The sequence below is a fragment of the Callorhinchus milii genome, unplaced genomic scaffold (genome assembly GCF_018977255.1).
Source record: "Callorhinchus milii isolate IMCB2004 unplaced genomic scaffold, IMCB_Cmil_1.0 Scaffold13, whole genome shotgun sequence".
Taxonomy (NCBI): domain Eukaryota; kingdom Metazoa; phylum Chordata; class Chondrichthyes; order Chimaeriformes; family Callorhinchidae; genus Callorhinchus; species Callorhinchus milii.
Window position 1 is genome coordinate 14,883,979 of NW_024704754.1, and position 141,404 is coordinate 15,025,382.

At 45.3% G+C, this 141,404-nt stretch overlaps 4 protein-coding genes across 12 annotated transcripts; 2 read left to right on the forward strand and 2 right to left on the reverse strand.

Moving 5' to 3' along the window:
• The first annotated feature begins 22,126 nt into the window (after nt 1-22,126).
• LOC103177322 (lymphocyte cytosolic protein 2) lies at nt 22,127-82,642 on the forward strand. The gene is made up of 21 exons (XM_007891438.2): nt 22,127-22,305; nt 32,565-32,627; nt 34,922-34,968; nt 58,073-58,135; nt 61,118-61,149; nt 62,835-62,875; nt 62,996-63,185; nt 65,281-65,378; nt 66,054-66,141; nt 68,653-68,736; nt 69,736-69,761; nt 71,653-71,675; nt 72,363-72,470; nt 72,711-72,738; nt 72,911-72,923; nt 73,708-73,843; nt 75,475-75,515; nt 77,778-77,878; nt 78,756-78,830; nt 81,177-81,332; nt 81,977-82,642. Exons 1-21 carry the CDS (start codon nt 22,228-22,230, stop codon nt 82,100-82,102), a joined length of 1,617 nt encoding a protein of 538 aa, XP_007889629.2. The 5' UTR covers nt 22,127-22,227; the 3' UTR covers nt 82,103-82,642.
• Nucleotides 82,643-86,597: 3,955 nt separating this feature from the next.
• LOC103177323 (BRCA1-A complex subunit RAP80) lies at nt 86,598-99,577 on the reverse strand. 7 transcript variants are annotated; one of them, XM_042340122.1, is made up of 10 exons: nt 99,418-99,577; nt 97,999-98,086; nt 94,987-95,111; nt 93,860-94,852; nt 92,617-92,672; nt 91,564-91,658; nt 91,198-91,268; nt 90,762-90,927; nt 89,647-89,728; nt 86,598-86,889 (listed from the first exon to the last, which is right to left on the reverse strand). In XM_042340122.1, the coding sequence occupies exons 1-10, from the start codon at nt 99,505-99,507 to the stop codon at nt 86,886-86,888; spliced, it is 1,770 nt and encodes a 589-aa protein (XP_042196056.1). In that variant the 5' UTR covers nt 99,508-99,577; the 3' UTR covers nt 86,598-86,885. The 7 variants fall into 7 exon arrangements, with proteins under 7 accessions (XP_042196056.1, XP_042196055.1, XP_042196054.1 ...); XM_042340121.1 differs by having other exon boundaries at nt 93,860-94,846; nt 99,379-99,577; XM_042340120.1 differs by having other exon boundaries at nt 99,379-99,577.
• Nucleotides 99,578-102,738: 3,161 nt separating this feature from the next.
• Nucleotides 102,739-121,662, forward strand: paip2 (poly(A) binding protein interacting protein 2). The gene is made up of 4 exons (NM_001292493.1): nt 102,739-102,831; nt 110,438-110,584; nt 115,743-115,922; nt 121,191-121,662. Exons 2-4 carry the CDS (start codon nt 110,447-110,449, stop codon nt 121,245-121,247), a joined length of 375 nt encoding a protein of 124 aa, NP_001279422.1. The 5' UTR covers nt 102,739-102,831; nt 110,438-110,446; the 3' UTR covers nt 121,248-121,662.
• A 7,463-nt stretch (nt 121,663-129,125) lies between these two features.
• Nucleotides 129,126-133,270, reverse strand: LOC103177324 (early growth response protein 1-like). Of its 3 annotated transcripts, XM_042339980.1 has the most exons (4): nt 133,185-133,270; nt 132,789-132,920; nt 129,790-131,125; nt 129,126-129,717 (listed from the first exon to the last, which is right to left on the reverse strand). In XM_042339980.1, the coding sequence occupies exons 1-4, from the start codon at nt 133,243-133,245 to the stop codon at nt 129,624-129,626; spliced, it is 1,623 nt and encodes a 540-aa protein (XP_042195914.1). In that variant the 5' UTR covers nt 133,246-133,270; the 3' UTR covers nt 129,126-129,623. The 3 variants fall into 3 exon arrangements, with proteins under 3 accessions (XP_042195914.1, XP_042195912.1, XP_042195913.1); XM_042339978.1 differs by having other exon boundaries at nt 129,126-131,125; XM_042339979.1 differs by lacking the exon at nt 133,185-133,270 and having other exon boundaries at nt 129,126-131,125; nt 132,789-133,082.
• Between the last annotated feature and the right edge of the window lie 8,134 nt (nt 133,271-141,404).

Below are 141,404 nucleotides of genomic sequence, written 5' to 3' on the forward strand. Positions count from 1 at the left end.
GTCTCTCACTTGCAAAGCGAGCGCTCTAACCACTGAGCTACAGGACACCTATCACCCTGGAGGTGGAGGAGGCTTCACAGAGGGGACGTTCTGTAAAGGTCCACCTACCACACTGAAGGCAGATGTACGCCAGATAGCTGATGAGGAAACTCTGAAGCTTGGAGCGATAGCTGCTGGAAGGCATTACCTGGAGTCTGAGTTTGTGAACATACATTTGTATGTCCAGCACCTGGAAGCCACCCTGATTGGCTGCAGAGAGGTAAGCAACTGCTGCTCAAACTCCACACCTCCAACTGGTGGAACCATCTCAATGGGAAGAGACGTGTGCCCGAGCTGCGGACAGGAAGTTGGTGGCAATGCTCTCAAGCATTTCTTGCTGAGCTTTCTTGCCCACCGGGAAGTTCATAGGAAGTTCCTGGTACCTACCATCCTCCTCATGAGGGCTCAAAACGCTCATCAAAAGTTGACCAACTAATGACTATTAGTGACTCCAAGGCACTACTAATGACAACACAGCCAGCCTGGCTCATTGGCAGAATTTGGAAGGGCAGACCAGTCACTGGGGTTATCCCACGCAGATCTCGTTAACTCCCGCAGGCCACTCTCGCTCAGATATACCCAATCTCAGGACTTGTATTTTATTGCAGAGCTTTACGTTTTCACATGTTTCTAGGATTAATTTCCATCATGAGTTTGACAGCTTTATATTGAGTAAGAGAACTAGTTTTCATAGCACTGCTGCCATGTGAAGTGACCTCGGCCTTTTACCCTGAGGCTTCCCCTGAGCTACACTGCCCCAGGACAGGGAATTCTGGTCAATTCTTTCCTTTGCATCTTTTCTACAACTGGTGAGTATGCCTGGTGTATTACATTATCACAGTGATTCTTCCACTATTACAGATGCTTCTAAATCCTCCTATTTGGCCAAGATTGCAGAGGAGTAGATTATCCCACATGCACAATTCCTTATTCCAATTCTTAGAATGAACCTGCTTTACTCAACCATTTGTAAAGGCAACACAACGATGGATTAACTTCCCCTCGATACAGTGACAGTAAAAAAAATAAGAAGTTGCCAAGGGGTGCATTCAAATACAGTACATAGATCTTATCTAACATCTGCCAGGCTTCAACGAGAATCACATCACCTACTGGCATTAATGTAACACCTCCGGCAAAACACACACCGAGCCCCAGAAACGCTACACCAACAACAAATGTTCTGCATAGTTCACGATCGAGCAGCGCAACGTGTGTGGGTGCGCGCGTCAGGCTCTCGCAAATCCGCACTTCGAGCTGAAAGTGCGGAGGGCATCGTTAACGCGCGGCACTGCAGCACCGCTGACTCCAGCGATGGTCCCACATCCACATCCACATCAGCATCGTCATCGTCATCACGAGCCGTTCGTTTACGCGGCAAAAGACCACAGCACTCTTGACCACTGCAAGATGTCAATCCCGAAGTCCGCAGGTGACACAGTTCCCAAGGATTGGATCCCCAGCCCCTGAACTTTGATGTCTCAATCGCTTTTGGGTGACAGTTGCAGACTCCAAGCCTCTGCCAGGACTGACCCCAAAACCATCGTCAAACAGCACAGCCTCCATCCAGTTCACACACGTTTTACAAACTCACAGCAAAACCCCCCCCCCACCCATCGGGGGGTCCAGAGACCACAACCCAATACATTCACTGTGTGGAGCGCTGACACTGGTTACATCCCAGTGAGAGAGAGAGAGAGAGAGAAGCCACTCTCTGACCACAGAGAGCACAGGGAGTGAAAGCAGCTCCTTACCTTTCTGCAGAGAGCCGGTGATGAGCCGAGTGAGAGACTGAGCGAATTTGATGATCTGCTGTTTGCAGCGCTTGGAGCAGCTTCCCATCCTGGCACACACTGGGGGACACGGGCAGAGGGTCTCAGCAAAACAACTTCTCCCCTTTCTGCAGACACACAAACACACACACACACACACACAGAGAGAGAGAGACCACCGCACCAGTCAGTGCCTTTCACTCTAACCCCAGAGCCTCGGGATGCATTGGGGTCTGGGCTGTCCTGGGCTGGTCTGGGTCTGGGCTGTCCTGGGCTGGTCTGGTCTGGGTCTGGGCTGTCCTGGGCTGGTCTGGGCTGTCCTGGGTCTGGGCTGTCCTGGGCTGGTCTGGGTCTGGGCTGTCCTGGGTCTGGGTTGTCCTGGGCTGGTCTGGGCTGTCCTGGGTCTGGGCTGGGCTGGGTCTGGGCTGTCCTGGGCTGGTCTGGGCTGTCCTGGGTCTGGGCTGGGCTGGGTCTGGGTTGTCCTGGGCTGGTCTGGGCTGTCCTGGGTCTCAGAGCCGTGTACTGGGTTGAAGCTGTGCAGGACGCAGGTTAGACAGAGCATTGCACACAGACCCGTCTGTCCTATCAGACTGGGAACTGAAGGCGGAGTCTAACTTTGCCCTTAGATGGAACAGCGCTGATTGCAGAAGTTATAGAAGTGGTAATAGGGTCAATAAGTGTGTGTGTGTGTGGTGATGGGGGGGTTGGTGGTGGGGGGAGCACAGCACTGCCTGGGCAAGGCATCAGGCTTCAACAGGAGACCAGGAAGGAAAGGAGAGATGAAAGGAAACACTAGATATCCAAATTAAGCAGAAAACCCAGAGCAACGTGTCAGAGATCCTTTAACCCGAAAACAGGGGCACAGGGTAGATGCGGGTAGACCTGCTCTACAGTCTGGGCCATTCAGCACTTCACCCGCTGAGATCAAAGACTTCAATAATAATAATAATAATAATAATAATAATAATCCTTGCATTTGATATAGCGCTTTTCACGTCGGAAGGACGTCCCAAAGCGCTTCACAGAACACACTGTAAAGTGAATTGACTGTATATTTGTGGGCGAACGCGGCAGCCAATTGCGCACAGCAATGTCCCACAAACAGTCGTAGATTGAAAATGACCAATTTATTATTGGTTTTGGGTTTTTTGGAGGGATTATTATTAGGCTCTGTGTGGAGTAAGGAAACTTGCCCAAGGTTTCGCCCTGCCTGGAATTGAACTCAGGTCTCTCACTTGCAAAGCGAGTGCTCTAACCACTGAGCTACAGGACTTCAATGACTCCCAAGTCTCACTGATGAGCGAGATTGGTTGGTCGCCTATGACCAGGGCGCCTAATACTTCCCGGAATTAGGTAAGCAGGTTGCTTCCCTCCAGGGAGAGAGTGCACGTTACATTCCAACAAACTATCTCTGGGATTTCCACGTGTGAGTGGGTGCATGGAATTCTCTGTTTGGTTTGGATACTCTTAAGCAACGGTGATGGGTTTCCACTTGTGTCAGACGCCCGGCTGACCAAAAGAGAGACGACAAAGACTACAAAGTGTGCTATCGTGGGGAGTCCTATACCTGGTTGTTTTTTCTACCGGCTTGTGTGCCCGGGATGGAATAGGCGATGGGCGTGGGGTGAAAATACAGCACACAACATGAGGCTGGGAACGAATGCGGCAACTCGCATGTGAGGCTTGGTGGCAGGAAGGTTTTCAGAGAAGCCAATGTTAATGAACAATGTTTTCAGAGGAATCTACGTTGAAAATTCCTTCCCCAAAGTCCTCCTATTTAGGAGTACTTTCTTCTTTTAATGTACAAGGATTTATGTTAGTACCTGCATCCCACTTCCAATCATGCCATTGTGAGTTCACAGCGTTTGAAATTGTTTTCAATGAAACTACTGTAGTTGCACGTGTCGTGACTAAATGTTTCAATCAAGCGAGATGCTTAATTTTGTAGCATAGTGCTCAAGGAAAATAAGTCGGAAAATCCTGAGAGAAGTGTTACATGGCGGCAGGGCCCAATGTATTGTGTCCCAATGGCCGTGATGAGGAGGCAAAGAGGTACTTATCAAGTTGGTGGACTTTCTTTGTATCTCAGAGATTGCAACGCTACAACAGGAGGCCAATAAAGTCACTTGTTTTCTATCAATACCACTTTCCAGTGCTTTGCTCATATTCCTTTGTGGTTTTACTGCTAGTTACCTTTTTAATTACTGTAGTCTATCGATCTAATCTCACTTGCAGTAATAAATGTTATACCCTAATATGCCCCCTTTTGAAAAATCGTGAGAATGCTGATTTAATATTTTTATAAATTCTTAAATTCAGGAAGTTAATCCAAATCCCTGACTGTCCAGCGCTTTAGGAAGTCCCCCCCCCCCCCACCCCCCACCCCCCCCCAGATGTGAAAGGCACTATACAAATATAATTTTGTATTGCATTGTATTCTAAGAGATTAGATTGTGGAAATGTCTTGCCATTATTCAAAAAAGCAACTTAGATAAACTTGGGAATTGCAGGCCAGTCAGACTTATATCTAAAGTGGAAAATGCTGAAGTTGCTTTCCATGAGAAGGACTATTATATAATTCTACATAATAATTGTTTGCCTACAACTGCAGTGAAGAAGAGATTATAAGCAACTGCAGGGAGATCAAGCCAAGATTGGGCAGAAAGATGGTGGAAGAAATTTAATAAAGAAACATGTGAGTTTATACATTTGGGAAGAAATAAGAGCAAATATAAAATTTCTTGCATTTTATATAATGCCTTATCACACTATCGAGACATCTCAAAACACTTCATAGGATAAACCGTAAGGGGACTGTGTATTTTGCAAGAGAACACAGCAGCCAATTTGTGCACAGCAAAATCCAACAGCCGTAAAATGAATGATTAATTTATCTACAGAGTTGTTGGCCAGGGCATAAGGATAGACTCCCTTCTCTTTTCAATAGTGCCATGGGATCTTTATCGCAGTCTTATAGCATAATGGTTGGAACAATCGCCTCACAAGCAAGAGGGCCTGAGTTTAATACCAGGCAGGGCAAAACGTTAGGCAAGTTTTCTCATTTTGCAGCCACGTTTCGCCCACAAAATATTGTCAATTCACTTTACAGTATATTCTGTGAAGCGCTTTGAGACTTCTCATTGAATGCAAGGATTATTATTATTGTTGTCTCCCTGAACAATTTGAGGTCCCAGAACCTTGATTTAACACCTCATTTAAAACAGCAGCACTTCCACAATGCAATACCCACCCAGAACTGCATAGGAGAGTCAACATGGACTATATTTCTTCTATGTCACGATGTGGGGCTTGAACCCAAACCTTCTGATTCTGAGGCAAGAGTGCTATCGATTGAGCCAAATTGACACTGAAACTATATGCAAAATGGTAAAAAAATTAAAAGGAAAAGAAGAAGAGATGGTCTTGGGATTAACATATATAAATCTTTAAAAGTTGGATGGCAGGTGTACAAAGCTCTGAAGAATGTTGTTGACATAAATTGAAGCATGGAATCAAAACGAAGAGCTGATGCTTCAACTCTATAAATCATTAGTTATATCCAGTTTTGATCACTCCACTTTATATACAGAAAGGACATTTGGGCCATAACAAGGATCATTCTCATTGGAGCAGAGACCTAATAGATAACGATAATAATAACAATGACGATATTAATAACGATAATAACAATGATAATAGATAATAATAATGAGGAGACCTAATAGAGGTCTTCAAAATCATGAGGGGACTTGATAGGTTAGAAAGGGAAAAACTGTTTCCACTGGTGGGTGTGTCGGTGACTCGAGGTCACAGATTCAAAATTGTATCTAAAAGAAGCAGAGGGGAGGTGAGAAGACATTTTTTCACGCAGCGAGTTGTTCGAATCTGGAACGCATTGCCTGAAAGGGCGGTCGAGGCCGATTCGATAACTACTTTTAAAAACCGGTGGATGGGTATTTGAGGAGGACGGGTTTGCCGGGTTATGGGGAAAGGGCGGGGGAGTAGGATTGACATTAATTGCTCTATTCAAACAGCCGCCACCAACTCGATGGGCCGAATGGCCTCTTTTTGTGCTGTACGATTCTATGATTCTATGAATTTTCAACATGGGGCTTGAATCTACAAACAGCCGAGAGTGCAACTAACTGAGCCATTCTGTCACTCTTACACCTGAGAAATATATTGATCAGGAACAGTCAGCACAAATTCCTGAAAGGCAGATCAAATTGAATTTCTTTGAGAAAATATCTCATTGCATAGATGAGTGAAATGCAGCAGATATTGTATATGGACTTTCAGAAGCACTTTGATAAGGTCATAAGACATAACATAAGACATTAATATTAAAAGTTAAGGTTCACAGTATTAAAGGTGAATTAGTACATTGGCTAGAAAAGTGTCTGAAGGATAGAATATAGAGAGGTAATTAATCAGAGTGATAGAATGCAACTTGGGAGAATGGTAAGGTGTCTGAACTTAGATTGTTGCTTTATATAATGTATATTAATAACGCCGTTGTAGATATAAAAGAGTCTAAATTCAAATTTGCTGATGGCACAAAATTGGGTGGATGCGGAAATTATGAGAAAATTGAATTCTTTCATTCGATATATTAGGTTATTGAACATTTCTCATATCACTTCACAGGTCTTGCTGCCTAATAATGATAACTGCACATTTATAGTCAAATGCAGCAGTAGCAGCCAATTTGCAAACAGCAATGTTCCACAAACAACTATGAAGATGATAAATTTTATCTGAGATGAACACCTTCTGACCCTCTATTTTCATTATAATGTCATGGGATCTTTAACATTCAAAGGAACAGACAGATGTTTTAATGTTTCATCTGAAGGATATCATCTCTGACAATGCTTCACTCACAAGATCACGACTGTTTTAGGTGAGGAAGTCCCTTCGGTCCATTTAATCTCGTCCTTCCAGAACATTGACCCTACCATCCCCAACAACTGAATCAAGCTATTTTTTAAATGAGTCTAGTGTTCTGGCCTCCATCATTCCTGGCAACCTGTTCCAGTTGTTGAGTAAAGAAAATCATCTTGGCATCGGTCCTGAAATTGTCCTTTACAACTCTAAACCTACATCCCTCTTGATCCTCTGTCTTGATGCATCCCAAAGTGCTGATCTGCATTTACTTTTTCAATCCTATTTTAAATGTTATGAGGTCCCCTCTGAGACATCTTCTCTCGAGACTGAAGAGCCCACGCTTCTCTCATCGTTGCTCATAATTCATTCCTCTGACACTGGGGATCATCCTTGTTGCTCTCAACTGAACCACCTCTAGAGGCTGAGCAGCAGCCCAATTGTTCACAATGACCAGGACTGTATGCAAGATTCAAGATGCAGTCTGACCCGAGCACTGTACAGCCTGAAAATGATGTCTGGGGATCTAAGCTCAACCTATTTAGCAATATAGCCCAGCAAAGGTTTGCCTTGTGTATGACTACCTCACAGTGCTCTGACATAGTGAGCGACGAGTCAACTAACATTTCTCGATCTCTTTCAGCTTCCCCCAGGCAAGTTCAATCCCACACATGGAAGACTTGTGTTTCCTATTTGAATCCTATATGTAGTATCTTGCATTTATCAGTATTAGATTTGATTTGGCAGTTATAAGCCCATGTTTATATGCTATTAAGTTCTATTTGTAGGACCTTTGCTACCATCTCTGATTCTACAGTTTCCCCAACTTTGTGCCATCAGTAAATTAAACAATCTTACAATGGTGCTGCAAATCCAGGTCATTACTATACAAGAGGAACAGGAGGGATGCAGACTTAATACGCTTCCCAGTTTGACCTACCTCCCCTAACAAAGACCCTCTGCTTCCTTCCTTTCAGCCAATTCTAAGTCCATGTCCATTCCTTGCCTTTGATACTGAGTGACACAGTTTGTGAAGCAGTCTTTCCTGAGGTACACTGTTTAACGTCTTTTGTACATCTAGATAAAATAGATCATTGGCTTCTCATGGTCAATTTGGGCTCTCACCTCCTCNAAAAACTATGAGATCTGTCAGACAAAACCTATCTTTTCTGAACCCATGTTGGCTGTCATTTGTTAGATTATTTTTGTACAGGTAATTTATTTTTCTTTTTTCTGATGATTGACTCAATTTTGTTTATTAATGAGGTTAGGCTAATGGATCTATAATTGCCAGGTTCAGTTTTATTGCTCTTCTTGAATATGGGAACACCATTTGCTTGCTTCTCAGTGTATTGGAACCTCTCCAGTCCTGATTACCTCACTCATGATGTTTGTCGATGCTGCATAAATCTCCTGCCTTGTCTCCATGTTGTACAGTTCAGCCATCCAAGGGGATTTGTTGATTTTAGTCCCTCTATTTTACCCAGAACCTCAGAGTTTAAACAATGTTTGCCGGCTGGTGGGGGCATATTTTTAGTGTTCCCCCTGGTAAAAACCTCAAGGAAATAGTTATTTAATATTTGTGTGTCCTGTTCATTCTATTTTTATCACTCCTACAGTTCATTCTTTGGATCCACTGCTCAATTGGCTTAGCTGTGTGCTGTTATTTGAGGACTTTAGCGTTTAATAACTAGCGACGATATCAATCGTAGATAATTGGTTTGTATGAAGAGGCCCTCAGGCCCATCCAATCTCATCCTTCAACCTTGAAAGATGAAAACTTAGGATCTCATGGAAGTGTTTAAAATGTTAAATGGGATTGAAAAAGTAAACCCAGAACCATACTGAAGGATGCACCAAAACAGTAGAACAAAAGGACATACACTTAGAGTTGTAGAGGGCAGTTTCAAGTATGTATAATGTCATTTCAACCATTGCCTGACAATTTTGTTCTCTGAACTATGAGAAGAGTTTGCAGAGATTTGGAAAGTAGAGGATATGATTGAGATGCTATCCTATTGAAGTTTTCCAGATCCTAAAGAGTTAAGAAAGGTTAGACTCCAATACCTTATTCAATATGGTCCTGAGTTACATAACAAGGGTTCACAGTTTCAAACGTATAAGCAAAGGATGAAGAGACAGTTAAGATGTAACTTTATGCAGAGGATAGTAAATGTGTAGAAACATGGAGTTTGTTTTGGGAGTGTGGTGGTGGATATTGTGAGCAGTGTGGGATTTCTGTTGGTGAAAGTGAGATAGAGTGGGATGGAGAGATGAGTTTGAGAAAATGATATTGAGTAGGAGTGTCATGCACTTTACTGGTTCTGTACACTACTGTGTTCCTTATTCTCTAACACATTGAGCCCTATCATACACTATTCATGAAAATCTGAACTAAGCAATAAATTCTACTGAAGTCTAGATTTAATAATAGGTTTCCAGGTTTATGTTATAACACTCTGTATAATCCGTGCCATCCATAATATATCACCCATTGATACTGTGCAATGCTACAACACTTACTGACATCTATTTGTATTGTACCCCCAACACTATTCCACTCCTCACTGTGCTATCTGCTAACTCTCTCCCCAAATCTCCTTCTAATCCGTAAAAAAGTACAGATATAGGAGCTTCCTGCTCCTATAGTGAACAATTGATGCACTGAATACAAACTTAAAACTTTATATAAAAGCTCTGGGATGATTAGAATGCACTCTGCTTTGCGATTTCAACACCAAATTGCATTTTTATAGCACCTTTAAATCCAGAGGACGTCCCAAGGGGGACATGAAACAGGCCAGTCCCTGCTGAGCAGAGGGAGCGGGTGGGTTGGTAGGGTTTAAGAAGGTCGGAGACGTAAGGTGGGCAAGACCATGGAGGAACTAGAATTTTGGCTGTATGCCCAATAAATACAATACCATTATTTGGGGTGAGCTTTCAGCCATTCTGCCTCCACTATCTGTAACACCATCCCAGAGTTCTTCCGAATCATTCCCCTTCTCCCCATGTTCAAAGCCCACATCAAAACTTTCCTAGTTGACAGTGCTTTCGGTCATCTTTCCCCACCCTCTTCAGCAAACACCCACTGGGTTGGGTGCCCAGCCAGCAACGTGAAATTCTTTGAGACATCCTCCTGACATATAAAAGGCGCAACATAAGTTATATTGTATTATACTAGGTGTTGCATGGAGCAAATGAGAGCAAAGTGTTGGTTTGTGGCAGGTAGATGGGGAAGAGACTTGTGAGTCAATATGAATGTAACAATATTAAAGCTTTCCACAGAATGCAAGCTCTTAATGCAGAGCATTTAATGCAGATGTTCTGCTAATCTGAAAAGTAAAAAGGCAGTTAAAACATTGCCTCTCAAAGTTCACTCTCTGCCTCCAGTAACTTTGAAGAAAAGCATCGTAACACGATTAGCTTAACATTATTAAGCAATCTCTTTTCAAATTAGAAGTAAATAAGAGTATCTTGAATCTAAAAAGCATTTTGTTAATGGACAATGTGATGACCAGGAAATAAGGATAATAAAAACTGGATGAAAGCAGCCTTAGGGAAGCCATCAAGAGCCAGGACTCACATTGAGTCAAAGCAACTTGAGTCTGTTCCCAAGGATTTAACTGCACTTGCAGTTACTTTTGGCAATCCACAACAAATGATCCAGATGAAAGGACTTAAAGCAGGATTTACACTTTTACTAATGACACCAAATTATGTGAGCTATTAAATTGTGTAGTGAAGGAATTAACACTTGGAGTCCCTAACAGAATGAACAGAACCCGGTTGTTAGTGGATTGGCAGATCGATTTTCCGGGGGTAATAATCCCTTAAAAAAATAATAAATTGTTGACTCAATCCTCTATTGTTTGTAGGACACTGCTGTGTGCAATTGGCTGCCGCATTTCGCCCACAAAATATACAGTCAATTCACTATACAGCATATTATATGAAGCACTTTGAGATGTTTTGAAGCCATGATAAAGTGCTATATCAAATGCAAGGACGATTATTAATGTACGCTGTATGGTGAGACAGTATAAATGTGTCCATATCAAACCTTAAAAAATGTTTTACACATAAAAAACTGCAAATGATTTATTTACATATGATGCTGTAGATCTCTCACCTCTGAGTCAGAAGATTGTGGGTTCAAGTCCCACATCAAGACTTTGAACTCACAGTCGAGGCTTGCACTCTAAATACTTTGCTGGAGGATTACTGCCTTGTTGGAGGTGCCAGTCTGGATCAACGACAGGACTTGGAAGGGCTGTGACTCTCCCCGCTCAATTCCCGTTAACGCTGTAAGCCAAAGCCCTAACGGGTAGTAGGGCAGTCTTCACTGGACAACAACAACAACAAACTACATTTGTATAGCGTCTTTCAGGTCAGGAGGACGTCCCAAGGCTCTGGACAGTCAGGGAACAGCACCCGAGCTGCTGGTGGGATCAGAAGGGATGGAGGGTGGGGAGGGTAGTGGTAGGAGAGTGACCGAAGGCACGGTCGAAGAGGAGGGTCTTGAGACAGGTCTGGAAGAAGGCAACGGAGGGGGCAAGGCGGAGAGACTGTGGGATGGAGTTTCAGAGGATGGTGGGACAAGCAGTGGGAAAGCTTGTCAAGCAGTGCACTCAATTGCAAGCTATATGGTTTTAGCTGGTCAGACTCCAACCACACTCTAGGGTCCCTAAAGCCTTACTTTTTATCAACCAGCGCCTAACACTTTCCCAGAATTAAGTAAGCAGGATGCTTCTCCGGGGAGAGAGTAACCATTCTATTCCAACAAATATCTCAGGAATTTCTACTGATACTATCCAGGTGGGATGCATGGAACTTTCAGATTGGTTTGGATACTCTTAAGCATATCGATGGGTTCCTGCAGAGTTTGAGATTCACTTCACGGATATTTGTGGGACAAATTAGCTGCTGCTTTCACCTACAAAATATACAGTGGTTCCACTTCATGTTATATCCTGTGAAGATCTTTAAGGTGTCGTCTTGACAAGAAAGGTGCTATATCAAATGCAAGGTTTATCATTATTCACAGATGATATTGTAAATCTTATTGAATTGCTGATACAGCTACTCCAAGACTGATGTTTTTCAACACTTTTCTACGGCTCTCAGCTTCTAGTCCTTGTAAACCACACTCTCAGAAATTCTATTCTCCCACCAGAGCAGTATCTCACTTGTACCTACAGACTGTGTGAATACACAATTGCTTCCCCCCCCACCCACCTCCAGTGGCCACATAATCACTTCAAAAGATGACCTTAATTCTAAGACTGACTTATAAAGTGGCTGCACCTAGATGGGGTGATTAAACTGCTGTTTCCTGTTTTTCTACAAACTTCAAAACTGGAAGTATAACCAAGAACATCTAAAACAATTAAACAGGATCATGTAGCTCCTCTACCCAGTCTGACAGCATTACAGACTTTTTCATGTTGCATTGATAGATGGAGTTGAGTTTTCTGCATAGTTGGTAGCACTTCACTTCCAAGTCAGAAGGTTGTGAGTTCACATCCCAAGTTGGGACTTTGAGCTCATAATTTAGCCTGACTGGTAAGACTAATGCAATAGTAACAACAAAATTACATTTGTAAAGTGCCTTTCACATTGGGAGTACCTCCCAAGGTGCTGGACAAACTTCAAAACCGGAAGAGTTACCAAGAACATCTAAATCAATTAAGCAGGATCATGCATCTCCTCTGCCCAGTCTAACATTATTATGTAATACAGACAGCATTACATAATGCAGTCTGCATAATCAGAGGTGTCATCCTTTGGATCAAATGTTAAACCGAGGACCCATCAAGCCCCATCTGGTGAATGTTAAAAAATCCCATGGTACTATTCAAATTGAGAAGGAAGGGTCTCCTGATGTACTTGCCAACAATCCACTAGATGAAATTGGTCATTCATTGGCATTCATTGGCTGATTGTGAGCTATTTGGTGTGTAAGTTGGCTACTACTTTTGCCTACAAAATACACAGCAACAATACTTCACAGTAAAATCCTTTGAAACACTTTGAGAGGTTCTCCCAATAATAATAATCCTTGCATTTAATATAGCGCCTTATCACGTCTTCGGCACATCTCAAAACACTTCACAGAAAACACTATAAAGTGAATTGACTGTATATTTTGTGGGTGAAATGTGGCAGCCAATTGCGCACGCATTATCTCACAAACACTCGTGGATTGAGTGACCAATTTGTTTATTTTTAAGCAATTATTACCCCCAGAAAGCAATCTGCCAATTGACTAACAATCGGGTTCCTACTTACTGCTTGGTAAACAGAGTTGTGTGGAGTAAGGAGACTTGCCCAGTGTTTCACCCTGCCGGGAATCGAACCCAGGTCTCTCGCTTGCGAGGTGAGTGCTCTCACCACTGAGCTACAGGAATCCCAACAACATGAAAGGCACTATGTCAACAAAACCAACTTGCATTTATAGATTTCAAGCCTAGGATAGCTTCTCAGAGTGTGGCACAGTATAAATGAAGCATTACTAAGCAATATTATAATAAAATAACAAAGTACGATTTTGTGCACAAAGAGCAATTCTCTCCTTGACTTAATTCTAGTCAAAACCCATAGATTATTCAGGGAGTAGAATTAATTGATTCAGGAAGTGATTGTGACCGTATCTTAATAGCACTCCTCTGACTTGGAAAACAGTACAAGCATACCACCAACTCTATTATCCAACTTTAGATAGGCAGACATCCGTGCATTGAGGCCTAAGATTGGAAGGCAAGGACAAATCAGTGAAGGATAAATGGACAGTGTTCAAAAAACATAATGCAGGATAAAATATATACCCAGATACGTATTTAAAATCGATTAACCTGCAGTGGGTGAGGGTTTCCTACGAACTGCTAGGTAAACAGAGGCGTGTGGAGTAAAGAAAGTTGCCTAAGGTTTCGTCCTGCCTGGGAATCAAACCTGGGTCCTCTCGGTTGAGAAGCAAGTGCTCTAACCAATACGCTAAGGACTCCACGTCTCAAATTTGAAGTCAATTTTCTGTAAGTTTCTTCAAAGAGATGTACATAAAAAACGTCCAAATCATTTGAGATTTTCTTTTGCTAAATTCTGGATGCTCTGAAATGCTAAGAAAACAGAGTAAACCTAGATCCAGGTGGAATTTCCACCCTATTGACTGTGCGAAACAAAACAAAACAAATACTAACGTAGAAAAAGATAGAAAATTGGATTAATAATAAAACAATTGGAAATAGGAAGGAGTTGGCCAGACATGGTGAACCAATTTGGTCCCCTCTGGCTAGAAAATGTCTAGTTTCTATTAAATGGAAGTTCATTTCATAGTGGTTGACCATAGCAAATGGCCTACAGATAAGTCCCCCATACATGACAGCAATCACTTTAATGAAGCACAGGGCTTGAAGTGATACAGAACTATAAAATAGAATTACAGAAGCTAACAGTATTCCTTAGCAAGACTCCCAGCAGTTTTGGCTCCTGAACCCTTGTATTTATCATGCCCTCGCTGATTGCTTCCTCTGAGAAATTGGGAGACATCCAATAAAAAAAGAATTAAAAGAAATGAAAACAATTTTAAATTGGACTGACTCTCTGATTACATTAATCACTGCAATTCCCAGTTCCCGTTCTCTCTCCAGATAAGAAGGTTCCAGGAGTCTAACATATTAATATTAATTTGCATTCTTGATTCTCCAGCACATCACATGGTGAGCCAATATTCCACAGTTATAAAATAGAAAGATATTTTCTGCATTAATTTCCCATCTGGAAGGTGTTAATGAACGCAGAAAAAATGAAGGTGGCAGGTTGATGCTTGGACTTGGACTCAAGATAGTTCTGAAGCACAACTAAGCAAATTAAATCACAGCAATTAGATCTCTAACATCTATTAAACTCATCTGGAGATCAATTATATTGAAGGCAGTTTACCATTCACAGCTAGGAACATCATCAGAGGGTTTATTGCACATTGGTTTTATCAGACCCTTTAATGACAGCCTGAAAAACTGTTTTACCTTCAAGCTTATTCAATGTGAAAGACCAATGTTTTGGAGAAAAGAATAGAGAATTGTGTCCTAATTGGCTTCCCGTACTATAATCCCATACTAAAGTTTACCCGGAATCTCCTTCTATTAAACCGGATTTCCAATCCAAGAGGAAATAATAGAATAATCCTTGCATTTGATATTGCGCCTTATCACGTTGTTGACACGTCTCAGAGCGCTTCACAGAATTCACTGCAAAGTGGATTGACTGTATTTTGTGGGCAAAATTAATTCAAGATCACAGAACACTTATGATTCTTCAGAACTATCTTTAATTACTTGGAACAGTTATAGTATTAACTCTCCAATAACCAAGGAGAGGATGACTTCAACCACACAGGCAACATCTTTAATCAACAGAAAGCTGGGCTCCAGTTTGTAAATTAGCACACTGTGTAGATACTCAAATAATACATTGATGCTGCAGATCTTACCTGTACTAGGTTCATTGAGCCTCCATCTTTGCCCACCTCCACTGGCTCTCCATCCACCAGGGGATCAAGTTCAAGGTACTTGTCCTAACCCTTAAATCTCTCCATGGTCTTGCCCCATCTTACATCTGTGACCTCCTCACCTGCTCACTCCCTATGCTAGGCGGGTATCAGCTTTGTGTACCCCGTCTTCCCCACCCCATCATCAGCAATCGGGCTTTCAGCCTATACTCTCAAGAACTCCATCACGGAGTCCCTAGGACTCATCCCTTCTCTTGCCTCCTTCAAAATCTGCCTCAAGACCTTCCTCTTTGACCTAGCCTTCGGTCATTTCCCCCCAACCACCCCATCCTCCTCTTGGTTTCACTTCTACCTATCCTAGTGTCTTCATTTTGTCTCTTTTTATGTTTTCTCCTTTCGCCCACGCAGTGAAATGTGACTGTGTGGGTGGGAGGAAAAACATCGGAAGAGAAAATGAAGATATTGGGATAGAAAGAAGTGTTTCTCAGGGCTCTCTCTTTGGGACTTTCCTATTCACCATTTATGTGCTCCTCTTGGTGACATAATCTGCAGGCGTAGGTTCTATAGAGCCATAAACACTTACAGCATAAAGAAGACCATTCAGCCTATCATGTCTCTGTTGGCTCTTTCAGGAGTGATCCTTTTAGTCCCATTTACCTGTCCTTTCCCCATACCAACAACAAGTTGCATTTATATAGTGAGCTTCAGATGGGGTAGCATCTCGGAGTGCTTAATAGTGGTGAAGCTTGAAACTGAGCTGGGAAGAGGGGAGAGGTGACTGTAGGCATGGTGAAAGAGGAAGATCTTCTGGTGCGATCTGAAGATAGGCAAGGAAGGGGCAAGGTAGAGGGACTGAGGCAGTTTCATTCTTTTGGGGCATGGAGGCCAAAAGCATTGCTGCCAATGATGGAGTGGAGGGGATGAGACAAGTGCAGGAGGCCAGAACCAGATGAGTGAAGGAGAGGTGGGTAGAGGAGAGGTACGTAAGCAAGTTGGGGAGATAAGAAAGTGATTTGTATGTGAGTTTCAGGACTTTAAAATGTATCTGTTCTGCAGTAGGGAGCCAGTGGAGCAAAGCAAGGACTGGAATGATTGGGGTGTGGAATTTGGTGCAGGTGATGATATGAGTGGTGGAATGTTTAATTAAATGTGGAAGTTAAGGAGGTCAGAGCTGCAAGTGAGAAGGCATTGATGAGAGCCAAGGAGGATATTTGCTCCTTTTTAGGTTTCTTCTCATTCTCGGCGGCAGCCGCAGCAGAAGAAGCACAATTTGGTATTTGGTATTAGTGCCTTTCACATAAGTAGGACGTCCCGAGGATCCCCAGGTGAGAGCAGAGGGAGTCCATGGGAATCAGTCGGGCAAAGAGGTGGGAAGTACAGCAGGATAGGAAAAATAAGTGGCAGTCGTGAGGGATGGGAATGGCACAGGACAGGTGTGGTGACTGGGTAGGATGATCTGGAGGCTGGGCCGGCGATGGGGTCTAGAAAAGGTGTTGGAAGGAACAAGGAATGGGTAGCTTGGGTCAAGGTAGGACCCAGATCCACACATGCATGCAAAGATGAAGAGCAAAGGATTTGCAGGATATTTTCAGGCCCAAGAAAGAGGGGAAATGGGGTGTTGAAGTGTTGAAGAAATGACATGAAATGAAGCAATGGTTAATGAAATGATAGATGAAGGGGAAATGAGCAATGGAATCTCAGGAGAGGATAGAGGGATTAGGGGATATGGAGATAGGGTAAATAGAATTAGGTTAGAAGATCAGCCATGATCTTATTAAATGGCAGGCCAGGCTCAAGGGACCGAATGGACAACTCCTGCTCCTACATCTTATGGTCTTATGGGGGGAGTAGTCAAGGGAACAACAGGAGATGGAAGGAAGAGGTGATAGGTATTTTAGTTAGAGGTGAGGGAGACTCATACGAGGATATGAAAGGCAACAGAGTTAAGGTGAAGGAATGATACCCTGTTGTGCTCACTAACACACAATTTCAGTGGTGCACAATTACCAATCACAGTATGTTCTGTGAAGCGCTTTGAGACATCTTGAAGATGTGATAAGGTGCTATATCAAATGCAAGGATTATTATTATCTTCTATCTATCTTCTTTATCATATATTAATACTAATAAAACGACAATGTCTGTCTATGCTTCAAGGAACTCAATAACCGATTCATGTAGAGACATGATTTATACTCATCAGAAAGGTCTTGTAACTAGGAGTGACACGGGCATATTTGTTTTCTGGTATCTCCTATCGTTCATGAGATATTTTCAGTTTTGCATTTTTTGCTGCAGTTACACCTGGTGGCTGCCGAGTCAAATTGGCGCTGTGACATCATGCGTCACAGAGCACCTACATATGTATACACACACTGCCATTATACCTGGTGGCCATGCCGGCTGACCGTGGCGCTGTGGCATCCTGCGTCACAGAGCATGCACATAGCCAAGCGGCAGGAACAAAATAAAGAAGACAGACGAAGCTAAGTCGCGGCAACAATAACAAAGTAACATTTTTAAAGCGCCGAGTCCTCACACTGAATCCTCCCAAAAGGAGTCCTCCCAGATTTGTATAGATGAAGATGTAATGTCTATCTGTGTGTCTGTCTGTCTGCTAATCTACATTCCATATTGGATCCTTTGGTTGGAAGCATAGCTGCAACAGGCACAGCTAGTTATTATGTAAGACTCTACTGTTGCTTTTGTTCTCTGAGTTAAAAGGATTTTACAATATTTCAAAAGATAACAACCAAAGCTTAAATGTTAACCCCCTTGAGGGCTTAGCATGGTACGTTTCAGGAATATTACCAAGCCCACAAGCAGCAGAAACGATACTCAGCATTTACTGTGGATCGCAACTAAGGGAAATAGATATATCTCTTTTACAACATTTGCTACGAATTAACTTTAATTGAAAAGAGATTGCAATTAAAATATCTTCCTAGGATACTGTATCAGTATTTGTCATTTTATCCCTTTGGGATTATTTTCTCCCAAATGGTTTCAGAAGAATTAATTTTTATAGCACCAAACCACGGTACATCAAAAGGCTTCACAAGAATTATCCTCAGTGACTATGTATTTGTAGGCAAATTGAGCAGCCTTTCACACAAGGGAAGGCCTGACAAAGAGACCTAAGGTGAATCATCGGTTGATCTAGAGGCATTAGGAGGGATAGTTTGTAGAACATGCAGACATGAACTGTTTAACATCTTATGCTTACAGTGAATACCAACAATACCAATATTGCATTGCATTAGCATGAACTATGACCTCCCATCTTGGTGTTTGAACCCACAGCCTTCCGAACCATAGTCAGGAGTGACACTCTGTACCTTCCCGAGGCACTCACTTGGAAAAGGGAGTTTTGCTTTTTTTTACCAGGACTCTCTCTGCACTCTTGTTTCCCTTGATCTCTCCACTGCCTTTGATACTGCTGACTACCCCACCTCTATGATGCTCAGCAACAAGTCACTGTAGGTCAGAGACCTCTCTCTCTGGATCCACTTTCCCTGTTTATCACAAATCCACCTCGCTGCTTGATCGCAGAATCACAAATGGGCCCGAGGAAGGCTTTCTGCTGCATTCCCAGGAGCTTGATACCATAGAGGGCACAGGTGTTGTGCACCACGTTTAACCTGTATTGGGACCTTGCTATCCTTGAAGAGAGATAAGAAAATGCAGAGTGCCCTTCTCCCATCTCAGCACAGTCTCACAAGACAGGATTCAAGCAAAAGTTGGTGTCCATCTCACCCTTCAGATACCGACGAGAATTGAATTGGGACTGGTGCCCTTGTATCTTCCAAACAAATACCCTCAATGTCTTCTCTTGAGCCACACAGAACCATGATTCCACACTTGGGGGCATCCACCATCATATCCAGTGAGTAGCCAAGTATTAAAGAGGGTGAATGCAACACAGCAGATCCCCATGAGTCCATCGGCAACAGAATATTAGCCACAAACAGAATCGCCACAATTCTGTCAAGTGCCTGGAACAGATACATCAAGTTAATGGCTTCCAATATGTCGTTGATAACATGGAATAAGGTGGGTGACCAAGGAAGAGTGACCCAATAATAAGTCGAGTGGGATCTGGGAGATAAGAGCCACCCTTCCACCATGGCAGTTAGGTTATGAGGTATCATGGAAGGTGTATCCAGTTGGTGTGGCCTCTGTCAGGGGAAAGGTGTCGCCTGGAATGATCCAAGTTTCAGTGAGGACAAGAATGTCGATGTTTTCGTCGACAATGAGGTCTTGGATGCTGAGTGTTTTATTGGAGAGGGAGCAGACATTTTGTAGGCCAAAGCAGAGGGGACAGTTGGTGGGAGAATGTGGGGGGTGAGGGAGGTGAGGGGGAGGACTGACAGGGAGGGTGGGAATGTGGATAAGGGAGGAGAGGTTGAACCCTGTGGTCAGGGACCGATGGGCCTTGCGGTGAGAATAAGGAATAGGGCAGTCAGAGTGACTGCTGTTGGACAACCAGTTGCGTCTGCCACAGTGGGCCCGACGAAGGATTCACAGGCTGGAGAAGAGGGAGGCCATGGGATGGTCAAGCAGGGATAGGGGTCGGGAAGGGCGGTGCGAGAGGAGGACCGAGCGGGAGTAATGGAGGGTAGAAGGCAGGGGTGGGAGCATTTTGGGGAAGCAGCTTGGGTCAGTGGTGGCAGCTAAAATGCGCACACCTAGACTAAGAGTGAATGGGGGGGGTGGGGGGCAGCGAGGCATGGTTAGCCCACTGGAGTGGATCATCATGGGGAGAGCAGGACAATTAAGTGAGATGGTTTCAGGGTACAGACCTGGTATCATCCTTGTAAACCTATGTGCCATACTCGTTCCAGCGTTGTTATATCTTTCTTATAGTGTAGAGACCAGAACTGGACACAAATTTTTGTACAAATTAAACATTACCTTCTATCCTCTCCTTCTTCAGGTGACTATGATTAAGTGTTGTTGGTCCTTATAAAGGGGTTTCTCTGCAGTGTTTAAAGGGATCATTGCACCTCAAACCTGACTCATTAGCAGAGAGTAGCAGTGATGCAAATGCTGTCAAGTCTTATTGAGGTTGACTTGCGTTCGGCCAACAGATTTGTGTATCACTGCTCCCTCCTCTGGCCATGTCCCAGTATGGCAGCATTCCTCGGGCAGAAATTTATGGCACAGNAAAAAGCCATTTGGCCCATCATGTATATTGATCTATACGTCTGTACTCCATACCATTCTGGTCACTGTGACATAAGGGGCTCCTCAGACCCTAGCGGCATTGTAGAGGAGTAACAAGGATGATCACAAGTCTCAGAGAAATCAGCTGTGAGCAATTGGACAAGTTGGAGCTCTTCAGTCTTGAGAGAAGACAACTCAGGCAAGAGAGACAAGAATGGCCAAGAGTACCTTTTACCCCTTCTCAGTTTAGTGTTCAGTTCACTGTTCAAGCAAAAGTTGGTGTCAACCACAACTCCTGGATATCACTAAGAATCAACAATTGGGATTGAAGCCACTTGTATTTATCATTTTTTTCACCCAGAGAGTTGTTACAGTCTGGAATGCACTGCCTGAAAGGGTGGTGAAAGCAGATTCGATAGTAACTTTCAAAAGGGAATTGGATAGGTACTTACAAATGAAAAAAAATGCAAGCTATGGGGTAAGAAAGGGAGAATGGGACTAGGTGGATAGCTTTTTCAAAGAGCCAGTACAGGCACGATGGACCGAATGGTCTGGCCTCCTTGCACGCTGTAAGATTCTATGATTCTATGAAATCAATTGCTGGAAAACAGGGAGACAGTGCAGAGTTTGACATGAGTGAGGATGTGGTCAATAGAGTTTTGCATAAGTTGGAGTTTGTAGATCGGAATGAGGCAGACTAACTAGGAATGCACTTGAAAAGTTTAGCATAGTTTGACTGCACACTCTGGGTCCCCAAGTTAATCTGTGTTATGGAATGGAATGCATCCTCTTCCTATAGAGGGACACACCCATCTTACCTAATTCCAGAGTATATTAGGTGCAGATGAGAGTCAAGGCTTTGGAAACCCAAAGGTGCCTTGGGGCAACGTGAATTTAACCAGCTAAAACTAAATAGCTTGCCATTACCTGGTAAGCTTCCCGATGCTTAACCAAGTTAGATCATTCTATGTGTTGGGGTTTGGATTTCAGTGTGAACAAAAGACATGTGGGAAGAATCCCCTTTTCCCCAATGAATCTCTGTCCCAAGTCACACCGAAGAGCCAGGTTGGCTGGTCTGTCATCCAAGGTACAGTCTCTGGGAGTCTGGGACAGCCTGGCCTGTGTCTTAAACTGTTCACCTCCAACTGGTGGAACCATCGCTCAATGGTAAGTGAGGTGTGTCCGAGCTGCAGAAAGGAAGCTGTTAGCCAGTGCTAGGAGGATGGAGGTTCCTGGCTTGGATATGTAAGATCCTCACCATTGTCCATCTCCTTCCTCAAAGCAGATTTTATGCAGTGATTATGCATTATGGAAAAGATGTTGGAGCTATGACTATGAATTAAAATCAGGCTAAGAAAAGCTAAGGCGGCTGTGACATAGTTAAATAGAATTAGACAAGTAGTTGAGAGGGAAGTTGAGACATAATGCTGAATTGTTGATCTTTGTTGTGCAAGGGTCCTGCTCTCACAATCTTAAAACACTTGTTCCTCTTTCTTTCTTGGACACTTTTTGCTAAGTTTCCTCTCGATTTCTCTGTAATATGGAACGGAAGTAACAAATGAGCAGGCTGTTTTCATGTAGAGTTCTCAGAATAATATTCAGAAGAGGTTCATAGTTTAGCAAATAAAATGTATAGCTGATACATATTCCCAGCTTACAATTAATCATTTTCAAAGAGTAAACTAGATAATTTTTTTAGCATTAAAGCAGTCGTGGTTGTGTTTTGGCATATCAGTATCCTACGCACTTCCTTTCTACATACTGTGGAGGCTGTGGTGTGCAGCAGGAAGAGAAAAAACATTTTTTTTCAACTGCACATTACAATGTTAAATGGAGTGAAAACTTAATAGAAATCTATTTAAGATGGCTTTCAGAAACCTTCCAAATCATAATGATGTTCTTAACTGGACACCTAATCATCTAGCTGATTACTTCAGAATGGTAAGTGCAATAAAACCATATTTTTTCTTGTCCCTTTAAGAGTGATTGACATTTTTTTGATTACATGACATAGCTACCTAACCACAGTTAAAATAAAAATCCTGCAAGCCTGCGACAATTTTATTGTAATAGAGGTTGAGGGGAGCTATACTTTGTAGTTTTTTTCTCCAGCCAATGAAAGGTTGGTATGATGAAAAGTTACAGCAATTAATAATCAAATAAAATGTATAGTTTTATAGGAGGCTGTTAAAATAAATAAATAATAATCCTTGTATTTGATATAGCGCCTTATCACGTCTCAAAACGCTTCACAGGATATATTGGAAAGGGGATTGACTGTGTATTTTGTGGCCGAAACATTGAAAATATCTTGTTTTATATTAATAAACATCAACTTTAAACACTGTAAATTTATAAATGTGTGGATTAAAAAGAAAAGATACCGCTTAGAGAACGTTATCTCACCCAACATTTGTTTTCAACATTTGAACTGTAATAAGGATGAAGAAACATTTAATTCTGTATCAACATGATATGTCGACTATAATGCTAAAAGTATCTTGACAATGAGTGTGTAGAACAGTAAGGCAGAGCAAGTGCATAACTACATTTTCTCAACTGGAACAATATTTCCTGGAAGAAAAACTTTACAAATACCTTTTTAAAAAAAAAGTTTAACAGTTGATCTTTTTTCCTGTGCAAGACCTTAAGTGTTTAAATATTGCAACCTTGCAACCGGGACTTTCTGAAAAATATGTTGTATTTCTAGCACTAAATACCAGTACTGCTTTTATATTGTGTTGAAAGTCAGATAGTTCTGCCAACTGTACGCAATTGTCCCCCTAGAGTTGTAGGAGGTTGCAGAGGTAAGGCGGGACGAGGCTGTGGAGGAATTTAAACACAAGGACAAGGATCATAAATTGAGGAGGGATGGGGAGGTAGTTGGAGCCAAGCAAACATGGGGTGATAGGCTCACAGAGCCTGGTGTGGAAGGTGACACGAACTGTAGAGTTCAGGTGGATGATGTGCAGCTTGTGTAGGAAGAAGCTGGGAAGTCCAGTAAGCAGGGCATTCAAATAGTTTAGCCTGGACATGAAGTGAGTGGGGTTGCAGAGATGAGGGAAAGTCAAGGGAGTGAGAGCTCAGATGTAGATCATAATGGACAGTTGGGGGTCAATAGGACACCGAGATTTTGCATTTGCTCCTTGGGTGTACAGCCATGCGGATCAGTGCATCAGTGCTTGAGGCAAGAAGGCGCTGATAGGTGAAACAAAGGAGTGTCGATCTCACTGATGTTTAGCTGAGGAAAGTTAAAAAATTATCCTAGACTTGATGTCTATCTAACAGGCAATTAGTCAGAACAGTAGTGGTCCTGGAATCAGGTTAGAGGCAGAGAGATAGAGATGAATGAATTCATTAATCCTTGCGTTTAATGTAGCACTTATCACGTCATTGAGACGTCTCAAAGTGCTTCACAGAATATACTGCAAAGTGTACATTTTGTGGGAAAAATCTGCCACCAATTGTGCACAGCTGCACCCAACAAACAGTCGTGGATTGAATGACCAAATTTTTGGGGAATGGGATTTTTACCCCCAAAAAGCGATCTGTCAATCCATCTACCAACCAGGTTCCTACTTACTGCTAGGGAAACAGAGGGATGTGGAGTAAGGAAACTTGCCTAAGATTCCGCCCTGCCCGGGAATCGAACCCACGTCTTGCTTACGAGCTAAGTGCTTTAACCATTTTGCTACAGGACTTCACTCGGTCCTACACTTAGGACATTTATGCCTCATTCTGCCCCACGATTTCCCACTAGGTGTGCTGTCAGAGAAAGACAATAATATAATAATGCTTAGTTTTGATGTAGCTCTTTTCGCATGAAGACGCCATCTCAAAGCTCTTCAACATGTAGTGACTGTGTATTTTGTAGGCAATCGCTACAACAAATCTACACACAGCAGTTTCCCCTCAAAATACCATTAACTGTGTGACTAACGTTTTTACTTGTGGGATTGTAGGCCGGAACACTTGAAGAAACTCCCTTCTCTCCCCTCACCCTGACCACTTCCCCCCTGTTCGGGTCCCGACCCAACTGTCCAGCGCCTTGGGATGTCCTCCCGACGTTGTTGTTGAATAGAGCCATGGGATATTTAACGTCCACCTGAACAGCCAGACGGGACCTCAGTTGAACATTTGATCCAAAGTATGGCACCTTCGATAATGTAACAAGCCCCCAGCACTGTATTGGAGCGTCAGCTTAGACTAAGTAATTTGAAGTCCCAACGTGGGCTTTGAATCCATAATCTTCTGACTCAGAGGCAAGAGTGCTGCCACTGAGCCAGGCTGACACACAACATAAGCTGACACATAAATGGATCAAACCCTCTGTTATTTCAAAAAAAGTGGAGTTTTTCTTTCAGTTATCTTGGCTATTCCACCCTCATAACTAGCCCCAAAATTTCTAGTCAAGTTGGATACTTATTGTTGTTTGCAGTATATGTTGGCACAAATCAGCTGCTAGGCTTAGCTTCATAACAGCGTTCACTTCATTTCTAATTTTATCTCATTCAATAAAGTGTTTCAAGACTTTTTTGAAAGGCTGATACGTGGCTCAAGAGGGAGTCGGAAGATTGTAGGCTTGAGCCCTATTCGGGTTATTTAAATCCTTAGACGAGGCTGATACTCCAGTGTAATGTGGGGGTATCCAGCATTGTTGGGGGTGCGACAATGAGACATTAAACGTAAGGTTGTGTCTGTCTGTTCAGGTGGATGTTAAAGATCCCATGGCACTAATTGAGAAGAGGGGAAAAGGGATTCTCTTTTGCTGTTGTGTCCAACAATCAGCCCCAAAAACTGGTGATTCACTTCATGGTTGTGTGCGGAAGATTGTCGTATGCAAATTGTTTGCCACGTTTGCCTACAAAATACACAATCATTGTATTTACAGTGTTTCTCGTGAAGTGCTTTGAACTATTCGATCTAAAATAAAATAATAGTCCTTGCATTTGATGTATCGTATTATCACGTCATTGAGACAACAAAAACAAAATTACATTTATAGAGCGCCCTTCACATCGGGAGGATGTCCCAGAGTGCTTCACAGGATATACTGTAAAGACTATGTGTTTTGTGGACGAAATGCGCAGCCAATTGTGGGCAACTGTGTTCCACACACAGTCGTGGATTGAGTGACCACATTATTATTATTTTGGAGGAATTATTACCCCCAGAGAGCAATCCGCTAATCGACTACCATGTGGGTTCCTACTTACTGTTAGGTAAACAGAGGCATGTGTGTGGAGTAAGGAAACTTGCCTAAGATTTCTCCTGAATTGAAAGGAGCTATAATCAAATGTAAGAATTATTATATTTTATTTCTGTAAAGCAAGAACAACTTGCATTTATATAGCACTCTTCACTCGAGGTACTGTTTTGGAGCACTTTACAGTGTGGGAGCCTGACACCAAGCTGGGGCAGAGAGGAGGCCGAGGTCAATAAGAAAGGTCTTCATGTGTGATCTGAAAAAGGAGAAGGGGAGAAGGCGGAGAGATTGAGGGAAAGAGTTTCCAAAGTTTTGGGGCGTTGTGGCGACAATACAGGCACTGATGGAGGAGCGGAGGGGACAACAACAGCAAGATTACATTTGTATAGTGCCTTTCACGCCGGGAGGACGTCCCAAGGCACTGGACAGAGTACAGCATTTCAGACCTGAGCTGGGGTTGGGAGGGGAAGGAAGGGGAGGGGAAGGGGGGTGGCCGATGGCATGGTCGAAGAGGAGGGTCTTGAGGCGGGACCTGAAGGAGGCTAAGGAGGGGGCGAGGCAGAGTGACGGGGGATTGGAATTCAAGAGGTTGGGGGCACAGTGGCTGACGGCTCTCCTGCTGATGATGGGGCGGGTGGGTCGGGGGACGTGGAGCAGGCCGGAGCTGGCTGAGCGGAGGGAGTGGCCGGGTTGGTAGGGGGTTTGGAGGTCCCAGAGGTAGGGTGGGGTGAGGCCATGGAGGGCTTTGTATGTGAGGACCAGGATCTTGAACTGGATCCTCTGAAGGATAGGGAGCCAGTGGAGTTGAGCGAGAATGGGGGAGATGGGGTCACGGAGTTTGGGCTGCAGCGATCTGGGTTATCTGCAGCCTGTGGATGGAGGAGTTGGGAAGGCCGACAAGCAGAGCGTTTGCATAATCGAGTCTGGAGGTGTTGAAGGCATAAACAAGTGTTTCACAGCTTGAGGGGTGAGGTGGTGGTGGAGTCGGGCGATGTTACGGAGGTGAGTGAAGGCAGAGCGGGTCTTGGCTTGAATGTAGGGGAGAAAAGACAGTGAGGGTCAAACAAGACACCTCGGTTCCTGACTGGCTGGTGAGTTGAAATGTGCAACTATGGAGGTTGATGGTGCCAGAGCCTGAGGTGCTGAGGCGCTGGCGCAAACCAATCAGGAGGGCCTCAGTCTTGTTCCCATTCAACTGTAGGAAATTTGCCCTCATCCAGGACTTGATGTCTGACAGGCAGTCTGTCAGGACAGCAGTGGTCCTGGAGTTGAGGGTGGAGGCAGAAAGATAGAGTTGGGTGTCATCCGCATACATGTGGAAGTTGACCCCATGTCTGCGGATGATGTCACCAAGGGGAAGCATATCGAGGGATAAGTAGGAGGCCAGGACCACCCAAACAGAGTCGGTGAGTGGTGAAGTGAGGAGTAACCAGGTAGGAGAGATAGGGAGGTGCCAGGGCTTGAAGGGATTTGTAGATGAGTGTGAAGATCTTGAAGTCAACTCCACTGGCTGCTTATCACAGAATAGATTCTGTGGTAGGGTGCCAGTGGAGCCTGGCAAGGACTAGTATGATAGGAGTACAGAGTTTAGAGCAGGTGAGTATAGGGACAGCAGAGTTTTTAATAAGTTGGATTTTGTGGATAGTGGAGTTGGAGAGTCCAGGGAGGAGGGTTTAGAATAATGAAGACAGGGGGACGAAAGCATGAGCTTGAGTTTCGCTGCCTTGGGTGTGAGTTACAGTAGGAGTCGGGCAATCTGATGGAGGTGGCGGAAATCAATCTTGGTCGGGGACTGGATGTGAGGTAGGAAGAATAGCTGGAGATTGAACCTGAAGTTACGTATAAATTCAGCAAGTTTTAGGGATAGACCGGAGAGGTTGAGGAGGAGGTCAAACAAGATGCTGATGGGAGCCAAGGAGTTTGGCTTCCATCTTGTCACCGTTCAACTGCAGGAAGTTTGCGCTCATCCAGGCCTTGATGTCTGACAAACAAGTGACAGAACATCAGTAGACCTGGAGTCACAGCTGGAGGAGGAGAAGGAGATTTGGGTGTCATAGCACACATGTAGAAGTTGATCCGTGTCTGTAGATGACATTGCAGAGAGGGAACGGGTAAATAAGGAAAAGAAGAGGGCCAAGGATGGAGCCTTAGGGTACAGCACAAGTGACCAGGCTGGGGAGGAACATTAGGGGAGTGAAAGCGATAGGCATTAATAGGAATTTGGTTAAGTAGGACTTGAACCGGCGAGTGTGGTCCCTCTGATGGAGGAGAGTCGGTGGAGGAGGATGGCATGATCGACTGTGTTGAATGCAGCAGACAGGTCCAGGAACAAGGAGGCAAGGATATCCCTGGTCACAGAAAGAGCGGATGTTATTTGTGATTTTGATGAGCTGTGGGCAGTCCAAAATCCAGACTGGCGGGGCTCGAGTGCGTAGGCATTAGAGGGAGAGGTATGAGCCAAGTTGATTTGCAACAACAATTTCACTTTACGTGAAAGACACTATTTAAAAGTATAATTTTTTGTACTGATACCATGACCCCATCACACCCACCCTCGCCTGGCTCCCCATCCCTCAGAGGATCGAGTTCAAAATTCTCGTCCTCACCTTCAAGGGTCTTCGTGGCCTTGCCCCCTCCTACCTCCCCAACCTGCTAACCCCTTATCAACCTGTCTGCCCCCTCCGCTCAGCAGGCTCCAGCCTGCTTCATGTTCCCCTCCCATCCTGCCCCGCCATCGGCGGTCGGGCCTTCAGCCTCTCTGCTCCCACCCTCTTGAACTCCATCCACATTCCCTTCGCCTCGCTCCCTCCCTTGCCTCCTTCAAGGCATGTCCCAACACCCTCCCCTTCAACCGTGCCTTCGACCACCCTCCTAACCCCACCCTCCCTGATCCCAGCCCAGATCGGGTCCTAATCCCTGACTCTTCAGCACCTTGGGACGTCCTCCCGATGCGAAAGGCACTTTACACACGTAATGTTGTATTGTGTTGTATAATTTGAATTTGAATTTAAGTGTATTAAAGATCTTGCAATTAGTATCTCAATGCACAGAGCGGTTAGGCTCTAAGTCAGAGTACAGAAAGAATCTGAGCTGCTAAAATAGAGAAATTCAGAGCGGGGAAACTGGAGGCAGCTTCTGCTCTGGACAGGAGAGTGTCCTGTTTGCTGTTACTGGTAGCTCTGATGGTAGGCGACATGGGCATCGACCAGGGTCTGAGAGCAGCTGAATACTCACTAGCTTTGCAGAGATAACAACGACAACAACTTGCATTTATATAGCACCCTTCACGCCGGACTGCATCTTGGAGCGCTTAACAGTGGCGGAGCCGGATGCCGAGCCAGGCGAAGGGGAAAGGTGACCGTAGGCACCGAGATCTTGTCAAAGTTAGGAGAGCCAAAGGTGCAGCAGAGTTTACTAACAAAAATTGCATTAAAATATTGCACAGAACTACGATAAACGTTTTTCTTCTAATTTTATTCACTTGTCAAATTTATTTTTGTTTCATAAATGAGCATTTCCTTGCTTTAATATTATATTAAGGTACTTTTTTTACATGCGCCAGCCAATGGGAAACCTGTCTTCACACATGTGCGTTTTCTAACAGAGGTGAATAACAGTAATCAGGATGGAAAATCTGGCTGATTTTCCACTCCATAACCTCTGGGGGCTGATCATAATTACAGTATGCTTACAACTTTTAGCAAGGCAGATCAGTTAATTGATCAAACGTGGGACCCTCTGGGTTTGAAACATCTCTGTTTGATTCAAAGCTTTTCTACTGAGACTTCGGAAGCATGGGAGAATGATTGTTAATGAAATCATTCAAGATCTTTAGAGGGTTACTGAACTTGAGGTTTTGAGAGTGTAATACTAATGCAAAAAAATGTAATTAATCCCTGAATTCATAACAATCCTTGCATTTGATACATTGACTTGACACATCATCCAGACATCTCAAACCACTTAACACGATATAACAGTATAACGGGTAAAGTGGTGCGACCGTGTTTTTTTGTGGGTGAACCTAACAGCCAATTCGTGCGCAGCAATGTCTCACAAACAGCTATGGAGTAATGACCAATTTAATCTGGTGGATTGTTGGCCAGGACACAAGAAAAAACTCTCTTCTGCTTTTGAATGGTGCCATGGGATATTGAACCCCGCCCGACAGGCAAACACGACCTCAGTTTAACTTCTCATCTGAAAGCTGGCACTTCCCACAATGTAGCACAACCCCAGCACCGCATTAGAGTGCCTAGACTATATGAGTTCAATGTCCCGACGTGGCAAGAATGCTACCAATTGAGCCAGGCAGACACACAGTAATCCATCTTCCGTGGTTGTTGGATTCAGTAACGCTTCCTCTCCAGTGGCCTATGTTATTGATTAATAATAATAATCCTTGCATTTGATAAAGCACCTTATCACTTCTTTGAGACGTCTCAAAGCACTTCATAGAATATACTGTATCTATATCTTTACTTATGTTATTCACGTTCAAGCAGACGCAAATGCATATCACAATTTTGTCGTAGGCATATTATCGTCAAATGAGACAAGAATATTGCTTTAGTAAAAGGCTTTTACACAGATACCAGCATTGTAACACAACAACTCTGAACGAATATAATTTTCAAATTATTTTAAATTTGTACTTTGGTTAATTTGTTGAATAATCAGGATTAGTATTAGGATTGGTAACTGAAGGATTTTTTAATGAATTTCCCTCAAAATAAAGGTCAAATCTCGGTCTGTACCGAGAGGGTTTGAACACATATACAGGCAACGAAACATAGAAGAGTACTTTGTGTTTAAAGGCTTCCTGTGCTTACTGGAACGTATGAGTCAGTGTTTACTATAAGCTTTGATAGTGCTCCGTTTTTGAAAAGGTTACATCTTATTTCCTAAAACTTGTCTTAAACAAATTACATTTTTGCAGCGTGGGCTTATTTATGTTGATAATTCAAAGTGCTAATTATTCTTGAATCCATTTAGAGCATCTCTCACCGGGTATTAGCAAAAATCTCCATTAGTTTTCAAGATTGGAATTATTTTACTTATTATTTTAATAGTTTGGTCACTTAATCCATGACTGTTTGTGGGACACTGTTGTGCGCAATTGGCTGCCGTGTTTTGTCCACAAAATATACAGTCAATTAACTTTACAGGATATTCTGTAAAGCGGTTTGAGACATCTCAACAATGTGATAAGGCGCTTTATCGAATACAAGGATTATTTATTATTTATTTATATATACTGATTACCAACTGTTTCTAAATTAAGAAAAATGTTTTATAACTGAAAGAAACCATTGTTACCCTAAAACTTGTAGTGGTGAACTCAGTGGTTCACATTAAGCTCTGTAACTGATGATGTTTTGTTCCTTTTCAAGTATATTTCGTTGTTTTTCACATTGCCTTAAGTATATTGTCACAAGTGTGTGGCCTAATACAACTGGTATTTCTGTACACTGGGTAGCCAGCTGTTGAGTTAAAGACAGAATCTCACCTCCACAAAATAAGATCTTTGTATTGCCTTACTCCTCTTTTAGTCAATATTTGAAACATTTTGGTTTGAATTAGTCCTAAAAGCAGAATCTTGAAACTGTCTTGTCAGGAGCAAACATGAGCCAATTGTTGTAAAGCATGTGAAATACCATTCACATTTGATTTTAAGTCCCCTCCACCATTGGCGGTCATTCTCTCAGCCACTATGCTTCGAAACTAGGGAAATCCCTGCATCAGTCCCTGTGTTATGCCTCCTCTCCGCCTATCTTTAAATTACACCCATAGAACTTCCTCTTCCCTTTCAAACACAGATTAGATAGTTTTCTTTTAGAAAATAACATTATGGGATGTAGCACATAGATAGTTTGGGAATTATGTGCATGCGACCGGCAGGAAGGTGGAAGACGAACTAGATGGACCTTGGTCTTTTTTTTCGTCCAGCATTTCTTATGTTCTTTCCGGAATTCGGTAATCAGGATAGGTCCCTCCAGGGAGAGACTGTGTATTCTATTCCAATAATCTATCTCTGGGATTTCCATGTGTAGATGGGATGCATGGAAATCTCAGCTTGGTTTGGATGATCTTACGCACGGCGATGGGTTTCTGCCTGACAGACCAAAAAGACAAAAATTGATGAGTGACAATAAAAGACAAGAAGCGGAGGGAGTTCAGCATGCCTTCTGAACCTTATTTCAAATAGAAATATTTGAAACATTGACCAAAATTGAACGTAACAATCACAGTGTTATCAATCATGATGTTATCATCATCGGAGTGTTCAGAATTTGGGGAAAATTCTACGGATGAGGCTCTGTCTTTGATTGAATGTAAGAAAGAGTGAGTGCACATCCATATGACAATACACACTCAAACTATTCAAAATATACATAAAATCAGATCTTTCGGCCCAGAATGCAGCCATTAGTGCTTTTGCTGGAAATGGGGAAAATCATCAGCTTCAGAGCTCGGTTTACTGAAAATGCGTTGTACCTTTTAAGTTAAATATGTCTGTAACTTACTTCAAAAACCTTCAAGCAGTGCTATTTTTTAAAAAAAAACTGGACGGCTCCTGAGGGTATTCTTTTAACAAATATTCCCATTTAAAAAATATATCAAATCAGTGTACCTTCAACCCAACAGGACTGCTTTAATGCATCTGTTCATCTCTGGTTCAGAACAGATACACAGTTTAACTTTTAATCCTGAATCCAAGGATCTCTTTCAATCTGCAGGGGATCGGGAGTTGGAAGTCAATTTTCAAGGGGTTGAGACTGGTTGAAACTCAAGTGTACTTACTATGGTTTCATTCAACTGGATGGATACTTTTTAAAACAAAATCTTTGCTATAAATGTTGAATCATGTTGTTCAGCTTCAAATTCCCAAATAATGCGGTTATTTGTCATATTGTAGCAAACGCTTCCTTGTGTTCAGAAAAAAATCAAAGGGTGATAATTTATATTTGTTATCTCCGATTGTCTTGAACAGTTGGACTGGAAAGACTGCGAAAAAGTTGTGAGAAAGAATGGTATTGGCGGCCAAAAATTCCTGGTAAGTATTCATTCCAGTTGAGAAATACCCAAATTGTGCCTTTATTTTCTCTGATCAATGCTGCTTTAAGAGCAGGAACCGACTTTTTAATCCATCTACATTATGAGAATCTCATGTATTGGTTAAAATTAATTTCTACATTGTTTCCCAAAAGCTATAATCAGGTGACTGACGCTAGAATCAGATCCACCATCACTGTTATGCTTTCAGCCACTTCACTCCCAAACTGCGGAACTCTTTGCCTCTCCCTCCATCTTGCCTTCTCCCTTGGCCATCTTCAGATCACACCTGAAGTCTTCCTACGTTCCAATGGTTACCTCAGTGTGAATATCATTGATGAATACTAACAAGGATCCAGATCGTGCCATAATCTCCACAAATGGATTCAAATACAAATAAAGCCATCATCTGAACTTTACAGGATAGATGTTAGAAGAACTTACAGCGTTCAATACCAATAAGGTNAAAAAAACACATCATTTTAATTTCTGTCAAGAAGAGTGATTGTTTTTGTAAGCAGAAGCAACATTGACGTGAATGATCAGTTTATCTGAACAATTCTTGAGCAAGATAACAGGTGAAACACACTTCTGTTTTTCAGCGAGTATCACAAGATCCTTAGCGTCCATCGGAACAAGCAAGGTGCCTCGATTTAATATTTCGCCTGAAAGACACACCTCACATAATAATCAGCACTGAGTTTGCCCTCAAATCCCAATTTGAGCTTGCACCCTCAACATTCTGATTCAGAGGCAAGAGTGGTACCAAATAAGACAGGCTAACATATATAACAGAGACTACAGTTATTTCAAGTCGACGATCTCTCAGGATTCAGGTAGTGGGTTTAAATTGACAATACATTTCCTCCCCAGCTGCAAAAGTTGTTCCAGTTAGCATCAGAAGTGTTTGGCTTGGCCCAATAATTGGGTAAAGAATTNAAAAAAAACTCAGAGGGAGAAACAAAAGGGGGTCGTCCTCTGGTATCATTCATATAAATCTTCTCTGAATCCTCTCCAAGGCCCTGACATCCTTACTAAAGGGGGTGCCCAGAATTGGACACAATGAGGCCTAACCAGGATTTGTAAAGGATCAGCATAACTTCCTTGCTCTTATACGTTATGCCTCTATTTATAAAGCCAAGGATCCCATATGCTTTTTTTTAACAGTTTTACATTCAAAGATTTGTGTTTGTGAACCCCCAGATCTCTCTGTTCCTGCATTCCCTTTAAAATTGTACCATTTATTTGCATTTTTTGATGAAATCGGTAAAATAAAAATTGTCTTTCTAAAATTCTATAAAATCCAATTTGAACTGGTGTCTAACTTGTAGATTGGATCTTTTGAAGGCCGAAGAAGGCAAATCTGTAATATGTTTGTACAGTGAACAGTTAGAGATAGAAAATTAGTTACTCAAAGAGACACAGAATATGAGGGAGAGGGGCAGAGAAAGATGAGGGTAAGCAAGGTGTGTTACTACAGTATATTCACTTTTTAGCATGGCACCTAATTCTTGATGTAGTAATGTTTAGTTTTGTATTTTGGAAGATTTCTAATTATCTGCACTGTTTTCTTATCACCAATGGAGCCAGTTCCAATTAGTGTGGATCATACAACAATAATAATCTTTTCATTTGATACAGTGCCTTATCACGTTTTCAAGATGCCCCAAAGCATTTCACAAAATATACTGCAAAGTAAATTTACTGTATATTTTGTGGGTAACATGCGGCAGCCAATTTCACACAGCAGTGTCCCACAAACAGTCATAAATTGAATGACCACATTTTTTTATTAACCCCGGAAAAGCGATCTGCCAATCAACTGACAACCAGGTTCCAACTTACTGCAAAGCAAGCAGAGGCATATGGAGTAAGGAAACATGCCTAAGGTTTCGCCCTGCCTGGGAATTAAACTCAGGTCCTTTTGCATGCGAGGCGAGTGCTCTAATCAATTCGCTACAGGACTCTAAATTATTGTCTTGCTATCATTGTATTATTATTAGCGTCTCTACCGTAATAATACTTGTGTTCATCAAATAACAAATGCTTTAATTGTATCTGGCTTTTTTTTGTTCGAAATTGCGTCAATTTATTCCCGATTTTGTGACACCAAAAATAGATTCCGCCCCCTCTTATTCCCTCCCCCCCCCCCGCCCCCGAAAAATATCCAAGTTTTTATCTTGTGGATAAAAATCTACTTTAATGTTCCTAGATTATTGTAACTATGTGCTGTCTATTATTTGCAATTCATTAAAAGCTTACTCATTTTAAACTTAGATGTTCTTTATTTTGCAGAGCATGTCAGAAAATGACATCCAGAAGTTCCCCACGTTAAGAGTCCCGTAAGTAATTCTGTAGCTGAACTGTCTAGTGTGTAGCAATACCATACTACATATAATATAAGGACCTGCTATTTACCCGTATAACTCCCAGTATGATTGCAGTTTAGATGACCGATATTGTTAGTTTGGCAGTTAAGCTGCAATGTTTTTTACAATATTGTGAGTAATATTAAAATGGAAGCAATCTAAGATGAATACAACAACAACAACAACAACAAAATGTAATTTGTACAGCACCTTTCACGTCGGGAGAACGGCCCAAGTGGCTGGACAATTAATGTTTTTTCGGACCTGAGCTGGGGCTCGGGTTCAGGGAGGGTGGAGGGCAGGGGGTTAAGGAGAGTAATTGAAGACACAGTTGAAGAGGAGGGTCTTGAAACAGGTCTTGAAGGAGGCAAGGAAAGCGGAGAGGCCAAATGTCCTTGTGTTTTGCTGAAGTTATATTACTGATTTCTATAGACTTCATATTTTACACAATTAGTTTTGAAATATAATATTTTGTGTAACATGATAACATTACTACTTATAAATTAGTCTATAGCTGTAATGCAATACAATTCTGTTTCAGAGAATCTGGTAGTTCAATCGTGTTGATGCTTCTGTTGATGGATCATGGATCTGTAATGCCAGGCTTGTCTGTCTGTGCACGGAGTGTGTAACAGAAATGTTTATAGTGCTTACATTTGATATGACACCTTTCATGTTGAGAAGACATCTCAAAGGACTTCACAGGATTTACTGTACAGACTAAACAATGATTGCACATGACAATATCTGTTTACACACACAAAACACACACAGGCTTGACAGCTTTTTGCGATATATAAAAAAATAATTCCACTGTGTCAATGGTACCACTTCCCATTTCTAAAGTCACTTTTTTATTCATCTCACTTTCCAGCTCTTTGCCATAGAAAGCCTTGGTGTATTGTGTGGCTCGATGCGTCAGGGAACCCACATGTGGCAATTTCTTTCTTAACTTGGTTCCGGTCAATGATACCGACACTATTCAGGGAAGTGGAAATAGATCCACTAAGTTACAGTGACAATAGCTAAACAACAGCTCAGTTTCATAAGATTCTCAAAAAGGGAGAGTGCTCAGAAATACCACAAGACTGCAATGTCTTTAACCGTTCTTCTACCCACACAGCTTTCCCCCATCTCCAAAGGAATGCCTGCCTCCGTCATTACCTTTCCCCTCAGACTGTTGAGACCCTAATCCATGGCTTTATCATTTCCAGGCTTGACTACGTCAATGTTGTATTTACTGCTCTCTCTCCCGCTCTTCCCCATACAAACTGCAGACTATCCAGAATTCTGCAGCGATCTCCGTACCCTCTCCCTCACCTCCCCAGGCTCAACAAGCTTATCACCTCAATCCTTGCTCAGCTTCATTGGATCGAGTTCAGGGTTCTTGTTCTCACCCTTAAAATGTTTCCACCCTCTGATCCTAACCAATGCCTGCAACTTCCTTCAACCCTAAAGCTAACCCTTCGCTTAGTGAGCACCGGCCTGCTTCATGTTCCATTGCCTTATTCCATCTTTTGTTGGATGGGTTTTCAGTCAGTCTCCTGTCCTCTCTCTGGAATTCCATCCTGGAATCCCTTTGATTTGCTCCCTTCTTTCAAGGAACGTCTCAAAATGTACCTCTGTCCCCTACCCACGCCTCAGCTCCCGCCTCCAGCTCAGTGCCATTCAGACTATGAATGTGCTTTGGGAAGTACTCTCGACACAAAAGGTACAATACAAATGTTTAACAGCGAGCAAACAGTTGAGTGAGACTGAATTTTGAATTTATCTAAAAGGTAATAGAACTATAGAAATGTATGCACAGAAAAAGGCCATTCAGACCATTTGTGGCTGTGCAGGCTTTTTTTAAAGAGCAATCCTTTTAATCCCGTTGATATTACATTTTCCCATATTACTGTAATTTACTCCTTTGTAGATAGAATTTACTCTAGTTCCCCTTTGAAAGTGAGCATAGATTCTGCTAAACCAATGTTCCTGCCAAGACATTTTATAACCTAACTACTCTTGTGTGTGAAAACAATTCTTCTCACTTCTGCATTTGCCTATTTATTAGCTATTTTAATTTAATGCCCTCTGAGCACTGTCTCCCCAACCAGTGGAAATAATTTCTCCCTATTGACTCTCAAAATCCCTCATAAAGACCATCTCTCAGGCCACCCTTCAACCTTTTCTGTTCCAACAGAAAAAATATCAGTTCCTCCAGTCTCTACTCATAGGCCAAATAATAATAATAATCCTTGCATTTGATATTGCGCTTTATCATGTCTTCAAGACAGAATATATTGTAGAGTGAATTGACTGTATATTTTCTGGGCAAACCACTCATCCCCGGTTTCTTCCTAGTAAATCTCCTTTACAGCCCTCTAAGGGCCTTTCTTCCACGACTATTCTGGTATTAAATGACGTATTATTTTTTTTTGTTCCTTGTTTCCTATTGACCACATACGTTGGTTGCATCAATGATATCCTGTATTTGTGTGAACAACCCTGATCCGACATATAGTTTGCTTGCCACCTGTTGAATCCCTAAGATTCTCTGAATTTCTCTTCACATCCTTTGCCTATTTTTTCTATATGGTTATCATCCTCCTTTAGAGATTATTCCTGTTTGTGTATACAAGTGCTTTGATATTCCAGTATGCTCTAATGCCCACTGGTGCTTGCCATCTTATTGTTGGCCATCTTCGCCTGATTACCTCCATCAGTGATTTCTTTCAGTTTGCTGTCTCTGCTTGTTTCACTTCAGATTTCTTCTTTGTTGCTGATGCTTGCTAAATTCCTTTCTTGTTGTTTTATTTTCTTTTCCAGTGCTTTATCTTCCGGTTTCGCTATTCCCTTTCCTACTGTTTTTCTGCAAGTGTAATGTCATTATCTGTTTTCTTAAGGTGTATTCATCAATGTTTTTTTTAAAAGTTGATTCTCGGTGTTTATGATTATTGTGTGTTAGCCTGGCTCAGTGTTAGCCTGGCTCAGTGTTAGCCTGGCTCAGTGTTAGCCTGGCTCAGTGTTAGCCTGGCTCAGTGTTAGCCTGGCTCAGTGTTAGCCTGGCTCAGTGTTAGCCTGGCTCAGTGTCAGCCTGGCTCAGTGTTAGCCTGGCTCAGTGTCAGCCTGGCTCAGTGTCAGCCTGGCTCAGTGTTAGCCTGGCTCAGTGTCAGCCTGGCTCAGTGTCAGCCAGGCTCAGTGTCAGCCTGGCTCAGTGTTAGCCTGGCTCAGTGTCAGCTGGTTCAGTGTTAACCTGGCTCAGTGTCAGCCTGGCTCAGTGTCAGCCTGGCTCAGTATCTGCCTGGCTCAGTGTCAGCCTGGTTCAGTGTTAACCTGGCTCAGTGTCAGCCTGGCTCAGTGTCTGCCTGGCTCAGTGTTAGCCTGGCTCAGTGTTAGCCTGGCTCAGTGTCAGCCTGGCTCAGTGTCAGCCTGGCTCAGTGTCTGCCTGGCTCAGTGTTAGCCTGGCTCAGTGTTAGCCTGGTTCAGTGTCAGCCTGGTTCAGTGTCAGCCTGGTTCAGTGTCAGCCTGGTTCAGTGTCAGCCTGGTTCAGTGTCAGCCTGGCTTAGTGTCAGCCTGGCTCAGTGTCTGCCTGGCTCAGTGTCAGCCTGGCTCAGTGTCTGCCTGGCTCAGCGTTAGCCTGGCTCAGTGTTAGCCTGGCTCAGTGTCAGCCTGGTTCAGTGTTAGCCTGGCTCAGTGTCAGCCTGGCTCAGCGTTAGCCTGGCTCAGCGTTAGCGTGGCTCAGTGTCAGCCTGGTTCAGTGTTAGCCTGGCTCAGTGTCAGCCTGGCTCAGCGTTAGCCTGGCTCAGTGTCAGCCTGGCTCAGTGTCAGCCTGGCTCAGTGTTAGCCTGGCTCAGTGTCAGCCTGGCTCAGCGTTAGCCTGGCTCAGTGTCAGCCTGGTTCAGTGTTAGCCTGGCTCAGTGTCAGCCTGGCTCAGTGTCAGCCTGGCTCAGTGTCAGCCTGGCTCAGTGTCAGCCTGGCTCAGTGTCTGCCTGACTCAGTGGTAGCACAATGTCCTCTGAGTCAGGAGGTTGTGGATTCAAACCCCACTAAGTGTCAGCTAAGATTCAGAGTCAGGCTCTGCCACTGTTAAGCACTCTGAGACGCTACCCTGCGTGGAGGGCGCTATATAAGTGCAAGTTGTTGTTGTTGTTATGATTCCAAATGCAGACTTGGAATTATATAGTCTAAAGCGACACTCCAATGCAGTGCCGGGGGGCGGAATTGCATTGTCGATGGTGATGTCCTTGAGATGAGAAGTTAAACTGAGATCCTGTCTGCCTGTTCACATGAATGTTAAAGATCTGAATGCATTATTTGAAAAGAAAAGGGAGATTCTCCCAATGCCTTGGCCAACAATCCCCAAATAAAATTGGTCTCTCACTCCATGGCTGTTTGTGAGACATTGCTGTGCACAAACTGGCTGCCATGTTTGCCTACAAAATACACAGTGAATCCACTTCACAGCATCTCAATGATGTGATAAGGAGCTATACCAAATACAAGAATTATTACAGGTACTTGATTATGACTACTCCTCTACCTTTTCCCCGAACAAGTATTGATAAAGCTCTTCACATCTGAATACAATTGCTCGTATTTCCGCGACGAGGGCTATATAAATGCAAGTTGTTGTTCCCAATCTAATCTCTCACACTACCGTCCCATCTCCCAACCTACCCTTCCTTGCCAAAGTCCTGGAATGCACTGTTGCAGGTCAACTTTGATCACGCCTCTCCCTCCACTCCCTCCTCGAGCCCCTGTAGTCTGGTTTTCGTCCTGACTGCCCACAGCACAGAGCCAGCGCTTGTCAAAGTCACAAACGACCTTCTCTCTATGTGTGACCAGGGCTCCCTCTGCCTCCTCGTCCTCCTGGATCACTCTGCTGCGTTCGACACAGTCAACCACACCATCCTCCTCCACCACCTCTCCTCCCTCGTCCACCTTAGTGGGACCGCACTCACATGGTTAACCAACCGCCTCCATTTCATCTCAGCGAATAGATTCTCCTCCCGCTCCCGCCCGGTCACATGCAGGGTACCACTGTTAAGCGCTCTGAGATGCTACCCTGCATGGAGGGCACGATGTAAGTGCAAGTTGTTATTGTCGTTTTATCCATATACAATAGCATCTATGGATAACGTGACTGGCTCTTTCACATCTTAAAAGCTTAATATTGGTGCTGAAGTTAAAGCTACCTTTAATGTTGTTCCACACCTCTTCCTCTTCTTTTCCCCACTCAAATATGTTTCTTTTTAGAAATCCCTTCAGTGGTTCTGCTTTTGTGTCTAACTCCTGCTCCCGCCTCCAATGCCTGTTCTCCCCTTCCCACACCCCTTCCTCCCTCTAAGCACCTTTGCCCCAACATCCCCTCCCTCCCTCCTCCACCCCTGCTGTTCGACAACAACAACAAAATTGCATTTGTAAAGCGCCCTTCACGTCGGGAGGACACCAAAGCCTTCTCAAAATTCACACATAACCCATCCACATCATCACCTTTATCTGACTATTCTCTTGGTTATTTCTCGAAGAAATATATCAGTTACATTTAGAAACGTTTAACTTACAAGCGTTACCTGCAATGTTTCCTGCTGAGAAACAGAAAAAGATCAATATCTCAAACGGTCATTTGCAGCAAATACAAAACAGTTAAGAGCCTTAAACCAGGGCCCACGTGGAAAGTTGGAGTGTTGGCATCTGATCTGAATGCCAAGAATCTACAGACAATGTAAAGTTCACAGATACTGAAAGTTGATGTTGTAAATTGGAACTTCATCTGTTTTAACAGTCGAGGCACGACAGACAAGTATGTCAGAAAGACGTGAAAAAAATCCCATCGTTAAACTTCAAAGAACTCTTCTTTTGAGGTTACAGTGCTTGATACACAGTTATGTTTGTACTCTATGTGTCAAGTGTTTTTATTCTGGGTTGAATGACAAAGTCATGTGTGTGTCCTAGTTTTAGTAGATCTGATTGTAATGGACAGAAGGTCTCAAAAGCTAACGAATAATACAGCACAACCTCACATAAGTTGTATCGGTTGGGACCATACATTTTATACAACTTATACAAAGTTTTTTTTTCAGTCTGATCTGACACATGCGGAAACCCATCACTATGCTTAAGAGTATCCAAACCAATCTGGGAATTTCATGCATCCCACCTACTCATGGAAATACCTTGTCACTAATGTGCATTTTGTTGGGCTAGCTGCATTGCCTGATGTCATGATCGCTGATCAAACCTCGGCTTCTGTACTTGTTCACTGTGCTGTACTGCGCACACAAGCCTTTGGACATAGCAGTGTCCCACAAACTGCCATAAAGTGAATAACCAATTTTATTTGGGGGGATTATTGGCTAAGACACCGGGAGAAACTTCCTTTTCTTTTCAAATAGTGCCGTGGGAGCTTTAATATCCACCTTAACAAGCCTGCCCAGCATCCAACAAACGTTGTTTCAGCTCGAGGACTTCCACGTAAGTGAAGCTGAAGTTCCAGATGTAACATCACCCACCTTTGCCGCTATCTTCCTCCTCCCAGCACCCCCACCCACCATGCCACAGAGATCCTCATGCTTGCCGTCATTATATCCAGGCTCCATTATTCCAACACCCCCGATTGCTGAACTACCCACCTCCTTCCTAAGCTTTATTGTAATATTAGGAGTGTGTGCGGAGAATTGAAGACTAAATCCAGCATAGCATCACTGAATTGAATTATTGGATCGTATCTGGTTTATGTCTAACTGAAAGTTCTGTCAGAGCAATTCTTTGGTTGGAGTCTGTGGTAAGTTACTGAAATACTAAATGAAACGCTGAATGATTTTTTTTCATAAATTGGTAGTAATGATTGCTTACCTCTGCTTAGTATTTTAAGTAAGGTCCTGGGTTATTTAATAAATATGTACATTTATGTACATATTCGTAGCATTTTACATAGATTGAAAGCTATTATGACTGAGGAGGGTAGGTTTCCTCACTTCTGTTTCACGTTGTGCTGCTTGCATGCAATTTCAAGAGACTTTGGTGATTATCTGGGGCATGGAACTTGCATGAGTTATTTTCATCACACCAGACAGGAAGACACACCTCACTGTAAAATATTGTGCAACGAAGATAGGAAGGTCAATCTTTTTCAGATGCTGCAATACATTAACATGATTTAGCTCTAAAGTTCAAGAGTATCTGGCTGTCATTCCATTATACACGTGTGAATGTGTGTGTCTGCCTGCTATTAATAAATAAATAATAATTATTTGGTCACTCAAACCACAATTGTTGTGGGACATTTCTGTGCGCAATTAGCCTCCGTGTTTCACCCACAAAATATACAGTCAATTCACTTTACAGCATATTCTGTGAAGCGCTTTAAGACGTCTTGAAGACGTGATGAGGCTCTTTATCAAATGCAAGGATTATTTGTTATTATTCCCTTATAAATTAGTTAGCCTTATATATTTACATGTACTGTATCGGTTTTGCTTGTACTTTGTCTCACTGTAATGAGAATTTTATCCATGTTTGCTTTTCTTTATGTGAAAGGCAGACATGGATTACCTGAATCTCTGTCTTAAATCCTGTCTTAAGTCCTGGATGAGGGCAAATTTCCTACATTTGAATGTGAACAAGACTGAGGTCGTCCTGATTGGTTCGCCTCAGCACCTCAGCCTCTGGCAGCATCACCCTCCATGGTTGCACACTACAACTCACCAGCCAGTCAGGAACCGAGGTGTCTTGTTCGACCCTCAACTGTGTTTTCTCCCCCACATTAAAGCCATGACCCACTCTGCCTTCCCTCACCTCCGTAACTTCGCCCGACTCCCCCACTACCTCACCCCTCAGGCCACTGAAACTCTCGTTCATGCCTTCATCACCTCCAGGCTCGACTATGCAAATGCGCTGCTTGTCGGCCTTCCCACCTCCTCCCTCCGCAGACTGCAGATAATCCAGAACTCTGCAGCCCGTGTCCTCTCCCGCACCAAACTCCGTGACCCTATCTCCTCCACTCTCGCCCGACTCCATTGACTCCCTATCCTTCAGAAGATCCAGTTCAAGTTCCTGGTCCACCCTACCTCTGCGACCTCCTAATCCCCGCCCCTTCTTTCCGCTCAGTCACCTCTGCCCTGCTCCACATCCCTCGACTCACCTGCCCCATCATTGGTGGGAGAGCCTTCAGCCACTCTGCCCCCAACCTCTGGAATTCCAATCCCCACTCTGCCTCACCCCCTCCTTAGCCTCCTTCACATCCCGCCTCAAGCCCTCCTCTTCAACCATCCATCGGCCACCCCCCTTCCCCTCCCCTCCCTTACTCCCTCCAACCCCAGCTCGGGTCTGAAATACTGTACTCTGTCCAGCGCCTTGGGATGTCCTCCCGACGTGAAAGGCGCTATACAAATGTAATCTTGTTGTTGTTATTGTTGTTAAATATAATGCAAGGTCCTCCATAACAAGTTTGAAGAATTAGCATACAGCTTAACAAGGAAGCCCTCTAGCTAGTAGAACACCCATGTGCTTTTTAATCAGTTTTGTACTCATAGGAACTTGTATAATTTGGGTTGTGTTGCTGGAGGATACTCGAAAAACCTAAACAAACATATCAGAGCAGTCATTGTGAATAACAAGAACAACTTGCATTGATATAACCCATTGTGCACGATAGTGTCTCGGATTGTTTAATCCTTCTTCTGTGAAGGTCACGTAACATTAATTACATCCAGTTCGAGTAAGTTCCTGTGAGTACTTACTATCATGTTTGTCACCTTCACTCCCTTGACAGATCTGAACAATATCAAATGCTTTCATTATTTAGGAGCTTTGAATGTGGAGAGAAATTGGATGAAAGTGCGCAATAGGTGTCATCGACAGGCCCAGGAAACAAATGTGACTTATCTTCCTTACGAGGCACCTATATCACCCTATTTGACTAAGAGGGTTACAGTACCCAGAAAGGGACTCTACAGACTACACAGCCTTAGGTTTTACCTTCAAAGATATGACAGTGGAAAAATGCATCAGCTGATTATGGTTGTCAAAGGAGTGTGTAAGGGAACTGCTCAACTTGGTCAGGCCTGTATCGATGCCACTTAGTGGGGACCTCAAAGAAACAGTCGCTCTCGGCTTTTAGCTGATCTGACTGAAGGTCCTGTAAGAAGGCCCCCCAAGAAGGGCTTGCACACCTAAATGTTCAAGTGGTAAGGAATTTCAATGGATAGATTTTTCAAGTCAATAGCGAACTCCCAGGGACTATAAACAATGCCTATATTTTGAGGTCCACTGAGGATCCTTATGGACAGGGAAAAGGACCTGAACCCAGGGCTCCTCTTGCCATGTCAAATTCTGAGTGAGGACTGGTACACTGTTGCACAATGTATGTCAGCCTGGCTCAGTTAGTAGCACTCTTGCCTCTGATTCAGAAGATTTTGTGTTCAAGCCCCACATCGGGACTTAGCACTAATATATTCTAAGATAATACCTCAATACAGTGCTCGGGTGTGTTGCATTGTCTGAATGCCGACCTTCAGATGAGATATTAAACCGGGCCCTGTCTTACCTGTTCAGGTGGATGTTAAAGGTCCCCTGGCTATTCGAAAAGAGAAGGGCGTTCCTTTCGGTATACTGGCCAATAATCCCCCAAAATAAAATTGTTTTTTCACTTCATGGTCATTTGTAGGACTTTGCTGGATGCTAATCGGTTACTGCGTTCGCCCACATACACTTTATAGTATATCCTATGAAGCGCTGAGGTCGTCAAGTAAGAGATATAATGGATCACCGATGTAGATTTCAGTGACTTGGCGTAATATGATGTAATAAAAATAATCCTTACACTTGATATAGCACCTTATCATGTCTTCGAGACGTCTCAAAGAGCTTCACAGAATACACTATAAAGCGAATTGACTGTATATTTTTGTGGGCGAAATGCAGCAGCCAATTGCACACAGTAGTGTCCCACAAACAGTCGAAGAATGAAGTGAACAATTTATTATTATTATTTTTTTGAAGGAATTATAACCCCCGGGAAAACTGATCCACTAATCGACTAACAACCGGGTTCCTACTTACTGCTAGGTAAACAGAGGCATGTGAAGTAAGGAAACTTGCCCAACATTTTGCCCTGCCGCGAATCAAACTCAGGTCTCTCACTTGCTGGTGGATAATCTGTTAACAGGTCCTCAAGCATTTCATTGGGCTGCTTGTAAAGTTTTTTTAACTATTAGAATAAGCAGCTCTTCATCAATTCTATAAAAATAACTGTCCACTGATTGTTTCAATGATACCACTTTCAGACTTGGACAGTTTGAAAGTACTGTATAACTGCAAGCATCGTTAATGTAACTATGTTTTCCTGCAGTCCTCTCACCACATCCTTTCAATTTATTTGCTTTCAGATGTTTTCGTTTTTTTGGCGAACAAGGTTAGAACCCACTCACTCCCTTTCAGCCAAATTATTCCGAAATGCGTTCATCAAGGGAACAAGGTTATTTCTGACCTTAATTATAAATTGAAGTCCTGCAGTCTAGTGGTTAGAGCACTCGCCTCACAAGCGAGAGGACCTGGGTTTGATTCCCGGCAGGGCAAAACGTTGGGCCAGTTTCTTTACTCCTCACGCCTCTGTTTACCTAGCAGTAAGTAGGAACCCGGTTGTTAGTCGATTGGCGGATCGCTTTTCCGCGGGTATTAATACCTTCAAAAGAAATTTTAAAAAATTGTTCACTCAATCCACGACTGTTTGTGGGACGCTGCTGTGCGCAATTGGCTGTCGTGTTTCGCCCACAAAATATAGTCAATTCGCTTTACAGTATATTCTGTGAAGCGCTTTAAGATGTCTCGAAGATCTAATAAGGCACAATATGAAATGCAAGGATTATTATATTATTATTATAAAATAACATTTGTTAGGTGAATGGTATTTCAGTTTGTGAATAAACTGGCTTTTTGTCTGTGGCTTATTGCAGCCTCAGTATCTGCATGATTCCATGCATTGCTCATAACCCGGTGCAAAGCTGACAGCTGCACCCATTTTAGCTAAAAAAAATGTGTTTTATTTTATAAGAAGTGTTTGAAACAATACAAAGTGGTGTGTTTTCCCTTTTGTTGTGCCCTTGAAATTTTCCTGTATTTAAGGCAAATAGCCATGCAGAATCAGAGCATTCGATTTGCCATGGTATGGGTGAGTTGTTACAAAGTTATGGGGTTGAGTTTTGTCTGTTTGGGGCTTTCTGCAAAGTGAACAATTTACGATTCCGTGGGAACACTACAGTTTCCTCTGAGCAGCAGATTGTGAAGAAAGCAACCCTATCAAAGTGGAGATATGATTACCACAACAAATAAGGAATGTTGATTGGAAACCTCAGAACCATGGCTCTGAAACCATCTGGCACTGAGGCAATAATCATTCTGAAATAGTATTTGCCACTTAGAAGCGATATTTAGGTCATTGACTATGACTACACATTTTGGCTGACTTATACTGTGTAGAAAGAGATGACTGGTAGGCATCTCTAGGAAGGTCCAACCTTTTGGTTGCCACAGGCCGGGTGCCCTATTTGAGAAATGTCCGATGGCCGCAGAGGCAATATTTTTGGTTTCCCTTCCAGAAACATAATAACATTTACACAGCACCTTTTCTTACGTCAGAAGGACTCTAAAAGCGCTCAACACTGCCAGCTGGGCACCCGAACTGGGGGTAGGAGCCGAGGGAGGTGGGATTGGGAAGAGAAAAGATGACCGAAAGTGCAGTCAAAGAGTTGGGGGAAAGAAAGTCAAAGAAAAAAATTAGGGAGGACAGGAGATGATGAAATCAGAGGTGTTGATGATCTCATCATCTACTGTCCTCCATCCAATTATTATGCATCTTTCTACAACTTTTGCAGCCTCTGCTGATTCTACAGTCGTCCGTTCCCCCACCACCACCCCCACCCAAAATTGGTATCATCTGTAAACCTAACTATCTTACAGTGGGTCTGCGAATCCAGTTCATTAATATCAAGCGCTCCGAGACGCTATCCGGGATGAAGGGCGCTACGTAAAGTTGTTTTTGTTGCATGTTGTGACCAATATTGTTCCTAACTCTTATTGAACTTATAAAGATTTTTATTCAAAAGCTTGAAATAATAATAGTGATGCTTTTTGGGTAGAACATTTTAATGTGGTTTTGTTTGTCATTTTCAAGGTGCAGCTTTTGCACAAAGTATTTGGCCTACTTTTGCACAGAATGAGTCACTCTCATGTCATTTATGTAACATCCAGACGCACTTAAATAACAATGGACCCATTGGTGCAGAAACCCCACCGTCCTCCTTCAAAGTAACCTTTAGAAACTATATTCAAGTGTGTCTCACTAGCTATGTTGATGGATTATTTGCATCTAGCAATGTTTCACATCAATTTGTATGAATATTAAACACTTTAATTTCTCATGACAACCTTTTCACTCAGCTATGAACCTCCTGAGTAGAGCAGTTAAAATTGTCATTCCTGACTGCTTATTTGCAACAAGTTACATAAAATCTTGACTGGATCAGCTTCTCAGATGTGTTGTGGTTTGCTGGTACATTAGTTTTAATATATTCCTCATCCTCGGAAATTTGTTTGCAAGTAGAATTGCAAATGATTACATAAATTATCTGGATTCCGGTACAAGGGACACAGTTTCTGCGTTTACAAATGACACAAAAATAGGGAGCATAACTAACAATGAAGAAGCAACCTCAAGAGGACATGGACAGATTAAATAACTGAGCAGAGAGATGACAGAAGACATTTAATGCAGACAAATGTGAGGTTATACATTATTGTATAAGGTGGTCGGGCCTTCAGCCTCTCAGCCCCCAGGCTCTGGAACTCCATCCCCCAGTGCTTTCGCCTTGCTTCCTCCTTCAAGGCCGGTCTCAAAACCTTTCTCTTTGACCGAGCCTTCAGCTCCCCTCTCGACTGTCTTCCCCCTCCTCGCTCCCTCTCTTCCCTCCCCTCACCCTGACCATTTCCCCCCTCCTCGCTCCCTCCCTTCCCTTCCCTCCCCTCACCCTGACCATTTCCCCACTGCTCGGGTCCTGACCCAACTGTGCAGCGCCTTGGGACGTCCTCCTGACGTGAAAGGCGCTTTATAAATGGAATCTTGTTGTTGTTGTTCTTGTTGTATTGGAGGAAGAATAAGGAGAGCGAGTATATGTTAGGTGGTAACATTTTAAAAGGAGTGGAAGAGCAGAGGTAGTTAGGGATTAGAGTACATAAGAACATGGACAACTTGCATGCGTATAACGCTCTTTATGTCTGGTAGTGTCTTGGAGCACTTACATAAATCCTTAAAGTTGGGAAAGCAGATGGGCAAAGCTGTCAAGAAAGCAAATAGAAGTCTAGATAGAACCAAAGATGTAATACCAAATTTATATGCGGTGGAACCCGCTTTAACCGGACGTCAGTTAATCTCAGACATCCAGCCCCGATTCATTTGTATTCTTACCCGTTTTAAATATGGCGGTGAATTTGTACAATAACCCGGGTAATCCAGATAAAATACCGCACTGGTCGCTGCTGAATGTACTCACTCGCGTCTTCTGTATCTCAAGCGGCTCCATTCAACCACAAGGGGCTCCAGGCTGGAGATAGGAGGAGTTAAATTGTGATTGACATCGGACTCCAGACATTCACAAGCAGCTGGAGTTGAGCTGTCAATCAATGAGGAACGGGGAAGAAACAAGGGAAGAAATGGTAGGAGTCAAATTGCGATTCATTGACAGCTGGAGCCTCTTGTGAATGGGTGGAGTGTCCCAAGGCTGTCAATCACCTCGGAGCCACCGCTACCTGGTCACCTTCCTGGTTTCCACTGTATATCATTTGTTAGACCTCAGTTAGAATATTGAGTCCATTTTTGGTCACCACATTTCAGGAAGGATGTCAAGGCTACAGAAGGGTTGCAGAGATGATTTACTAGGAAGGGATGAGTGGTTTGGCTTATGAGCAGAGACTGAAGGAAGTGAATCAATGAAGGTTGAGGGGATGACCTGAAATAAGTCTTTAAAATTATGAGGGATTTTGTTGAGTCAATAGAGAGAAATTATTTCCATTGGTCGGTGAGTCAGTGACTTGAGGGCATCAATGTAAGACAACTAGCAAATGGGCAGATAAGGAGAACTTTTTCCACGCATAGAGTTGGAATGTCCAGCCAGGAGGGGGGAGCGAGTGAGAATTCATATTAGCTTTCAAAAGGAAACAAAATAAATATCTAAAAACGAGTAAACTACAAGGATATGGGGGAAAGGTAAATGGAACTGAAAGGGTTGTTCTTTAAAAGAGCCAGCGCAGACACGATGGGCCGAAAGGCCTTCTTGTGCGCTGTAAATTTCTATGGCGCTATTGGCATTTGGAATGTTCAAGTTGGAGTCCGGGTAAACTCGCAAAGGAATGCTCTGCTTTTGATAAATGAATTTGAACCATAGTAGCCAAATACTAAAGTAACCTTTAAATATTCAATCTAAGATCAATCAAAGAAATCTATGTAAATGTGCCGGCTGATTCTCAGGCTATCGAGATCTTATCTGTTTGACTGTAAGTTCCACCACATTGTGGACTTTCCCAGTAACTGGTCTAGTTACTAATGTACAATTTAATGAAGAATGAAAGCCTGGGGTCAACAACAACAACTTGCATTTATATAGCGCTCCTCACACAGGGTAGCAGCTCAGAGCGCTCCAGTACATTCAGTACAAAAGACAAATACCACACGGGCTATATTTCAAATAAAACACACGTATTACATTTTAAATACACTGCAACGCATAAGAATTTATCCAAGGTGACTTCAATTACTTAGACCTGGAACCGTTTAGTCTGCTGACATTCGCTGCTGTGCTGGGCTGTGCTGTATTGTTGCTGCTAGTGGAGATGTCATCCTTTGGATAAAACAATAAACCAAGTTCCCACCCGCCTGTCCCCCAAATAAATTGGTGACTCATTCCACGGCTATTTGAGGGACATTGCTATCCGTAAATTGGATGCTGTGTTTGCTGTGAATCACTTTGAGACGCCTCGATGATATGATAAGGTGCTATATCAAATGCAAGGATGATTATTGTTAAAAATAATTAGTGAGTCACTTTCCATTCTGTGTCTCTGCTTGCACCCATTACTGTCCAATGATACGGTATCTGAAATTAAAGTACAAGTGTGTTAGCCTGGCTCAGTTGAATGCGCTCATGCCTCCGTATCAGAAGGTTGTGGGTTCAAATCCCATGTCAAGACTTTGAACTCACATAGTCGAAGGCTGACACTTCAGTGCTTGAGGCAGGTTGCATTATCGGAGGTGTGTCCTCCTGCTGGAAAGGACTGAGCTCCTTCTGAACTGAATAAAATAAGGTCCCATCAACAACAACAACAACAACAACAAGATTCTATTTATAGAGCGCCTTTCACGTCGGGAGGACGTCCCAAGGCGCTGTACAGTTGGGTCAGGACCCGAGCAGGGGGGAAATGGTCAGGGTGAGGGGAGGGAAGGGAGGGAGCGAGGAGGGGGTAGAGAGTTGAGAAGGGAGCTGAAGGCACGGTCAAAGAGAAAGGTCTTGAGACCGAGGAAAGGGAGGAGGCGGCGAAGGCACTGGGGGATAGAGTTCCAGAGCCTCGGGGCTGAGAGGCTGAAGGCCCGGCCACCGATGGTAGGGCGGTTGGCGCGGGGGATGTGGAGCAGACCGGAGCCAGAGGAACGGAGGGTACGGGCTGGTAGGTAGGGGGATAGTAGGTCGGAGAGAGCAAGGCCGTGAGGATGAGGATCTTGAATTCGAATGAACAACTACAACAACAAAATTACATTTATAGAGCGCCTTTCACATCGGGAGGACGACCCAGAACTCCCTTCCTCTATCACTCTGTCTTCAAGTTTTGCCTCAAATCCTATCTCTTTTTTATGTGCCTAAGGCCACTTACCTCTCCTCTTCCCTTCCCCTCCTCCTTGCTCAGTGCCCAATCCCATCCGTGAAGTGCTCTGAGACATTACCCTATGTGAAGGGTGCTAGATAAATGCTAGTTGCTATTTTTGTGTTAACTACTGTGAACGAGAGGTGAGATTGCTACCAAGCTGACAGCTAGTCCTCCAGATGCACAGTTACTCTGACCCTAATGATTGATTCCAGTAAATTTTCTACAACTGATGTTAAAACCCACAGGCCTATAATTGTAATTCATTTTTATTTTCAAATCTGCTGACATAATTCCTATCCAGTGAGCTTTGGAACATGATAATGAATGTATAGCCCCACAGCTCTTGAGTTCAGTGTCTCCAACACCTGTACATTAAAGCTGCCTTGTGTAGCTGTGTCAGGGCGGAAAGGCAGCGTAAATACATCACAGAGCAAACTTGAAAAGCCCATCTGCTGTAGCACCAACAGCATTTATTCCGTTCTGTTACTTCAAGCTGTAACACTTCTCTCAGACACTGCTTCGATATAGCTTGAGCTCTTCACTGCTGGGAAATCAATAGCAGGCTTTTACAACACTGCCACATTCTGTGAGTGGTTGCTTGCTAAGTGAAATAACATTGTTGAATGTTTCCTCTGCTGCACTGTACCGCAAGGTTTCCATTTTAAGCCCTCTATCAGATCACGGAATCTGTTCCAGTGATGATTCTTCCTTTTCCTTCCTATAATTCACTCATAAATTAGCATACAATAAAGTAAATGAAATTCTCCACCATTAACAAATGCCACTTATACGCCAAGCCAAACTGTTTTAAATCTGAATCTAATTGGTTGAAAATATTGTTTACACAAATAATCTGGGGGTGAGTTGCTTTATTACAATATAATGTGGCTGCACCATTTCTCCAGTACCCTGTTCACTTTGGTTAGAAATGGTTTCTTCGGACAGTTAGAAATAAGTTCTGTGTAGCCAAGATAATAATAATAATAATCCTTGCATTTGATATAGCGCTTTTCACGTCGGGAGGACGTCCCAAAGCGCTTCACAGAACACACTGTAAGGTGAATTGACTATATTTGTGGGCGAACGCGGCAGCCAATTGCGCACAGAAATGTCCCACAAACAGTCGTAGATTGAAAATGACCAATTTATTATTGGTTTTGGTTTTTGGAGGGATTATTATTAAGATATCTAGGCTCAAAAATTCATAATCTTAAAGATTGCGTGAAATTTTATCAAAGTCTTAATTTGGAAGCCTTCAACAAAAAGGCTTTAAAAAAATCAATCATTCAATCCACGACTGTTTGTGGGACACTGCTGTGAGCAACTGGCTGCCAATCGTACAAAAAATATACAGTCAATTCACTTTACAGTATATTTTGTGAAGCACTTTGAGACGTCTCAAAGTCGTGATAAGGCGCTATATCAAATGCAAGGATTATTATTGTTATAATAATTTGGAAGCTGGGTTTACACTTTTCTTTCATAAACAATCTAAAATGTTATGACCCATGTTAATGCTAAAACCATAATAAATGTCAGGCCTCTGGTTCACATGATTCAGGTCACAGTGCCTTACCACTAATGTGCAATTACTTGAATCTTGGACCCGAGTTGCACATTAATGGTAAGGCTTTTTACATTTAAATAGGACCTTTCACGGCAGGAGGAAGTTTTGTTTCCCAAGGCATGACAAGTAAGTCAGTCGGTCAGTCAGAATCTAGACACCATCAATTTAAGATAGGAAATGCACAACTGGATGCCGGTTACGTTCAGGAAAACAAAACTTGCACAACAGTTTTAACTAAAAAAGAAAGGTTAATTTGACAAATAATTTTTTTTTAAACTGGAGGCAAAGCGATTAGCGGGGAATAGTCAGCCCACTGGCAAGGAGTCAGCGGGGGCTAAAGGAGATGGCGTAGAGAGGGGAGAGAGTGCTCATTGTGTTATTGTCCAACCCGGATAATAACTCAGAGTGGGTTACAGGGAGAAGAGAGAAGTGAGAGAGGACACAAAGAGAAGGGGATAACTTTAGTAAAACCTGTACCAGGATTCGACAAAACTGGCCCGGAAATTACATCACACGGGGAGATTTGGCCATTGGTTCAGGTGGGACAAATGGCGTCTCTGTGCTTGGACCCAATGATGGCTGCAACTCCCGCATCATTCCCACTCACCCACGGGGGCTCGCAACTAGTCTCAATCCCCTAGACATCAGAACTGCCGCTGCCCGCTAGGCTCCTTCTCTTCCTGCTGACCTCGCTACTGTCACAATAAACTCCCGGAGGCTTCACTCCCGCACTAACCTCGGTTGTTGACTATAGATGTTTTACTGGGCTAGGGCTATCTCGTGATGCTTGCAGGATTAACAGGAGATGAGTGGGATGATTCCCTGCCCCCAATAATTGGTCTGCCTTTCCAAGTCCTGCTGATGAGCCAGGCTGGCTGGGCTGTCATCAGCAGTGCCCTGGAATACTACGGACCCACCTGGTTCAGGAACTGGACTACAGAGACCACTACAGACTCGATTCTGAGATTCCGTTGCCAAAAATGTCACCTTGGAGCCAGTTCAGCTCCAAGGAGACCCTACAAACCTCCCCCAAAGAGGATAGTCCTTATATCATATCAGACACCTGGTTGTCCCCCAAAAAATTGCAATGTTCTCTCAATGTGAAAAACCTATATCAAATGAGAAGATCATTATTCTTTTACTTTGAACGATTATTAATTTTTATTACATTCTAAAAACATCTTTGAGGTTCAAAGAAGCCAACCACAGATTTTTCACATTGAAATTTGGTTGACTCCAGTATAACTATGTTGGCAAATTTACTTGATACCGCATTACTTTCAAATATAGGTTTTATTAAAGTTTGAACAGATAAATCAGCTACACTGTGTCGCTTATACAGATACAACAACAACAACAACTTGGATTTATATAGCGCCCTCCACGCCAGACGGGGTCTCAGAGCGCTTTACAGTAACGGATCCCAGGACCGAGCCAGGGGGAGGGGGAGGGGCGGGGAAGGTGACCAAAGGCGCGGTCGAAAAGAAAGGTCATTAGCAGAGACCTGAAAATGAGAAGGGAGGGAACGAGATGAATGGAGTGAGGAAGGCAGTTCCAGAACCTCGGGGCATAGTGGCTGAAGGCACGGCCGCCGAGGGTGGAGCGGAGGACTCGGGGGATGAGGAGGAGGTCAGACCCGGAGGAACGAAGGCAACGTTACTGTTTTGAGGAGAGAGGAGGTCAGAGAGGTCGGGGGGTGCAGAGGAGTGCAGGGACTTGAATACAAGGGTGAGGATCTTGAAATCAATCCTCTCTGGGATAGGCAGCCAGTGCAGTCTGGCCAGGACTGGGGGGATCGGGGAGCAGAGTTTTGTGCGGGTGAGAATGAGGGCGGCAGTGTTTTGAATGATTTACTAAGCAACAGACAGAATCAAAATCATATTACCCACTTCAACTCTGGGCAACAGCAACAGGTCAGAGAGGTAGGAGGGGTCAAGGGCATGGATGGCCTTCAAGGTGAGGATGAGGATCTTGAACTCGATTCTCTGGGGGATGGGGAGCCAGTGGAGTCGGGCGAAGGTGGGAGTGATGGGGAAGTGGAGCCTGGTGCGCGAGAGTACACGAGCTGCAGAGTTTTGGATGATCTGCAGCTTGTGAAGGGAAGAGTTGGGAAGGCCGATGAGGAGGAAGTTTCCATAATCGAGGCTTGATGTGACGAATGCGTGGGTAAGGGTTTCGGCAGTAGCTCCTTGAACTCCCACAAATCCACCTCCACTTCCACTGCCCGGAAGCCCGCACGTTAATTTTATTTATATCATTAAGTTTTGCATCAGCCAAGCCACATTTTCATACAGTACTGTACTACTAACCTGATCTTTATTTAACAGCAACTTGTCATTGGCAAAGTATCAACTGCTCGAACTCAAGGTCCCAAAATGCTCACACTCAAGTTGCACAGCCATCCTATTTTTGTACAGATATTACCACAGTTCGCTTTTCCCAGCTCCAGGATGACCTTCACTCATTGTCTCTTGGCTACTTCTTCTACTGCGGTTGCACACCGTTTCTGCTTATTTTTGTACATATTTTTAACTATTTAACTCTCAATCCTTGTGGAACATTCAGTTGCTAATAGAAATATACCAAAGTACCCTGAGGTGAGTCTGTATATTTCAACGACTAGGGGAAGCTCCCTTGATGGATGGGTAAATGCAACACATCACTGCCTCTTCAGATAGATTAGGATACAGGTATGATTGCTGATATGGACTAAGACGTTATCACAAATTTAACCTCTGGTCTGGGATGAGTTGCTTTCGGTGCCTAATCCATGTTCTGAGATAAATTGCTGGGACAGGGAGTGGGAGCTCTTTTGTATAGATTGGACAAATTCATTTTCTTAATTTCTTAATTCTTCCTCTTTCAACATTTTCAGCATAGCTAAGAGCATTCTCTTTGATGAAGTTTCAATCACGGAAAATTTTCTAAAGGGTTCCTGCTTTTCTAAAAGGTTTCCGGTTACGTGACATTGAAAACCAACAAAGCTGCAGTACAACAAAAACAAGAGGGATACTCTTCGGTCTTCATTTTTCCCTCATTCAAAAAAAGACGCTACTCTAAAACTCTTTCCAGAAACACAATTTTTTTTTTTTTAAATTTATTAATCTCTGTATTCCATTGCCAATACCAGTTGATACTGAAGGACCACATTACAACATGCCTAGACCATATGCTTTTGGTCTCAAACTGCAATGTGCGGATATCATGCTTTTCATAAAAGGACAGTGTTAAGGCATATAGATCCATTTGCAGTGGATTCTCCACAAGGAGATATAGCATCCATTGCACAGTGCTAAACCTGGAGAAATGCAACTAGCCCAATACTAAGAGCATGACCTCCTTGAATATAACACATTCTGGGTGAATTACAGCCATAAGACTAAGTACTGTACCCAACTCCTCCAATGAAGGGGTGAGTTTGTCATGTACATTATCCAAAGCACTGGCCAAAAAAAACATTATCCATACCATCTATGGTGCTCATGCTACTTGCCTACCCATTGGAAATAAATGCCCAGATGTAACAAATGTTGACTGTGCCACTAATTTCTAGCTTTGCAGGTTCTATCACTGTGAGATATGCTAGAAATATTCTATGAAACAGAACCATCTGTCCCTAAGCATTCCCTTGAAGAACATACATTCCACAGAGGAACTCATTAGAAACCACTTTGAAACCCACTCTATGGTCTCCCTCCAGTATATTTATATTAGGAGCACGCCATACCCACCGGCTGGGTCCCTAGCTTTAACCCCCAGCCTGGCCTAATCCAAGGGTTTGGCACAACATGAAGGGTGCACATGCCTCCAACCCCTGCCCAAGGCCCACAAACCCAGATTATTCCCACCCGGAACTCAAACAACAGGCATTTTGTAAATTGATTTACATCGATTTTGAAGAAAATAAGCATGTCAGATTCTGTGTGGCATCCCAATAGGTCTAATAGATATAAACCCCAATAGATTGAAGCACTATGAGGTGTTACCTACATGAAGGGCAATATATAAATGCAATATCTTGTTGTCCACATACAAATTCCTGTCCAAGGCCCAACCTAGGTCTTACCTTGGTCTCGAGATTGTAATTCCAATTGGATCACAATCCTGGCAAGTCAGTGTAGAAGGGTCTTTCTTTTGTCTGAACTCAACATTCCACCCAGTGGACCTCCAAGAGGCAAGCTGATACTACACTGATGACTTGCATGCATATAGCACCCTTCATGTGTGGTAGCACACGGAGCAACGGCATTGTTTGACGCCTAGCGGGGGAGAAAGGGGATGTGATTGTAGGCATATTTGAAGAGAAAAGTTTGCAGGTGGGATCTGAAGACAACAAAGAGACAACAAGGTGAAGAGATTGAGGCAGAGAGTTCCGGAGGGCTGGGTATTATTTCAGATGAGACATTAAACCAAGTGAACAGTTAAATATCTGCTGATGCTTCATATAAACAATTGGTCACTCAATTCGTGGCTGTTTGTGGAACATTGCTGTGCACAAATTGAAGATTGGTGCTGATACATAAATCACATGCAATAGGGGGAAATTGGTGTTTGGATAGATGGATGGTTGGATGATTGAAATAGTAGAAAGCAAAGAATAGTGCTAAAAGGTTATTTTCCAGTTGGAGGAAGGTAGTTTATCACAGGAATCTTTTTTACATTTATATCAATGATCTTGACTAGGATATAGTGGTTATGGAATCAAAGTTTGCAGATGATACCAAGCTAAGAAGTATTATGAATAGTGATGAGGATGATAACGGCTTGCAGGACATTTAAACAGATTTGTGCAATGGGCTGATCAGTGGCAGATGAGGTTCAATGAAGGGAATTGTGAGGTGATTAATTTTGATTAAAAAAATTCATATTGAATGGGCAGTGCCTTGCAAGGAACAAGGGATTTGGGAGTCAAGGTTCACAGGTCAGTGAAAGCGGTATCACAAGTGCTAAAGGCTGTAAAGAAAGCTGATAGTATAAGGATAGGGCAGGACTATAGGACTGCAGCAAAATCTTTGCTCTGTGAGCCGGTGCAGGCTTGAAGGGCCAAATGGCCTCATTGTGCACTGTGCATCTAAATAGGCACCCACATTTACCTACAAATAGTCATTACAGTTACAAAACTCTTAAGCCCTTTGAGACACTTCAACGTGATAAGTCAGGAGCAAGTATTATATCTTATCTTTACCTTTCTGGCCCCTCTCTCACCATGTCTCTTCTATGTATGTATATATTATTCAATCCCCTTCCCCTTTAAATTTTTGATTTGCAAGCATCTCTTTTCCATGTTGTTTTCTCTCATGAAATGAACAACAGCCCCGTTTGTTATATAGGGTAACTGCAGATGTCACGTAACCACAAAGTCTTTAAGCTTCTTAAAGAGGAAGGGGTCCTTAGAATTTTTTCCATGACAGAAGCTTCATCAACAGAGAAAAGCTGTAAATAAAGGGAGGATGCATAACATTTGAAGAATGAGGAAGACTCTACATGGTAGGTAACCTCGCGATATCAGTTGTCTTGTGAATTTTGCTTCTAATCTAACTCTGTTACTGACTATTTCAAATATGTAAAATATATAACATATAAATGTATAACAATTGATTTTCTAATTGGCAGGCAGATTATTCAGCTTTGTCAGGAGATCAGCAAGAGAGAAAAGCGAAGCTTCTTTCAGAAAAGGTAAATTAATTAACCAACTAAAATGTTTTTTGGTAAGTGGTTTATGTGAAATAACTAGTGTGATGGGAATGCCGACACACTATGTAAGACACAGCACCCAAGCCATACCCCATGATGGACCTCACCTGCTCTGTCTCCTCGGTGAAACTATTTGTACTATGTTTTTAATCCCACTGTGGAATTTTACTGCTCTCCCAGTTTTAGGAGATGAGGAAACACGGTTGGTGCATTTTCAACATCTGTTCATATAACAATAGTACAATTGCACTTGTATAACACCTCTCATGTAGGGTGACATCTTTGGGTGCTTTAGAGAGAATGTGCTGGACAGTGAACAGGGATGATGTGGGAAATGACCACAGCCATGGTTGACAAGGTAGGTTTTAAGGCAGCTTTTGTAGACTGATTAGGAAAGGGGAGTGAGGTAGAAGTGTTGAGAGACAGAGGTTGAGAGGGTGAAGGCGCAGTGGCTGAATGCCGGGCTACCGATGGTGTAGCTGTAGATGATAAAACTGGAAGCCGGTGAAGAGAGCATTTGAAAAGTTGCATTTTGAAGTGATAACCCTATAAATAAGGTTTTTGGCTGCAATAGCATCAGATAGGAATGCAGGTGGGCAATACAATACAGTACAAATTACTTTTTTATAACACCTTTCACTTCAGGAAGACGTCTCAAAGCGCTTGATCTTATTGTCTGGGTGCATGGGCCAGGGGTGAGAGTCAAAGAAGATAGGGAGGGTAAAGGTGATTGAAAGCATGGTCATAGAGACACACCCTGAGACAGACCTTGAGCGAGATGTGGGAGGAAGTCGGAAAGACTCTGTAATGGAGTTCCAGAGGGAGAGGGAGTAGAATGATTGAAAGCCCATCCACCTATAATGGGGCAAATAGGGAAGCGACATGAAGCAGTTCAATGTTCATTGAGCAAAGGGAGTGGCCGAATTGGTAGTATTTAAAGAAATTGCAGTGTTGGGTGGGGCAGTACCGTGCAGGGATATTAAGATGAAACTAGAAGCTTGAACTCAATGCCTGATAATTACAGAGGGATCTCACTGATTTCCAAGCTCTTAAAATGGTGCTTCGGGAAGTCACTGCTTATGTATTGCACACATGGGAGGCTCGCACTTTGATCAGGAAGGAGCAGGCTGGATTCCATTCTCATGTGGGAATGTGTGGGACAGGTTGTGACTTTGTATGAGATGGCAGAATGTCGTAACTTACATTACATTACATTAAGTTCATCAACGTTCGCAAGGCTTTTGACCTAGTGCCTCATGAGGCCCTAATGATGAAACTGGAAGCCATGGGAATACTTGGATTCAGGAGGTAAGGCAATGCTGTCCATTGTCACCCACCCTATTCCATTTGTTCATCAATGAAGTATTGGATGGCATCGACGGGGAAGGACTTGGTGTGTCTGTTCCAGTCCTCTCTGATTGGATTGCTGCGCTTCTGTTTGCAAATGATATTATGCTGCTGGAAGACTAACCTGGGGACCTTCTGCGCTGCACCCGTCAGCTTGAACACTAGGCCAACCAGTGGGACTTGGTGGTGGGTGCCCCAAGTATGGAATCATGGTTCTGCATGGCCCAAAGGAAAGACATTGAAGGAATTGATTAGAAGATACAAGGGGCATCAGCCTCAATTGTTGACACTTATCAATAGCTTGGGTCATGGTAGACACCAACACTGGACACTGTCCTGAAGGAACACGTTGAGAAGGGGTGAAGGGTTTTCTGGTCATGCTCATCCATCTTCAAGGACAGCAAGGTCCCAATATAGGTCAAGCTTCTGGCATATAAGACCTGTGTGCAAACAGTCCTCATTTATGGATCTGAACTCCTGGGGATACAGTGAGGCTTCCTCTGACCCATCTGGAAAGTCCAGCAGTGAGGTGGATTTATGACAAACAAAGGAAGCAGCTGCAGGAAGGGAGGGCTGTGGCCTACGCTGACCTGTTACTAAGCACCCTGGAGACAAAGTCGGCTTCACAGCGGGCACATCTATTTGCCAAGGCTCCTCACATGAGGACCTGGATTAAGCAGCTGGTGCTGAGTAAATCTATTACGCGGCATTGGATTTGGACCTCAAGAACATTAAGGTCACAACCTGTCCTGTAAAACTTCCCACCACTAAACAATAGACTATTCCAGAACTCTGCAGCCCATATCCTTCCCCAGACCAGGCTCCGCGCTCTCACCATCCTCCCTGACTTCAGCCTCCAGATCAAATTAAATATCTTTTTGGTCCTCCCACCATGCCAGTGTCTGTCTCACGTGGCAACCCGGCACCATGCTTAAAACTATCCAATCCAAACTGAGATGTTACAGATCCTCTGACACTATTCGAAAAGAGAGGGGAGTTTCTCCCAGTGTTCTGGCCAACAATCCCCAAAATTAAATTGGTCATTCGCACAATAGCTGTTTGTGTGACATTGCTGTGCAAAAACTGGCTGCTGCATTCACCCACTACACTTTACAGTATATCCTGTAAAGTGCTTTGAGGCATCTTCCTTGATGTGTAAAGTGCTATGCCAAGTGTAAGGATTATAATCATTATTAATATATACCTATCACTGAATTTTGAAGAATGGCCACGTCAGCCCATAATCCTGGGATTTATGATTGATATTAAAGAGCAGTGAACGAAAACTCAACAGAATCTTAATTCAAAATGTTACAAAAGTTCCATTATTTGTCAGTCTCCCATTATTCCAGTGTTCTTGTGCTTTTGGATTGCTCGTCAGAAGCAGTCTTAATCACACTGCATACTCAGTAAGACAGAAATAAATGTCTGGTTTCAAACTTTAATATCAGATTTGCAGCATGATGGATTTTACAAATTTTTCTATTATAAAAAATGATGATGTTACATAAAATATGCTTGTATAATTATTATTTTTGACGGAATTCGAGATTCTTGTGTCATTTTTATAATAGATGAAGATTTAATAGGTGACTTCTTATTTTTTTTTGTGCTTAGGCCTGCGAACCAAATAATTCAGGAAACAACAGGTACGTTTTATATAGAGAAGAAACCACAACTGCCGTACATATTAATCTTGCCTTCTGAGCAGTGGAGTCCTGTAGCTCAGTGGTTAGAGCACTCGCTTTGCAAGCGAGAGACCTGAGTTCAATTCCAGGCAGGACGAAACCTTGGGAAGTTTCCTTACTCCACACAGAGCCCTAATAATAATCCCTCCAAAAGAGAAAGCTGGAGAGAGGAACATCAAAAAGTGACATTAACTGCTGACAAGAAAAAAATCCTAGTTTTGTTTGGGGATGTTTCCTTCGGCTCCATCCAAGCCTCCTAGAAACAGGTATCATTACCCACCTTAAATAAAAGCATCTGATGTGCTCCCAGATTCAATGATTGGATTAAAAGCAGCATTGTCAGAAGATGCTTAAGTACTACGAATAGCTCACCAATATTCCAGCTTTCCCTTCGGCTCTGTGTTAGTGTGCTGGTAACTCACTACAGCAGCAATGTGGGTGTAGGAATTAGCATTAGAGATGAGAAAGTGAATATAGCACAGGAGTCAGTATTCAGGAGATTGGCTGAATACCAAGCTGAGCAGGGTCAGATGATCAACAAGTTGTTCAAGATTATTCAAGTCAATCAACATTTGGGAATTCAGAAATAATGCTGCCTTATCAGTACAAAATAAATATTGATGGTAATTACAGTATTGCAGTTACTGAGAATGATCACTTCGGCAGAGGAAATGAACTGATAGATTTTATTATGCAAAAGTTAGGACATTCCAGAATTCTTCCATTATCAACGAGCATATATAGATAACAAGAACAAATTATTGACTTTGTGTAACCAGCCACAGTGGTGTTTTCCAATATCACTCACTCTTAAAAGAGTCAAAGAGCCAGCACAGACATGATGGGCCAAATTGCCTTCTTCTGTGCTGTAAATTTCTATGGATCTATTTGTGGTACATCAGCAAGATAGCACTTGAGTGCAATCACACTCTGTCATTGCAGGATACACTTTCGATCCAATCCCCAATCCCAACCATATTGCTGTGAGGGAGCTCTGGAAATAAGATGGTAGGAGGTGGAGATGGTGGAATGACAATGACTTCAGCTTTGTCTCTCCCTCCTCTGATTCCGTAGTTGGAGGGAGTATTTGAGGAAGACCTATCCACATATATTCTCTTCAATTATTTACGAACCATGGACTTATAGAAATCTACAATACAGTAGATCCATCACATTAATGTTGGTTTTGCTCCACCAGTGAAGCAATCTATTCTTTTCCCAATTTCCTGCTCTTGCCTTGTACCCTCTAATACAACAGTTTCCCAACTGTCCAATGCCTTGGGATGTCCTCCCGACGTGAAAGGCGTTCTATAAATGGAATCTTGTTGTTGTTGTTGTAATACCTTTCCTCCTCGTGTTCTTATCTACGTTACTATTAATTGCTCCCAATTGATAATAATATTTAATAGCTGCTTCCAATAACCAACCATGGCAAACTATTCCATATTCTGATAATCCCCTGGGAGAAAAAATCCTTCCTATCTTCTCCTGTTGCACTCCTAATTATAATCATAATTCATGGCCACTTGACTTTGAATTGCATACCACCCATTGCCAGAGACCTGGGACAAGATTCCCACCACTGTACTGATGGAGAAATAGAGGAAAATGCGGGAATAACAATTTAATTTTACCCGTTGTTGCAGATTTTGGACCCGAAGATGGAGGATGGGATTCCGATGAATTTGTAAGTAGTAGTTTTTAAATATCTCTCGTTAAACTATTGTTCGAGTCAGATTTATCCCACAACGTTTCCTGGAAACATTTCCATACGTTTGGCATTACGAAATATAATAATCTGCTTCAGTCAGATGATGATTATGAAGATCCAGACCAGGAACAGGAATCGGAGGATGATGGGGGAGATTATGAATCACCTACTGAACAAGGCAACGACAGTGATAATGACTATGAGCCACCACCTTCCAATGATGAAGAAGCACACCAAAGCAAGATTTTTGCTGCAAAACCAATCTCCAATGACTCAGATTATGCAGGTACTAATGCAGATTTCGCACTGATATGTCAGCATTCTGTGTGAGGGCGGAAATTGTCTGCCTAAGCAATAACAGACAGTTTTAACAACAACATCTGGCTTGTGGTCTGGGTGTCCCAGTGTATCTTGTATGATTACACTGGATGGATGGGGCTACCCCAACCCTAATATCACACTGCCTTCCTTTCTTGGAATTGTTATTATATCATACAGTAACACTTGCATAAGTGTCATCTTTATCAATTGTATAATCTCCTGTCATATATGCATCTAGGTCCCATTCAGTTTTCTATCAAAACCACTTGGATTTATTTGCATAAGTTGTATTAATCATACTCTAACTCGTAACATCCATTTCCCACACTTACAGGCTGCATTGAATTGCTTCCTCCGGCCCATTTGCGAAGTCCAGTATCAAGCAGTAAGGTAGATGTGTAGAAAACAAGGGAAGCGGCTCTGTAGCTGGAGGGAGGGCTCCAGCTTTCGCTGATCTGTCACTAAGCACCCCAGAGGGAGATAGCTTCACAGTAGGCATGTCTGTTTGCCAAGGACCCTCGCATGAGGTCCTGGATTAAGCAGCTGGTACTGAGTAAGCCTGATACAAGGCATTGGACTTGGATCTCAAGACTATCAAGATGGCAGGCCAATCGCAAGCTGTCCTGTAAAGAGCATCCCACCACACTGAAGGCAGATGTCTTCCAGATAGCTGATGAGGAAACTCTGAGGCTTGGGGCAACAGCTGCTGGAAAGTGTTATCTGAAGCCAGCCTGCGCTTAATACTCTCCAGCGTTAGATAAGCAGGATGTATCCCTCTAGGAAGAGAGTGAGCATTCCATTCCAACAAATACTCTGGAATTTCCATGTGTAGGTAGGATGCATTGAACTCTCAGTTTGGTTTGGATACTCTTAAGCATGGTGATGGGCTTCTGCATGTATCAAATGGCACTTTTGGCTGAGCACCCCCAAACATTACTGCTCAATCATTAAAGAGAATCTCCAGAAAACTCCACTGTTCTTTCATTATAATGACTAGGAGATAGCTATTTGCAAAACAGACTCTTTTTTTTGCCTTAATATTGCCTTAATTTTGCCTTAGGTTTGCCTTAACTTACAGATGTTCTCTCTTTTAAGAGAGAACTGGATAGGTATCTGGGGAAGACGGGTTTGCAGGTTTATGGGGAGAAAGCTGGTGATTGGGGTTAGTGAAAGTGACTTGCTCTGTCAAAGAGCCGGCACAGACTCGATGGGCCGAATGGCCTCCTTCTGTGCCGTAACATTCTATGAATCTATGAAAATCTATGAATGTGCTGCAGTTTTAAAATAAAATTATCATATTTTTACTTAAATGGCTACCTCCTAAGCTCTTTCAGACTCATGCCTCATTACAGTGCAGTAGAGAGCTGGCTAAATTACAAGCCATATAACCTCACACACGATGCAAATAGATATTTTTTGCTGGTGTTAAAATCCCAGGTTCACTTCTGCATCAGAGCCATTTGTGAAAAAGTGCTCAAGTGGTTAGCCAGTGTGCATATGCATAGCATTCTACTATACATAGAAGTGAGATACAACTGTGGCTCCCCATCTCCCAACAGAGATAGCTCAAGGTCCTTACCCTCAATTATAAATCCTTCACAATCCAGCACCTCACTATTTCTGATCTACCCCACTCTCCTGCTCACCCCCTACACTCGGCAAACTCAGGCCTGCTGAAGATTTCTTGCCATCTTCATCTCAATATGGTGGCTGAGGTTTCAGCAACTTTGCCCCCAACCTGTGGAATTCCCTCCTCTACCCCACCATCTCTTTCTCTGCCTTTGAATCCTATCGCAAATCCGACCTCTTCCTCTCCCTCTGCACTTCTTCCCTTGTTCAGTGTTTGACACTGTCTCTGTGAATCACTCAACATTATCCTAAATGAAAGCCACTATATTATAATAATACTTATATTTGATGTCATGTCATCTCGACATCTCAAAGCACTTCACAGGGAAGACTGTAAAGTGGATTGACTGTGTATTTTGTGGGCGAAATGTAAAATGCATGTTGTGAAACTATTTAAATGCAGAAATCCATTTTTTCTTATTTCCTTTCAGATAAACGGCCAACATTAAAACCAGGACCTCATCCTCCTGTACCACCTCAGCGTCCTGGGTCTGTGCCTCTTCTCCCATCTGTAAACAAGCCCAATATTGTAAGTACCTATTACAGGAAGACTGTGTAGAGCAACGGACTTTTGAGTTGATTCTGATTCTGTGCAATTCTGGTGCTGGACAGCGTTACTGTGTTACTGCAAGTCCTAAGCATGCCAGCTGGCATTTGAAATGTCATGCCTCAGATTAGCCATCAGTTGTGATGATTCATTCTATGTGTTATAACACATGAGGATCATAAGGCAATTTCTTCTGTATCCATCTGCACAAAGAGTAAAGAACAAGTAGCCATTGACATCCTTTTGCGAATATCAGGGAGGGTATGACATGCATTATCTTGTAGGCTTTTGGTTACAAAGATAAACTATTTTGTACTGAGTTGTTTTGCACAAACAGACTAAATGTGCTCAGGTACCTTTCATGAGATTTTCAACCTCGTAGGTCATTTACACAAGAACCAAAGAGAGGTTCAGATGAACAACAACAAATTACATTTGTTAGAGAGAGCTGTACTGTGGATCTCTAATCTAGTAACGTGTAATGTGGATAATGGGTGAAAGGGGAGATTCTATTCTACTGCAATAACATTCCTGACCTTGATGTCCATAACATTGATTTCACACAAAAACAATACAGATCGGTATCAATTTGTGAACAAAAGAGAATACTGGGGATTGCATTGTATTATTTGGTAAAGTACTAATGAAGTTGTTTAGTTTCAGGCAAACATGTTGCCCAATCTATCAGTGAATGAGGACTCTGGGCACAACAAAGAGAGGAGCTTCCCATCCAATGTTTCCAGAGGTACATTATGTTAATGATGATCAGAACTATTGATCATGATCTCAAGTTATTTGTGTGCTTATCTGTTTTTAAGATTAATTTTTGTTTTAAAGTAATATAGTGTGAATGTGACAATGTTTGAATCGCTGGAAAATTCTTTTGTGGGGGTTGGGGGTAATTTTGTCTGTTTCTTCCACCTTTACAAATGAAGCCTGGAGTAAACAAATGCCAGCCATAATGCTTCGGGAAATATTCCTCAGGATATGTTTACCCATCTTGGTAATCCGCCATTGGTTCTTAATTGGTGTCAGGGGTTTATAAATGGTAAATAGCTACACATATTTACATCTGTTTGCTGCCAAGAGAGGGAATCATTTACAAAAAAAAATCACCAGAATAGTAGAATGTAGTCCACAGACATTACACTATAGCTTGGTGAGGTACTGCTCTGAATGATTTTGTATGCAAAACTTGCCTACAAAAAATTGAAGAAAGAATAGATAAATAAATAAACTGGAAAGAAGGGGAGTTATGGGTCCATGAATATTTAATGTTATGTGGAAATCCAGACTATTATTTGTTGGAAGATAAAATGGAACGGGGAGTAAAAAAGAATGCTATCTCAAACCTGTGACATTGCTTCCAGAGTGATTTGGAACAAAATCTACATTTATATAAGCTCCAAATCATTCTTCCCAGGCAAAGAGGTGAAGTTTATACACAACTATATGCAAATCATAATTCCTTCAGATCCATCAATGGCTATATACTGGAATAATTGTATATTTTGTGGGTGAACGTTGAGCCAATTTGCACAAAGCAATGTCCTACAAACAACCATAAAGTGAATGATCAATTTTAATTGGGGGATTATTGACTAGGACGCCAGGAGAAACTCCCTTCTCCTTTCGAATAACGCTGTGGGATCTTTAGCACCACCTGAACAGGAATATGGGGCCTGGTTTAACATTTCATCTGAAGGACAACACCTCCAGCATTGGTATCCCACAGTATCCCCAGCACTGCATTGGGATGTCAGCATAGACTAGGAGTTCACAGTTACAATGTAGGTGTTAAACATACAACCTTCTGACTCAGAAACAGGAGTGTCACCACCGAACCAGACTGATACACAATTTTTCAGTCCCAGATTTGATTTCCAATCTGTATTCAATTAGTTGATCTCAGCCATGTTGCAGAACGGTACAAGAATTCGCCCACAAGTAAACAGTATATTCTGTGAAGCGCTTTGAGACGTCTAGAAGACATGAAAAGCGCTATATTAAAAGTAAAGATTATTATTATTAATTTGGGAGGAATTAAATAAGCAATTGGCACTTGTATGCACCTGGAGCCAATTTGCTTGCCACTATATTCAACATTGAATAAGGAGAGATTTGCGTGATGAGTGTCTAAAGTAATGCATTTTATCCCATTCCAGCTTCACAACTCTTTCTGAAATGAGTCCAGTGCCTTGGTCTGGACAACCCTTACTAGTATCTATTTCTAGCTGTTGATTATTTACTGTGTAAAGATATATTTTATGTTTGTCCTAAAATTATCCTTCACAAGCCTGAACTTGAACGTGGAGTCCTGTAGCTCAGTGGTTAGAGCACTCGCTTTGCAAGCGAGAGACCTGAGTTCAATTCCAGGCAGAGGGCGAAACCTTGGGCAGGTTTCCTTACTCCACACAGAGCCTAATAATAATCCCTCCAAAACAAAACAATAATAAATTGGTCATTTTCAATCTACGACTGTTTGTGGGACATTGCTGTGCGCAATTGGCTGCCACATTTGCCCGCAAATATACAGTCAATTCACTTTACAGTGTGTTCTGTGAAGCGCTTTGGGACGTCCTCCCGACGTGAAAAGCGCTATATCAAATGCAAGGATTATTAATATTATTATTTATTATTGTGAAACAAAACTCCAGCGGAAGGCAAAAAGGAATCAAACGTATTCAGTAAAGGAAAAGGTGAGAAGAAGAATATTCCTTACATTTGGTATAGTGTCTTTCCTGTCAGGAAGTATCAAAGAACTTTACAGGATATACTGCAACGTGCACTGACTGTTTTGTGACCAAATGTGGCAGCCAATTTGCACACACCAATGTGACCCACAAAAAAGCTAATTTTATCAGGGGAATTGTTGGTGAGGACACTGGGAGAAACTCCCTTCTCTTTTCAAATAGTCCCATGTGGGATCTTTAACATCTACCTGAACAGGCAGACGAGGCCTTGGTTTAACATCTCATCTGAAGGATGACAATTTCAACAATGCAGCAGAACCCCAGCACTGCATTGGAGCATCAGCTTAGACTATATGAGTTCCAAGTCTTGATGTGGTGCTTAAAATAACAGAAACTAAAAAGTGGGAAGGTAAAAAGTAGATAAAAAGTAACTCCCACTTGGGGAGAATAAAATCCGCAGTCTCCTGAAGAATAAAATACAGAGTATGCCAATAAACAGCACTTTGCTGGCACATTCATATTTGAGTTGGAGATCTGACAGTTTTTCCACTATTTCTTTGCAGCCCCTGTTATTGACCGAAGTAGAAAACCTACCACGTTTGAGCATTCAGGCCCACCGATTATTGACAGAGATTCCCCAAATATGAGTAAGTGAAATTGCTCTATTCATTCATTTCAAATCTTTATTTATTCCATAGCACTTGATTTATTTCCATGTTCAGTGACACACTGTCAGCACCGTCTTACTCACTGCTCAGTGTAGTGATAACAGTTAATAAAATTCTATTCCAAACACGTATCCGTGCCTTTGTCATCTCAAAATTAGACTAGCTCCAATAATTTTCTTGTCACCCGCCCTGGGTCCATCGCTTCCAACGCATCCAAAACACTGCAGCCCATAATCTCTGCTACATCACCACCAACAACAATGATATAGCGGTTGTCACGTGGAGTAGAGCTTTGAATGCTTAGTGACGGAGGTGACCATCGACACGGTTGAAGAGGAAGGTCTTCAGGTGGGATTTGAAGATGAGCAAGGTGGGGGCAAGGCAGAGGGATTGAGGCAGAGAGTACGATTAGTTTCGGGGCGTAGAGACTGAAGGCACACCTGCTGATGATGGAACTGGGCACCTTTCCTCTCTCCCCCAAACCAGTTCTTGACACTTTCTGTTGTAAAATTAAGTGAACGGAGGGAATGAGAGACCTACAAAAGCAGTGTACAAACCTAAGCCTGCTGAGGACTGGGGTAAGGGGGTGCGGAGTTTGGTATGGGTGAGGATACAGTTGGCAAAGATTTTAATCGGTTGGATTTTATGAGTGGTGGAGCTGGGGGCAAGACAGTATAAATTTATGCATAGACAACCTGAATCACTCAGACTTTAACAATCAAGCAGAACCTCACAGAAGGCAAGGTGTAAAATCTCTACTCCCAGAGATCTTGTCACAGCAGTCAAAATGTCTAGCACTCTGAGGGCTGGGGGTGAGGGCGACCTTTACCCACTGTACCGGGCATTCATTGCGAGAGTTCACCACATTCACATTTTGCATCGACACCAGGACGATATGTGTGATATAACCCCTGCTCTTGTTTTTCAGGATTTCATTATATTTCTATATTTTATTTAATACTGCTTTTCACATTTCAGTAAAGAAACTTCCTTTTCAAGAAAAGGTAAGGCAGTTACTCTCTCCTTTCTCAGTGATGCTTATTTTCTGTGTCTCTATCTCCAAATGAATCAACAACAATAAAATTACATGTGTAAAGCGCCTTTCACAATGGGAGGATGTCCCAAGGCGCTGGACAGACAGAGTTACAAACCCGAGCTGAGGGTTGGGGTGGGGGAGGGGGGAGAGCAGGGGGTAAGCAGGGAGATCGAAAGCATGGTTGAAGAGGAGGATCTTGAGGTGGCGAGGGAGGGGGCGAGACGGATGGATTGCGAGTATGGAGTTCCAGAGGGTGGGTGCAGAGTTGCGGAAGGCCCGCCCGCTGATAGTGGGGCGATCGAGACGCGGGACATGAAGCAGGCCGCAGGCCGCTGAGCGGAGGGAACAAACAGGGTGGTAGAGGGTTAGGAGAGATAGGGAGAAGAAAGACCGTGGAGGGCTTTGAAGGTGAGGACCAGGATCTTGAACATGTATCCTCTGTGTGATGGGAATCCAGTGGAATTGGGCAAGGATGCAGGTGATAGGGTCGCGGAGCCTATTGCGGAAGAGGACATGAGCTGCAGAGTTCTGGATGATCTGCAGCCTGTGGAGGGAAGGGTTGGGGAGGCCGACAAGCAGTGAGTTTGCATAGTCGAGCCTCGATGTAATGAAGGCGCGTATGAGGGTTTCGGTGGCCTGCGGTGTGAGAGTGTCAGAGCCGAATCAGGATTTATCTTTGTTGCAAAATCATAATGGAGGTGAGATATAAGCCTTTGCATACCTACAGCAGGTACTGCTGCAGTATTCTACGATTAAAAAAATGTTTCAAGGCAGTTCAATCCAGGTTTGCCAATTCATCTCTGAAATAACCATTGAATAATTTTTTTTAGTTGCATTGAAGCATTTTTAACAAAATGTGTTTTAAATGTGGTGGAAATCATGTAAACTGTGGGGATGCAGCACTGGGCATGAATGCACTTGTAAAAAGGTTTTTTGCCCCAAATTTGAATTATTTCCATACAGATTACATTGTGAAGAAGGATTCTTAAATAATAATGTAGTAATAATCTTATGTATTTGATATAGTGGTTTACCACGTTGTCGAGATGTCTCCAAGCGCTTCACAGGATTTACAGAAAAGAGTAATTATTGTGTATTTGTAGATGAATGTGACAGCCATTTTGCACCCAACAATGTCCCACAAATAGTCATGAAGTGAATGACCAATTTTATCCAGAGAATCATTGGCCAGACACTGGTGGAAACTCCTTTCTCTTTTCGAATAATCACCATTGGATCTTTAAAGTCCACCTGAACAGGCGGATGGGACCTTGGTTTAACGTCTCATCTGAAGGACAGCACTTCTGACAATGCAACACACCAACATCACTGCATGGAAGTGTCAGCCTGGACTGTGAGTTCAAAGTCCCGACATTGGGCTTGAACCCACAACCTTCTGACTTAGAGGTTAGAGTGAACTGACACCCGTTGTGCTTAAGAGCAGAATTAGGTAACCTAGCAGGGGATGTCTTAATAATCTTAATCTTAATGTCTTAATAATAAAATTAGTCACTCACTCCATGACTGTTGTGAGACGCTGCTGTGCGCAATTGGCTGCCGCGTTTCGCCCGACAAAATATACAGTCAATTCACTTTACGGTTTATTATATGAAGGGCTTTGAGACGTCTCGAAGACCTGATAAGGCGCTGTATCAAATACAAGGATTATTATTATGGATTATTATAAAAGGATATGGGGATGGAGTAAGGAATTTGGAATACAGTAAGTTAGCTCGATTGGTATTAAAACTAACACCATTTTCTGCTCAATACGCACATGGTGGCCTCCTCCTGTGCGATAATGTCTATGAATCAATGATTTTTAAATCTTTTCACATTTATGTTATGTTTATTTGCAGCTACCAATACCAACACTACCCAGGTAAATTGAACTATTGCTCCATTTATGCCAAACTAGTCCAGAATTATGTACATTCATTTTATCATACTGTACATTAGGAGAAAACTAATGAGGTTAGAAAAATGTTGTTTCAAATCTATGGCCAGCTAGGTTTAACATTAGGATGAAGGCATTACATGGTACTTGATGGTTATGGATTATTAAGGTCAGTTATTATCCACAAAATAAAATCCTCTGTATTTTGCCAGTTTTTCATAGAACAATTGGGGGAGAGGGAGGGTTTCATAAAAAAAGGGTAATTTCAATGAAAATTATGATTTATTTTGGAATAATAAAAAATAATAATAAAAAATAATAATAAAAAATCTCAAGAAAACAAACCAAAACTAATCAAAACAGTTACTTTACCGATGAACACAATTATTGATACAATAAAACAGTTACTTTGTCACTATAGTACAGTCCCACACTGTGCCAGGCCTTCCATTTTTGCCACTGTTTCTGACTCTTCTTCTCTCATTCCTCTCTCAACGTGGGTCTGATTTGAATGGCTCCCAAACCATCATATCATAATGGGGTTCGACTATTACAAAACAAGAAGGGAATTTAGGAAAACGAGTAGCAATAGCACCGACACCACTGGCTGAGTGGCCCCATTCTGCGCAGAATATTTATGTTAATGTGCTTCAAACAACTTGTATTTTCTAGGCCTTCTTTTGGTAGTAAACCAACCGATTCGTTCCCCCGGATGGCGAAACCAACTGTGTCAGCAGATAGAAGTAATTCAACACTGGGACGGAGACAGACATCACCACGGTAAGTAAAATAGATTCAGTTATCTCCTAAATGCAATACAATGCAAAATTACAATACAAATTTACATTTGTATAGTGCCTTTCACGTTGGGAGGAGGTCCCAGCAAAATAGAGAGCGAGGGTGCAAGGTGAGCAAATGAGAGTGGGGTGAAAGAACAGAATCTAATTAGCTGTCCCTCTCAACCCCAGTAGAAGTTCGAAGCATTTTTGAAGAAGTTTTAACCTGAGCTATTTTTTTCAGGCCCTGTGTACCGGATAGGAGACCTGATGTAAGTATGCAGAGGAAAATACTACTATGACTATTATCCACCAGAATAAATCAATATTACTAAGGAATTAAGATGTTAATCGTAGAGATTTACTGGAACAGAATTTCACCATTTTCTTTCTTTCCTTCAGTCTTGTTTCAAGATATTAAAGGATCTTTCTCTTTATTCACAGGAAGAAGAGGAGAGTGAGTAAACCATGTTAGCTGTGTCTCCCATTGCCTGTACCTCTCGCACATCCTTTTTACACCTGTCTACTTCCCTCTTGAAACCCAAATGGACTCTTGGCAGTGCATTCCATATCCCAACAACTTTCTGAGTGAAAACATTTTGCCTAACCTTTCATTTTGCTGTTGTGACTATCTAGTAACTGTAGCCCCTTGTCACCAATCCTCCTACTAATGTAAATAGCTTCTCCCTTGCCAGTGGAAACAGTTTACCCTGTCAAAACCCCTCATAATTTTGTAGACCTCTGTCAGATCCCCTCTCAACCTCTCTGCTCCAATGAAAGTCGACCCAACTTTTCCAATCTCTCCTCATAACTAAGCCCCCTTATCCCTGGTACTGGTGCCTATGGAATCACACCTCAGCATGATTACCAGTTTTCAAGTAAGGAATTGGAAGTTGAACCTCTAATGTCCCCCACTCACCAGTTCTCTCCATTCTTAACTTGCAACGGAAAAGCATTCTCTCCAGCCTGCACCAAAGCCACTCTGAGTCAAATCCTAGGAAGTGTGATCTCAGGGCCTTGACACCCTGCAATCCATTGGGGAATCTCTATCAGCCCTTCTCCGCAGCTGAAATAAAAATGTAATATTCTGCCCTGTGTATCCCTGGCGAATTCTGTATCCGTGAATGTAGTGTTGTTCAGTGCCATTCATTATAATTGTGCCTTCTCCTGTCACAAGACTTCCACTGGAAGGATGTAAGGTTCTGCTTGCAGGAAATTATACTCTTCCCTCTTCTGTTCAGGCTTTTCTCAGAGACCTTTACCTCGACCTGTTGATGCTGCATTGAATGCCAACACGTTCCCATACAGAACTCCCAGACCAGGACCCAAGCATTGCTTCCCAGGAGGCAACAACCTGCCCCTTTCGAGTGGAGAAAGGTATTTGTCCCAACTGCAATCTTCCTTCATCAACGATAACTGTTATATCAAACATGAATTACATCAATCTGTCGATTCCAAAGATAAGTCCAATGTGCAGTGTTTGAAAGTGGGGCCAGAAAGGCTAAAAACCCACAAATGGTGAGAGAGGAATGGAAAGTGACATGAAGCTCACTGAGTGAAGGGACCAACTGGGTTGGTAGAGTTTGAGGAGGGTGCAGAAGTAGAATTGGATAAGACCAAGGAGGGATTTAAAGGTGAGAACAAGGATCTTGAACTGCTGGGGACTGGAGAGCCAAGTAAGGAAGGGTGTGATAGGCTCTGAGACTGGGGCAGGAAAGGATGTGGGCTGCAAGATAGTCTGCAGCTTGTGTGGAGAAAGGCTGGGGAGTCCAGCTAGCTGAGCATTGGCAACGTCAAACCTGGACTTGATAAATGCATGGATGAGGGTCTCAGTGGTCTGACCAGAGAGGTAGTGACAGAGGTGGGCAATGTTTTGGAGGTGGGGAAAGCTGAGCGAGTCAGAGCACAGATGTGGGATTGAAGCACAATTGGGAGTCAGACAAGATTACACTAGCTCCGTGAGATGGAATCTGCATCCATGCAGGTTGATGCAATCAGCGCCTGAGGTGAAAAGGGACTGATGGGAGCCAAGCAGGAGAGCCTCTGCCTTGTCAACATCTTGTTAAAGTAAGCTCACATCCAGAACTTGATGTCTGACAAGCATTTAGTCAGGACAGCAGTGGTTCTGGAATAAAGGATGGAGGCAGAGCAATAGAAGAAGTGTCATCCACATCTGTGTGTACGTTAACCCCATGTCTGTGGATGACATTGCTGAATGAGAGCATATTAGTGAAGAGGAGAGGACCAAGGACAGAGCCGTGAGGAACGCCGCATGTTACCATTTGGGATCGGAAGAAAAAGCTGTTAGAAGAGACACAGATAGGGTAAAATTGAACCAGAATAGGACAGAACCATGAAGGTAGAACTAAGAGGAGAGGCGGCAGAGAAGAATAGAGTGGTTAAAAGGTGTTCAGGTTTAAGGTTGCATGACACTATTTGAAAGAGAAGGAGAGTTTCCCCCAGTGCCCTCGCCAACAATCCCACAAATAAAATTGGTTATTCACTTCATGCCTGTTCACTTATAAATACACAATGACTACACTTCACAGTAAAATCCTGTGAAGTTCTTTGAGACGTCTCAATGATGTGATAAAGCACTATATCAAATGCAAGGATTAATTTTTCAGTATACATACGCACCAGATCCCATTTTACTACCAGCTCTTTTGCCCACCGTGGATGTCCTTTATGCAACAATAATGACAGCTGAAGAGTTTAAATCTGCCTGTATGATATCAGATTAGATTGGAATTCAGTTGATAATTTGTTTAACTCCAGTGGCAGCTGATGACGTTTTCAACAGGTGAGGCAATCTAAGTTTGCCTCGCCAAGCAATCTTGTTACCACAGCAATGGACCCTTAACACATGCCCGATGTCATGCCCTCCCGACCGCTGCCCTTGCTCCCACACCGATATCGGAATGATCGCTGGGTGAGGCAATGCTTCACCTGCTGAGCCACCACAGTTTAACTCCACTAATTTTTTTTTCTGTATCCCCCGACAACAGTCTATCACCAAGTGGATCCTTGCCACCACGTTTTCAACAAGGTAAGGCATTGATCCTATGATTCTATAAGAGCGGGGGAGTGTGACTGATTGGGTAGCTCTTCCAAAGAGCCGGCACAGTCAGAATGGGCCGAATGGCCTCCTTCTGTGTTGTAATATTCTACGATTCTATGGTGTGAATCTATCCATCTGCACTGCTGACACTCCAGTCTCAGAGTAAATGCTCTCTCACAAGCTGATCTTGAAATGTAATTTTCATTTCCTTGTTTCTGTACGTCTTAAGAGGTCGAGATGCCATCTGGTGTGAAGAGCGCTACATAAATGCAAGTTGTTGTTGTTAAAATGCAGTTTGTAACACGTTTGCTGCACAGAAGTTCGAATGGCTCATTCAATAAGTTACTTGAAACGTCTGTGTGAAAACTAATAAGATAATAGCTGTATCTACACCACCATCGGAATTTATTGAGCGTATTGGGGTCCAATTTCATTTGTAATGAAAACACAATAATGCTGCTTTCAATTTAACAAGTCAATTTGTGATGAACCTGTGAGGTTACTTGTGAAATGCAACGTTCAAATGCTTAATTGGAGCTGATTAGCTGTATTTGTTGACCTCACATTCCATGCGTCGTTGCTGTTGTTGTTGTTGATGGACAACCCTCCTGGCTCAGGAAAAGGACTACCAGTACAGAGTTTGAGCAGAAGCTGCTTACCTCTGCATACCAATCAAGGTGTGTCAGAATGTCTCTCTTGGTCTTGCTCTCAACTCTGAGTCAGAAGGTTGTGGGTTCAAAACTGTGTCGGGACTTGGAACTCATATAGTCAAACTGACACTCCATTTCAGTGCTGGTAGGACGCTGCATTAAGCGCTCTGGGACGACACCCCACATGAAGGGCGCTATATAAATGCAAGTTATTGCATTGTCAGAGATGCTGTCCTTCAGATGAGACATTAAATCAAGTCTGTTCAGGTGGATATTGAAGACCCCATTGCACGATTCAGAATAAAAAAGATAGTTTCTGACTAACAATACCCCAGATAAAATTGGGTCACACACCTCATTTCTGTTTGTGAGACATCTGTCGTTTTTGCCTATAAAACACATTTTACAACGTATTTTACACTTTAAGGTATATTCTGTGAGGTGCTTTGATGTGGAAGAGGCTGTACAAATGTACATTTGTGTTTCCATTTGTATTTGTTGTAAGGTGAAAATCGCTTTTGATTAACTATGCTACAGCTGAGTGATTTTAAAATAGCCAAAGATTAACAAATACATTTCCGTTGCTTAAGAAAATTCATGAGGACAGTTCCAAACACTTCATTTGAGTGTTATAAGAGAGGTAATAATAGGGTTATACATTAATTATAACTTCCACACCTTAATAGTTTTCCCATTAAAAGATACAGGAACATAATCCCTTTATTCAATAGCCATTTACTTGACAGTATCCAGCAGCTACCAATCCTGGCAGAATTTTCAGCCCAATAGTCCGTCAGAGAGAGAAAACTTTTGTTGTTCGTTCGGAGGAAGTTTAGAAATATAAACTCTGTGGTCTGTTCAGCAATGGCTGTGGTCATATCGCATGACTCTGTATTTATTTCCTGTTACTCTCTGCGGCACTAGTACTATTTACAGATCCTATCGCTTTCCACAAGACTGCATTTTCAAAATGACTGCTTACAAATAAATCTATAAAAATATATAACATTTTCTAAATACGGTATTGCCTACACAAAATGCAGTGCATATTTAGAAACTAACCAAAACAGGGTTAGCGTTTAAAAAACATTTTAAAAACGTTTAGAATTCCCCAAATTTTGCCCCTATGTTTCTATTGAGAAAAGAAGGCTCAGGGGAAATCGCATTTTCATAGAATTATAGAATCATACAGCACAAAAGGAGGCCATTCGGCCCATCATGTCTGTGCCGGCTCTTTGAAAAGAGCTATTCAAATCAATCCTACTCCCACGCTTCCTCCATTACAGGTTATAGATAAATTGTGGTAATGAATTACAATGAATTATGAGTTAAACTGAACTCTAAGAATATTTCTAACATGAAAAAAATGGTCACTGAATCCACGACTCTTTGTGGGACACCGGCATGTGAACTGGCTGCCGTGTTTCGCCCACAAAATATAGTCAATTCACTTTACAGTATATTCTGTGAAGCGCTTTGAGACGTCTCGAAGACGTGATAAGGCGCTGTATCAAATGTAAGGATTATTATTATATTATTATAATTGCTTGCTTAATGTTGTTTCTACCTTAAAGTTGCTGATTATATTTCCAATACGCAGATGTCAAGCAGTCTTTCTCAAGAGCCCCAAATGATGTGAGACCACCACCACCTCTACCATCCAGTAAAGGCCGGCCCATGGCACCAACACCACAAGAAGAGGTATGGGAAGGTAGCAGTGTCTCAGTTAGCACTAGCAATCCATTGTATCATTATAGACCCGGGTTTGATTCCCGGCTGGGCGAAATGTTGGGTAAGTTTCCTTACTCCACATGCCTGTTTACCCAGCAGTAAGTAGGAATCTGGTTGTTAGTTAATTGGCAGATCGCTTTTCTGGGGATAGTAATCCCTCGAAAAAAATAATAATTTAGTCACTCAATCCGCGACACTGTTTGCGAGGCACTGCTGTGCGCAGTTGGCTGCCGTGTTTTGCCCACAAATTATGCAGTCAATTCACTTTATAGCATATAAACACAAACTGACGGATGAAGCTATCGGAGCTTGGAATATTCACACCAGAGGATTCACCAATTTAGGGAAGGTCTGATTGAAACGACGTATGTCTTCTCCCTCTGGTGGTTATAATGAGACCTGGCACCTCAGCACTAACGTTAAAACCTGATAAAACCTCGCTTTTGCAGTGCATGGGGTAAAGTTTGTAACATTTTCAATATTCCTTGTGTTACTTCTCACCAGACTGCAGAGCAGATTGTCACCTTGACGTGATAAGGCACTATATCAAATGCAAGGATTATTGTTGTTATCTCTGATATTATTGAAGCAGAGATAAGTCAAATTATTAAATGGTAGACCCCAGAGTGGCCTCTAAATTATATTTTTATTTAATGTTAATTTTTCAGCATTGATCTGTTAATGTGCGCTGACACAAATAGTCATATCTTGTTTGGCATTCACTTAAGATATTTAGGGCCATTTGTGATTGTTGGTAAATTCACTAACCAGCATAATCAGGCTTATGTGACTCTGGAAACAGTTTCACTACGAAAAAAAAACCTTTACGTCAACTCCTGTCTTTCAGTTTCTGTCCAGGGAATGGTATGCTGGCGATATAAGGCGATCGGAAGCAGAATCAGCTCTGAGAAGCATCAATGAGGTAAAACAAACATTCTATGGGACCGAAAAATTGAAGTAGATAGAATTTCTTTTGTGATGCAAGGCAAGCTTGATTACATTCATTTAAAAAAATGTGAGTAGACTAGACCCAAGCCTCCATGTCAAGTGCTAAAAGTGATTATTTGGCCAAGGAGAACGTGGGTTAATAGGGGAAATGTTTCGCCCGCAAAATATGCAGTCAATTCACTTTATGACGTCTTCTGTGAAGCGCTTTGCGACGTCTTGAAGACGTGATAAGGAGCTATATCAAATGCAAGGATCACTATTAATATTAAATGACTATCACTATCCATTCAAATTATCTGTATTTGGCAAACTCAGGCTTGCTGCATGGTACCCAACTGCTCTTTGCCGCCGTTGGCAACTGAGTTTTTATATTCCAAGACGGATTATAAAGGCTAGTGTCCCATTTGCCTTAATTAATGTTTTCTGCACCTGTGAATTCGATTTTGACACTCTTAGCTTGAACCCCTAGATCTCTGCGCAACTACACCTCCAAGTGTTTCTCCATTCAGAACATATTCCTAACCGCTATTCCTCCATTCCAAATACTACCTCATACTTTGCAATGTTAAATTCCAGTCGCCCTAGTTCCTCTCACTTGCTTATTCTGTCTATGGTCTTTGAATTTTAGCCTGTCCTCTTCACAATTGGTAACATCTCCTATCTTAGTGTCATCTAAAAACATAGGGCCTAAATAATCTACTGAAGTCATAAAAGGTTCTGTGATCCGTCTATATGATACAGTTTAACATAGATTCCATCTACCTGTTAGGAGGCACTTTGCCAAAATAAGAGTTTCGCCCAATGTAATACGTACTCACTCAGTGCCACGTTGAGTCTTGACAAAAATCCAAACTACTCTATCACAACACACAATGTGCCTCTTTCCCAGTATCCTTTTATATATTGCTAAGCAGTCCCAATTTGTTCTCTTGATTTCTTGAATTAAATGTTGTGATCTTCAAAGTGATCTCTCCGCACCCCGCTCAGCCTGCTTCACGTTCCCGGCTCATTCTGCTCTCGCTTGCCCATTCCGCTTTCTGCTCTCACTCTCTGGAATTCCATCACAGAATACGCATGCCTTACCTCGTCTCTCCCGCCTTCGAACCCCACCTAAACACTTAATTTTTTCAGCCTCCCTCCCCCCACTCCCCTGCACCAGCTCCCTCCTACAGCTGATTTCCCAATCAGCTGTAAGAACTTTGAGTTGTTCTCCCAACATGAAAAGTGCTATATAAATCTAAATTATTCATTTTGTTCAGAGGAGAAAAAGCTTATGGGTGTTATTCCACCCAAATGAAGGTCATGTTGAAATGTTTCATAGTTACCATTATGAAGCAAACACTCTGTGGTAGACATACATAGGCATTCACTGGTGAGGAAAGATATATCACTTATGTTTTAATGGATTAATGAAGGTTAGTTCTCAATAAAAAAACTTTTCCTGAACATTAATTCTAGCATTAATTTTAATAATACAATTAAATTCACTGCATGAATCAATGCACATTTGGGTGATTGATATTATTAATAATAATGCTAATTCTGAGGCAGCTACACAAGAAGGCAGACATTCAGAGGTGTGAAGGAAGTTTAGGACAAACTGCAGCAAGTAATTCTTTACATAAAGGGTATTTAACAGCTGGAAAGGGTTACTAAAATGGGTGGTAGAGAACTTGTTGGACTAATTTAAGAAATGGCCTAATGTTACAATAGAAATACAATAGAGCAGCTATTCTTGGGGGATAAGATCAAATGGGCTCAAAGAACTTTCTTCATCCATACGTCTCTTGTGAATGCTAAAATCAGGGAAAGATTCTCAAACCATGGATTTAATAAGAGTTAGAATAAAGTAATTTTTGCACCAATATAATTTAAGTATTTTTTCTCGCTGGTGAGAAAATTAAATATTGTAGCAAATATGGATTCTCCCTGCCAACCTGCAAGGCCATTCCTCAGACAGGAGCCAAAGACTGAATGTTAACCTTCAAGACCCGTCTCAAGGCCCTCCTCTTCAACCGTGCCTTTGATCACCCTCTTACCCCTCCCCGCCCCGCCCTTCACCCCTCCTGATCCCAACCACCAGCTCGGGTGCAGATCCCTGATTGTCCAGTGCCTTGGGACGTTCTCCTGATGGCACTATACAAGTGTAATTTGTTTATGTTAATCAGTCCCGACTTCCATGTCCAAAATTAGGATTATTTACCACCTTATCCCAGGTTTACTGCGGCCCCAATGCAAATAGATTCCTCAGAAGCTCTTTGGTAGTTAGTTGCCTAACCACCAAAGTGGCACCAGCAATGTGATCAATATCCCCCTGCAGGATGGCACTTTCCTGGTGAGGAACAGTTCGAAGGGAAGCATTGAACAGCCATATGTCCTGATGGTATTGTACGGGAACAAAGTCTACAACATACAGATTCGCTACCAGGAACAGACCAATTTGTATTTATTGGGCACTGGACTCAGGGGAAAGGAGGTAAGCCTATTTCTGATTATATACAATATGTTTAACTTTGTTCAATGTTACTTTATGTTCTATATTCTTTCTCCCCTTCCTGAACCGTACAACACAATTTGGAGGCAAGTGTGGAATCAGGCCCTGCCCCTAATCGCTGGGTGTATGTTGCTCTGCTCCACCAATCGATGGCAATATTTCCACCTGTGGCCTTTGTGCCAAACAGCTGGAGGGCCCCTGTTACATGGGATATCTGCCACCTGATAACTGTGCCTTAATTCACTCACTCAGCTGAGTCTCTGTTTCGTTGAAGATGTTTTGTCCAAGGAATTTCAATAATGATCAAACTCGTTCTTTATCGTGCTTTGAAACATCCTCCCAACATGAAAGGTGCTATAGAAATGTAGTGTTGCAGTTTAGACATGTAGTAACAGCCAACTATAATGTTCAAACCAATGCCAGAAAAATATCTGTGCTTTGCATCAAGGTGTATTCCATGCCATAGACTGTGTTTAGGCTTGTGTTGTCCATGCTACTATTGTTAACGTTTAAATATGTTGACCATTTCAGCAACTGAAGTGGTCAAAAGCAGGACAGCATAGGATCTATTATTCGCCACTGTCCTTTCCGTGATCCTGACACTCAAAGGTTTTGTCTTTCTGCAGAACTTTGGCTCTGTGGCTGAAATTGTGGAGTACTACACGCAAACACCACTTCTCCTGATTGATGGGAAGGACCGAAGTGGGGGTCAAAGAAAGCAGTGCACATTGACCTACGCGGCCATTCAATAAACATGCTTCAGCTAAATTCTGGCAATCATAAGCCCAACAGAGCACAGTCTGGCTCACATAGAGCAGGCTGCATTTCCACCTAAATATTCTCGTATCATAGTTNAAAAAATCCTCACAAAATTCTTTTAACCACAAATACTTCTTCACATTGCAGTTAGTCAGCCACTGCAGTCCTGATCGAATTGCAAATATACCCTTTGCATTGCCTTTCCTGTGACACCTCCAGAATTGCCGTCACTCCCAGTAACTGATAACAGTGACGCTTTTGCGTTCCAGTGGAAAGGCCAATTCTTTCAAATATAAAAGGTGAGGCTGGGCCAAGAGCTTCTACCAGCAACACAAGGAATAAAACTCCAATTTGTGTAATCACTTTGATTTTGTGCAGAACAATCTCATGGCTTACTGGGATATTTGGTTGGAACTATGTTCTTGCAGTTTGCGTGAGATTAGGTGGTCTGGGGGGAGACTCGTTTTACATTCTAAGTTGCGAGGCAGTAGTTTTCCTAATAAAAGTTTAATGATCCTCATCTATATGTTAAATATCTTTTGAAGGATTTGTTCTTGTGCAGAGCAACTGCATAGAGTGAGATGATTTGCTGATACCATGTAAATAGCTTTTAAGAGAGGTCTTTTGAGTAGAGTAACTGTCAGTTAACTCTTCAACAGAGCTTTCTGCCCTCAAACTTCCTCTATTCTAGCTGGTTCTTGTTTCTATTTCCATTATTCTATTATACTTGGTTGGTACAATTTTACCAGCTGGTTTATCAACTATAGTTTGAAGTGTAATTGGTTGTGAAAGTCCAACCTTTGACTCACTCCATTAGAAACATTCACATCAAAATGTGAATAGAATGTCGATCCAGGCGTCCTTGTCTCACTTCTCCCCATTAATTATAATCAGTCCATTCACCTACTCAAGAGACATAAGCACATAATGTGCAGTGCGGGTCAGTCAAGCTCACATATGGCAGCCTGACACAGTGATAGCTCTCATCTCTGAATCAGAAGGTTGTGGGTTCAAGCCCCACTTTGGGCCTTGGAATCACGTAGTCTAAGCTGACACTCCAATGCAGAGCTGGGGGAGTGTTGCATTGTTGGAGGTGCCATCCTTCAGATGAGGGGTTAAACCAAGGAGCCATCTGCCTGTTCGGATGGACGTTACAGATCCCATGGCACTATTCGAAAAGAGGAGGGAGTTTCTTCAGGTGTCCTGGACAACAATCCTCCAAATAAAATTGGTCAGTCACTCCACGGCTGTTTGTGGCACATTACTGTGCACAATTGACTGCCGCATTTCGCCCACAAAACATGGTCAATTTACTTTATAGTCTATTCTGTGGAGGGCTTTGAGACATCTAGAAGATTTGAAAAGCGCTAAACCAAATGCCAGGATTATTATTATTATTGTGAAGCATTTTGAAATGTCTCAATGACGTGATAAGACATTATGTCAAATGCAAGTATTATTATTAATTGAAGATAACTAGCAACCAAGAAAATGGGGAGGTTAGGAGAAATTTGGATTTCACACACAAACAAAAATCTTTGATGATGGCAGAAGTTGACAAAACATTTAAAAAAGCATGACACTCTTGGCTTTATAAATAGAGGCAGGGAATACTAAAGCAAGGAAGTTATGCCACACCTTTACAAATCATTGGTTAGGCCTCAGCTGGACTATTGTGTCCAATTCTGGGCACCACATTTTAGGAAGCAGGTCAGGGCCTTGGAGAAGTGCAGAGATTTACAAGAATAATACCAGGCTTGAAGAACTTCAATTATATGGAGAGACTGGAGAGGCTGGAACTATTCTCCTTAGAGCGGAGAAAATTGAAATGAGATTTTATAGAGGTGCTCAAAATTATGCGGGGCTTTGATAATAGATAGGAAAAAAATGTTTCCTCTGGCTGGTGGGCCGGTAACTAGAGGACAGATTTAAGATAATTGGCAAAAGGAGAAGAGAATTTTTTTTACCGTGGTAAACTGATGTCATGTCTGCCTGTTCAGGTGGATGTGAAAGATCTTAGGCATATTCGAAAAAGGAAGCGAAGTGTTTGGGTCGATAATTCCCTGGGTTCTTGCAATCCCTCTTTTGTCCAAGCATTTGTCCTCATTCATGCACAGACCTCATTGCATCTCACACACGGCCAACAAGCACCCACTGCCTCTCTCGCACAGCCACCAAGCACCCACTGCCTCTCTCGCACAGCCAACAAGCACCCACTGCCTCTCTCGCACAGCCAACAAGCACCCACTGCCTCTCTCGCACAGCCAACAAGCACCCACTGCCTCTCTCGCACAGCCAACAAGCACCCACTGCCTCTCTCGCACAGCCAACAAGCACCCACTGCCTCTCTCGCACAGCCACCAAGCACCCACTGCCTCTCTCACACAGCCAACAAGCACCCACTGCCTCTCACACAGCCAACAAGCACCCACTGCCTCTCTCGCACAGCCAACAAGCACCCACTGCCTCTCTCGCACAGCCAACAAGCACCCACTGCCTCTCTCGCACAGCCAACAAGCACCCACTGCCTCTCACACAGCCAACAAGCACCCACTGCCTCTCACACAGCCAACAAGCACCCACTGCCTCTCGCACAGCCAACAAGCACCCACTGCCTCTCTCGCACAGCCAACAAGCACCCACTGCCTCTCACACAGCCAACAAGCACCCACTGCCTCTCTCACAGAGCCAACAAGCACCCACTGCCTCTCTCGCACAGCCACTATCTTTGAAGTCTTGATAGCTCTAATTATTCGGTTCGGACAGGACTGTCCATTGATGTGTTGGTGATAAAATCCTAGGGAATCAAAGGTTTGAGAGACTTGAGACAGGAAGAAACGGGAGAAGTCCTGCAAATTATCTTGATTGATTGTTCTTGTAACTTTGTAAGTCATTGTTTCTATTAAATTTTTGGAAAATCCAACCAGATTATCTGTCATCGTTAACCACAAGCTACTTCTGAACTGATTGGAACAATTACATCCGACAATGGAAGTATTAAATCTGGTGAAACTAGTCTGTATCTCGAGGACTGAGTTTGTGACACAATCTTTGTTGATTTTTTTTGACAAAAATTGTTTGAATCTTAAGAGTGACTTTAGGCTTTCTCCAGCAATCATCCAGGCGACTCAATGTGGTTCTCGCTGTGGGTACCCGAGAAGAGGCCGTACAGCACCGAGGGTCGTGACCATAGGGAACTGGCTGTTATACCACAGAGAACACGAACAAAGTTGTGCAGAAGACACGTAATAATACTTACATTTGATGTAGCACTTTATCGTGTCTTTGAGACATTTCAAAACGCTTCACAGAATATACTGTAAAGTTAAATTACTGTATATTTTGTGGGCAAAACGTGGCAGCCAATTGCACACAGCGGCGTCCCACAAACAGTCGTGGATTGAGTGACCAAATTATTATTATTTGACTAACAACTGGATTCATGCTAGGTGAAGAGGCATGTGGAGTAAGGAAACTTGCCCAACGCTTTGCCCTGCCCAGGAATCGAATCCAGGTCCTCTCGCTTGCGAGGCGAGTGCTCTAACCACTGAGCTACAGGACTCCATGTGGGGATACATAAAACACCCACAGCTGCACATACAAGGGAATAAGACATCACAAAAACACACACTTCCCTTGTGGTTATGTAGACATCCACACAATCAAGGTGACGCAGATACCCGCGCCTAACACAAGTAGTTAAATACACAGTCGCACACACACATATATATATAGTCACAAAATGAAACAAATGTATAAACCTGGAGTCTACATTATTTTAAAATGCGAGTAGGTGAATAGGTTTTGTTACCAGACCAGGCTTCAAAATAACGCTACGCTAGTGAGACAGAAAACTAGAGGAATCGCATCGATTTCAGCAGCTTTTAACGCAGTGCTTCGGATAGCCTTTGTGATCTGAGATGCTACCTCATGCGAAGGGCGCTATATAACTTCAAGTTGTTGCGTATAATGGATTCACTGGAGCCATTGGTTTGATCAGGAACAAGCTGGATTCCATTCTCATGAAGAGTGTGTACAGCAGATTGTGGCTGCGTGTGAGATTGAAGAACATTGTAAGGCTAAGGGAAAGCCCACCTCATTTGAGGTATTTTATTAATGTAAATGGAAGTAACAAAATAAAAGATTTTTATTGGGTAAAATGAGATAACGTGAAATTCCCCCCAAATTATAAAAAAAATTTGCAGGGTGATTTCCCAGATACCTAGTCGGCCCCTGCTCAAGAGGATCAGTCCCAGGATCAGTTCCAATTGTTGACTCTTATCGATATCTGAAGGTCGTGGTGGACACCAGCTTTTGCTCAGACACTGCCCTGAATAGGCAGAGAAGGACAGAGTATTCTGGTTGATCAAACACATGCACACTCGCCCACAAATGGAGGCAGTCATTTCTCACACATTGACATGCACATATGCAGAAAAAAATTAGTAATTTCTTTGTTCCCGAGAATTATAAGACAAAATAGGAACATAATGGAAGAGATAACTTTAATATTTAAGACTGTAAACAAACAGAGCTGTAGAGCTCCTCGCAAACTAGGTTAAATTATCTTATCAGATGTAAGCATCGCATGTTGTGGATGGGGGAATAAGGTCTCTGGGTGGGGAGCTGTATTTGTTGAAGAAGGAACTGTAGATGGAGGGAAGATAAGCTCACAAAGTGCTATGGGTTAGTACTTCATCTAATCTTCTGGGAAACGATGGTAGTGCCAGTTTGGAACATCAGGATGTTTCCTAAGCATTTCGAGCATCAGAAAGTTCACCTGCACAAATGAAAGAAAAGATGAGCTGAAGCTAAACTTCCATAGAATCAATAAACTGGCACAGCAACAGGCAATTTGATGTCTGCACTGGTGTTTTTCTCGAAACGAACTGAATCAAATTCCATTCTTGTGCTTGCTCCACAAACCCTTTAATATTACTCCTCTTCAAGCATCTATTCAAAATAATTTGTGGATCCTACTTCAACCTGTTTGGAATATGGATTTATATACCCAAACAGCCTCTCCTCAGTGTAAAAAGAAATGTTTTCTAACCTCCCCTTCAATTTATTTTGTGATTATCTTCAATTTATGGTGTGTCGTTATTGAATTGCCAACCAGTGAAAATAATCAATCAATAATTACCACCAAGTAATAAGCTAGAAAGCATAATTATTCTGAAAAATTAGATTATAGCTTTGTCAGATATTGCTATAGACTTGTTGGGGTAGAGACAGCAAGAAAGAGAATGATGTGGCAATATTAATCAAGGTGTCCATAAAGGGCATAAAGGGAATGGATAGAGGATGGTCAGACTGAATCAATCTGTGAAGTAAGAAATGAGAACAGTTCAATAACAACAACCACAAGGTTACATTTGTACAGCGCCTTTCACGTTAGGAGGATGTCCCAAGGCTCTGGACAGTGTACAGCATTTCAGACCCGAGCTGGGGTCAGGGAGGGAGAAGTTCAGCAACAATATTTCCAATGCGATGTAGACTAGTCACAAAAAAATTATTCCGTTGCCTAGCACGTGACCCCGCAGCCAGTTCAGCTACAACAGCTTGCAGTTATATAGCACCCCTCACGCAGGGTAGTGTCCTGGAGCGCTTGGCAGTGGGGGAGCTTGACGCCAAGCCGGGGGAAGATGGAGGTGACCGTAGCCACGGACGAACAGGAAGGTCTTTAGGCACGACCTGAAGATGGGGAAGGAAGGGGAAAGGCAGAGGAATAGAGGAAGAGTATTCCAGAGTTTCGGGGAGTAGTGGCCAAAAGCATGGCCATCGATGGAAAGCACGAGGGTCATGCAGAAGCCCAGAACTACAAGGAGACCTCGCTTACTTCCCCCTTCCCCAAAGAGGCTGCTCGCCAGACTACGCCATTACCTCACCCCTCACGCTGCTGAAACCCTGGTCCACGCCTTTGTCACCTCAAGGCTGGACTATGGGAACTCTCTCCTCGCCGGCCTTCCCGCCACCTCCCTCCACAAGCTGCAGGTCATTCAGAACTCTGCAGCTCGTGTACTGTCCCGCACCAGGCTTCGGGACCACATCACTCCCACCCTCGCTCGCCTCCACTGGCTCCCCATCCCCCAGAGGATTGATTTCAAGATCCTCATCCTCACCTACAAGGCCATTCACGGCCTTGCTCCCTCCTACCTCTCCAACCTACTATCCTATTGAGTCCTCACTGGGTGGATGGTAGGTACTCCTTATGTAAGCTTCCTGGTGGGCAACGCAGCTCAGCATGAAATGCGTGACAACATTGCACCCATCTTCCTGCCACAGCTCAGATACACATCTCTTCGCAATGAGCAATGGTTCCACCAGCTTAAAATGCAGCTGCTTACCTCCCTGCCTTCCGCCACTCTGCACCAACTCCATCCCGCAGTCCCTGCATCTCGCCCCCTTCCCTCATCACCTTCAAGACCCACCTCAAGACCCTCCCCTACGACCGTGCTTTCGATCTCCCTGCTCACCCCCCTGCCCTCCACCCTCCCCCATCTCGACCCTCAGCTCCGGTCCCTAACGGTCTGTCCAGCACCTTGGGATGTCCTCCCGAAGTGAAAGGGGCTAAACAAATGTAATTTTGTTGTTGTTGCATACCTATCAAAATGGATTCCAAGCCCCAATGTATACACGCATTCACAAACTCACTCCAGGTAATGCTTGCCAGCAACTGTCGTCCCAAGTCTTAAGAATTTTCTCGTCAGCTATCTGGGATATCTATGGAGTGGTGGGAGGACCTTTCAGGGCAGTATGTGACATGCCAGCCACCTTGCTGTTCTCAAGGTTTGTTTTTATTGGAGCAAAGATTGAGAGGCAACCTGATAGAGGTGAACACAATTATGTTTGACACGGTTACCGTTTGACAGGGTAAATAAGGAGAAGCTATTTCCACTGGTAGAGCTATCTCTCTCTTTCTCTCTGCGTCACTGCCTCTCTCTGTCTCGGCCTGTCTCCCTCTCTGTTTGTGTGTGTTTGCTGTGGCTACACTTCTCACTGCTTGCCCTATCCTCATAGCCCTTCAAACTTTGTTCTTTCAGATGCCTGTCTATTTCCCTTTTGAAACTCATAAAGGACTTCTATCACTTTACTTGGAAGGATACTTCAGATCCCATCAACTCTGTGTGAAGAAAATTAAACGAAGCTCTACTTTCGCTCTTGCAATTATCTTGTATCTGTTTCCTGCATTCACAGACTTGTCCCTATTCACATGACAACAACAAAAGCCAAATCTCTCTCGTGTCACGCAGTCAGCCTTCCGGGGTCACAACACCTGCAAAGACAGACTGCACCACAAAGAGATAGACACAAAGACTCACAGAGACTCAGAGGCAGGCTGATCAACAGAGGCAGAGAGACAGAGATAGAGACAGACAGAGACGGACAGACAAATAGGCACAAAGACATATAGAGAGGCTGATAAACAGAGGCACAGGCAGAGAGACTGAGGGATAGACAGACGGAGGGACAGACAGACAAAGGGACAGACAGACAAAAGGAGTCAGGGCACAAACAGTGTTACGCATAAACATACGTGCTGGGCTCCGAGCTGGTGTAATTGTACTCAGCAGTGCCATTCTGCAACAAGATGCTTCTTCCCTTTCTCCGAGATCGCACTGTCATGAAGAGAAAAATAGGCAGAGTTGGAGGTTAGATTCGGGAAGATGACCAAAGACGCAGTCAAAGAGGAAGGTCTTGAGGTGGAATTTAAAGGCGGCAAGGGAGAGGGCGAGGCAAAGAAATTCTGGGATGGAGTTCCAAAGGATAAGGGCAGAAAGGCTGAAAGCCCGATTGCTAATGGTGGGGTGGGCAGGATGGGGGCCAGTTCCCGCCGAGCAGAGAGAGCAGGTGAGTTGGTCAGGTTTAAAAAATTTTACACAGGTAGGGTGGGGCAAGACCATGGTAGCTTTAAATCTGACGAGGATCTTTAACTCGATCCTCTGGAGGATAGGGAGCCAGTGGAGCCAGGCGAGGGTAGGATTGATAGGCTCGCGGAGCCTGATGCAGGAGAAGACACGAGCTGTAGAGTTAATAGTCTGTAGCTTGTGGAGGAAGAGTTGGGAAGTCCTGGAGCAGAGTTGGCATAGTAAAGCTTGGGTAACAGTCTTGGTGGCCTGAGGGGAGAGGTAGTGTGGTTGTGGGGGAAAGCTGAACAGATCAAGGCATGGATGTGAGGTTTAAAGAACAGCTGAGAGTAAAACAAGACACTGAAGTTCTGCATTGGCTCCGAGAGGTGAGGAGTGCATCCAACAACAAGTTGTTGGATGCGTCTCAGAGCGCTTTACAGTAACATGTATAATGATGCTGCCAGAGCCTGAGGTGAGAAGGCACTAACAGGAGCCAAGCAGGAGAGCCTCTGTCTTGTCGGCAGATACAAAGTGGAGATGCTGGGATAGGTAAGAGTGAAACCAAGCAAGGACAAAACCATGAAGGTGGAGCTGAGAGGAAAGGTAGTGGAGAATAGAGTGGTCCAGAGTGAAAGGGTGCCCACCTCTCCCTGTATCCACAAACCGTCCTCCACTCCCTGTGCTCACATGCCACTCCTCCCCCCTTGTACCCACCTCCTACTAGCCCCCTCCCTATACCCACACACAGCCCCCACTTCCCTGTACTCTTGATAGTACACACTTTCCTACAACCAGACTTTACCTGGAGGGCGTGTCAAAGTGCCAAATGCATCACTGCAACCATTACAATCTGCTGCATGCACCTCGATCCTTTCCACAGGAAACATATCCCCACACAGTGGGCATGTGACGGAGGGCTCCAGATTCTGGCCACCAGCATCATCTTCCACCAACACCACCTCTGCAGCCTGGAGAGAGAACGCAATGTTAGCTATCAAATGGCAATGTCCCTTACAGCAAAATGCAGAGGAAGAAAAATATGACCCTGGGTCCACCAGCGACCAGCCCAGTGCACTGCCCTGCAACAGGGGTCACACCCTATGCAGATACACTGAACCTGTATCCACAAACAACATTACAACACTGAGAAGGGAAGGAACTGTGTAGAGTCTGAGAGTCACTATTACTGCATCAAATAGGAAACTACACGTAAAAAAAAAATCCAAACCATAATTCACCTGGGTATTAGATTCAGGAATCTGTCTCACAAACTCTAGTTGTATATCAATATTCAAGTTCTCCTGAATATCTGAAGAACAAAAAGAACAAATTCAAATAAGCACCAAAAATTAATCACCAAGTGAATTTGTCGTCCACAGCGAGGCACAGGCATACTTGTTACATTGCTCGTTACTTGGTGGAAGGGAACGAAGTTCAGTCACAATATGTTACATAGGTTAGGGAGGGCCCATTCTGTCTGTGCCTTACATAGATGGGGAAGGTTACATAGCGGGAAGGGGAAAGTGTTCTGTAAGTTACACATGAGGGAGCACAGGGAGAGGCAGGATTGAAGCTTTGCTAATGAGCTGCTCAACGACACTCACCGGCACAAACGCACAGTTGCTCGTCCTCCTCTGACTGATAACTGCCACTTGGACCAGAATCAGCCACCTTACTGTCGACACACGTGGCCCCGTCACTGCCAAAATCAATAACACAACACCATGATTACACAGCACAACAAATATTTCAGCTCAGGAACAAAGAATGGCACATGCAGGAGAGACACTAGACAACAGCACTGCTCTATCCTGGGCATAGCAGGGGTCAAAGGGGCGGGGGTGAGGGAGCCAAGGCAAAAGCACAAGAGGACTGGATGAGGTAGGAGAGCAGTGAGGGCGGACATAGGACACAGGTGTAAGAGCGATAGTGAAGTGTTTCATAGGAATATGAAGTGTGTGGAACAGATTAGTGTAATGGAAATGAAGAAGATGCAAATTGAAGTGTTACAGTGAAGTGAAGAGAACCATGGCAATTTAAAAAATGCATCACATTTGCAGTTGACACCTCAAGGGCACTTGCTCAATATAACGCGCCACAATGCAACAACAACAACAAATTACATTTGTATAGCGCTCCCGGGACGTTCCAGACAGTTAAGGATTTGGACCCAACTGGGGTTTGGGATCAGAAGGTTGAGGGCAGGATGGGATAATGACTGAAGGCGCGATTGAACAGGAGGGTGTTGAGACGTACCTTCGAGGAGGAAAGGGAAGGAGTGAGGTAAAGTGAGTGAAATAGAGCTCCAAAGGGTGGGGACAGAGAGGCTGAAGCCGTTTGTGGGGCGGGGTGGGCCCGGTGGGAGACGTGCAGCAGTCAGATCTATATGGAGTTAGCAAGTGACGAGGTAGGGATGAGCAAAACTGTGAAGGGCTTTGAAGGTGAAGATGAGGATTTTGAATTTAATCCTCTGGGGAATGGGGAGCCAGTGGAGACAGGCAAGGATATGGGTGATAGGGTGACGGAGTCTGGTGCGGGAGAGGACACGAGCTATAGAGTTCTGAATGATCTGCAGCCTGTGGAGGAAAAGAGTTGGAAAGGCCGACAAGCAGGGAGTTAGTGCAGGGAGTTAACTCCATGCATAAGAAGTGACTGACCATTGTTTGTTTTCCTCTTTGTCTGTCATTTCTTGAATTAATAGCTGTGGTGAAGACTGAAAGAGACAAGGTGTTACTCTCATGGTATTCAACACATCTTGTGACACCCCAAATGCTCATAACAACCACCCCCATGCTGATCCACACACCATGAATAGAATACAGTAGTAATTCTTTTATCTGATATAGCGCCTTTCACTGTGTATGGATGTTTCACAGGACTTGTGTAAAGTGCAGTAACTGGTATTTTGTCAGTGAAAGAGGCAGTCAATTTGCACACAGAGTCGAATTCAAGATCCTCATCCTCACCTACAAGGCCATTCACGGCCTTGCTCCCTCCTACCTCTCCGACCTACTATCCCCTTATTTACCTGCCCGTACCTTCCGTTCCTCTGGCTCCGGTCTGCTCCACATCCCCCACCCCAACCGCCCTACCATCGGTGGCCGGGCCTTCAGCCTCTCAGTCCCGAGGCTCTGGAACTCTATCCCCCAGTGCCTTCGCCTTGCTTCCTCCCTTTCCTCCTTCAAGGCCGGTCTCAAGACCTTTCTCTTTGACTGTGCCTTCAGCTCCCCTCTCGACTCTCTACCCCCTCCTCGCTCCCTCCCTTCCCTCCCCTCACCCTGACCATTTCCCCCCAATGCTCGGGTCCTGACCCAACTGTCCAGCGCCTTGGGACGTCCTCCCGACGTGAAAGGCGCTTTATAAATGAAATCTTGTTGTTGTTGTTGTCACACATAACAGCCATGAAAAGAAAGAGTAATGTTGACCAGGACACAGGGAGAAATTTCCAACTGCATACTCGACACATCGCCAAACATGATCACACAGATTCGACAAAGCCACCAGCCCCACCTCTGCTCAATTCCTCACCAACCCACATACTCCACCCCCGTGTACTCAATACCCCACACATGCCACCCCTGCACGCCACCCGGGTACGCCACACACGCCACCCAGGCACGCCACACCCCACATACCCCATGTGTACTTCACACCCCACTCAAGACTCATGTACTCCACACCTCACACACACAACACTCACGCCCATATATGCTCGTACTTGACAGTACTCCACCCTCCCATACACCAAACATAGTCGATGCACCAGCTTACTTAACACCTCGCATACATGATGTCCACATACTTGCTACTCTGGCCTCTCCTCTCGTGCCAGTCAAAACTCAATACAACTGGATATAAAGATAAACATTTTAAAGTCTCCCTTTCCCTATTAGGCTATACCTCATGCAGCACCTGTTCTTCTCCTGGGTCTTCTCCTGCATGTGTCCCAGGTGGCTGCTCGCTTAGCCCTTCTGCCGACTTTGCATTCTCCTCCTCAGATTCCCCACTGCCAGTCTCATTGTCGAGTTGCTCATTTCTCCAGCTGCGGTGAGCTTTCCTGGCCATGGGTGCTGGCAGCACTGGCTCCCCAAACCTCATCTTGCGAAGAAGCTGCCTCTGAGCCACCTTTAGGCAGCAGCGGTATGTCTGCAGCTGGCATAGGATGACCTCTGTGTACTGATCCGGATCCACTCCTTTCGGACAGAATGGAACTCCCCAGAAATACCGGACCAGCCCATTCTGAGGTGATGAGTGCTTCGTGGCCGAGGCTGACAACATTACCACTGGGCGCTCATCAAAACCTTGCCCTTCCTCAGTCTTTGTAAAGGTGGCTCTCTTGGTGCTGCTATCAGAGGCAGGATGAGCATCAAGATTACAGGTCATTTCTTCCTCAGGTTTGGGATTTTCTCCCTCAGGCTCACAGTGTGTGGTGAGTATGTGCTGACTCTGTGCCTGGCTAGATTCAGGTGCTTGCATCCATGACAGAGAGGAGGATGGGAGCACCTTATCCAACAAAACACTTTGTAACGGAGTCCGGTGTTTAAAAGGACTGATAGGCTTCAGTGGGGATGTCCGTGTGCCAATAGCAAAATTCTGATCCTGAGACAGGACAATGCTAGACTCCTGGGAACATTTCGCAATCGTCTCACTCAGCTTCTCTAATACAACCAGAGGACTGCAGGCCATCGTCACCCGCTCTGAAATAAGCTGCCCATTGGGAAGTGCATCCTGCTCGTTGCAGGCACCTGGGATCTCCTTTCTTTCTGCAATCCCAGCACAGTCACCAGAGGCTTCCTTTCCTCCTGTGGTTCCAAGCTCTGTGTCTACATCCACATTGCAAAGCGCGATAGGCACTGAACCTTTGTCACCAGTTTCGTTTGACGGCGCCTGAAACTGAAACAAAACAAATTGTTCACTCCAGTAAGCCCACTACAGCCTCACCCTCCAGCAATCCCCACCCTCCAGCCATCCCCCTCCCACACACACTGTTTTACACCCGGGCAGTCCGTCCATAGCTCAACACTCACATGCAGACTCTCCGCAATTGCTTTCTTCATCAGGTGCTCCTCTTCCTCTCGCTGCAGGTTCCTCTCATCAGCTTCCCTCTCACTCATCAAGAAGGCCAGAGCCAATTGCTCCTCCTCAGTCATCTCTGCCATCAGAAGCAAAGCATTAATGCTGCACATTGCAACACACTTTGTAACTCCAGCAGATTCCTGCAACCACACTTGTACCTGCTCTATTAGCCTTGCTCAATTGGTAGTACTCGCTGGTCAGAAAATTATGAGTTGAACCACATGTTGATACTTTGGGAATTCACAGAATAAGCTGACACTCCAGTGCGGTGTTGGATAAAGTGCTGTGGTGTTGGAGGTGCCGTCCCTCAGATGAGGCATTAAACTAAGATCCCGTCTGCCTTTTCGGTGATGTTAAAAAATCATGGTATTATTCAAAGAGAAAGGAATTTGCTATGGTGTCACCCGCACCCCACCCACGCACACCACAGCCCCCACACCCCAGACACACCCCCGCCTGGCACATACCCCCCATACACACACATCACAGCCCCCCATTACACACGCGCGCTCCACAGCCCAATCACACGCGCGCGCCTGCCACAGCCTCCCCCCCATTACAGCCTCCCCATCACACACAAGCGCGCCACAGCCCCCCATCACACGCGTGTGCACTCCATTGCTCCCCCCATCACACACCCGCGCACCATAGCCCCATCACATGCACGGCCACAGCCCCCCTCCCACACACACCACAGGCCGCCCACACACACCACAGCCCCCCACACACACCACAGCCCCCCCACACACACCACAGCCCCCCACACACACCACAGCCCCCCCACACACACCACAGCCCCCCACACACACCACAGGCCCCCACACACACCACAGGCCCCCCCCCACACACCACAGCCCCTCCCCCACACACCACAGCCCCTCCCCCACACACCACAGTCCCCCGCCAAACACACACACCACAGCCCCCGCCACCACACACACAGCTCCCCGCCACACACACAGCTCCCCACCCCCACACACCACAGCACCCCCCCACACACACACACCACAGCCCCCGCCACCACACACACAGCTCCCCGCCACACACACAGCTCCCCACCCCCACACACCACAGCATCCCCCCCACACACACACACACCACAGCCCCCGCCCCCACACAGCCCCCGCCCCCATACACACCACCCCCACAGACACACCACAGCCCCCCCCCCACACACATCCCACAGTCAATTGTACCATAAACTGCCGTGGATTGAGTGACCAAATTATTATGCACAATCTCGGCATCCAGTTTGATCCCCAGCTATGATTCCTACCCCATATTCAGCCCCTGACCAAGACTGCTTTGCCACATTTCTTGTCTCTGATCCTACCTGACCCTTAAATTGTGCACATCCATCAAACCAATCCTCACCAGGCTCCAATGGCTCCTCATCTCTGAAAGTATATCATGATCACACACCCTCACATCCAATCACCTCTCTACCTCTCTGACCTACTTGTACCACTCCACACCTCAGTCTGCTCATCACCTTTACTTAACTGCCACAGGCCTGGTACGCACCATCAACCGCTCCACACATCATTGGTGGCTATGCCTTCGTCCACTACAACAACAATTTGCACTCATATAGTGACTTCCACGCAAGGCAACATCTCAAGAGCGCTTATGGCGGAGCCTGACTCCGAGCCGGGGAGGTGGCCGCAAGCACGGTCGAAGAGGAAAGTTTTCAGGCAGGACTTGAAAAAGGGGAGGGGGCAAGGCGGAGCGATTGAGGGAGTGTTCTAGTTTCAAGGCGTAATGGCTGAAAGGGCAACCTCCGATGGTGGGGCGATAGGGACGAGCAGGAGCCAGTGTCAGTTGAGCGGAGGCACCGGATGGTGGATTGGGGAGTGAGGAGGTCGAAGAGATAGGGAAGTGCCAACGAATGAAGGGATTTGAACACGAGTGTGAAGATCTTGAAGTTGATCCGTTCAGTGATGGGAAGCCAGTGGAGCCTGGCCAGAACTGGTGAGATGTGGGTATGGAGTTTGGTCCAGGTCAGTGTGCGGGCAGCAGAGTTTTGAATAAGCTAGATTTTTTGAATAGTGGAGCTGGGGAGATCAGCAAGGAGTGAGTTTGAGTTATCAAGGTGGGAGGTGACAAACGTATACACGAGGGTTTGGGCTGCATTTGGGGTAAGGTACGGTTGGAGTGGGGCAACGTGGTGGAGGTGGATGGAGGCTACATCCCTAGGCTCAGGAACTCCCTCCCTCAATCCCTCCCTCAATCCCTCCGCCTGGCCCTCTATCTATCTTTAAATCTTACCTTAAGACTTACCTGTCTGACCTCGCCTATGGCCACCTTCCCCATCTCCGTTGCTCAGTGTCCATTCCACCACTTTTCAGCGCTCCGAGACCCTATCCTGTATGAAAGGCGCTATATAAATGCAATTTGCTGTTGTCTCATACCCAGTAGTATCTGAGTGAATCTGTGCTTCACCCTCTCCATCTCTACAACATCCTTCCCATTAAAGGGAGCCCAAAACTGAGCACAATCATTTCATACGCTATACAATTCCAACATAATTTTTCTTTTATATTTTATAAAATTCCATAATCCCATTTGTCTTATTTAAAATGTTTATGTACCTATTGTCGCACTTTTAGTGATATTTGGATTTCTATCCTCAAATCCTTCAGCTCCTCCAGTCCATTTAGTGTTTTCGCTTTCAGACAATACTTCTACTCCCTATTCTTTTCCCGAAATGCAGTATCTCACTTATCTTGCACTTAGGAGGTAGGTATGCCGTAGAAATCATTATCACAACCATAGAATGAGACTGGATCAAAAGAACCATTCAAAAGGACCTGGATCCGAACTTGGAACAGTAAAAATATTAAGGGAATTGGGAAACTGTTGGAAATTAAGATTAAGAAAAAAGTTTTTTAAAAAAAACAAGAGGAAGCAGTGCACAGAATGGCCTCAGTGCTGTCAATGTTTGTTTCTACACCAGTACTTACGAGAAATATTACACTTGGAGACACTCTTCTCTCTGCCCCCAGCCCGACTATCTTTCCTCAAAGAAATTAACTCTTCCAAGGCCGGAACCTACAACAGTGAGAATAAATCTCGGTCATTATCACCATGGTAACCCCTGCGTAACCCAGTCCCCGATCCCCTCCCCAGGATAGTTCAAGAACAATTTACACTTATACATTGGAAGAATATCTCAAAGCACTCAACAGGAACCCAAGCTGGGAGGGAGGTAGGGGTGGCTGGATGGGTGTTAGGTTGGCTCATTTGGCCAAATAATAATAATAATAATAATCCTTGCATTTGATATAGCGCTTTTCACGTCGGGAGGACGTCCCAAAGCGCTTCACAGAACACACTGTACAGTGAATTGACTGTGTTTGTGGGCGAACGCGGCAGCCAATTGCGCACAGCAATGTCCCACAAACAGTCGTAGATTGAAAATGACCAATTTATTATTGTTTTGGGTTTTGGAGGGATTATTATTAGGCTCTGTGTGGAGTAAGGAAACTTGCCCAAGGTTTCGCCCTCTGCCTGGAATTGAACTCAGGTCTCTCACTTGCAAAGCGAGTGCTCTAACCACTGAGCTACAGGACTCCACAAATGCAGAGAGGTAGGTTTTGATTTGAAAGCAAGAGTGGAAAGGGGCAGGTTGGTGGGATTTCAGGAGAGTTTCAGAGGAGGGGGGCAAAATGGCTGAATTACACCCCATCGACCGTGGTCACAGTGGGAGAAGGGCGTCAAGCAACAACTTGGGATTTAGGTGGCACCCTTCATGTCGGGTAATATCTCGTGGCGCTACACAGGGACTCGGTACCAAGCAAAGGAGAGGCTAACGGCAACAACAACATTATGTTTGCATGGGGCAGACGAGTTCGAAGACACGGGGTTTGAGGGGACGGGCGGTCGTAAAGGGAGGGAATTCCGGCGGTTTAGGGGGCATCGGAAGCGAAGGTGCAGTGGCCAACGGTCCCATCCGAAGGCGGTCCCCTTCGACGGTGCCTCCGGCGACCCTCGCGTACCCTTCCTGAGCTCAGCTCCCAGCTTCGAGCCCGCAAACCCCCCGCCCCACCCCACCCCGCCCTACCCCGCCCCGCCCGACGGTCCAGCTCTCCGGAGGGGAACGTCTCGCTGAACCCCGTAAAGGGCGCTCGCTGGACAAGGGGGAGGTGTGGCTGTACTGCTGCAGGGTTTGGAGGTGAGAATGGAGGGTCGGGTCATGTCATGTCCTGTGTGGGCGGAGGAGGAGGAGGAGGAGGAGGTGGTGGTGGTGGTTGTTGTTGTTGTTGTTGAAGAGAGAGAGAGAGAGAGACACAGACCTGGTGATTCTCAGTCCTATCTCTCAGCCCCACACCCCCCGCCCTCACCTCTTCGTCACTGTCACAGATGACGACCGAGGTCCGCACCTCAGTTCGCCGGACTTTAGTTTGGCCGCCGCCCTCCATCCCGGGAGACGGGGCCGCGGCCCTCGCCTTCAGCTTCCCTTTCCGAGGCATCGAACGGCGAAGGAAAGAGCTGCCGGAAGCCGCCCCTCAGCTTTCCCTCGGTTCAACCCGTGCCCCGGGCCCCCAAGCCCCGCCCCCTTCCTCCTCCTGTTCCCCCCCTCCCCACCCATCTCTCCCCCCCTTCCCCCCCTCCCACCCATCTCTCCCCCTCCCTCCCCTCCCCCCCATCTCCCCCCCTCCCCCCCATCTCTCCCCCCCCACCCATCTCTCCCCCCTCCCCCCATCTCTCCCCCCCTCCCCCCATCTCTCCCCTCCCCCTCCCCCCTCCCACCCTCTCTCCCCCCTCCCCCCATCTCTCCCCCTCCCTCCCCTCATCTCTCCCCCTACTCTTCTCCCCTCCCCCCCATCTCTCCCCGCGCCCTTCCCTCCTCCCATCTCTCCCTCCCCCCATCTCTCCCCCCTCCCACCCCTCCCTCATCTCTCCCCTCCCCTACTCTTCTCCCCTCCCCCATCTCTCCCCTCATCCCTCCCCCTACTCTTCTCCCCTCCCCCCATCTCCCCTCCCTCCCCTCCCCCCCATCTCTCCCCCTCCCTCCCCCCATCTCTCCCCCTCCCACCCCCCATCTCTCCGCCCGCCCTCCCTCCCGCCCTCCCTCCCTCTTCAGGCATTTTGGCAAACAAGTAAATCTTCAGGGAGATTTGCATACAAGGCCCCTCTTTTGGGTTGGAGAGAACTCGGGAGTGTAGAACAACAACAATAAGTTACATTTCCATCGCGCCTTTCACATCGGGAGGGGGTCCCAAGGTGTGGGACATTCAGGGGTTTGGACCCGAGTTGGGATTAAGAGGTGGAGGGCAGGGTAGGGGTAGGAGGGTGGCCGAAGGCGCAATCAAAAAGGAGGGTCTCGCCACGTGCTTTGAAGGAGGCAAGGGAGGGAGCAAGGCGAAGGGCCTGTAGGATGGAGTTCCAAAGGGTAGGAGTCGAGAGGCTGAAGGCCTGGCCACCAATGGTGGGGCAGGGCGGACCGGGCGGGGGATGTAGAGCAGGCCGGAGCCTGTTGAGTGGAGGGAATGGACGGGTTGATTTGGGGTTAGCAGGTCACAGAGGTAGGAAAGAGCAAGGCCGTGGAGGGCCTTGAAGGCAAGGACAAGGATTTTGCTTCACTTCACCCACCGGGCCTGTCCCATCATCGTCGCCCACCATCTCTGCCCCCACCCTTTGGAACTTCATCCCATATTCCATTCACCTTGCTCCCTCCCTTGCCGCCTTCAAAGCACGTCTCAAGACCTTGCTCTTCGACCGCACCTTCGGCCACCCTCCTACCTTCCCTGGCCTCCACCCTCCCTGATCCCAACCCCGCTGCTCAGGTCCAAATCCCTCACTTGGGGCATCCTCCTGACGTGAAAGACGCTAAACACATGTACATTGCATTGTTACAATAACCCTCAGTTATTAGGTTATAGTATTACAAAGAAACATATTACCCGTTCCACAGGATAGAGCGAAGGATGGCGTCTTGGACCCTCTTGGTCATTTTCTTTCCCTTAAACTGTCTTCTCATTGCTACATTCTCAAGTGAAATCCCACACTTGATAGACTCTTATAACACATCTACTACCTTATATGACTATGTTTTGTTTATTCTCCCCAACTATTGTGGCATTCCACTATGCATGCACGCACGTACATTCTTGCACGTAGAGCCCTGTTATCAGTTTTCCTTGTCTCATCCTGTTCAGACTCAGGATCTCTCCTGACTCCTATCCTTGTGGCTGTGCTATTGTTTTCCTAAATTGATTTAATTTATGCAACCATCAAGCAACTTAAACAATACACATCAATCCAATCTTGTGTATCTACTCCTCCTTTATCTTACAGAGGATTATTATTATTATAGCTTAGTGTTATTCCGGTGCTGGGGTATGCTGCATTGTCAGAGGTGCTACCCTTCAGATGAGACATAAAACCTAGGCCTCGGATGGCTTTTCAGGTCACTCCCTGCGTTAGGCACATGCAACCCATGCAAATCTATTGGGGCCTCCTGCCATCGTGACTCAGTTACTTGATCGTTCACACTCAGTATCAAATGCAAGGGTTGTTATTATAAAGGCATTGGGAAGATCCTCAAACCACGGTGTGAAATTGGATTTATGAGTAGAATTTGGGGCCAATCTGAAATCAGGATTAAAATTTAGTTGTGTTTTTATTGTAAAAGGAGGAGCTCTGCCTGTTCCAGGACAGGCTCCACTCCATTCCAAAAAACGATTGAAATCGCCTCCCTGCCAGCCAGTAGCCTTGCCGTCAGGACGGGACACCTGCGCACTAAATTTGGGCGCTGGGGACTCACTGACGGCTTACCGGCAACTGAGGAGAAACAGCTCGGCTTTCCTCGGAGCTTGGGAGGCCTCAAACTACCCACAGGATTAGCAAGTCGACAACTGTCAGTGGCTGACAGGGGTACACGTGTAGGAGCCCCCAGCCCCATCCCCACTCGCTGGCAACCCTGGGAGGGGCTCCAGAATCGAGTATGAGCATGGGGTTAGGGGCAAACAGCGCCCCTGTTTCAGGCAGACATCAAAGATCCCGTCACACAATTTGAATAAGGAGTTTCTCTCTCTCTCCTCCACCCGCTGCTCTCAACCCTCCCCAATTCCCCCCGCCCCACCCTGGGTTTGAAACACTGGCTGTCCAGCGGCTTGGGGTGCCCTCTCCGACGCGAAAGTGGTTTTCAGCGGTCAAGAGCACTGGCCCCGCAAGCGGGAGGCCCGGGTTCGATTCCCGGCAGAGCGAGACGTTGGGCAGGCTTCGTTGCTCCGCACGCGCCCCTGCTTACCCAGCGGTAAGTGGGAACCCGGGCTGTCAGCCGGTTGGCGGATCGCTTTTCCGGGGGTAGTAATGCCTTCAGAAAAAGTAGAATAGTAAATCGGTCACTCCGACCCGCGACTGCTTGAGGGGCACTGCTGTGCGCAATTGATTGGCTGCCGTGTTAGGCACAGTATATTCTGCGAAGCACTCCGAGACGGCTCGAAGACGTGATAAGGCGCTCCATCAAATGCAAGGATTATTATTATTATTATTACCAAATGGGAGGAGGAGGAGGCGGAGGATGACGACGATCACCAATCAGCTCGGTTTCGCGCTGACTGACTTGACTGCGCAGTCTGAGACCGGCGCGGCCTCGCTTCTGTCACGTGTTCGGGGGGCGCTGCGCGGTGACGCCATAGGGCGCTGCGCGGTGACGGCACAGGGCGCTGCGTGGTGACGCGCTTCCGGTCCTGGGCAGTTGCTGTGGCTGAGCGGAGCCGGGGGAGCCTGGCACTGGGAGCGGGAGAGGAGACAAAACAAAGCAGCGGCAGAAGTGAACGCATTCACAGGTAAGGCGTGTGTGTGTCACAAAAAAAATGTTCGGTTAATCCCACTGGTTTTCCATCTGCCATCGGATGTACCTCGGGGTGGTGGGGGTGGTCGCCATCGTGCGAAGGGCGCCACCAGGAGCCCGCGGCCTGGTGGTGGTGGTGCTGCTGCTGCCGCCGCTGCTGCTGCTGCTGGTGGTGGTGTTGTTGTTGCCGCCACCACATCCGGGTACCGGCAGCCGCACCGCAGCATCACGGGAAATGTAGTCCGCGCGCGCGGCGTACAGGCGGTGATGGTGATGGAGCAGCACAATGTCCTCCCTTTCCAAACAGTAATAAGCATAAGAATTAAGAGTCCTTCCGCTTGACACAGCGCCTAACCTCGTCTGCGGAATATCCTGCGAAGCGAATTAACTGTGTGTTTTCTGTGGGCGAAACGCAGCAGCCAATTGCGGCCACAGCAGTGGCCCACAGTCGGTCGTGGATATGTGTAATAATAATAATAATAATAATAATCCTTGCATACAACAACAACAACAACAAGATTCCATTTATAGAGCGCCTTTCACGTCAGGAGGACGTCCCAAGGCGCTGCACAGTTGGGTCATGACCCGAGCATTGGGGGGGAAATGGTCAGGGTGAGAGGAGGGAAGGGAGGGAGCGAGGAGGGGGGAAATGGTCAGGGTGAGGGGAGGGAAGGGAGGGAGCGAGGAGCGGGGAAGAGAGTCGAGAGCATAATCCGGCTGCTGGTGCCCGGACGTCTTCTGGACGTCTCAAACGCGCTTCGCAGAACGTGCTGTAAAGTGAATTGACTGTATATCTGTGGGCGAAGTAGATGCGTAGATTTGTATAAATGTATAGTGTTTTTTTTTTTGGAGGCGTTTTTACCCACGGAAAAATGATCCGCCAATCGACTAATAAACCGGGTTTCTACTTACTGTTAGGTAAACAGACGTGTGGGTAAAGAAACTTGCCCAAGGTTTCGCCAGCATTTCAGTTTAACCATATGTAGAAGGGATGTTACATTATCTCATCCTTTCCAGCCTCATCATTTTTCGTGCGGGAACACTTATTCTACTCGAGGCTTCTCACATGTAGTAACAACCACAGGTTTCACTCTTGTCGTTATTCGGAGGTACTGATGCCGCAAGTCAGATTGACCTCCAGCCTTTCTCAGGCCTGCATGCAGCATTTCACAGGGGTCCCTACCAGGTACACGTTCACAAAATCAGTCTGGATAAAAATGTGCCTTTGACCCATCCAATATCACCCTTACAGAACACCCACTCTATCAACCGCCCATTACAGCATCAAACTGCTTTTTAAATGAGTTCAGTGTCCTGGCCTCAACCAGCTTTCCTGGCAACCTGATCCAGTTGTTCCAGTCCTCTGTGTCAAGAGAAACATCTTGGTATCCATCCTGAAATTGCCCTTTGCAATGCTAAACCTATGTTCTCTTGTTCTACTGTCTTGTTTTGGATCCTAAAATATTGATCTGGGTTTACTTTTTCATTCCCATTTAAAATTGTATACACTTTTATGAGATCCCTGCCTGTGTTGTCTTCTCTAAAGAATGAAGAGCCCGAGCTTGTCTAACTGATGCTCGTAGCTCATTTCCTCTAACACTGGGGATCATCCTTATTGCTCTCCTTCACATTGCCTCTAGGGCCTGGGCAACCCCTTATTTTGGATGACTGGGATTCAAGGTGCATTTTGATCAGAGCGCAGCCTGAGTATGACTTCTCAGGATCTAAACTCAACTGATTTAGCAATGTAGCCCAGCATCCTATTTGCTTTGTTTATCATTGCCTCACACTGTTTTGACATAGTGAGCGACCAGTTAACAAACATCCCTGGACCTCTTTCAGTCCAATCCCATCCATGGAGTACTTGTATTTCTTATTCTTGGATCCTATATGTAGTACCTCGCATTTATCTGTATTAAGCATTGTTTGCCAGTTATCAGCTGTGTACATACCTTATGAAGTTACCTTTGGAGGACCCTTGCCACATCCTCTTGAATCCACATTTCCCATCATTTTGGTGTCATCTACAAATTTAACTTACACTGGATATGCAAATATAGATCATTAATATATACAAGGAACAGAAGAAGCCTCAGTACAGACCTCCAAAGAACCCTGGCAAATACCTTTCCTCATTTTGACCTAGCTCCCCTAATAAAGACTCTCTGCCTCTTTTCTTAGCCATGCTTCATCCCTTTGAACCCATGCCCATGTCTTGACCATGGTACTCAGTGACCACAATTTTGAAGGAGTCTTTTGTGTTGTACTTTCCAAAAGCCTTTTGGAAGTCTAAATATACTGCATCATATGGCTTCCCACAGTCAATTTGGGTTGTCACCTCTTCAAAAAAGTCTATGAGATTGGTCAGAAGAGATCTACTGTTTCTGAACCCTTATTGCCTGTCATTTATTAGATTATTTTTATACATGTAGTCTTCCACTTTCTGATGATCAATTCCATATGTTTTGCTATTATTGAAATAAGGCAATGTGTGTATAGTTGCCAGGTTTAGTTTTGTCGCATTTCTTAATTATGAGAACAACTACTTGCTTCCATTGAAACCTCCCCAGTCCTGATTGATACCCACAGAAGGAGTCCATTTGGCCCATCATGCTTGTGCTGGCTCTGTGAAAGAGCTATCAACAAGTACCACCATCCTTTCAGGCAGTCAAGACAGTAACAACTCTCTGAGTAAAAATATATCTCCTCGTCTCCCCTCTGGTTCTTTTGCCAATTATTTTAAATCTGTGGCTTCTGGTTACCGACCCATCCACCCAGAGGAAACAGTTTCTCCCTATCTACTCACCCTCACCCTCACCAACAAGAACATTCACGGCCTTGCTCCCTCCTACCTCTCTGACCTACTATACCCCTACCTACCTATCCTTACCCTCCGTTCCTCTGGCTCCGGTCTGCTCCACATCCCCCGCCCCAACCGCCCTACCATTGGTGGCCGGGCCTTCAGCCTCTCAGCCCCCAGGCCTTGCAATTCTATCCCCCAGTGCCTTCGCCGCTTCCTCCCTTTCGTCCTTCAAGGCCGGTCTCAAGACCTTTCTCTTTGACCGTGCCTTCAGCTCCCCTCTCGACTCTCTACCCCCTCCTCGCTCCCTCCCTTCCCTCACCCTGACCATTTCCCCCCTGCTCGGGTCTGACCCAACTGTACAGCGCCTTGGGACGTCCTCCCGACGTGAAAGGCGCTCAATAAATGGAATCTTGTTGTTGCTGTTGTACTCTATCAAAACCCCTCATAATTTTGAACACTTCTGTCAAATTTCCTTTCAACCTTCTCTACTCTAAGGAGAATAATCCCAGCCTCTCTTAGTCTTTCCACATAATTGTAGTCCCTCATCCCTGATATCATTCATCTCCTCCACACTCTCTCCAAGGCTCTGACATCCTTCTTAAAGTGTGGTGCACAGAATTGTACGCAATACTCCAGCTGAGACCTCATAAGCGATTTGTAAAGATTCAACATAACTTCCTTGCTTTTATAATCTAAGCCTCTATTTATAAAGTCACTGTTCCGGCACAAATCAAGAGTGTGTGCCGTAGCTCTCTGGTCTGCACCATTGTTTTTCTTCACATTTTTTGCTCACCTGAGTATTTGATATATGGGAACTCCTGATCTCAAATTTGTGCCTTCTTGATGCTGACTCAACCGATGGAAGCAATCTGGATTGTCAGCCAAGCCTATAACCTGAATATAATAATTAATAATCCTTGCATGTGATATAGCACCTTTCACGTTAGGAAGATGTCTCAAAGCTACGCTAAGATGTCGTGACTATAATTTGTAGGTGATCATGGGATCTAATCTGCACACAGCAATGTCTCACAAACAGCCATGAAGTGAATGACAATTTTTTAATTTAACGGATTGTTGGCTGAGTACTCCCTTCTCTTTTTGAATAGTGCCATGGGGTCTTTGATGTTCATCTGAACAGGCAGACATGACCTTGGTGTAACGTCTCATCCAAAGGACGGCACCTCCCAAGAATGCAGCACACCCCTAGCACTGCATTGGATTGTCAGCCAATATCTATATGAGTTCACCTATTTCAGTTCCAAATGAAGCTTGAACCCAAAACCTTCTGACTTAAAGGCATATGACCATTTGACCACCTGGCATCCATGCTAAGAATTATGTCCTATTTAGTATTTCAAAAGTATGAGAAATAATAGCCAGTATTGGAGCTGGTTGTGGGAAATGGGTCAAGTAAATAGGTTAGAGAGCACTTGAGTGTAGTGCTGGGAATGTGCTGCATTCGTGGAGGGATCACAACATTAAAAAAATGAAGGTCATCGAATGTTAAAGGTTAAATTTTATAGGGATGAGGGGAATTTATGCTGGATGCCAGTTTTTTCTTGGTTGAATATATGACATAAATCAAGAAATATTCAATAAAGAAAATGTATTTTATTGGCTGACCAAAAAGTTTGGCCACTACTGAGCTAATGGATCCTTTCTGATTTTGTGACTCGATACACTGGATTTTATTTTTATACTATCCCCATATCCTAGGTAACCAAAGTTTATTATGGAAGAGGGCTGCAGAGTTCTGGTTGAGGTAGGGAGGCTGGCAAGGAGAGTCAAGTTGGAGGTGATAAAAAACGTAATGAACACTTCAACTGCATTGGGAGTTAAGTAGGCACAGAGGCAGACAATGTTCCAGATATATTTGCCTTGGAGGGTGTCCAGCACTGCCCCAGTAGAATTTTTAAAAAATTCTTAAACAAACCATAATACTAAGAAAATAACTATCTTCCCATTCTTGCACTGTTACATGCAGTTGTTCCTTGGGGCTCTATCCTCTGTTCTTTCCTTTTTAATATCTACATGTACATCTACATTCATCAATGTCCTCTGCAGGCATGGGGTTAACTTCCACATGTTCTTTGAAGTAGTAATTATAGTGTAGATAATGCAATGCTGTGTATTTGGATTTACAGAAGGGGGTTGATAAGGTGCTACACAGAACAACAACAACTTGCATTTGTAAAGCCCTTCATGTCGTGTAGGGTAGTGTCTTGGAGCTCTTGACAGTGGCAGAGCTTGACGTTGAGCTGGGGAGAGAGGGGAGGTGACCGTAGGCACAATCATAGAAGATCTTCAGATATGATCTGAAGACAGGCAGGGGAGCTAGGGTGTAAATTAATTTGTAAGGAAGGATCTTTAAATCGATATGTTCTGCAATAGGGAGCTGGAAAGGACTGTGTTGATGGGGGACTGGAGTTTGATACAGGAGAGAATATGAGCGGTGGAGTTTTGATTAGTTGGATTTTGTGCACTGTAGAGCTGGAAATACTGACAAGGAGGGCATTGAAAAAATCAAAGCGGAGGGTGACGATTGCATGAATGAAGGTTTCAGCTGCTTGGGTGTTAGGTATGGTTGAAGGTATGGTTGAAGGTGGGCGATGTGGCGGAGGTGGGGGAAGTAGTCCTGATCAAGAGATGGAGGAAAGTGTCCTTGGTCAGGAGGTGGATGTACCTAGGGAAGGAAGGACAGCTGGGGATCTGACCTGACACCAAGAGAAGACCTTGTTGTGAGCCAAGGAGGATGGCTTCCATCTCTTCAACATTTAGCTACAGAAAGTTAAGCTCATCCAGGCCTTGAAGTCTAACAAGCAAGAGGACAGAACATCCTTTTTTTTAGGTTTTGAGAGGGAGAAAGAATGGTACCTGAGGAGAGTGACAGGTTAACTGTGTCTGCCACTAGGGGACAGAAGTGGGGAAGTTGGGTGGTCAGCAGAGGAGTGGGGTTTGAGGCGGCCGATGGTGTGGGTCAAATGGGTGATGACAAAGAAGGGAGAAACGGTGGAAAAGGAACGTAGAATGAGGGCAGTGGGAGGAGCTGTGGGGGGGAAATGTGAGTGAGATAGAAGACAAGACATGGGGGGTAGTGCTCGGGGACAAGCGGAGCGGAAGAGTCTGCAGCCAAAAGATGTGTATGTCTTTGATATGATGTCCAGAACCACTTCACACTTGGGTTTGAGGTTAGGATCGACGATGCTTGAAGACTATGTGGAGGAGGTGTTTGTTGTCGAAAACAGCAGTTTGGCATTATACTTGGCCTCCAGAATGACCTGAGAATAGAATGTGGGTTTGGTGTGTGTGAGGGAGAGGCAGTACGTTTGAAGCGCTCGAGCCACATCTGCTGGTGAGCCGTGAGGTCAGTTTTGGGCCATCTGTGGTATTTGTGGTCGAGCGGGATGGCCTCCCAATGTGAAAGTCGATCTATAAATGTAATTTTGTTGTTGTTGTTGAGTGCCTGGGTGTCGGTCCAAGGTGAGCGAGTGGGTGGGATACTGTCCTAGATTTCAGGGGGAAAATGAATTGAAAATAGAAGCAAGATAATCATTTAAAAGCTTGATGGCTGCATCGGGATCACTGCAGGCAGAGGGCCAGAATGAAAGAAGATCCGAAAATGAGAGGACATTTGCAATGTGGTGGTGGGACCTTCTCCAGGGGCGAAAATAGATGGTGGAGGGCTTGATCGAGGAGAAAGGGATGTAAGAGGAGAGGGAGATGAGCAAGTGATCGATATGGTCTTGTCTGTGATGGAGAGTTCAGAGATGTTGAGATCACATGTGATGATGAGATCAGGGGGGTTGGTGAGTCAGGACCTAGAGGAAGTTAATTCAAGATAGATAGTAAACGAGCAAAGGGAGGGATTAGGAATGCACTCCTGGAAGCAGTGGTTGAGGCATAATCTGTATTGGCCTTCAAGAGGGAGATAAATACCCAGGCTGGAGCAGAGGCTGCAGAATGGTCCAGGAGAGAGAGGACACTTTGACTCCATATTGCTATTGTTGTTCATGGAAGCAAATGAGAGAAAGTGATAACACTGATTTTGCAGCAAATTGAGTGAGGGATACGTACTATTGAATAAGTTGGAAAATAAGCGAGATAGTGGAAAGGTAAAATAAGAGTGAGAGAATGAGGGAAGAGGTGGAGGTAGTGGACTGAAGGAGGGTGCAAGAGGATGGGCATATGTGGGAGAGGGGAAGACAAATGTGTGAGAATATGGGCAAAAAATAATGTTCAAAGAAAAATATATTAAAAAACACAAATAATAATTGGTCACTCAATCCATGACTGTTTATGGGACACTGCTGTGCGCAGTTGGCTGCCACGATTCGCCAACAAAATACACAGTCAATTCACTTTACAGTATATTCTGTGCAGTGCTTTGAGACGTCTTGAAGATGTGATAAGGCGCTATATAAATGCAAGGATTATTATTAAAATTATTAATTATTAAAAAGAATGAGTACGACTGTGAATCAGGTATGCAAGGTAAAAGAGAGAGGGAAAGAGTAACTCAATGAGAGGTAAGGAGAGAGAGCGCGGGGTGGGGGGGAACAAGTGCGACCCTATTACCCCATCCTCCCTGCTCAGTGTCTGGCACTGTCTCCGTAAAGTGCTCTGATATTTACTCACCTGCGGTTTACAAAACCTACGATACCAGCCTGTTCTCATTCTCCTTTTAACTTCACATACTAGAAAGTATATAATCTCAAATTTCTTTGACCTATTGATACTACTGTAATCAGCACAATGCTGTAGTTTTATAGTATTTATTTGTGTTCAAATGAAACAGGCAGCAAAAATGAAAGACCCAAGTCGAAGCAATAATACTCCCAGCATCAATAGTGACGAGGTGGTCCTGAATGGTCATTCACATGACGAGGAGAACCCTTTTGCAGAGTACATGTGGATGGAAAATGAGGAGGAATTCAACAGACAAGTAAGAGTTTGAAGCACTATTTGTAAAGGTGTGAGTTTGCTGTTAGCAGTATTATCAACTAAAAAAGTGTAAAATCCTCAGCTTTACAGGATAAAACTTCCAGGTGTGACTGCCATTTCATCTCACAGCAGTTTTTATTTGCATGTTCCTTTTTATCTCTCAACCGTGCAATTTGCACATACATCATTTTATTTCTACCCTTAATTGTATTTTTTAAAAAAAATTAAATGAGATGAAAAATTTTAACACCGATAGTCTTGAATGACATTTCTTTTCAGAAAATTCCTGCTGCAGCTTATAGACCATGAGCTTGCTCGTTGCATTGAGAGGCTAAATTAGTCGTAGCCTTCCCAGGATTAGGGAGGAGAAAACCAGCTAGGATTCCTGGTCTCTGTTCAGAACCAGTTACCAGCTGTGCGAATGTGTGGCAGCCGGGAAGGGAGAGATCAGGCTTGTTGGCTGTGATGCCCTCTATAGTTGAGTGATCTGACATTTACTGTTAAGGCTCACACATGAACAATGGCCACTTGGACAGGATACCAGAGGCTAATGGAATACCAAGACAGCAGGAGGCAAGGCCTACGAAACTGCAGCCAAGCAAGGGGAAGCCATTCGAAATTAGAAAAATGATGGATTATACTAAATTTATATAATGGAAAAAGTTAAGAGTATTGTTAATGACAGACCAGCCAGCGTGACTTATTGGCAGGACTTGGTGGTGCAGACCAGTCATAAGGAGCAGGGAGGGACCCAGCTCCTGTTAATAAGCTTCTCACTCAGCTCCTTTGTCAGGCTGACTCAGACTGAGTCAGAAGGTTGTGGGTTCAAACCCCATGTCGAGACTTGAAACTCATAGACTAAACTGACGCTTGAATTCAGTGCTGGAGGAGTGCTGAATTGTTAGAGCTGCCGTCCTTCAGATGAGATGTTAAACCGAAGCCCTGTCTGCCTGTTTGGTGGATGGTAAAGATCCCATAACACTTCTCAAAAAGAGAAGGTGGAGTCCCCTAACCTAGTGGTTAGCATACTCACCTCGCAAGGGAGAGGACCTGGGTTAGATTCCTGGGCCTTAGGCAAGTTTCCTTACTCCACACCCCTCTGTTATGTAGCAGTACGTAGGAACCCAGTTGTTAGTCGATTGGCAGATTGCTTTCATGGGATAATAATCCCTCAAAAAAAAATTGGTCATTCAATTCACAGCTGTTTGTGCTTCCACCATCCTTTCAGGCAGTGTATTCTAAATCATAACAACTCTCTGGGGAAAAAAATACCTCATCCTCTCCCCTCTGACTTTTTTTGCCAATTATCTTAATCAAGAGGAACAAGAGGACATAGGTTTAGAGTTGTAAAGGGCAATTTCACTACAGTTACCAGGACGTTTTTCTTTTGAGTCTAATTATCGACTGGAATAGGTTACCAGGAAGGGTGATTGAGGCCAGGATACTGGGCTCATTTTAAAAAGCAGCTGTGATACATTGGTAAGGTGGAAAACGGTAAGGTGGATCTTCTGGAAGGATCAGATTGTGTGAGCCAAAGGGCCTTCTTCACCCAGATCAATCTTGTGATATCACCTGTCATTTCAACTGACTCAAGCTTCAAGTGGAGGCTCTCAAGACACTTTCAGTTCATTTTATAGGCAAACCAGTGCATTTGTGGACTGATGCACTACCGTCTACAACCAGGGAAGCCTCATTGCCAAGTCTTCTAGCAGAATGTGATTCTGCTTTCCCATTGGTACTTGAATCACAAGGTGGCACTCTTAACACTTAGCTGCAATAGATTACAACTATCTCACCAGTAGATTATCCACCCAATTTCTTGCAAGATCTAAAGTTATCCGGTGTTAGATTTCTTTGCATCCTTGCAAAAGTACCAGTTACACCGTTTTTACTCAGACAACGTCAGATCAGATACTTCATCAAGACCCATCAGTTTTGAATGATGACCTGGCTATTGAAACGTGCGTGTAAGAACATTTGCTTTGTATACCACAACGAATGTCGGATTAAAAGAACATAAATTAATGGGAGTATATTTAGTACAGCCACCACCTTAGCGGGTGCTAAAGAATGAAAGATTCTCAGGCTTCGGGAGATCATTTGAATATCTAAGAGTTGATATTTTCTAGTGATTCCAAAAGGGGTTCTAAACTGTTTTCCATTATATTCCCGGTCCTATTTAATATGCTGTTTCTATGAAGAGACAGAACCAACCAGGCTTTTTATCAGAAAGTTCAGAAGTTTTCAAGCAAATTTCTGGATCTAACAGGGTTTAACCCTTGATTAAACACTTTGATAATAGAGTCTTCTAAGTTACTTTATTCTATGTAAAGTTAGCTTAAAGTGTTAGACATGTTGGTCACACAGGCTCAAACCTAATTCAAAGAGTAAAGATTTTCAGTTGGAGAGTTAAATTGTCCACATCAGAATTACAAAGGCTTGGAAACTGTATGACCTTATTATTAGAGCTTGTGGCCTGACTGGCATGGTGATGCCTCTTCCAGTGTCTTTCTTCGTATCTTGGGCCTTCCTATTTGTCACTGTTCTTCATGAGTTAACGGGTAACTCAAGTTTTGTTAACAGAATCTATAGTTTTGTTTTATTTAATAAAGTCTTCTTTCTCATAGCAGAATTTCTATAGAGGACATCAGTCTTTACTTTTCTCTTTAAATGTTAACCTTCGAATATGACCTGTCAACTTTTGAATACAAGAATCTGAACTTTGAAAGTGTCTTCCCTTCCCTTTGATTCCTCTTAGTATTCTGAACTCCGAATCTCTTAACGTGTACTTTGAATCTACTTTTCTGAGAAGAATTTCCTGGAATTTGCCACATTAGCTATTGGTTCTGATTAGAATCTCACGCTCACCCATCTCAGTTTATTTCTGCCCTTTACAGCCCTCCACTGGCTTCCCATCACACAGAGGATACAGTTCAAGATGCTGGTCCTCACGTTCAAAGCCCTCCGCGATCTTGCTCCCCCTACCTCTCTAACCCCCTACCCCCCTGTTCATTCCCTCCGTTCAGCCTGCTTCACGTCTCCCGCCTTGCTCACCCCACTATCGGCGGGCGAGCCTTCTGCCATTCCACCCTCTGGAACTCCATCCCGCAGTCCATCCGTTTCGCCCCCTCCCTCGCCACCTTCATGACCCACCTCAAGACCCTCCTCTTGAACCATGCTTTCAATCTCCCTGCTTCCCCCCTCCCCCACCCCAACCCTCAGTTTGGGTCCATAACTCTCTGCAGCACCTTCCCGACGCTATACAAATGTAATTTTTTTGTTGTTTTTGTTGAAATGGGCTGAGATAATTAAAAGCGAGATTCCAAATCAAATGCCACCTTCCTTTTAATGAATAACTGTACTTAAGGCTGTTTTTCTTCTCAATCATTCTCAACAATCTATGCTTGGGATGGGCACTCCGTAAACTTGGAATTTAGAGATATGATCACTAATGTTTATTCTCTCAGTATCTGGTTGCGAACTCTCCCTCAGTCTGCTGGCAGCAAAGGTCAATTTATCTCATGCGCTATGTTGTTCCAAAGGCAGTCATTGACCTGTCTGAGGGTCTTATATGGTTAATTTGTTTTAAGTCCAGCAGAACAAAGGCTCTTTGGTTCAGTGGCTCACAAGCCGTTGCCATTTGATACCGTGACCAAAATTAACCCTTTTATAAACTTGAATTGAGCTGTTCATAGTCACTAAATTAAGTGGCGTTTTCCCCAGAGCATCTAACCTGTTGCTCCTCATCGATAATTGATGTCATCAGGACAGCACATTGGAGTCGACCCTCCACCAATACTGCTTCTGAGATTAAATGGAAATTTCGGATTTACTAACTGGTGTTCCACAAATAAACAAGACTCTTGATTTTTCATATGATATATATAGCGTCTCAAGACTCTCCTCTTCGACCATGCTTTCGATCACCCTGCTTTCCTCCCTCTACCCTCCCCGATCCCGACCCCCACTCGGGTCCAGCGCCTTCGTACGTCCTCCCGAAGTGAAAGGCGCTATACAAATGTAATTTTGTTGTTGATATATGTACTTTTTTAAAATTATCTCCAGCACTACCTTTCCTTCAGACTGAAGCTTGCTTCAATATGCTATTGTCTTTGGGGTAAGCTGAGCTGGCTCCAAGATGACATGCTTGGCAATGGAATATCAAAATCAAACCACCATTCTTTGTGGCAGTCTTGGTAATCTGGTTCCTGAGCCAGGTGGATCTACCAGCGAAGCGCTGATCACTGACTTGGCTGGATTGGCAGGATCTGGAGTGGCAGATAATCATTATTTACTGGGGGCAGAGATTCTTCCTACTCATCTTAATTCTCATTAAGAACCTGTTCCTGTCTCTCTGCAGAATAAAGAGTATTTAGGACACTCAAGGGAGAAGGCTGCTTCTACAGCAACAACAAAATTACACTTGTATTGCGCCTTTCACGTCAGGAGGATGTCCCAAGGTGCTGGACAATCAATGCTTTGGACCCGAGCTGGTGGTTGGGATTGTGGAGGGCAGGTGGGGGAGGAGGATGACCGAAGTCACGGTCGAAGTGCAGGTCTTGAGACGGGTCTTGAAGGAGGCAATAGAGGGGGTAAGGCAGAGGGACTGCAGGATGGAGTTCCAGAGGGTGGGGACAAAGTGGCAGAAGTCCTGCCCCCCCCAATGATTGGGCAGGTAAGGCGGGGGATGTGAAGCAGGCTGGAGCCCGCTGAGCGGAGCGAGCGGGCATGTTAGTAGGGAGTTAGGAGGCATCTGAGGTAGGTGGGAGCAAGTCCATGGAGGGCTTTGAAGGTGATATCCTGCTTTATAGATTCAATTCCCAAGCTTTACTTTATTCAACAGTCCATTGTTTTGCAGGCTTAATGCTTCCTATACTGACTTATTTTCAAACTGGGATTCAAACCCACTTACAAACTTCTTGCATCAATTGACGTGTATTTTAAAAAACACACATTGTTGTTGCTATGGTAGAAGGTAGGCCTATTTTCAGACACTGGTTACAATCCAAATTTACATTTATATAGCACTTTACACGTCAGACCCAAAGCACTTAAACTCAAAGCAAAGCTTCAATTCTGAAGCTACTGTTCAACTTTTAATGAGCTGATCTTTGTCATATTTTTCCAACTAGTAAGGATTCTTTCCTATGCCCCTTCAGATTGTAGAGGAGTTATGGGAGGAAGAGTTCATCGAACGCTGCTTTCAAGAGATGCTGGAGGAGGAGGAGGAGCACGAATGGTTTATTCCAGCCCGAGATCTCCCACAGACCATTGACCAGGTTCAGGAACAACTCAATGGTCTTGTCATAAGCAGTAATGGTTCAGCGGAGGATCTTGTGGTAAGCCAATGTTCTGTATCAATGAGGGCTTTGTACTTCATTCTGACTACACATGAAGTAACACTGACAAGTGAGGTTAGCTTGGTGTCGAGTGAACTTTCTGTCCTGCTTTATGAAGTGTAATTATAATTGTCTCTGTTCTGCAGAATTTGACTGGTAGCTGGTTTTCCAAGGGTGTAAGACACTAAAAGGAGATTTGTTTTGTTCTCCAACTGTAGTCTCCCTTTGGAGAATGTTACTGTTTAGTGTAGTTCAGTTTTGATGGAAACTGATTCCTCTGCAGCTGCTTTCAAGTTACTGTTGGAATTAGAATTAGGTAAACTGGGTGTATCCTCCAGGAAGAGAGTGTGCATTCCAATAAACATCGCTGGAATTTCCATGTGTGGGCGGGATGCATTGGACTCTCAGTTTGGTTTGGATATTCTTTTAAGTATTCAAAGGGCATGTGGCTGACATTAAAAAAAAAGTGAGAGCAACTTTTTAGGAAAATAATAGTTGCATCATCCACACTGCCCTCCTATTAGTTAGGCAATGCCGTTGTATTCCTCCCAGCCGATTAGGCCTTAAGCCCTTGACTTGTTTATCATATTCCACTGGTTGTATCGTCCTTCATGCAGATGCATCTCTACTCAGGACTGATGGGTCAGTTACCCATATGTTATTTGCTCCAGCAGCATCATTGTGGGTCTGTTGAAGGACACTGGTCTTGTCCTTCAGTTGAATAGAGCCTTTTTTACTATGATTGGTGACAAACTTGAACCCAGCAGAAGGAGAATTTAGGATAAGCTTTATGAGCTGCAAATCCTCACTAATGGATGCATTCCACTGATTCCTCTGCATCATCTCTGATGAACATCTTGGTGAGCCTCATCATAACCCACTGTTCTAATACGCCTCACCTATCTAAAGAAGCATCAAGCAGTGTTTTTAAGACCTGAATTCACCCAATGTTTGTTGTCTGTATTTACTTTAGAGTCTCCAGTTTCTGGATGAGTGGCTAGAATACTGTAGCTTCAACTTCATCCATCATTGACAGTCGCTCACAGGTCCTCATGATCAGCAAAACCTTCTTCATACTTGGGCCTTATCACAAATCACAATGCTAATCAATCGCTCCAGTTTAGCGCACAGTAAGCATCTCTGACAGGAAGTCAATCAGCAGAAGTTACCCAGTTCCACCAGAATTTCAATTCAAAATCAGATGGTGTGCCAAGCTATTTGCAATCATATAACTTATTCGTGCAGCACCCTGTACCCCACGCATGTAATCAATGACCCTCAGAAAGGGAGCAAAGAACTGCACATTTGCTTTATGGCAAATTCCAATCACCCATAAGGAGCGTCAACAGTAAGGGAACCCTTGTTGGTGCTATCTTGTCAACTGCTGAATATTGGTTGCTGGATAAATTTGGGTTATACTCCAGAGTATTAGGAACATAGGAAGAGGAGTAGACCATTCAGCCCCTCGAGCCTGTTCCGCCATTCTATTAGATCATGGCTGATTTGTACCTCAACTTCAAATACCTGCCTTGCCCCAAATCCCTTGATACCCTTACCTAACAAAAATCTTCCGCCTCAGTCTTGAAAATTTGAATGGATCCAGCATTCACAGCCTTTGGGGGAGAGAGTTCCAGACTTCCATTATCCTTTGTGTGAAAAACTGATTCCTGAGATCACTCCTAAATGGCCTAGCTCAAATTTTAAGATTATGCCTCCTTTTTCTGGAATTTCCAACCAGAGGAAATAGTTTCTCTGTAGCTACCTATCAAATCCCTTTATTACTTTAAAAATCTCAATCAGATCACCCCTCAACCTTCTGAACTCAAGGGAATACAGACCAAGTTTGTGCAACCTGTCCTCATAATTTAACCATTTAAACCCTGCTATCATTCTGGTGAATCTGAAGGATGGATCATGTAATGCAGCACTTCTTCAGAGAAGCCCTCAGAAGGTGACCTTAGGCACCAACAAAGAGATAGGACTTTAAAGCAGCGACAGAAGAGATGAGATGGAGGTGTTAAGGGGGGGTCTTTCACAGATGATTGAATTGGAAAACTTGGCCACCAATGGTGGCATGGGTTGAGCAGGGGACTCACAGTAACCCCGGGATGCCAAGCAGAGGGGGCGAGTAGAGGAGTGGGGTAGGAGATCAGAGGACAGGCTATGAGGTGAAGGGATTTTTAGGTGAGGGAGAAGATCTTGAAATTGATCCACTGGGAGACAGTGAACCTAGCGAAGACAAACATGATGGTTATATGGAGTTTGTCATTGGTGAGGCTGCAGGCAGCAGAGTTTGGGCTGTGTTTATGGATAAGAGTTTCAGTGGCATTTAGAGTGAAGCAGCTGTATCCCAGATAGCTGTTGAGGAAACTCTTGAGGCTTGGGCCGACAGCAGCTGGAAGGTGTTACCTGGAGTCCGAGTTTGTGAACGCGCATTTGTACATTCATCACTTGGAATCCCCGTTGATTAGCCTGCAGGGAGGCCAGCAGCTGCTTCTTAAACTCCGCACCTCCAACTGGTGGAACCATCACTCAACGGGAATGGATGTATGTCCGAGCTGAGACAGGAAGATGGTTGCAATGCTCTCACACAATTCATGCTGAGCTGTGTTGCCCACCAGGAAGCTTGCAGGGAGTTTCACCCACAAAATATGGTCAACCCACTGTACAATATCCTGTGAAGTTGAGACATCGCGACGATCTGATAAGACACAATATCAAATGCAAGGATTATAAGAACTATTATCATTACTCTTTTAACATCCTACTTTAAAAAAAATTTCTCCAGAATTACATATTTATACAGATTGATTCTTGGAAAGTAAAGGTATTAGGGATACTGAGAAAACAACAACAAAATTACACGTGTATAGTGCCTTTCACGTCGGGAGGACATCCCAAGGTGCCTTACTGTCAGTGTTTCGGGCCCGAGCTGGGGTTCTGGATTGGGGAGGGTGGAAAGCAGTGGGGGAAGCAGGGTGATCGAAAGCACAGTCGAAGAGGTGGGTCTTGAAGGAGGCAAAAGAGGGGATGAGGCGGAGAGTCTGCAGGATGGAGCTCCAGAGGGTAGGGGCAGGGTGGCAGAAGGCCCACACCCCCAAATGGTGGGGCGGGGGACATGAAGAAGCCCAGAGCCCGCTGAACGGAGGGAGTGGGCAGGATGGTAAGGGGTTAGGAGATCGCAGAGCTAGGGAAGAGCAAGGCCATGGAGGGCTTTGAAGGTGATGCCCAGGATCTTGAACTGTATTCTTTGAGTGTATCCAGTGGAGTTGGGTGAGGATGGGGGTGATAGAGTCACAGAGCCTTGTGTGGTAGAAGACATGGGCTGCAGAGTTCTGGATTGCATCTGCAGCATATGGAGGAAGGAGTTGGGGAGACCAACAAGCAAGGAGTTTGCATAGCCAAGCCTCGATGTTATGAATGCATGATGAGGGTTTTGGCGGCCTGCGGTGTGAGACGGTGGCAGAGCCTGACGATGTTGCAGAAGTGTGGGAAGGCAGAGCGGGTCATGGCATGGATGTAGGGTAGAAAGGATAGTTGAGGGTCAAGCGAGACGCCAAGGTTCAAGACCGGCTTAGCAAGGTGGAGTGTACAACCCATGGATGGTGATGCTGTCAGGGCCTGAGGAGGCGCTGAAGGGAGCCAATCAGGAGAGCCTCGGTCTTGTTGCCCTTCAACTGAGAAAGTTAGCTCTCATCCAGGACTTGATGTCTGACAGACATTCTGTCAGGACGGGTGGTCGTGGAGTCAAGTGTGGAGCCTGAGGTCTAGTTGGGTGTCATCCGCATACAGGTGGAAGTGGACCCCATGTCTGCGGATGATGTCATCAAAAGGGGGCATATAGATATTGAAGAGGAGGGGACCAAAGATAGAGCCCTGAGGAACACCCGCATGAGATGGGGCGAGGGCTAGAGGAGAAATCATTTGTGGAGATGAAGTGGAGGTGGTGTGAGAGGTACGATCTGACCCAGTCAAGGACAGAGCTGTTGAGGTGAGAGGAGAGGCGGTGGATGAGGATAGAGTGGTCAACGGTGTCAAAGGCAGCATACAGGCCAAGGAGGATGAGGAGGCAGAGGGAGCCCTGGTCGCAGATGGACAGAATGTCATTTGTCACTTTGACCAGGGCAGTTTCTGTGCTGTGGACGGCACAGGAATCCGAATGGAGGGGTACATGAAGGGAGTGACAGGAGAGGAAGGAGTGAAGCTGGGAAGCAACAACTCATTCCAGGACCTTGGAGAGAAAAGGGAGGTTGGAGACGGGGTGGTAGTTTGAGAGCAGGAATGGGTAAGGAGGGTTTTTTAAGGAAAGGAGTAATGACGACTGTCTTTAAAGGGGTGGGAACAATACCAGTGGACGGAGAGGTTTATGATGTCTGTGAGTAGAGGGGCAAGATGGTGAAGCTAGGAGGTAAGGAGAGGGGTAGGGATGGGGCCGAGGGAGCAGGTGATCGATTTCATGAAGGATCAGGGAAATTAGTTTAAAATATCTGTCATGATCAATAAACTGGCAGAAATTAGTTGATGGGTAGAGTCGCATTCACTTGTTCCAGTTTTCCTAAATTCAGACAGTTCAGATTGAATTGCTTTACACAGAAATTTGTGAGTATATGAAATACAATACCCATAGAGATGGTAAAGGTCATTTCAAGAGGGAATTAGTTATTTGGTGAATTGAATTGAGTGGTATGAAAGCAAGAATGTATGATTATTTCATTATTTATGCTTTAGAAACATCCAGATGACCCACAGTGGTAATTTATGATCTATGTTTCTCTGTTCAAGAATGAATGTAGCAACAACACCAGCTTGTTTTTACATGGAGCCATTCATGTAAGATAATGTTTCATACATTGGTTGGGTTAAATGCAGATCAAGGGGGAGGGGGTTCAATAGACACAGTCGAAGAGATAGGTTTTCAAGTAGGATTTAAAAATGGATAAACTGAGGCAGAAAGTTCCAGACATTAGGCGTGTCGTGGCTCGGCCACAGAAGAATCGGGGGACACGCAACAGGGCTGTGTTAACTGAGCGAAGGAGGTAAACAGAGAAGTGAGGTTTGAGCAGGTCAAGGTGGTAGGAAGGTGCTTGAAGTTGATCCATTCTGGAGATGGCAAGTGAGCCTGGCGAGGATTGGAGTGATGGGTGTGTGGAATTTGCTGCAGGTGAAGATCCAGGCAGTGAAATTTTGTATTAGCTGAATGCAGGTGTGTGTGCAAATATAAAAAGTCTCAGAATACCAGACGAGATTAACCTTTGGCTTCTTTTCCAGACCAAGAGCAACTTGAATCCAAATGCAAAGGAGTTTGTTCCAGGGATGAAGTACTGAAGAGTTGTATATCAAGGCCTCGGTCAGTGGATGTAGCACAATCTCCACACTGTGAAGCCAGTATTAGAGGAAAAAATAGTAGAAACTCCCTTCTCTATCACTGTGTTACACTCATGTGCATTGCCAAAGTTTTCAGTTTGTGTTGCATGCTAAATAAATGTGCTGAGACTGTTATTATTCAATCATTTGCTTGTAGTAGTTGACTGAAAAAGTGAATGTAACAGACTGTGCCATGGAGGGGGAGAATCTCCTGCACAAATAATACAGCCAGTCACACCTTCACCCCATTTGTATTCTTTTAATTTGACCAGAACACTAAACTGCTAATGACTCAGTGCTAAAAAAAAACACGTTTTGTGACATTCATTTTATACATTGATAATAAAATGTGGAATTTGATATTTCCAGTTAATTTAATAGGGGATCCAGGGAGTCTGTTTTTTTTTCTGCTGGTAGGTCTCTAACTTACAACTCTCTCAGCACCCACCACGTAAATGAAAGACTGTGGAATTCCACATTTCAGATAACTTGTACAGATCTTGTCAGTGTATTTTGCACCTCAAATTGCACTCTGGACCCAAGTCAGACAAACAAGCAATCTTTCTCAGGTGCTGATATTGGAACTCAGCAGCCTGCATCGATTCTACAGTATTCCATAGCCAGACATCTGAGGTGCATGTAAATTAGGAGGGAGGGAGGGAGCAGGTAAAGTGGAGAGAATAGATAAGCAGGAGAGATGGAGGGGTGAGATGGAAAGGGAGGGTGAACTCAACAGCCTATGGAGACAGTGTGATGCCTAGCCTTGTTCAGTGTGGTGATTGATAACCCAGTGAGATGTCCTGGCACAACTGCAAAACGTTGAATACAAGAAATAATTGCATGCAAAATATTGCATTGTTTCAAAAAAAATTACACTGGGCCGGCCAATAAAATCAGCAAGCCTGCAGAGAAATTAAACTTGTACAGAAATCACGAAAATATTAGATTAAATCTTCCATTTTGCTTTTTGTCCTGATGCAAGTGAAAGTTAATCAGGCCCCTTTGCTGTGGTGACTTGTGTCCTTTTGTGTGTAATAGTGTTCACTGGTAAAGGGTATTAATGCAAAGGTAGATTTACATAGACTACAGCACAAAAACACACCAGTCATTCGGCCCAACCAGTCCGTGCCGGTGTTTGTACTCCACATGAGTCTCCACCCATTCCTTACTCCCTTCCATATTATTCCCTTCTCCCTCGTGTATATCAACCACTGGTTTGGGCAGTGTGTTCCACACAATATTGTATATTGTATGGGGTAGGTAAAGAATAGTCTCATGTCTACATTTACCTACAGATATGCAGTCCTAACACTTTATTGTAAAATCCTGTGAAGTACTTTAAGATGTTTCAGGATTGTGATTAAACGCTGTATTCATAGCAATCCTATGATTGTCACTGGTCATAGGAATTAGTCCGAGGATAGATGTAGATTTGTGCCATGTCTCCCCTGGTCAGCGATATAAGTGCAAACCATAGGTGTGAATAGTATAGTATCACTGTTCAGGGTTAATAAGTGAGGGTAAACACGGCATAGTTTCAGGTCACTGGTTGGAGGGTATTAGTGTGAGATCGGTCTGAAATAGTGCATTGTCACTGGTCAGTGGTATAGTGTGAGGGTAGATGTGGGAATATTGTGTCATTAATCTGTTATTAGGCCGAAGGTAGGTGGAAATACTGTTATGTCATCAGTCAGGAGGTTTATTCCGAGGGTAAGTGTTGAATAGTGTCATGTCTACATCTGCCTACCAATCGCTAAGCTTTACAGGAAAATCCTGTGAAGCACTTTGAAATGTTTTGATACATAGTAAGGTGAATCTCAAATACAAGTATTATGTCACTGATCAGAGAAATTAGTGCAAGAGTAATTATACCCTGTCACTAGTCACTAGTATTAGTGCGAGGTAGGTGTGGAATTGTGCCATGTCACTGGTCAGGGATATATTTGCAAGGGTGAGGAAATAGTGTTTTTACTGGTTTAGGAGTGTGAGGTTAAGTGTGGAATAGTGTATTATTGGTCAGGGATATTAGTGTGACGTGTGTGAAACAGTGCCGTGCCACTGTTCAGGGAAACAATTGCAAGCGTAGGTGTTGAAATAGTGTTTCACTAGTTAGGATTGTGAGGTAGGTGTGAAATAGTGCCGTGTCACTGGTAAGGGATATCAGTGTGAGGGTAGGTGTGGGACAATGAAGGATCACTGGTCGGGAGAATTAATGTGAGGGTAGGTGTGGAATCGTTTCAGATCATTGTTTGGGCAAATTAGTGTGCAGCTAAGTGTGGAATAGTGCAGTTTCCATGGGTGGGTATTAACGTGAGAGTAGGTTTGGAATAAATAGTGCCCAATCAATGGTTTGGGATATGTGAGAGTCACTACGTTGGGTCTGTGTTTGTTTAGCCTTCACAGTTGTTACTGTTGCAGTGTTTTTCTCCCCATCCTAAAGCAATTATAGCAAATGTGGAGCCAATAACTTACTTACTACAGTTATGTTGAAACGTAAAAACGGCTTTGTAAATGTGCGATGGTATATGTGGAGTATGGTGTGTCGGTGATAAGGTGTTGAGTTTTTTAATGGCTTTCCAAAGGGAATTGGACAATAATTTGAAAACAATGAAAGGGTTTGAGGAAAGGAGAGTCATACTGAGGGATATCTCTTTCAGATTGTCAGTGCAAGCTTGGATGTGCAAGAACAGAGTGCATTTGCATGTATTGTCTGGGTGTGTTTCTGCTGTTGTCCATCAGATGTGCATTGCTTCGGTATGTGCAACTCCACTTACACATTGGGTGTGCCTTGTCCACAAGTAGCTCCATTGGCTTTGCATTGTTTTTGAAAGATCATAGACTGATGGTGGATGGCACAGATTTGAATGGTGATTCTTCCTCACTATGGTACAGAAAATAACTTTACAAATTTAAAGAACAACATGGCAAGAAATATCCAATTTTTTTTAGATGGTGGAAAATGAATCTTTTAGCATCTTCAGTTTCAGATTGGTGGATTTTTGGCTGCCATTTGTGTTTAATGTGAAGAGTGTTTAAACTGGAAAAACGTGTAAAAAAAAAAGTATATTTTTCCAAAAATATTTTTAAAAAAATTAAATATTAAGTAGAATGGATTTTTGTAGTTTGGATGTTTTTTTGCCTAATTGTGGTTTGGTGAACATCAGTTTTCAGCAGCTCCGCCTCGGACAGGAGACATCGCTCTTCTCTGAATGGTGTCTGATTGGTGCCTGACACACAACTGACTCCATCACAAGCCCTGGGGCGCCTGTGGCTTGGCCGAGAAGATGGTTTGAACCAATCTGTGTTATCTGCAACCCCCAATCTGTGTTATCTGCAACCCCCCTTTTCTCTGCATGTTATTACAAGTGATGCCCGTTATGTTTATTTCTGTAAAAAAAATGGATTATAATCAAAATTAACATCTAAGTGAGAAATGTAAAGTGAATGGCTTCTTGTCAAATATTTATGTTGAAATATTTGTTCATAACAACACCTTGCATTTATATAGCACCCTTCGTGTGAGGTAACATCTCTGAGTGCCTCACAGGGATGGACAAGGGAGAGTGTGGTGGCCATAGGTGCATTCTAAGAGTTAGCACTTGAGGCGGTACTTACCTTAAGACAGAAACGATAGAGAGGTGGGAGAGGGAGAGGAATTCCAGGTGTTCCAGGGAGCGTAGGAACTGAAGGTGTAGTGGGAGATGCACCACCATCATCAGCGTTTGCCGTCCAGGGACAGCAGAGTTTGACAAATATAGATGGTGCGATAGTGGTTAACTTGCGTAAAACATTCAGGTTGTCATTAGTGTCTGCTTTCCTCATGCAGAGGCCGATGATGGCTCTGTTGCTCCGTAGGCAGAGCTGACCTGCGAAAAACGGGAGCATTTTAATGTCTGCTCTTGATTGAAACTGGATCCACTGTCTGCAATAGCCTGGAAAGCTCGCGTGCGATGGCAGTCACACAGCAGTGCCAGAGGGTGGCAGTCACACAGCAGTGCCAGTAGGTGGCAGTCACACAGCAGTGCCAGTAGGTGGCAGTCACACAGCAGTGCCAGAGGGTGGCAGTCACACAGCAGTGCCAGAGGGTGGCAGTCACACAGCAGTGCCAGAGGGTGGCAGTCACACAGCAGTGCCAGTAGGTGGCAGTCACAGAGCAGTGCCAGTAGGTGGCAGTCACACAGCAGTGCCAGTAGGTGGCAGTCACACAGCAGTGCCAGTAGGTGGCAGTCACACAGCAGTGCCAGTAGGTGGCAGTCACACAGCAGTGCCAGAGGGTGGCAGTCACACAGCAGTGCCAGTAGGTGGCAGTCACAGAGTAGGTACCAAAACACCAATGTGTCAGTGAGCAGCAGTCAGTAGATGGCAGCAGTCACACACTCGCGCCAGTAGATTGTGTTTACATGTGTTTTCATTCTTCTGGCCCCCTACTTCTTGCAATTCCCTTTCCTTCCCCTTTTTCTTTTCTTCCTCCCTACTTCTGCATCTTTTATTTCTCATTCCCCTAGTTCATTCTTTCCATCCGCCCATCCTTCTCTCGCTCTCTCTTCACACTTCCTTGCTTTGTCATCTTCTTCATTCAGACCCTTCGGCAACAACAACTTGCACTCATATAGTACCCCTCACACAGGGTAGCGTCCCAGAGCACTTGACAGTGGGGGAGCACGACTCCGAGCTGGAGGGAGGGGGAGGTAATGGTAGGAACAGAAAGATCTTCAGGCATGACCACCAATGGTGGAACAGAGGGTACGAGGGACATGCAGAAGGCTGGAGCCAGTCGAGCGGAGGCAGCGGGTTGGCAGGTAAGCAGGTCGAAGAGGTAGGGAGGTACCGGGGCATAAAGGGATTTGAAAACGAGTATGAGGATCTTAAAATCGACCAGTTTGGTGATGGGGAGTCACTGGAGCTCGGCTACAACTGATCTGATGGGGGTACAGAGTTTAGTACTGGTGAGTATGCAGGCGTCAAGAGTTTTGGATCCTGTGCATGGTGGAGCTGGGGAGACTGGCAAAGAGGGTATTGGAGAAGTCTGGTCGGGAGGTGACAAACGCATGGACGAGTGTTTCGGCTGAGTCTGGGTGAAGGTATGGTCGGAGGCGGGCAACGTGGCAGTGGAGGAAGGCCGTCCTGGTCAGAGACCGGATGTGGGGAAGGAAGGAAAGCTGTGGGTTGAACCCGACGCCTGGGTTGCACACTGATTCGGTAAGTCTGAGGGACAGGCCGGGGAGTCGAGAGCCGCAGGATAGAAGATGTTGACGGGAGCGAATGAGTATGGCTTCTAGTCAACATTGAGTTGTAGGCAGTTTTCGCTCGTCCAGGCCTTGAAGTCCACCAGATAAGTCGAGAGAACGTTGGCAGACCTGGAGTCACAGCTGGAGGAGGAGGAGTAGATTTTTTGTCATCCGCATACATGGGAAGTTTACCCCACACCGGTTCGACCTCGGACGCCGGGTAAATCAGACAAAACGCCCGGCCATGATTTATTTATATTCTTACTTGTTTTAAACACGCTGGTTAATGCGGACAAAATGCCGAGCTGGTCACGCCGCGTCTACTCACTCGCCACGAGCGGCTCTGGGACAGCGATGGGAGGAGCCAAATTGCGATTGATTGACAGGCGGACTCCAGGGAGTCAAGCGGCTCTGGGCTGTCAATCAGTGGAACACGTAGGAATAGGGAAGGAACAAGGGAGGGGGACAGGAGGAGTCAAATCGTGTTGGATTGACATCTCGAGTCACTTGTGAATGGGTGGGGTGTCCCAGGCTGTCCCATCACCTCAGAGCCGTAGCGAATTGGTCCCCTTCAGGTCCAATGGGAACGGCAATGGGAGAGGCGGTGCTGCAGCCAATCCTTTGCTGGGGCAGGTAAGTGCACTTCGGTTAACCTCGAACGCCGCTTAAGTCGGACGAAGGAGGCAGCCCCAATGTGTCCATCTTAGCCGGCTTCCACAGTAATTAAAGCAGTAAAACATTGTGTTCAGTTACAGCTGTGCTCTTTCTCCCCTCTGCGCCTCCTCTCTTTGCCAGTCTCACTCTCACTCCCCCCCCCCCCCCCCCACACACACACCCAGAGTAAGCTGTAGGGTATGAGGAAAGGGCAAGTAAATGGGAATGGAAGAGCCAGCACTGACGGTATGAACCGAATCGTTTCTTCTATGCTGTAAATTTCTATAGTTCTACCTTGGAAACAGAAGGAGGCCATTCAGCCCCTCGAGCCTGTTCCGCCACTGTATAAGATCATGGCTGATCTGCATCTCAAGTCCAATTACCCGCCCTTGCCCCATATCCCTTAATACCATCACCCAACAAATCTATATCCAACTCAGTCTTGAAAATGTGGATGGATCCAGGATCCACAGCCTTTTGGGGGGAGAGAGTTGCAGATTTCCACTACACTTTTGGGTGAAAAACTGCCTCCTAATTTCACTCCAAAATGGCCTAGCTCTAATTTTAAGATTACGCCCCCCCCCCCCCCGTTCTGGATTCCCCTACTGAAGGAAATAGTTTCTCTGTATCTACGCTATCAAATCCCTTTATTATTTTTTTAAAAAAAAACCTCAATCAGATTACCCCGCTACCTTCTAAACTCAAGGGGATAAAGACCAAGTTTATGCAACATGTCCTCATAATTTAACTCTTTAAGACGTGGTATAATTCTGGTGAAGCTTACTCCCCCCCCCCCCAACTCCATGGACGCCGGTTAAGCTCGGTCGCCGGGAAAATCGGACAAAATGCCCGGCACTGATTTATTTATATTCTTACCTGTTTTAATTATGCTGGTTAATCTGGACACAATTTTCGCCTCTGTGTCTACTCACACTTCATGCGTGGCTCTGGGATGGAAATGGGAGGACTCAGATCGTGATTGATTGACACCTGGAGCCCTGTGTGAATGAGTGGAGTCATTCATATCGTCTCACTCTCGCCCCTCTCTCTCTTGTTTGTCTCACTCTCCTATCCTTTCTCTCTCTCTCTCTCTCTCTCCTTGATCTGGCTCTGTTCGTCCCCTCTGTCTGTTGGTCTCACTCACTCGCTCCTCTTTCTGTTCGCTGTGTTATTTGCTCCTTTGAGGACTGTCGCTTGGAATCGCAGAGAAAGACAATGATGTACCGGTGGTTTAGTCCAGAAATGACCCATCACACAGGTCGGAACATTCTAGGAACGAAGTGGGTCAAGAAGAGGAAAAACTTGTGTTTAATGTTGTGGCAACCTTATCAGATATTTAAACCAGGGAAGCAGTTCCTCCTACCAGCACAACGCTAATTGAAATTAAATGATGAAGTATTGATCATCACAGTTATATAAATTAATCATTATACGCGTTAGGTAGGGTGAGAATACAGTCCTAGTTCCCATTGAATCTCCCTAGTATTTTACCTGAAGTTAGATAAGTTTTAGAGCTCGTTTATATATGTTGTGTATTTATGCGGCTGTAACTGTTCACGTACACATTCAGTGACACTGGCTCTGGAGCGGGGAAACAAACCATTTCAAGGTGCATCTTTTTTTTTCTTACATTTTATTTTCCTTTTTCTGAAGGATATGTTGTACACCAAATATCCTGTTGGCAGTAAAGCGCATTCCAATGTGTTAGAAGCGAGAAACACTCACGCTTTGTTTACAAACACTGTACATGTAAAATAGAACCACAACAGGAAAATGCATGTTAATAACATACAAAAAATACACTCCTACTCGGTAGGTAAACTACAACAGTCCGATTCTTGAATCTATTTACACTTGTATTACAAAAATATACTTTTGATATTTTTTTTGCTTACATTCGAAAGAAATCTTCAATTTCTCCCTTCACTCCTTGGTGTAATAATGTCCTTCTCTTTCCCTTTCGCCTTCAAGGCTTGATGCAGCGCATCCATCCACAAAGACACACGTCAGCAAGGCTCCACATAAAGGCACACAAACTGTTTTTTTTTTTTAATCATAGAACTTTGAAACTGTTTGAAAGAAAACAAAGTTTTGCTGCGTGAGTACCAAAGGTGATATTCACAGAATCAGGACATCACACCTGCACATGCTGATACGGTACTGCATTATTAGTGCTTTGTCTTCCTTTTTAAAAAAAAATCAAAAAAGGAATTCATCACAGCATTGCACAATAGAAACATTGACCAAAAACACTCTGCTAACTGCAGATAATATAGTATGCGATATGCAAGTAAGTTCTCCACAATAGAACAGTACAACCTGCAGAATGTGGGGGGCTGCAGGCATATGGTGCATGAACAACACAGCGAGGCAACGTCTATTTATACTTTTTTGAACAAAAGTTATTTTAAATAGATTTACTTGGGGGGGGGGGGAAGAGATCCGAGCGAGATCTTCAGACCTCAATTGTCCTTGGGGAAAGGGTAGATGGCATCTCCGAGAGAGCTGAGGTCACTGGAGGATATGTGCTGGTCACCGGAGACTGGTAACTGCTGGTCACTGGGGACTGGTAACTGCTGGTCACTGGGGATTGGTAACTGCTGGTCACTGGGGACTGGTAACTGCTGGTCACTGGGGACTGGTAACTGCTGGTCACTGGGGACTGGTAACTGCTGGTTACTGGGGACTGGTAACTGCTGGTTACTGTTGGGTAGGGGCTGGTCACTGATGGGTAAGGGCTGGTCACTGATGGGTAAGGGCTGGTCACTGATGGGTAAGGGCTGGTCACTGATGGGTAAGGGCTAGTTACTGTTGGGTAAGGGCTGGTCACTGAAGGATATGTGCTGGTCACTGAAGGATATGTGCTGGTCACTGGAGACTGGTAACTGCTAGTCACTGTTGGGTAAGTGCTGGTCACCACGGATGAGGGATATGTGCCTGGAGAAGGGTAAGAGGTGGTGGAAATGGAAACGGCTTTCTCTGCTTTCTTCTCCTTCTGCCTCAGGTGGATTTTGGTGTGTCGTTTCCTCTCGTCGCTTCGGGCGAACTTCCTGCCGCAGATCTCGCAGGCAAAGGGTTTCTCTCCCGTGTGCGTGCGGATGTGGGTGGTCAGATGGTCGCTCCGGCTGAAGTTCCTCATGCAGATCCGGCACTGGAAGGGCTTCTGGCCGGTGTGGATGCGGATATGGCGAGTCAGTTCATCGGACCGGGAGAACCTGCGGTCGCAGGTCTGGACGGGGCACGCGTACGGCCTCTCGTGGGGGGGGGTCTTGCTGGGCCGGTTGGTGTACTTTCTCAGGCGGGCGGGTTTGATCAGTTGAGACTGGTAGGTGTGGTTGAGGGTCTTGAGATCCGGGGATGGAGCTTGGCTGCCGATGGCTTTGATGGTGGACAGTGGGATGAGGGAGGGTTGCACTCTGCCCTCCAGGGATTGGAAAGGCTTCTGCTCTGAGGTGGCCATGGTCATGTCCTCCTGCGGGTTGGCGGTGATGGCGGCGGCGGTGGCGGTGCTGGTGGTGGTGTGGGGGAAGAGATACTCGGGGATCATGGGCACTTGGAAGCTCTTGCTGCCGGGGTACGCCGGGGGCGCGTAGCCGCCGACCCCGGGGAACCCCTGGGGTGGGGGCTCCGGGAAGATGTCCGAGGCGCAGGTGGAGAAGGTGGGAGGCGCCTCACTGTGGGGGATGGAGCAGCCGAGGCTGTGGCTGGAGGTGGGGGGGGCACACGGGCTGCTCATGCTCACGATGCCGCTGACCAGACTGAACAGAGGCTCCGGCCACAGGGTACCGCTGTTGTTGTTGTTGCTGTTGTTGCTGTTGTTGTTGTTGTTGTTGTTGGGTGCGGGTTCCAACGTGAAGCGGCCGGTGTAGGTGATGGGCGGCAGAGGGCAGCTGTGACCCGAGTAGTTGGGGTCGATCACTGTTTTCTCGCCGCTCGGAGAGATGTCCGTGAAGGTATCTGCGGCCAAACACCAGAGAGAGAGAGAGAGAGAGAGAGAGGAGTTTCACTATCACTGCGTTAAACCCCCACACACACACCGACCACTGACTGAGAGTCTGTGGCAACGCAGCGGACACCGATATACACTGTGTGTGGGTGTGTGGGTGTCGGGGGGTGTGTGTGTCGGTGTGTGTGTGTGTCCCGGTGTGTGTGTGGGTGTGTGTGTGGGTGTGTGTGTGTCGGTGTGTCGGTGTGTGGGTGTGTGTGGGTGTGTGTGGGTGTGTGTGTGGGTGTGTGTGGGTGTGTGTGTGGGTGTGTGTGTGTGTGGGTGTGTGTGTGTGTGTCGGTGTGTGTGTGTGTGTCGGTGTGTGTGTGGGTGTGTGTGTGTGTGGGTGGGTGTGTGTGGGTGTGTGTGTCTGTGTGTGTGTGGGTGTGTGTGGGTGTGTGTGGGTGTGTGTGTGTGGGGGGGGGTCTGTGTGTGTGTGTGTCTGTGTGTGTCTGTGTGTGTGTGTGTGGGTGTGTGTGTGTGTGGGTGTGTGTCTGTGTGTCGGTGTGTGTGTGTTTGGGTGTGTGTGTGTCTGTGTCTGTGTGTGTGTGTGTGTGTGTGTGTGTGTGTGTTGTGGGTGTGTGTGTCTGTGGGTGTGTGTGTGTGTGTGGTGTGTGTGTGTGTGTGGGTGTGTGTGTGTCTGTGTGTGTGGGTGTGTGTGTGTGTGGGTGTGTGTCTGTCTGTGTGTGGGTGTGTGTGTGTGTGTGTGTCAGTGTTTTGATCACTGTTCCAAACAATCATTGCTCCCGACAGCACCGTCTCTGAGCGCTGTGTCCGAGTGCACTAACGCTAAACACTGGAAGACGATGACACGTAACGCATTTCCCTATTTAAACCGCGATCCCATTCCAACATTCCCAGTCGGTGGGGAAGGACGGAGCGGAGCTCCCGCTGTGCTCTCGGGGCTGTATTCCCCGGGGAACACCGGCAGCTCCGACCGAGCAACCCCGGGGGTCGGGGGTCGGGGGTCCGGTACAACACATACCATCAAATGATGTAATTAGAAACGATTCGCGGATGTTAACGTGAGATGGAGAGTGCGGGGAAAGCTCTCACACACAGACACACACACACACAGACAGACACACACACACACACAGACAGACAGACACACAGACACAGACACACACACACACACACAGAGACAGACACAGACACACACACACACAGAGACAGACACAGACACACACACACACACACAGAGAGACAGACACACACACACACACACACAGACAGACACACAGACACAGAGACAGACACACACACACACAGAGACAGACACACACACACAGAGACAGAGACACACACAGACACACACACACACACACACACACAGCCCCTGAAACACGCAGCTCCAGCTCGGTGTTTGCCCGCAGTGCTCGGGGTGTAATCGCCACTCACTGCTGCACCATCTCTGTCACAGTTAATACCGTTCAGATGGATCGGGTTTGGGGATCGGGTCCCCAGTGTGTGTGTGTGTGTGTGTGTGAGTGTGTGTGAGTGTGTCTGTGTCCACCGCTATCGCTGCTCTGCCAAAGGAAAAAGGTGGTGGTGTGTGTGTGTGTGGGTGTGTGGGTGGGTGTGTGTGTGGGTGTGTGTGTGTGGGGGGTGGTGGGAGGGGGGGGGGGGACTCACCTGCTGACAGATGCTCAAAGTGGTCGAGGGGCTCCCCGTAAAAAGGCTGATCGGTGGAGGCTGTCACAAAGGTGCCCGTCATCATCATATCCTCCAGCTTGGGGTAGGCATCCAGAGAGGGGTACAGGGGGTCTGAGAGAAGGGGAGACATGAGCTCAGCCTTGGTCACCATCGCCGCGACGTTGGGGTCGTCGTCGTCGTCGTTGTTGTTTTTTTTCGTGTGTGTGTGTGTGTCTAATTTATCTCACAGTCCAAAAACAGACTGGGCTGGAGGTGGGGTGTGGGGTGTGGGTGTGGGAGGGGGTGATGGTGGTGATGGTGAGGGGGAGTGGGGGGTGGGGGGGGTGTAGAGCTACCCCGCTGTCTGACAAGTGGGGGGTGGTGTTGGGGGATTACTTTTAAGTTTGTGGAGCTGTGCGGTCCCTCTGGTAATGGTGTGTGTGTCTCTTCGTTGCATTCAGTCGCTGTGGCTGTGGCTGCTGTGTGGCTGTGTGGCTGTGGCTGGTCCCCGCTGTTGTTGCTGCCGTTGCTGCTGCTGCTGAGGGATGAATGAGTGCTCTCTCTTCGCCAGGAGTTGAGGTTGGACCTATTTAGAGGTTTCCTCTCGGCCGCGGCGGTGACGTAGATACCCATATAAGGCGGGAGGAAGCCCATGTTTGGGCAGCGCCGCGTTCCACTGGAACCGGGCACTCCGTGACGTAGCAGCGGAGAGAGAGAGAGGGAGGGAGAGGGCCACCGGGAACCTCGCTCAACGGGACCCAATGCCCACCCACCCACACCCACACCATCACCACCACCACCACCCACCACCTTCCTCCTCCTCCTCCTCCCCATTAGCTCGAATGCACCCGACAATCACACAGTGCTCTCTCTCTCTCTCTCTCTGCACCTCCCCTCCTCTTAACCCCCCCCCTCCCCCCCACCCCCACTCCCTCTCTCTCTCTCTCTCTCTCTCAGTTCCCCGACCATTGCACAGTCAGTCCGTAAAACCCCGGAGATCCGCCCGTCCATATAAGGCATTGCCGCTCCCCGGGACCATATTTGGGCATTCCGGTGATTTCCGTTCCTCGGCCTTATATGGAGTTTCCGGACCAGCGACAGACACACACACACACACACAGAGAGAGAGAGAGAGAGAGTGAGTGAGAGAGAGAGAAAGAGAGAGAGAGAGAGGAAAAAAAGTGCTGAGCGCAGAGAGCGAACGAGTGAATGGAAAGAGCAGCCAATGGTGAGTCGCTTATCATTTGGAGGGCAAAGTCTTGTGTGTGTGTGTGTTTGTGTGTGTGTTGTGTGTGTGTGTGTTTGTGTGTGTGTGTTTGTGTGTGTGTGTTGTGTGTGTGTGTGTTGTGTTTGTGTGTGTGTGTGTGTGTGTTTGTGTGTGTGTGTGTGTTGTGTGTGTTGTGTGTTGTGTGTGTGTGTGTGTGTGTGTGTGTGTGTGTTTGTGTGTGTGTGTGTTTGTGTGTGTGTGTGTTGTGTGTGTGTTTGTGTGTGTGTGTTGTGTGTGTGTGTGTGTGTGTGTGTGTGTGTGTGTTTGTGTGTGTGTTGTGTGTGTGGTTTTTTTTTTGCAATTCTTTTATTAGGGACCGATCGCTGCTGCAGACAGACCGGAGGCACTCCCCCGGGAACTTGTGACGAGAGGCTGTCGTTGCTGCAGTTTTCCCACCGAAGACATCTTTTATTTGAACTTTAAACGCATTAAAGTTAAGGGTTTTTTTTTCTCTCTCTCTCCTCTCTCTCTCTCTCTCTCTCTCTCTCTCTCCCATTGCACACCCTGCTGGCAACAGCCATAAAGAGCATTGCATAACAGGCAGCTGCAACAACAACAAGTCACACACCGCCCTCTGCCCTCAAGATCAGCCTCGAATCCCAGCCCTTTGCTCAGATGTTTATGTCGAACGAGAAAGGCCCTTCTCTTTAGCACCAACTTGAAGGGTCATTGACTTAATCTGCAGGGCTATCAGCCCCTGCTCAAGGTGGGGGGGGGAATATATCATTAGTTCCATTGTAAAGCTATTAGCCCAACCCTGGATTAGGCAAACTATGTACTCTAAGGATCATTAAACCTGTTTAGGACGCGCTGTTTAGGGTGCAATAAACCAGCAAAACCAGAACCAAGCAATAAGACCGGCAATATCACCTGCCCTGCTTTATCTGCACGTTGCCGGCTGCTCCAGACCGCAAAGGATCGAGGAGACGTCAGGAAGAAGCGTCCCAGAGAGCGCAGAGTTACCCGGGGCCTCAAAACCAAGAACATCAAAGGGCAGGGAGAGCAATAACAACCAGTGTAGGTTTGTGTAGCGGTCCGCGCGCCGGGTAGGGTCCCGGTGGCAGAGCGTCTGACCTGAAGACATGGAAGGAAGGGACGAGGCAGAATAATAGAGGAAGAGTGTTCCAGATTTTCGGGGCGTAGTGGCTGAAATCGTGGCCGCCAGTGGTGGAACGGAGGCCATGAGGGACATACAGAAGGCCAGAGTTTGTTGAGTGGGGTCAGCGGGCTGTGGGTTGCGAGAGGGAGGGAGGCACCAGGGCATGAAGGGATTTGAAAACGAGTGTAAGGATCTTGAAATCGATTCGTTCAGCGATACGGAGGCAGTGGAGCTTCTCTAGAACTGGTGTGATGGGGGTACAGAGTTTAGTGTGGATGAGTATGCAGGCAAAGAGTCGAGTCAAGAGGGGCTCAAAAGCATGGGTGAGTGTTTCAGCTGCATCTGGGATAAGGTACGGTTGGAGGCGGGCAGTGTAGCGGAGGTGGAGGAAGGCGGTCCTGTTCAGGGACTGGATGTGGGGAAGGAAGGACAGGTGTGGGTCGAACCTTTCGCCTAGGATGCACACCTGTTTGGTGAGTCTGAGGGATAGGCCAGTGAGGTTGAGGAGGTCGGAGCCGAAGGTTAGAAGACATTGAAGAGAGCCAATGAGTATGGCTTCATCTTGTCAATATTTAGTCGTAGGAAGGTATCGCTCATCCAGGCCCTGATATGGATACCAGACAAGCCAAGAGATCATTGGCGGACCTGGAGTCGCAGCTGGAGAAGGAGGAGAAGTTGATTTGTGAGTCATCCGCACACATGTGGAAGTTTACCTCATATCTATGATGACATCTCCAAGAGATAGCATATCGGTGAGGAAGAGGAGGGGGTCAAGGATGTAGCCCTGGGCTATGCCATAAGTGACTGGGCGGGGCGGGAGGAGAAACTAAAAAGATAAAATGAAGGCGGTTTGTTTGGTAGGACTCGAACTAGCATAGTGAGGTCCCACTAAGGTGGATGAGGAAGGCTTGGTCGACTGTGTCGAACACCAGAAGGCAGGTCTGATACTGAGAGTACAACAACAACTTGCATGTATACAATGCCCTTCACATAGTATAATATGAGGAGCACAATATACATGCAAGTGGGAGTGGGGGGGGTTGAAACATGTGGTGTGTTCGAAGAGTAGGATTTGAAGCAGAACAGAAAGAGAGGAGATGAAATGGAGTTGTAGATGGAGGGAGATCCAGAGGTAAGGGGTGCAGGAATTGATGGTTCAGGTGAGTGGATAGAGTGCGGGTACTATCCAGAGAGCACCGCATTGCTGATCTCCCTAACCCTGAGACTCGACCATTCAAAATTGCTGCCTGTAAACTCACCAGCACCAAACTCCACAAGCCCACACTCCAGTCTCGCTCTTAGTGGATGGATTTCAAGGTCTCTATCTGGCAGTCGGGAAGGCTGCTCTCACAGTTCCTGCTGTTGCCATGAGGACGGTTCGCTGGGGAGGAAGGGAACAGGCAGCTCGAAGTTACAAATTGTTCTCGGGCTGGAATAATACATTCCCCCAGACCAGATGCAGACCCTGGCCTGCCAGTTGGACCACCCTGGTCTAGGCTGACACCTTAGTGCAGTGCTAAAGGTTTGTTGCATAGTTGGAGGTTCCCACCTTCAGATGAGATGTTAAACTGATGGTCCGCCTATGCCTATTCAAGTGGATGTTAAAGATCCCACGGCACTATTTGCAAAGAGTTTCTCCCAATGTCCTGATCAACAATCTCCCAGATAAAATTGATCATTTACTTGATGATTGTTTAAGGGATGTTGCTGTGTGCAAATTGGTTGTTGAGTTTGTCCCCAAAACACGCAGACATTACACTTTACAATATATCCTGTGAAGAGCTTTGAGAACTACCTACATTCCTAAATGAAGGTGCTGTGTCAAATGTAAGGATTACTTATTATTAATATCATTCAGCAGCAACTTGCAAGCCTTGGAGCACTGTACAATAGTGGAGTTGGACGCCAAACGAGGGAGGAAGGGAACGTCAACATATGTGCAGTTGAAGAAGTAGGTTTTCAGGTTGGATTTAAAGATAGATAAATAGGGTACAAGGTGGAGGAATTGAGCCACCAAAGATGCCACAGAGAGATCAGGGCACATGGAGAAGCTCTGTGTTAGCTGAATGAAGGGGTCAGAGGAAAGGCAATATGACCAGGTCAGAGAGGTAAAAATAAAGGTAGGGATGTGGTGGGACATGAAGGGATTTGTATGTGAGGGTGAGGATCTTGAAGTCGATCCATTCGAAGACAGAGGAGCCTGGGGAGGATTAGGGTGATGGGCATGCCAAGTTTGGTGTGGGTGAGCATGCGGGCAGCAGAGTTTTGTATAAACTGGACCTTGTGAACAGTGGAGATTTTGACAGCATTTGGTATGAGCTAAGATCGGAGGCAGGCAATGTAATTGGGGGGGAGAAAAGCAGTAATGGTCAGCGACTGAATGTGGGGTAGGAAGGTCAGCTGAGAGTCCAACACATTTCACTAGTGCATAGCGATCAGAAAGTTTTTGTTCATAATGAGCCTATGGGGGGGGGGCGAGGGAGGGGGCAAGCTTGGGGCTGAACTGGCTCCAAGGCGACGTGCTTGGTAAAGGAATGTTTTGAATTGAGTCGATCCTCTGTGGCGGTCTCAGGTTCCTGAGCCAGTTGGTTCTGCGGTACGTCAGCGCCCTGCTGATGGCAGACAAGTTAGCTTGGCTTATTGGCAGCACTTGGAGGGAAAGACCAGTCATTGAGAGAGGGATACTTCTGACTCAGCTCCTATTAACCATGAAAACCAAAGCCCTAATGGGTAGAATGTTCGTAGCCGGAGAAGCAGCGGGAAACTTGCCAGTGATTTCAGTGGCAAGCGCTGCAGATTTAGCTCGCCGAACACCGGCAGGACTCGAACCCACACTGCGAGCACGCCCCGAGGTAACGTGTAGTAACTGTGAGGGTCTAAGTAATCCACTATATGAGCCAAGTTGGTCCACAGTCCACCAGGGCACTGTTAACGGGCAGACCAGTTGCATTTGGAGGTACCGCAAGGCAGATCGCTGGGAACAGGGACTCTTCCTGTTCAGATCCTTTTAACCCTTCAAGCCTAATATTGTAATAATATTGAAGAACTTTTTTTTAACTCGCCCTTTAACCTGCTCGGCTCTAGTAATTTTTCAAGTATCTCTCTTCTTAACTGATACCTCTCACCCCTGGTAACATCCTAGTAAGCTTAAGGAGTCCTGTAGCTCAGTGGTTAGAGCACTCGCTTTGCAAGTGAGAGACCTGGGTTCAATTCCAGGCAGAGGGCGAAACCTTGGGCAAGTTTCCTTACTCCACACAGAGCCTAATAATAATCCCTCCAAAATAAAACAATAATAAATTGGTCATTTTCAATCTACGACTGTTTGTGGGACATTGCTGTGCGCAATTGGCTGCCGCGTTCGCCCACAAATATACAGTCAATTCACTTTACAGTCTATTCTGTAAAGCGCTTTGGGACGTCCTCCCGACGTGAAAAGCGCTATATCAAATGCAAGGTTTATTATTATTATTATATTAAGCTACATTAAGCTTCTGTAGGATAATAATGAATTGATAGAATGATAGTGTTCATTTTCTTTTCTCTCTTGCTGTAGTAGCTTTGAATTGTAGCTGCGATCCTGTCAATCCTAGTTATTTACCCAGAATAAAGTGACATATAGGGGTGGAGAGGGGGGGGGGGGGGGGGGGGTGGGGGGAGAAAGAGTCTGAGTGAGTAGCAAGTGGGGCTTATGCAACCTTTACTGCTCAGTGAAGTGTTCTGCTTCGTTGGCTATTTAGGCCAACGTTGGGTCTGCGTGTAGTTTAGTGCTCATCCACGTTAGGATTTGGCTCTCGATTCGCCTGACAGTGGGAAAGGGAGAAGGGAGAGTGGGTGGGGGAGGGATTGCAGCGCCCTCTCGCTGCTGGGGAAACACGGCACTGTGCGTGCGCGCGTGTGTGTGTGTGTGTCTCAGTCTCAGTGCAATCCCTCCTATTAATAGCAGTGGTAGCACAAGGGCTGTCCTACAGCAGCGAGGAGTGGGCAGAGACACACCACACCACGCCGCGTGTCATTATTTATCGCCACGGGACTCCGCGGCAACCAAATACGAAGACAGCCCCACACACACACACACACACACACACGGGTCACTCCCCCCCCCCCTCCCGCCTCCTGTTTTATTGTTGTTAATGATAACCTGCGATCGTCACCCGGAGATCACTGGTGGGGAGGTGGTGGGGGGCTGAGGGGCTGAGGCCGGAAGCTGGAGGTGGGGGAGAGCACAGGCGCAGTGCGATGTGACTGCGGCACCGCCTGAGCCGCTACAGTGAGCGCTCACCCGCGGCCATCCGTGTGGGTCCGGACCCCCTCACAGTCAATTGAATGAAAACAACAGCAAAGTGATGACCTCTTTCCTCTCTCCCCCCCTCGCCCCTCCTCCCTCTCCCCCTCTCCCCTCCCCCCCTCCTCTCTCCCCCCTCGCCCCCTCCTCCCCTCTCCCTCTCCCCCCCCCCTCTCCCCCCCTCTCCCCCCTCTCGGGGCACATGTTATTATTATCCCCGGATGGGTACCTTGGACGGGGGGTACAGTCGGTGACGGTCAGACACCGGGACACCGCAGTGCAGTGAGAGCGGCGCCCACACCTTTCCGTCTGTTTTGCTGTTTCCTCGTCGATAAACAGACGCTTTAACACAGTGATGTTTGAGAGACCTGACGGGGGGTCCGGGGGGGCAGTGAGGGGGGGGGGGGGGGGGGGCAGTGAGGGGGGGGGGGCAGTGAGGGGGGGGGGGGGCAGTGAGGGGGGGGGGGGGGGGGGGGGGGGGGGGCAGTGAGGGGGGGGGGGGCAGTGAGGCGGGGGGGGGGGGGCAGTGAGGGGGGGGGAGTGAGGCGGGGGGGGGCAGTGAGGGGGGGGGGAGTGAGGCGGGGGGGGGGGCATGAGGCGGGGGGGGGGCAGTGAGGCGGGGGGGGGGGCAGTGAGGCGGGGGGGGGCAGTGAGGCGGGGGGGGGGCAGTGAGGGGGGGGGGGGGGGGGGGGGGGGGCAGTGAGGCGGGGGGGGGGGGGCAGTGAGGCTGGGGGGGGGGGGCAGTGAGGCTGAGGGGGGGGCAGTGAGGCGGGGGGGGGCAGTGAGGCTGAGGGGGGGGCAGTGAGGGGCGGGGGGGGGGGGGCAGTGAGGCGGGGGGGGGGCAGTGAGGCTGAGGGGGGGCAGTGAGGGGGGGGGGCAGTGAGGCGGGGGGGGGCAGTGAGGCTGGGGGGGGGGGGCAGTGAGGGGGGTGAGGCCTCACCCCCCTCACTGCCCCCCCCCCCAGCCTCACTGCCCCCCCTCCCCCCTCACTGCCCCCCCCCCTCACTGCCCCCCCCTCAGCCTCACTGCCCCCCCCCCCCCCCCGCCTCACTGCCCCCCCCCCCCCGCCCCTCACTGCCCCCCCCTCAGCCTCACTGCCCCCCCCTGCCTCACTGCCCCCCCCTCAGCCTCACTGCCCCCCCCCAGCCTCACTGCCCCCCCCCCCCCGCCTCACTGCCCCCCCCCCCCCCCCCCCCCCCCCTCACTGCCCCCCCCCGCCTCACTGCCCCCCCCCGCCTCACTGCCCCCCCCCCGCCTCACTGCCCCCCCCCGCCTCATGCCCCCCCCCGCCTCACTCCCCCCCCCCTCACTGCCCCCCCCCGCCTCACTCCCCCCCTCACTGCCCCCCCCCCCGCCTCACTGCCCCCCCCCCCCTCACTGCCCCCCCCCCCCCCCCCCCCTCACTGCCCCCCCCCCCCTCACTGCCCCCCCCCCCTCACTGCCCCCCCCCCCCCCCCCTCACTGCCCCCCCGGACCCCCCGTCAGGTCTCTCAAACATCACTGTGTTAAAGCGTCTGTTTATCGACGAGGAAACAGCAAAACAGACGGAAAGGTGTGGGCGCCGCTCTCACTGCACTGCGGTGTCCCGGTGTCTGACCGTCACCGACTGTACCCCCCGTCCAAGGTACCCAACGGGGATAATAATAACATGTGGAGAGAGGGGGAGAGGGGGGGAGAGGGGGGGGGGAGGGGAGAGGGGAGGAGGGGGCGAGGGGGGAGAGAGGAGGGGGGGAGGGGAGAGGGGGAGAGGGAGGAGGGGCGAGGGGGGAGAGAGGAAGAGGTCATCACTTTGCTGTTGTTTTCATTCAATTGACTGTGTGAGGGGGTCCGGACCCACACGGATGGCCGCGGGTGAGCGCTCACTGTAGCGGCTCAGGCGGTGCCGCAGTCATATCGCACTGCGCCTGTGCTCTCCCCCACCTCCAGCTTCCGGCCTCAGCCCCTCCGCCCCCCACCACCTCCCCACCA

Bases quoted from the DNA above. Each gene is read 5' to 3' on its own strand.
- LOC103177322 (XM_007891438.2), top strand. From the start codon at position 22,228: ATGGCTTTCAGAAACCTTCCAAATCATAATGATGTTCTTAACTGGACA. The intron at 65,379-66,053 runs GTAAGTACCTAT...GAAGTTGTTTAG, and splicing joins CTGTAAACAAGCCCAATATT to TTTCAGGCAAACATGTTGCC. The intron at 77,879-78,755 runs GTATGGGAAGGT...CCTGTCTTTCAG, and splicing joins CACCAACACCACAAGAAGAG to TTTCTGTCCAGGGAATGGTA.
- LOC103177323 (XM_042340120.1), bottom strand. From the start codon at position 99,507: ATGCCTCGGAAAGGGAAGCTGAAGGCGAGGGCCGCGGCCCCGTCTCCC. The intron at 92,673-93,859 runs GTATAGCCTAAT...TGTCTCTTTCAG, and splicing joins AAGAACAGGTGCTGCATGAG to TCTTCACCACAGCTATTAAT. The intron at 91,269-91,563 runs GTGAGTGTCGTT...TTTGTTCTTCAG, and splicing joins GCAACTGTGCGTTTGTGCCG to ATATTCAGGAGAACTTGAAT.
- paip2 (NM_001292493.1), top strand. From the start codon at position 110,447: ATGAAAGACCCAAGTCGAAGCAATAATACTCCCAGCATCAATAGTGAC. The intron at 110,585-115,742 runs GTAAGAGTTTGA...ATGCCCCTTCAG, and splicing joins AGGAGGAATTCAACAGACAA to ATTGTAGAGGAGTTATGGGA. The intron at 115,923-121,190 runs GTAAGCCAATGT...CTTCTTTTCCAG, and splicing joins GTTCAGCGGAGGATCTTGTG to ACCAAGAGCAACTTGAATCC.
- LOC103177324 (XM_042339978.1), bottom strand. From the start codon at position 133,245: ATGCAACGAAGAGACACACACACCATTACCAGAGGGACCGCACAGCTC. The intron at 132,921-133,184 runs GTAATCCCCCAA...CCCTTCTCTCAG, and splicing joins ACAGCTCCACAAACTTAAAA to ACCCCCTGTACCCCTCTCTG. The intron at 131,126-132,788 runs GTGAGTCCCCCC...GTTTGGCCGCAG, and splicing joins CTTTGAGCATCTGTCAGCAG to ATACCTTCACGGACATCTCT.